General features: G+C 38.6%; 1 protein-coding gene and 1 long non-coding RNA gene across 10 annotated transcripts; one reads left to right on the top strand and one right to left on the bottom strand.

Annotated features, from left to right (window-relative positions):
- Positions 1 to 21,717: 21,717 nt before the first annotated feature.
- On the bottom strand, positions 21,718 to 27,277 carry LOC131273230 (uncharacterized). Its single transcript, XR_009180362.1, has 2 exons — positions 27,192 to 27,277; positions 21,718 to 26,802 (listed from the first exon to the last, which is right to left on the bottom strand). It is a non-coding gene; the product is annotated as an uncharacterized lncRNA (long non-coding RNA).
- Positions 27,278 to 27,316: 39 nt separating this feature from the next.
- On the top strand, positions 27,317 to 106,564 carry LOC131273229 (zinc finger protein 596-like). 9 transcript variants are annotated; one of them, XM_058275439.2, is made up of 10 exons: positions 27,349 to 27,418; positions 29,506 to 29,561; positions 95,477 to 95,680; positions 96,548 to 96,720; positions 99,706 to 99,806; positions 100,464 to 100,554; positions 101,303 to 101,429; positions 102,178 to 102,270; positions 102,813 to 102,904; positions 103,352 to 106,564. In XM_058275439.2, the coding sequence occupies exons 6-10, from the start codon at positions 100,552 to 100,554 to the stop codon at positions 104,471 to 104,473; spliced, it is 1,437 nt and encodes a 478-aa protein (XP_058131422.1). In that variant the 5' UTR covers positions 27,349 to 27,418; positions 29,506 to 29,561; positions 95,477 to 95,680; positions 96,548 to 96,720; positions 99,706 to 99,806; positions 100,464 to 100,551; the 3' UTR covers positions 104,474 to 106,564. The 9 variants fall into 9 exon arrangements, with proteins under 9 accessions (XP_058131421.1, XP_058131423.1, XP_058131425.1 ...); XM_058275442.2 differs by lacking the exon at positions 29,506 to 29,561 and having other exon boundaries at positions 27,332 to 27,418; XM_058275443.2 differs by lacking the exons at positions 29,506 to 29,561; positions 100,464 to 100,554 and having other exon boundaries at positions 27,332 to 27,418.
- The last annotated feature ends 36,596 nt before the right edge of the window (positions 106,565 to 143,160 follow it).

Raw genomic sequence — 143,160 nt, 5'->3', positions numbered from 1 at the left:
AATAAATAACTTTTAAAAAATAGGTGAGGTTACTGGTATATGTTTCACATTTTGATAGAAAGGATCAACAAACAGGTTGTAATAGGCCACAAAGTACACATACAAAAAATATTTTAAAAACCCCAAATTTTTAAATGTCAAAATTTTCTTTAACAAAATCCCAGGATTAGAATTAGAAATATTCCTATTTCTTGATAGGATTCTGAACTTTCTAACACCTTAGAGCCATTTTATAATTTATTTTCCAGTTTAAATTTAGAATCCAATTTCTTGGAGTTTTCTGGGGGAGAGGTGGGGTGATGTCCCCTAAAGCCCCTGATTTTTATCAAGGTTGAAAAGCCAAGTACACAGAAAACTGTTGAATTTTTGGCACACCTTTCAAGCAGGTTCCTTCTCTTCTGTCACCCACACATAACCTCTTATTTTGAAAAATTCTAGAGATTAGATAAATGGAAGTGTCAGGCAAGATCTAATGAGCTGGACCCAAAATTCTTCCAGATGAATAGTAAAGTTCAACAATAAAATAGTATCTCACTAAAGGCAAGAATAAAACCATGGGCTTCAATCCCTCCCTATGGGTGACAAACTCCCAGAAATGAGTTGATAACACTTTGTACGAACTACTGTCTTTCAATATTGTGCATAACAAGTTGATACAACTTTGCCAGTGTCAATTTCTATTCACTCTTATTTTATTTTCATAGCAAACTTTTAATTGCCTTTTTAAAAAAGATACATAGATCACAAAAATGTTATATTAAAAAATATGAGGTTCCCATATACCCCACACACCGACCCCCCCACTCCTCCCACATCAACAACTTCTTTCATCAATATGGCACATTCATTGCATTTGGTGAATACATTTTGGAGCACTGCTACACCACATGGATTATAGTTTACACTGTAGTCTATACTCTCCCCCAGTCCATTCAGTGGGTTATGGCAGGATATAAAATGTCCTGCTTTTGTCCCTGCAATATCATTCAAGACAGCTCCAAGTCCCAAAAATACACCCATATCATACCACTTCTTTCCTTTCAATGCCCTCAGGAACTCCCATCGCCACTGTTTCCACATTAATGATAATTTCTTCCATTGCTAGAGTCACAATAGTTATATAGTAGAATAGCAGTAAGCCCACTCTAGCCCATATTTTATTCCTCCATCCTATGGACCTTGGGATGGTGATGTCCACTCCACCTCTAAATCAAGAGGGAGATTAGATCCCACATGGTTGGTGGATACAATTCCCCTGCTTGCTGTTGTAGGCACTCTCGGTTCCCTGGTATGGTGTGGTTGACCATCCTCACTTCCCTGGGTAAGTCCAATGAACTGGAGAGTAGCAGTTGCAACTCTGCTGAGGCTTGGGGCCCAGTTGGCACATGGCCAGTCCAGAGATTCTGGTCTCCTGAGTATACACCAACCCCAGCACCAACCATAGGTTCAGTAAAAGTGACAGAGAGGCATGTGTAGAAAAGTCATATCTTACTCCAACTTCATCACACTCAGGAGCACAAATTCCAAAGTAGGGTCCTTGGTGAGGAACTTTACTTTTAAAAGGCTGCAAACTAAACAAAGCAAGTTTACTGAAGTCACTAGATTCCACCTGGAACCCTCTACCCTTTCTTTTTGCTAATAGCAACACTTAACTACCAAACCAATACATATTTGAAAGCATTCCAGCTTACTGGAAAAAGACAGTTCAAAATTCTGCAGTGGATAACCAGTTCCATTTATCCTTCCTTAGAATTCATGAAAACTATTCTGTAGTCATCAACAGAAAAATCCTTCAACACAGGAAAGAGATAAAACAGTCTGTGGTTCTACAAGTTACAAATAATGAGACCTTTATTTAAAGGGTGTGGGTACTTTATGTTATTCCCAAAGAAGGTTCCTCTGTGCAGTCAAGTAAGCACACAGTGACAAATGCTTAGAAGAAACAAAGTGCACATACATCGCAGTTCAGTACAAATGGCTTCTCTGACTGAGAAGTTTTATTGATGGCCTCAGAGTAAGGCCTATCTGTGACTGGGAATGTAAAAGGCACATAGTTTTTTTCCTGAGTTGGAGCATACCCTGTCCACAATAGAGCAAATCAGCTGCCCAGAGAGGCTTGTTACAAAACCACAAGACAAGGGCAGAGCTGAAGGGCCCTGAGAAATGGCTCTACTATGGACAAGTCTAACAGAAAGTTCTCTGTTTCTGTTATCTCCAACACTGACTGCCCTCCCAAGGTGATTTAACTCTGGGTACCAACTGGGCAGTGTCAACCACTGTGCTGGGGAAGTGGATTCAAGGATGCCTGTTCTGTCATTAGGCTAATTAGGAATAATCAAAAGTCTGCAGTATAAACTGAGACTTTGTGGGCAGACTGGGCTCCCCCACTGCATCTAGGTTGCATTCTTCCATTCCATGATTATTTGTTGGGTGTCTACCTTGTACTCCCCAATTTTCTAGGTGCCACATAGGAATCAAGACCCAGTCCACAGTGTTGGATGCAAAGACAGTCAAGGATATGTAGGGGGTGCAGGTTGTCCAGGTCCATTGAGGCAATGTTCAATACGAAGAGTAAATCAGTTGAAGCATTCAATTCTGAAAATGGTTTCCCAATACAAAATTTTAAATGAGAAATTATTCATATCCTAACATCTGTTCATCAAATATTTTAATAAACAACACTTAGAAGTGCTAAGACAGAGAAGCTTATTAATATACTGCTGTATTCTTTCAGTTTCACAACAGATACAAAAAAGTTTTGCTTTTTCTGGTAATGTGCAAATGGATGCTTTAAAATACATTTTTTATTTATTTCTAAAAGATACACAGATCACACAAAATGCTATATTAAAAAATACAAGCGATTCCCATATGTCCCACTCCTCATACCCCCTACTTGTCCCACATCAACTTCTGTCATTACTGTGGTACATTCATTTCATTTGATGAATATATTTTGGAGCACTGCTACACAGCATGGATTGTAGTTTACATTGTAGTTTACACTCTCTCCCACTCCATTCAGTGAGTTATGGAAGGATATATAACGTCCTGCATCTGTCCCTACAATATCATTCAGGAAAATCCAAGTCCCCAAAATGCCCCCATATCACACTTGTTTTTCCTTCTCCCTGCCCTCAGCAACTCCAGTGGCCACTATCTCCATACCAATGATATAATTTCTTCCACTGCTAGAGTCACACTAATTCTATAGTAGAATACCAGTAAGTCCACTTAAGTACATATTTTATTCCTCCATCTTGAGGACCCTGGGATGGTGATGCCCACTCCACCTCTCAGTTGAGAGGGGGCTTTGATCCCACATGGCTGGTGGATGGGACTCTCATGCCTGCAGCTCTACACTCTCTTAGTTCCTTGGTGTGGTGGTTGTCTATCCTCACTCCCTGTCAGCTAATCTATGTAAGTCCAATGACCTGGAGAGTAGGTGCTGCAACACTGCTGAGGCTCAGGGCCTAGCTGGCACATGGACAGCCCAGAGATTCAAGTCTCCTGGGTATACAACAACTCCAGCACCAACCACAGGTTCAATAAAAAGGACAGAAGTGGCATGTGTAGAGAAGTCATATCTGAGTCCAACTCCATCATGCTCAGGAGCACAAATTCCAAAGTAGGAACCACTTACAAGTCTCCAAACTCTGGAGCCATCTGCCATGACTGTAGGACCTGGGCAAATGGATTTTTTGATCCACAAAATCTCCCGGGTACTTCAACATCTCCAAACTTGGCATCCCCTAAACTCAGTAAACAGGGACCAATGCTGAAAATGAGAACACCTGAGGCATGGAGTCAGTGAGATGAAGCCCCAGGCTTCACAGCAGATCTCAAAACCTTAGCAAACCCCACCCCCATCCCCCACTAGCCTTCCTGCCCTTGCCATGGTCTTTTTAAGTAGAGTTTCAGCTGCCACTTTGCTGGAAAACATTCAATAATTTTTTTTTTTAAAGAAATAAGAAGTTCACTAACAAGTGGTGCAGAAAAACATTCTACATTTGAGAAAGAATGGAGAAAAATAATAGTGTAACACTGGTACACCTGACCGTATAAAATTTGCAAACTTTCACACATTTGTCCCAAATACCTTTACACATACATAAAATAATTAAATAGTAAAAAGGAATGCTGGTAAAAAAAATAATAATTCTGTAGTTCTTTGTTTGAATGAATGCAATAAAAACAAGAATAAAAGCACTCATACCCTAGTATACAAAAGCAAAGGATGAGAACAAAAAGAGTACCTGAGGAAGTAACCAGCAAAAACAGCCACAGATGCATTCAACCTCATCAGATATGAAAAATTTTCAAAGGAACGCTCTTCGGTATAACCTATATGTGTTAATTTGCCAAAAGGTGTGCCAATGCAAAATACCAGAAATCTGTTGGTCTTCATAATGGGGGTTTATTCTGGGTAAAACTTACAGTTCCAAGGCTGTGAAAAGATAAAGCCAAGGCACCATAAAAAGTGTTTTTTTTACCAAAGTCAGCTGCCGTGTGTTGAAGCAAGATGGCAGATGATCTCTGTCTGGTCTTTCCTTTACCTATGGACTTCTTCTATCAGGCCCAGCTCCTCCACTTTCTTCCTGATTTCAGCTGCAAGCTAGCATATGACTTATCTCTTAGGGCTTCCTAGATCAATCATGGCTCTTGAGCTCACTTCCAAATTCAGCTTTAATCTACCAGACAAATGGCTGATCTCTCCCAGGGGCATCAGCTGTTTGAGCATTCTTGTTTCTGTCACATGGCAGGATCAATAATGACAGAGCTCTCTCTTCTTGTGGCTGTCTAATATGAGACCCAGCAAGGGGGCAGAGACTCGGCCTGAGTTCCACCTCATGTAGTCCAATAAAATGGCCTAGAGCAGCGATTCATTTTTTCCTTTTTTTTCTTTTGTTAATTTTTAAACAATTTTTGAAAAGATACCTTAGATTATATAATGCTACATAAAATTATAGGGGATTCATTCCCTACCCCTCCCATGCTTTCCCACATTCCTTCATTAGTGTGGTACATTTGTTACAATTGGTGAACCTGTACTGTAGCATTTCCACTAATCATGAATTCTAGTTTACATTACAGTTTACACTCTGTTCTGCCCAATTTTGTATATTTTGACAAAATAAATGGCCTGTATCTATCACAGCAATGTCATTTAGGACAATTCCAATGTCCCAAAAATGCCCCTATATTACACCTATTTTTCCTCTCTATCCTCTCAAAACCTCTGGTGACCACTGCCTCTACATCAATGATAAAAGTACTTCCATTGATAGAATAACAGTAAGTCTACTCTAGTCCATCATTCATTCCCCACTCCTGAGGATTCTCGGGTGGTGATTCACACTCTGCCCCTAATTGAGAGGGAGCTTAGATCTCATGGGACAAATGGATGGGTCTATCTTGTTTGCACTTGCAGACAATCTTGGTATCTTAGGATAGGCATTGTCCATTATCATCTCCTTGTTAGTTGTCCTGGGTGAGTCCAATGGACTCTAGAGAAGATATTGCAACTCTGTTGAGATTCAGGGTCCAACTGGTTCCTGGACAGCCCAAAGGGTTAGTCTCTTGGACATATGCCTATCAAATCTAGTACTGAACAGATTCAAATAGAAGGGGCAGAAGAGCCATGTGTAGGGAAACCACAAATGAGTCCAACTCTGTCACACTAGGGAACAAGAATTCCAAAGAAGGGACCATTGGAAGGGTGCCAAACAACTAAGCTGTCTGTCCTCCCTCTAGTGTCTGGGTGTCCCTAGATTTCTCAGGAGCCCTATTATTTGAGGCAATATTTACTGTGGCAGTCAATGAGATGCTGCTGACACATGCATAAGCATAACATCTGGAACGACCTCCTGACTGACTTTGAAACTTCTTAGCCATAAAAACCCATTTGTATTTAACCTTTCCCCCTTTTGATCAAGGTCTTTTTCAAGTTGCATTGCTAGTTGGTGCTTGGTAGTAACCCCTCAGTGCCAGGAATGTTCATCCACAGGAGTCATGTCCATGCCAGGGGGGAAGGTAATGCATTTATATGCTGCTTTTGGTTTAGAAAGAGGCCACACTTGAGCGACAAGGAGGCTTTCAGGAGGTAACTCTTAGGCAACATATAATACTAGGCTAAGGTTCAATTTCAAAAGAAAAGGGTTGTAAGTACAGTCCTCAATATCAAGGGCCTGTCGATGGTCCATCCTCCTTCACTAGTCACTACCACTGTACTTAGGGGATTCCTGCTCTCTCATTAGAGGATGTGGCAGAGCTCCCCAGGATGGGAATTTGATATTCTTTCCGTTATTGTGTGGATCTCCACCCACTGTGACAATGCCCCATGAACACTTGAGCACATTCATATGCCTTGGATGTATGCTCCAGGGGAAACCCCTCCCATGCATCCCTATCACTGACACCCCACACCAACAATGATCCTCCTCTGCCACAGTTGTGACCCCTCAGTGATTCACAACTTCTTCAAAACTGAAGCCAAATATATAACCAAATAAATATAACAAGGAAATGAAGAAAATACCAAAAAATTTTAAAATTTCTGAAATAAAAGTTATTTTTGACATTATGGCCTTGATCACTGTAAGATCTGCTGCCTTGTATGTACAATGACATTTTCTTCTTTATATTCCCTCAGTGTCTTATTTTTTTCATTTTATCTTCAAAGAAACTTTAGGTTACAGAAAAGTCCATGTACAGAGTATAGGGGATTCCCATATATCAACATACTCCCCTTTTTCCATCTCCCCTATTAATAACTTTTACATGCAGATGGCACATTTGTTGTGATTGATGTACAAATATTAAAGCACTGCTACTAACCATGTTTTACATACTGGTACACATTTTGGATCTTACACTTTTACAAATTTTGACAAAATATAAAATGGCCTGTATCCATTAATGCAAAGTCATGCAGAACAATTCTAATGCCCTAAAAATGCCATGTTCCATCTCTTCTATTCTTCCTTCCCCCTCCCTTTGGAAGGGGAAGTGGACCTATGGTAACCACTAAGTTACACTTTTTAAAGAATAAGAGTCATAGTTACTTGCAATATTGAGGGCTTGACATATTGCTCTCCTTTCTTTATTAGCACTGCCTATGTTCTCAAGAGACTTTTGGCCCTCTGTTTGAGAACCTAGCAGGACTCCCTAATATGGGAGTTTATTCTTTTCTTCTTTATTGTGTGGGTGTCTATTCACTAATATAACTCACTATGACAAGATGAACACTTACATATTCCGCAGAAGCCTGCCTCAGGTATGCCATCATGTATGCTTCCCCATATCCAACCACTACACTGGTAACCCTCCTCTGCCATATTTGCCAAAAGAACATTTCCAACATTGTAGTTTTAACTGCAGACCTGCAAATCCCCAGAGTTCACAGTCTTCTTCCCCTAACCCTTCCCACGGTACCATGGATTGTCCAACCCAAACCCCATCTTACCACCCTCACAGATCAGCACCACTGAACCCAATAGCATGACTGCATCACTGTCATGTCCATCTACTGCACAACACCATTCTGCCTTATCATAGATTTTGTTCCTATGGTCATTGGTTCACAACCCTCTACTCCCTTTAGGTGGGGTGGGTATCATTCCCAGATGGAGACCCACAGGATTGATGAGGTTCATGTTTTTAAGCTCTATGGCATCAAAATGAGGCTGAGCTGCTTGTAGAATTCCTTTCCTTGTGGATTTTTATTTAGCACTCAGAATGTCCTTCACATCCATCACTGTTAAACGGCAAGACCATTCACCTTCCAACTTATACTACTTTAACTTGTCACAATCATTTTTAGGCACAAAGTTTTAGTTTTCTCTCAAAATCAAGTTTGAACTATTTGATGTTATAGCTACAGTAAGCAGATTTTGTTGAAGAATGTGATGAATAGTTTTCACTCTCTATTAGTACAAAATACTATCTTTTCCTTAAAAAAATGTTAGACATTTTTGGTTTTGAATTTGATTTTCATCACAGAATAATGGTAAGACATTTTATATCTTTAAGTTCAAAATATAAAGTCCAAAGCCATCATATACCTGCTGGTATTCTACCATTGCATGTTTCACTTATAGGCCATGGGATGTGGAGTGCTCATATACACAGCCACTCATGACTTTTTCACCACAATGTCCTTTTTGCTAACAGAGTTGCCAAGAAGCTTTATGATAGGCAGGACTTAAGGCTGCTATAGTTGTTTTTCATATTTTGCACAGTAAATTATGGCCCAGTAATATGATATAGCAACTAACTAGGAAAAACAAAACAAATGTATTTTATATCATTTGATTATCATACAAAAAGAACACCTATTTTTAACACAGTGTTAATAGTACATAATTTTTAAAAAATTGTTAATTAATAAAATAATTACTAATGTAGTTGAAATGAATGTGTGAGGGAAGAAAAGTATAAACAACTGCTCAAGCCAAAAAACAATAATGAATTTAGAACAATTTGTAATTAAAAAGCACCTAAATGAAAAGGGGAGAAATATTACACTTTCAATGGCAGGATATCCTGTTATACTTTAAGGAGACTGGGGCTAGGTTCCAATCAAGACTATAAAATGTTTAGTGACAATAATGTTACTAGTAACTTCTTTTTACATATAAAGGTAAAACATGGTATTTTGAAAAAAATAGTTTTCAAAATGAAATAAGCTAACTGGACAGTTTAATATAAAAATGTTTAAAATCTTAATTAAGATGGCAATTTCAGAAACTATAAATAAAATCAAATTTGAAAACATCTATCTTTGAAACAGGGAGAGGGGTGGGGAGAGAATGGAGCTAAATGTTATTGATATAATAAGCTTAGGCTTTGCTCCTCCCTGCTTTTGCTAGGATCCCAACACACTTAGAAAACAAGGGTGTTTAAGACTAAGATGACACCTTTGTCTGTTTCTCATTCTCTTCTTAATAGTGCTGCCAAAAGTGAGGACTGGGGTTGGGGTGGGAGCTTTTCTCACTCTTTATAAAAATACATCAGTGGCACCAGCCATTTTATCCAGGTCACATGCCTGTTCTTGCAAGATCTTTAGTAAAATTCTTTTTTACCCGCTCCCCACACCATCCATCTGCACATTAACAACTTCTTTCATTAGTGTGGTTCATTCATTGCAATTGATGAACACATTTTGGAACATTGCCACTAGTCATGGATTAAAGTTTATATTGTAGTTTATACTCTCTCACACTCAATTCTGTAGGTCATGGTCATATATAAAATAATTCATATCTGTCATTACAATGTCACTCAGGACAATTCCAAGTCCTGAAATTGCTCCTGTATTACATCTTTTTGTCCCTCTCCCTGACCTCAGCACCTCTAGTGGCCACTGTCTCCACATCAATGATATAATTTCTTCCATTGCTAGAATCACAATAAGTCTGTAATAGAATATCAGTAAGTCCACTCTTGTCTGTATTTTATTACCCATTTCTGAGGATTCTGGGATGGTGGTGCACACTCCACCTTTAATTGAGAGGGGGATTCAGTCCCATATGCCTGATGGATGGGATTCTCTTGCTTTTAGTTGTATACTTTCTCAGTTCCTTAGTGTGGTGGATGTCCACCCTCACCTTGTTAGTTGTCCTGGGTGAGTCCAATGAACTGGGGAGTAGGTTTAACACCCTATTTTTAAAAACTGAAATGTCACTCTTATTCTTATGATAATATCAACATCAAAAGTACTTGTAAATTTAATATTATCTATATCAAATGCTTTATTTTTTTTCAAATTCGACTCAATTTTTTCATTTTTTAATAATATTACATTAAAAAAATATGAGGTCCCCATTCACCCCCACTGCCCCCACCCCAACACTCCCCCCACAGTAACACTCTCCCCTACCATCATGACACATCCATTGCATCTGGTGAGTACATCTCTGGGCATTGCTGCACCCCATGTCCCGTGTTCCACGCCATAGCCCACATTCTCCCACGTTCCATCCAGTGGGCCATGGGAGGACATACAATGTCCAGCAATTGTCCCTGGAGCACCACCCAGGACAACTCCAAGTCCTGAAAATGCCTCCACATCTCATCTCTTCCTCCCATTCCCTGCACCCAGCAGCCACCATGGCCACTTTTTCCATGCCAATGCCACATTTTCTTGATTATTAACCACGATAGTTCATGAATAGAATATCATTAAGTCCACTCTAATCCTTACTGTATTCCTCCTTCCTGTGGACCTTGGCTTGGTTGTGTCCATTCCACATCTATGTCAAGAGGGGGCTTAGATTCCACATGGATACTGGATGCAATCCTCCTGCTTTCAGTTGTAGGCACTCTAGGCTCCCTGGTGTGGTGGTTGACATTCTTCAACTCCATGTTAGCTGAGTGGGGTAAGTACAATAAATCAGAGTGTAGGAGCTGAAGTCTGTTGAGGCTCAGGGCCTGGCTATCATATTGTCAGTCCAGAGATTCAAATCCCCTAGATATATCTTAAACCCCAGCACCAACTACAATTCCAGTAAAGTAGCAGGAAAGGCTTGTGAAAAGAGATCCCATTGAGTCCAGCTCCATCATGAAGAAACACAAGCTCCAAAGAAAGGGTCAACTGACATGGCAGTGAACCCCATCTGCCATGACCAAAAACCTGTGGGTCTCTTTAGCCCTCAAAAGGACCAATACTTGGGGTTGTATCTAATTTATCTGTCTCCGAGACTCTGCTCAGTAGTGCATAAGGGCAATCCTTCTGACAACCTCCAGACTCTTTTTTAGAGACTCATAGTCATATGAACTCATTTGTCCTTTCCATATCCCCCTTACTTTAGGTCAAACAGCATTTTTAACTCCTTTTTTATATGTAGACAGGGATATTCTGCTGGTCCATGTTGAACCTTTAATTCAAGGTCATTTTCTAGTTACGTCATCAGCTGGTACTTGGTAGTGATCCCTCAGTGCCAGGGAGGCTCATCCCTGGGTGTCATGTCCCATGCTGGGGGGAAGGCAGTGCATTTACATGCTGAGTTTGGCTTCGAGGCTGGCCATATTTGAGTAACACGGAGACTGTCAGGAGGGAACTCTTAAGCACAGTGCTGCTCTAGGCTTTGTTCTTATTTCAGGTGTATAGGCTCACAAGCATAGTCATTAGTATCAGGGGCTCACTGTTGGACCCTCATTCCTTCCTGGTCCTTACCGTTGCACCTGGGGGACTGCCACTGCTCCCCTAGGGACCACGACAGAGCCCCCCCCCCCGGCCAGGAAGCCAGTACCCCCCCCAGCTGTTGTTTTTAATTGTTTCCACTATGAGTATATCCAAACATTTCCATGCACCCTGGACACATGCCCTGTATAACTCCCTGTCAACCATATATCGCCTGTCAATAACATCCCATAACAGTATTCCTCCGCTGCCATTGTTGAACCACTCTGTGATGCAAAACTTCCTGAAAAGTGAAGCCCAATAGAATATCAGGTTCCCTTACTAGTAAAATGGAATATAGTGATGAGTTTAAAGGTTAGATCTAGAATATGTATTGATTTGGAAAAATTCTACATCTTATCTTTTTCTTTTCTTTTTTCCTAATTATTGAGCTTCTCTTCACAAGAGCCATAGATCACAATAATTCATATATACAATATACAGTACTCCCACACATCCACCATAAAACCTTTTCCCTTCCACAACGATAATCTTTTAACTTATTCATATCATATTTACTTAAACTGATGTACAGACTCTGAGACAATAGCTTTCAAACAAGGTAACATTTGTGCTTACATTGTGGTTTATACTTTAGGCTATACAGTTTTCTAAAATTTTAGTTATCCTAAGTTTTACATTATGGTTTACATTATTAGTCTGTCGTCCCCTATATGTTTTTGGTGTAATATTACATGTTTTATATCCATCCTTGTGTACTCTTGTGAAACACTTCTTTTGCCCTCACACTTACTTTGGTTCCATCTATTCAATATCTATTTCCTCCTCCCCTTGGGCCCCACAGTGACAGTCAATCTTCATTTCTTGAGGAGCTATGTTCAGAGATACTTGCAACAGTGTTGAGGGCTTGATTTGCTCAACTGCCCTAATGCCCTGGGAGCCATCCTTTCTCTTGAGAGGTACAGTTCCCTCTATTTGATGGCATTAGTCCTCCCCAGGATGTGGGTCTACCTTCACTCTCATTATATGGGTCTCTACCCAATGGTATAACCCACTCTGGCAAAATGAGCATTCAGATATTCCCTAGGAGTCTGTCCTGCATCAGATTATCCCCTTTCAGTATCTTAAACAGGTAACTTTCCTAATTATTTTTTGAAAATTTCTCAGCATTTTACTTTCAACCAACACCTGACCATCTCCTATGTTCATATGTTGCCCCTCCCTCCCCCAATTTCTTGGGCAATATTACCCATCCACCCATCCCTAGCCCCCCTCAAACCCGCAAATCCCCACCCAAAGGTAACCCTATGCCCCCATTTTATCTCTTCCTTGTGCACATACTTACCGCCAGCTTATCATAGATTTCACCCATGTAGATGTCATCTTACATCCTTCCTCTACCCCCAACTTCCTGTAAGCCTATCTTCCAGTCTCTAGCTCTCTGAGGCAGCTTGCTTATTTCATATCATTGAGGTCATGTAGTATTTGTTCTTCAATGCCTGGGTTGCTTCACTCAACATAAGGTTCTCAAGATTCATCCATGTTATCACGTGTGTTTGTAGTGTATTTGTTCTTAAAGCGAGTAGTATTCCATTTGTATGTATATACCACATTTTATTGATCCACTCATCAGTTGATGGGCATTTGGGTTGATTCCAACTTATGGTGATAGTGAACAATGCTGCTATGAATATTGGTGTGCATATATCGGTTTGTGTCCTTGTTTTCAGTTCTGCTGGGTATATACCCAGCAGTGGAATTGCTGGGTCATATGGCAAATTTATGGGATAGTTTTTTGAGAAACCACCAAACTGTCCTCCAGAATGGTTGGATCCTTCTGCATTCCCACCAGCAGTGGATGAGTGTTCCCATTTCTTCACATTCTCTCCAGCATTTGTATTCTTCTGTTTTTTTCATAGCTGCCAATCTTATGGGAGTAAGATGGTATCGCATTGTAGTTTTGATTTGCATTTCCCTGATAGTTAAAGATTTGGAGCACTTTTTCATGTACTTTTTAGCCATTTGTATTTCTTCTTTGGAGAAGTCTCTGGTTAAATCTTTTTTCCATTTTTTAAATGGGTTGTTTATCTTTATCTTTTCAAGATATAGGAGTTCTTTATATATGCAAGTTATAAGTCTCTTATCAGATATATGGTTGCTAAATATTTTCTCCCATTGTGTGGGTTCCCTTTTTACTTTCTTGACAAACTCCTTTGAGGTGCAGAAGGCTTTAATTTTGAGGAAGTCCCATTGATCTATTTGTTCTTTTGCTGCTCGTGCTTTTGGTGTGATGTTCATGAAGCGATTTCCTATTACAAGGTCTTGTAGATGTTTCCCTACACTGCTTTCCAAGGTCTTTATGGTCTTGGCTCTTCTATTTAGGTCTTTGATCAATCTTGAGTTGATCTTGTATAAGGTGTGAGATGGTAATCCTCTTTCATTCTTCTACATATGGATATCCAGTTCTCCAGGCACCATTTGTTGACTAGGCCATTCTCTCCCAGTTGAGAGGGTTTATATATGAGGTTCTATATCAGAACTTTCAATTTGATTCCATTGGTCTGTGTGTCTCTCCTTATGCTAATACCATGCTGTTTTCACTACTGTAGCTTTGTAGTATGTTTTAAAGTCAGGTAGTGTGATTCCTCCAATTTCATTTTTCTTTTTCAATATGTCTTTGTCTATTTGGGGTCTCTTTCCTTTCCAAAAAAATTTCATAGTTAGTTTTTCTAGTTCCTTAAAGAAGGCTGTGTTGATTTTTATTGGGATTGCATTGATTGTGTAAATCAGTTTTGGTAGGATAGACATCTTAATAATATTTAGTCTTCCTATCCATGAGCAGGGACTATTCTTCCATTTATTTAGGTCTTCTTTGATTTCCTTGAACAGTATTGTACAGTTCTCGGTATATAAGTTTTTTACATCTTTAGTTAAATTTATTCCTAAATATTTGATTTTTTTATTTACTTTTGGGAATGGTATTTGTTTCTTGATTTCCTCCTGATCTTGCTCATTATTGGTGTACAGAAATGCTATGGATTTTTGCTCATTGATCTTATAACCTGCGACTTTACTAAACTCATTTATGAGTTCCAGAAGCTTTGTTGTAGACCTCTCAGGGTTTTCTATGTGTAGGATCATGTCATCTGCAAATAATGAAATTTTGACTTCTTCCTTTCCAATTTGAATGCCTTTTATATCTGGTTCTTGCCTCAGTGCTCGAGCAATGTTAAATGTTAAATAGAAGACAATGTTAAATAGAAGGGGAAAGAGTGGGCATCCTTATCTTGTTCCTGACTTTAGAGGGAAGGATTTTAGGATTTCTCCATTGTAAATGATGTTGGCTGTGGGTTTTTCATATATACTCTTTATCATGTTCAAAAAATTTCCTTGTATTCTGATCTTTTGGAGTGTTTGTATCAAGAAAGGGTGCTGTATTTTGTCAAATGCTTTTTCTGCACCTATAGATAGAATCATGTGATTTTTTTCCCTTCAATCTGTTTATATGGTGTACTACATTCATTGATTTTCTTATGTTGAACCATTCTTGCATACCTGGAATGAATCCCACTTGGTCGTGGTGTATAATTCATTTAATGTGTTGTTGAATATGATTAGCAAGTATTTTGTTAAGTATTTTTGCATCTAGGTTCATTAGAGAAATTGGTCTGTAATTTTCCTTTCTTGTGGTGTCTTTGTTTGGCTTTGGTACTAGGGTAATGTTGGCATCATAGAAGGAGTTAGGCAATGTTCCTTCTGTTTCGATTTTTTGGAATAGTTTCAGCAGGATTGGTGTTAGTTCTTTCCAGAATGTTTTGTAGAGTTCACCTGTGAATCCATCTGGCCCTGGGTTCTTTTTAGTTGGGAGGTTTTTAATGACTGATTCTATCTCTTTACTTGTGATTGGTTTGTTGAGATCATCAATTTCTTCTTTCGTCAATGTGGGCTGCTTATGTGTTTCTAGAAATTTGTCCATGTCCTCTGAATTGTCATTTTTGTTGGAATATAGTTTTTCAAAGTATTCTCTTACGATAGTCTTTATTTCTGTGGGGTCAGTGATGATATCTCCTTTCTCATTTGTTATTTTGTGTATTTGCATCTTCTCTCTTTTTTCCTTTGTTAGTCTCGCTAAAGGTTTTCAATTTTATTGATCTTCTCAAAAAACCAGCTCTTGGTCTTGTTTATCTTTTCAAGTGCTTTCTTATTTTCTATTTCATTTAGTTCTGCTCTTATCTTTGTTATTTCCTTCCTTCTTCTTCCTGTTAGATTACTTTCTTGTTTTTTTTCTAATTCCTCCAAATGTGCAGTTAGTTCTTCAATTTTTGCTCTTTCTTCTTTTTTGATGTATGAATTTATGGCTATAAATTTCCCTCTCAGTACTGCTTTTGCTGCATTCCATAAATTTTCATATGTTGTGTTATCATTATCATTTGTTTCAAGGTAGTCATTGATTTTTTTTGAGATTTCCTCTTTGACCCACTGTTTTTCTAAGAGCGTGCTGTTTAATTTCCATGTCTTGGTGTGAAATCTGGGCCTCTGGCCCTTGCAGATTTCCAGCTTGACTCCACTGTGGTCAGAGATATTATTTTGTATGATTTCAATCTTTCTGAATTCATTAAGCCTTTCTTTGTGGCCTAGCATATGGTCTATCTTGGAGAATGATCCATGTGCACTTGAGAAAAATATGTACCCTGCTGTGTTTGGGTGTAATGATCTCTATATGTCTATTAGATCCAGCTCCTCTAATATATTATTCAAACATTTCATTTCTTTAGTGATTCTCTTTTGAGATGTTCTGTTCAGAGTTGATAGTGGTGTATTAAAACCCCCCAGTATAATTGTAGATGCAGCTATTCTTTCACTTAGTTTTTCCAGCATTTGCCTCATGTATTTAGAGGCACCCTTGTTAGGAGCATAAATATTTATGATTGTTCATTCTTCTTGACAGATTGCCCCTTTCACTAAAATGTATTATCCTTCTTTGTCTCTCACAATTGTTTCACATTTAAAGTCTATTTTGTCTGATATTAATATAGCTATTCCTGCCTTTTTTGGTTATTGTTTGCTTGTATGATTGTTTTCCAACCATTAACTTTCAGCCTCCATGAGTCTCTGGGTCTAAGATGTGTCTCTTGTAAACAGCATATAGATGGGTCATATTTCCTTATCCAATGTCCCAGTCTGAATCTTTTGATAGGTGATTTTAATCCATTGACATTCAGTGTTATTACTTTCAAGGAATTATTTATGTTAGCCACATTTTGATTGGACTTGTGTTTGTCATACTTTGTTTGTTTGGTTTTTTTTTCCCTTCTCTTTTTGCACTCTCCTCCAACTCTGCCTCTCGTGATTTCCATTTTTCCTGCAGAACTCCCTTTAGAATTTCTTGAAGGGAAAGTTTCTTGTTGGCATACTCTTTCAATTTCTGTTTATCTGTGAATATTTTGAACTCTCCATCATTTTTGAATGCTAGTTTAGCTGGATAGAGTATTCTTGGTTGGTAATTTTTTTCCTTTAGTACCTTGACTATATCATACCACTGCATTCTTGCCTCCATGGTTTCAGATGAGAAATCAGCACTTAATCTTATGGAGCTTCCCTTGTATGTGATGGTTTTCTTTTCTCTTGCTGCTTTTAGAATTTTCTCTTTGTCTTGAGCATTGGATAATTAGACAAGTATATGTCTTGGGGTGGGCCTGTTGGGGTTTATGATGTTTGGAGTGCACTGTGCTTCTTGGATATGTACATCTGTCTCTTTCAGTAGATTTGGGAAGTTTTCAGCCATTATTTCCTGCAACACTCCTTCTGACCCCTTTCCCTTCTCTTCTCCTTCTGGGATGCCTATAATACGTATGTTTGGCATTTTGCATTGTCATTCAGGTCCCTAAGTCCTAGCTGGATTTTTTTCTATCTTTTTATCGATCAATTCTACTATCTGTGTGATTTCCAATGTACTGTCTTCCACATTGCTAATTCTCTGCTCTGCCTCTTCTAATCTGCTGCTATTTGCTGCGAGTATATTTTTGATTTCTTGAACTGTGGTGTTCATTCCCATAACATCTGTTATCTTTCTGCATATGTCTGCAATTTCCCCTCCAAGTGTTGTCTTCATATTGTTAACCTCTTCCTGTACTTCATTAAATTTGTCTGTGATATATGTTCTGAGATCTTTAATTACTTGTGTGAAGTTCTGCTCCCCTTCCTGGTTTTTAGTTTGTTCATTGGATTCAGCCATGTTTTCCTGATTACTGGTTTGGTTTGTAGATTTTTGTTGCTGTCTGGTCATCATTTTATCTTGACAGGTTTAATCAGTTCCTTAGCTTCTTTGTCTAGTCTTGGAGATTAATTAGCTGTTGTTTTGCATAAGTGTTATATCTTCTCTTTGTCACTTTGTTCTTCTTATTCTAATTTCTTATTGCTGGCTGAATTCACTTTGAAGGAAATTATTAGGGCCAGGTAAAGGCAATTGTGTAAGAAAGGAAAATGTGTAAAGTAGTATTGGTAATAAATGTTAACAGAGCAACAATATGAGATCTGGGAGGATGGATATTAGATTCATGTACGTTGAGTAGAGTTACAGCAGTAGGTAGAGTACCTATAATAAGGTAGTTGACTGAATATGGGAGGAATATGGTATGAATTAAAAAGCTAGTGTTTTCAGGAGAGAGGGAAAGGAAAAGAAAGGCTATAGTTTCAAGAGTGGATAAAAGACAGAAAACAAAACAAAGGTATTAGAAATTAAGAGTTAGACAATTTGGGGATCAAAGAAAGGGAGGTGGCATATAGGAGAGACAGTAGATGATGGAGGATATCAAGATGTGGGGGAAAGGGGATAGGGTAGGTAGCCAACATCAATTCACACAGAAATGAGGCAACGGAGTTGAGGAAACCCAGTAAATGTGAGGTGTTCCCTGCAGCACCTATTGTATAATTATGGTAAAATAAAATACGAAGAAAATGAGGGACAAGAGAGAAAAAAAAAAGAGAGAAGAAAGAAAGAAAAATGGGGTGGGTAAAGGGAGGGGAATAAGTAAGGAAAAGACAAAAAGATATAGAACAGCCACAATAGCAACAACAACAAAAAAACCCTAAATAAGTAAAAAAATAAAAGGACTTTAGGGGATACGATGGGAGAAAAGACTAGGAGATAATGTAATGTTAGCAATCAGGACAATAAAAAATAAAAAAAATAAAAACAAAACAAAACAAAAAAACAAAAAAGAAAAAATGCAAATGTTGAGGGCTAGGACATTCAAGGCCTTCAGATGAATCTCAGGGCGTGATGGATTCAGGAATGCAAAGTCTGTGATATTGCAGACTCAAGAGGTGTGTGTCTCTGGGGTGTGGGCCGCCAGGGTTTAGGGAACTCAGACCTGGCAACCTCAAATCTGGTCAACAGGGAGCCTGGGAGCACCGCAGGGCAACACAGCCTTCAGGGATCCCCACAGCTGGGTGCCAGCCATATGGGGGAGGTCACATCCGCAAACTCTGACCTATGTGTCAGAACCCCGCAATTCACCCTCTCACTCGGGTCTCTTCTGTGGCTGTATCACCAATTCGACTTCAGGACACCTCCCGCCCTGTAAACCCCCGAAACGGCCACCTGGGGGCGCCTCTACACTGCAGCCAATTTAATGACACTGCAGATCAGTAGCCAGGCCCAGGCTGTGGGGCTCCAGCCCCAAACGCCCATATCAGAGTCGGAAACCGAAATTCCCACGCTTTTCAAAATATTCCCCTAATCGGCTTCCAGACGTCTCCCACCCTGCCAGTCCCAGAAACAGCCTCCTGGTTACGTCTCTTTATTGTGGGTGATTTAAGGCCACTGCAGATCGGCAGCCAGCCTTGGGGGTGGGGCTCTAGCCGGAAGCGCTCTTATTTGTGTCCGCAATCAAAAATTCCCTGCCTCACAATAAAACTCCCGTCTGTCTCCCCAAATCGGTCTGCAAAGGCCTCCTGCCCTGTTAGCCCCCCAATAGCCCGCTCAGGGTTTATGAATTCCCCAGTACCGCAGAGCCTCCAGGAATCGCTGGTGCAGCGCAGGTGCAGCAGCTCCACCCACCCCAGGAGGGAGCATCCCGCTTGGAGCCTCCACCTCCGTGTAATAGAGCCTCATTTTATCTTATACACAACTTTTCTCTGTTACCTTCCCACCAAATCGATGTCCAGACACCTCCTGCCCTGCGAAATCCCGAAACAGCCTGGTCCCAAAGAATTTCCAATGGTGCCCAGCCGCTTCTTTGCAGGAGAGATTATCAGGTGCACTCACTCAGCCACCTTCTTCTCTATAACTTTTTCTATATCAAATGCTTTAAAGTTAACAGTGCATATAATTCTAAAATTAGTCCTATGAAGTAAAAGCAAACTCATGATTTTAAACAGTAATCTAAAGTCCCAAACAAGGTGACCTAAAATAATAAAGTCCAGCCTTGGAACACTGAATCTGCATCAGCTGAATCCCATTTGAGAGAACAGAAGTAATCAGAAAAATAAGAAAACATACTAGACTTTGGGGGTGGTTAGCAGTTGTTTCTGGAAAAATATTAAACACTAGCTTCTTCATTTTCCTGCTGCCTGCTTCACTGGGTTGCTGAAGATCTGACAAAGGGTCAAGCAACTGTTAGTTGGTGTTAGGAAAAATGGATGCAGACAAAATAAATGCAGCAACAAAATCTGATTATCTCTACCACAGAGATAGGAGGATGTCTGCCTGCAAATCACCTAAAAATGAATGAGACCTACAATGACAGAAAGTCATAAAAACAAAATGTATGACTTTTTCCTCCACATTTTAAAAAATGTAAAGGAAGAATTACTCAACAGGTTTTTAAATAGTGAAATTTCAAATATTATTCTAACATATAAAATTATTAGAGCTTCCAAAGCCTGTTAGCAATTTCAATTCAGAGGGGGAAAATTTACAGCTTCTGTGCAAGTGTTCAAGACATACTATATTTAGTCCTCATTCACTAGTGTCTCAATAGATAATCATATTTTGGCCCCACTTAAAATTATTTTTCCCACTTAAAATTTTGCTAACTGCACTCCTAGAATGCTTTGCATAGATTCCCTGCAGGAGAAAACAGAAATGAAGATGAGAGGTACTCTGGTGTGCTGGAGGCTTCCTGAGGACTGCTGCCTCACTAGTACATCCTGTTCTGCTCCAGCTCTGCACAGCAGGCTTGCAAAGAGCCCCTCCTGTGTTGCTGGAGTGTCCTGCTGAGCAGCAGGTCAACTTCCTGTGCCAGGAGGGAGAGCCTGTGGAAAGTAGTGATGAAGCTGCTGCCTTTGATCTGCATCTTGGGAACCCAGAAAAATATTTCTAGTTTTACTGTACTCTAGAGAGCCATGGCAGAAGAATACCAAGCAAGTAGACAGGCTTGGAAAAACCAATCCCTAAAATACTATTCCAAGCTGCCATCTGGCTGTCTGTGTAATAAAGAGGGCCTGGCTTCAGTTTTTGTTTTTTAAATAAATTAAAATGATTACTATTATAAAAGTAAAGTAAATGCTAAAAAGTAAAATTGATTACATTTATACTAGAATATTTGAAGTAATGTTCATTGGATCTGATTTTCTAATTCCATAAGTCACTCATACATGTGATGTTTGATTTTAAGGCACTGCCCCCATTTCTTCTGATCAAATGCGGCAAAAATAATATAATCCTGCTTACAAAAAACAAAACAAAACAAAATATGGAAGAGAGAAAGAAAACAATTATTTTTAAGAATGATCAGGTTTACATGCATATAAAGTAGCATGCCACTGATTATTATGTCAGGACAGAATTTCATACAAATTTATAGTAAAGCAGAAGAAAGAACAATGAAATCTTCTCTTATCTCCTTTAGAGGTAAATGATTGCACATTGTGATTGTTTCCTGTATACTCAGTTCTGGGAATTGAATCTAGTCCCCAACAAAAGAGATGGTTAAGTCCTAACCCCAGGTATTGTGGTTGTCAGCCCATTTGTAAATAGTATATTTGAATATGGTATTAGTTAAAGAGAGGCCAAACTGAATAAGGTTGGGCCTTAATTGAGTAAGATTGAAGTCCTTATGAGCAAAAATTGGAAACCAGAGAAGTCGAAGGAGAGAGATTTCCATGTGATGAATGCAGAGATGAGTCTACAATCCAAAGAAACCTAAGGATTGCTGGAAAGCTAGCACCAGAACACTATAGATCCTGGGAGAAAGCATGGCAAGTAGAAACCCTGATATTGGGTTTCTAGCCTTTAAAGTTATGAGACAGTAAATTCCTGTTGTTTAAACACACCAGTAAGTGTTAAAATCCCTGGTAAACTAAGACACTCAGTGAATGGCTCTGGAAGTAATGTGTTTACAGTTCCAAGGGTTAGATGGACCAAGACATTGTCGTGTAAAATGAGAAGTGCAGTTTTCTTCTTGGAATTATTATGTTTACAAGGAGATAATCTTAGTAAGGAGAATGGAAAGCAGCTGCCCCTTTTCTTTTTATTAAGTAAAGAAAATTTCACCCATTTTACCCTTACACAATGGAGAAAAACAATTTGAATTCTTATTAAGAACCTGAGTACCCAAAAGAGCAATGTGTTTTACTTTTTTAACAATCAATTTTATTGATACTTATTAATAAAGTATAAATCAATTCAAAGTGTACAATCAATGGTACCTAGTATAATCACATAGTAGTGTATTCATTTGTTTAGTTTTAGAGAAATTTCATTATTCCAGTAATAATAATACTAAAAAAAACCAACTACCCAAAACAATCTCATCACCTCTCAATTTTTCTATATTTCCCCTGCTGTACATAAATGCTATTCCATTTCCTTCTCTAGTTTATTTGTATTTATGTTTTGTAAAGACAGATTTATATATGCAATATCACCCATATTCATATTTTTATGAGGTTTCACTCTTATACTGTCCCATGTTACATTTTTTTAAGTTTCCTTCTATTAACATAAATATCCTTAGTCTTTCCCTTTCAACCACTGTCTTACCCATAAAATAGCTCTGTTAGTCATGGACAGCATGATGTACTCTCACCATTTCCATTCATTTACAAAGATTTACAAATGACATTTTAACCAATTCTGTACAGATTAAACATCAGCTTTCCATTCTCTACCATCATTCTATTTTCTGGTGACCTATATTCTAAGTATTAATTCCATGAGTTTACATACTGGGGTGCAGTGCACTTTCTGGACTTGTACATTCATGTCCCTTAGAAGAGATGGGGAATTTTTTAGCCATTATTTCCTCCAACACTCCTTCTGCCCCCTTCCCTTCTCTTCTCCCTCTGAGATGCCTATAATGCATATGTTTGTGCAATTTTTTTGTCAGTCAAATCCCTAAGTCCCTGCTGAATTTTTTCTGTCTTTTAATTTACCTATTCTACTATCTGTCTGATTTTAAATGTACTGTCTTCCACACCACTAATTCCTCTCTCTGTTCAAATCTGTGTATTGTTGAATTCTTGCATTGTACCATTCATCACCATAATATCTGTTATCTTTTAATTTATGTTTACATTTTCTTCAGTATGTTCTCCCAGTGTCTTCTTTATATCATTAATTTCTTCCTTCACTTCATTAAGTTGATTCATGATACTTATTTGGACATCTCTGATTAGTTGTTCCACATTCCGCATCACCTCTTTTTTATTGTTTGTTTGTTAGACTGGCCCATGTCTTCCTATTTCTTAGTATAGCTTGTAATTTTTTGTTGGTGTCTGTTGTGGGAAACTGGCTTACTTGTTTGCTATTGTAAATGTTACACCTGTTAAATGTTGCAGTTGTTCCCTGTTATTGTAAATGATATTGAAGTTCAGATAGCAAACAGCTGCTTAGAAGTTTCCCAATAAATGCAATGGGAACACTAGGGTTGAGGCTCTCAGTTGCAGAAGCTGTGAGTCCCCTGGTCCCAGGTTTGTCTCCCCTCTTGTGTCTCTACCTTTATTTCTGCATTGCCTTCCCTTTGAGCCAAACTATTTTGAGCTGAATGCAGCAGGTATCTAGGCATCTGTTTATTTTGATGTGACTGGTTGGTTGGTTAGCTTCTCTTTCTACTCTAGGGTTTCATTTTGTTGTTTTTGTATATGTGTGTAGGTTTCTTTTTGACACTTGGTCCCTCTTATTTCTTTGCTGTTGTCAGTGTTCCTTTGAAAAATAAATATTAGGATCAGAGAAAAGGAGAGATAATAAGAGGAAAAGAATAATAGTCATAATAAAAATAAAGGTAGAAGAGGAACCATAAAGGACTTGGAAAATAAAAAATAAAATAAAATGAGTAAAAAAACCATAAGTGTAAAGGAATAAGAATAAAAGAGGGATAGAAAAAAATGAAATAAGAAACTAAACAGAGAAAAATACATAGAATGAATTAAAACAAAAAGAGGTGGAATGAAAGGACAACAAACAGTAGAAAAATGGAAGAAAGAAAAGAAATAAAGTAGAAAAAATAGGTAAAAGAATAAAAGAAAGTGGAAGCACAACAAACAGGACACACACACAACCACCGCTGCCACCCAGGAGAATGAGCCTTCCCTCTTCACCCCTAAGGAGCATCTCAGGCTGCCAGTGCTCACCAATCACCCTGCAGCCTGCCCTGCACAGATGATGTACCAGGTTTTAGTAAGTAAAGTAAGGGGAGGAAAACAAAGGAAACTTTTGAAAAACAAAAAATAACAGATCCAAGAAAACTGAAAACAAAATAAAAATGTCCATGTGTGCCCTGTCATAAGGTGTCAACTGGTTACCTGATAACCCAGTGAATTGCTCTCTGAAGCACTTCTCTAAGTAGGCCTGGGAATTGAACCAGCAACCTCATATCCACAAGGCAGGAATATTTTCACTGAACTAAACTGTCTCCACAGGTTAACCAGACTTTGAAAAGTTTATCTGGCTCCATCTGCCCATTTTCCCTCAGATGGGACAGACTTCTAACAGTTTGGTGGAACCCTGCTGATTAGGGGCCTGTCTCTGCCCCCTGTCTAATCTAGTTCCTCTCTCTCGCCCAGTGACTGGGAATGAAAGCCTGCCTGAGCAGATCCCTGCTCCCCTCTTCCTGTCAGGTTGGGGATCCCTTCCAAGACTCAAAGGGACTCAGCTGGCCAAACTCATTGCAAAGAAACTATTCTATTAAACCCCCTTTCCTTCCGGGGAAAGCTCCCTCACACTCTGTTGGCAGCAGCAAGTCAGGGCTCCATCAAGGCCACTTGCCCTGAGGGAGGGGCACAGGTGCTTTTTCCAGCCACAGGGGTGAGCAACTTATGGTTTTCCTTGGGCTTCTTTATTGATCCACTTCCCTCCTGGATGATGCAGAACCCTTTCACATTCTATATACATCCAAAGCAGCTCCCTTGGACGGGTTCCCACCCTTTCTCCACTCCCAGCCTACCTACCTCAATGCCATTTTCCCAGATGTCCAAGACTCACTTTAGATGCAGATACAATCAGGCTGAAAGTGAAAGGTTGGAAAAAGCTATTCCATGCAAATACTAAATAGAAAAGATCTGAAGTGGTGATACTAATATCAGACAAAATAGATTTTAAATGTGAAATGGTTATAATGGATGAAGGTCAATATATATTAATAGATGGGACAATTCACCAAGATGAAATAACAATAAATGTTTATGCACCTAACTGAGGTGCCCTAAAATACATGAGGAAAACACTGGCAAGCCTGGAGGAGTTTTTTTTAACATACACTCTAAGACTGTGTGTTTAGACTGTGATGATCCCATCTCTGAACTGGTGTTGCAGGACAAAGGAGGGGGTCCCCTCACGAGGCCGCTCAGATGTCCATCTGTCTACCTCTCTTTTGAGAAGTTAGGCTCATCTTAGCTAAGGCATCCATGTAGAGTACAGATTAGCCATTATGCCATATGAGGTAGCCATGAAATGCAGGTTGGGGCCCACTTGGACTCTATAGTACAGGCTGTGAAGCCACAGGCTGGATCAGGAGAGGCAATCCTCTGCAGTCCCCATTCATTCACTCAATCACTGAGGTTACACAGTCCCACCCAAGGGATTGCTCTATTCTGAAATCTCAAATCTTGAGATTCTGGGAGGTGATCAGTGTCTCTTTCTGTCCAAAGATGGGCCTGACTGGGACTCAGAACCCTGGGGCTTTACCTTTCTGATGTTTCCTGATGTTGTTCAATCCACCTTTCTACCAAGTCAGGCCAGAATGGAGGATGTGGCCCACAGGGATCCTTTCCCCAAAGAAGGCCCCATCAAGGGGACAGGTGGTGCCACCCTATTCCTGTGGAGATCTTTGCTGGCTACACCCACCAGTCCCAAAATGTGAGGCTCAAAGGGCCAGCTCAGTTGGGTTTGCCAGTCAGGGAACCAAATGTTGCAGCAGAGCCAGGAGTTCTGAACCACAGAAAGACCCAAAACTGGCTCTCAGGAGAAGTGGAGGAATTTATTACATGCAGGCCCAGAGGAGAGTTAATCTCCAAATTCTGAGTCCCACTTTTCAGTTTTCATAGGTTTATATAGAATTTCAGGTGGGATCAGCATAACTTTTGTTCATTGACTAATGGGTTGCTAGGTGAAATTTTGCAAGTAGGGGGGTTACAGAGGCAGAATGCAGCTGCAAGGATGCCAGCTGATTTAGAGAAGCAGGGGAGAAGTCACTCATTTGATATTTTCATACTGGGCCATGTTTTCACAGGCTGATTTACAGAAACAGGAGGCAGGAATTATTTATTTGATATTCTCCTGCAAGGTCGTGCCCTCACAGGCTGATCCACAGAAACAGGGGCAGGAGTGACTTGTTAGGTATTTTTGCAAGATTATGCTTTATATTCCTCAACTCTACTACTACTAATAACAACAATGGCACTTCACCAATTACTTTATTCAATAACACTCCAACCCACCAAAAAAGACCACTATCCTCTTTCAGGAAGCTGGCAGGTGGGCAGGTGGTAGGGCTCCACCTGGAAAACCAAGCATCCGAGCACCGAGAGGAAGGACAGCGTCCCATGGCAAGGCCGATGCAGGGCACTAGATCTAAGGGTGGCGGCACGTATGGAACTACCAGTGGGCAGAGATGGGAAGAGAACAATCCTTTAACCCTAAGCACTGCCCCGGTCTCATTCTGCATTCAGCCCGGCTTCGGCCCCAGCGCAGTGAGAGCCCGAGCTTAGAGAAAGTCCAAGTACCGAGACGCGGGCAAGTCCCTGCCCCTCATCGGGGGAGAAAGGGAGGCTGGAACCAGGGACGTCGCCCGCGGACCTGGCCTCCCGCCCTCTCCCGCGGAGTGTGAGCCGCTCCGAGGAGCCCAGCGCCCGCCGGCCGCCCTCCCTCCTCTCAAGCCCGGGGCCGGCGGGACACAGCCCGCGAGGAGCGGGAAGGCCGGGCCGCAGGAGGCCCCAGCCGAGGGCGGCGACAGCAGCGGTCCCTTAGGCCTCGCAGTCTTCACGGTCCTCGCCCTCCCTCAGCAGCGTGGACAGAAGGAGCTGGTGCCGTTGCTTCAGCTGCTGAGGCTTCTCCCGGCAGGAGCGCGTCGCCATCTCCGCGGCGGGAGGAGACGCCGGGCACAGCCAAGGGGGCGACAGAGGACGGGGCCAGGCCGAGGGAAGGCTCCCGGCGCCGCCGGGGCTGCGGGAGGACTCAGCCCAAGAAGCACGGAGGTGGTGGCGGCGGAGGGGGGCGGCTGAAAGGGAGCAGTGGCAGTGGTTGCGGCGGTGCGGGAGTGTCCCACCTCCTCTCCCCACCACCCCGCGCTCACTGCCAAGCCCGCGGGAGAAGGGGAGTCATTTATGTATCTTTCTTAACACTGGAGAAACAATTTTGTTTTTAGGATTAAATAAGATAAATGTGACTGGACATAATTTTTTAGAATAATGTTTCCTGAATTTGTTAAGCTGCGCTTGTCTGTTATTTAATTTTTTGAAGTTGAGATAAAGTTAGAAAAAAATCAATGAGGGAGTGATGTGACTCAAGTGGTTGAGGTGCTGCTTCCCCTGTATGAGGTCCTGGGTTCAATCTCTGGTACCTCCCCAAAACAAGAGAAATAAATGAAAAACAAAACAAAACACTTACTGGGAAGCAGATGTACATGTACTTCAGTGATTCAGTGTCTGCTTCCCCAGCATGACGTCCAGGGTTCACTCTCCCCTTACCTCTTTAAAAAAATGGTGGAGGCGTGACGTCATCAACACAGCGACGGAAGACATACACTGAAAAAAAAAAAAGCCCCAGATACTGCTGAGGATGGTAGAGACTGGAGGAGTCCACAAATGCTGAATTGAAAAAGAGAAGAATAGCAGGTAGGAAACTTCCATCCAGGACCTACCGTTCCTCTTCCCTTCCCTCTCATTGGGTCCTGTGCAAAGCTTGGGAGTTCTCCAGAGGCAGCAAGCAGCCTGGGTCCCTCTCACTGGGGAAACTGAGTTTAGAATGTTGTAGAAGTTGAGAGAGGTTCAATTATTTGCATATAGAAAGGCCAGGACTCAGGAATGATTTTGAGAAGGAAAAATGATTTATTGACGGCCCACCGGACTCAGGAGCTTTCTGTTTCAAGCCTGAGCCCCGAACAAGATTTTCAAGTTCCTTTTATACAGGGTGGGGAGTCAAATGGTGCTTTTATCAAAGAAAATTACTTTCTTTGTTAGTTAAGTGTTTGCCTGAGTACCAGATAGGGTTTAAATTAACATTTTGCCCATATTTCAGGTGAGCTTGAATTAGCATCTTGCCCACATTCCGTCTGGATGCAATTTTGAATACACATTCAGTCTTATATCCTTTCTGAATATCCAAACCTGTATCACTTAACTGGATTTCTAGAAACTAGGTACACTTGGATACAGCATTAGATGATTTTGAATTTATGCACAGGCTATATTATATTTCCCATTTGAGGCCAAGTCCAAGTTCCCTTAAGCTTCGGCATCACCACCATCAGAATTTCCCAGGACTAACTGGTATGTATATAGAGTTTGCATTGCTAAATTGCCTCCTGGGACTGGAGTCATTGCCATGGTCACCAAGGGCAGGACTTCAGCCATTCACTGTTCCACACCCACAAGTCAGGATACAAAGGGATGAACAGCCTCTCACCCATAGCCCACATCAAAAGGAATCACAGGAGTAAGTTAGAACCCCAGTATATCAAGGTACAGAGACAGAAGCCCACAGTGACCCAGTGCTGAAAACAAAAGTCCCCCCATTTTAGGCGGATGGGGAGTAAAATTGTGGCAGAATGGCTATGGCTGAGTGGTGCACTCACTCAATTCAGTTACTGTTGGTGGAATTCCTTTAATGCAGCATAGACTTTGCTGGGGGTCGCACCTTTCTGGAATGACCCTGTCTGACTCTCAGAGGCAGGATAACCTAGCAGGGAAGAAATCTTTGGCAGAGAAGTCTCACAGAGGAAAATGGAGGGGAATGGTTGAACTGAACTGCTGCTAAGTTAGAGAGTCCCAGAAATGAAAAGTTTAAGGAAAATGGGGCACTGAATGAGGAAGAGGATGTAAACAAATCATAGGAGCTGAGGACAAAATTCTGCTCAAAAAACAAACAGAACTGATCAAGATTCCTGGATGAATAGGAGAGGAAATAACCTGGTGATTTATGGCAGGTTATGTTTCAGGTTCAGGGAAAGGGGCACTTATAAGAGGTAGGAACTAAGGTAAGCTTCAGATTGCTGATGTAGGACTTGGCATGAAGGACTCCATCTAGGGTCTACTTAATTTATTTTTACAATTTGTACCAGTTTGATCTGGCTCTTGGCCATTGAGAGTTGTGATAAAATTTAAGGTGTTGAGCACATTTTCAGTTACTGCCTAAGGTCTTGGGGTGGTATTTGCAACTTGTTTTCATATTGTGCTCACGGATGGTCATGATGTCAGTTTTTCCATGATCATCATTTTTATGCCATCCAGACATAGAGAAACCATTTACTGGGTCACCAGTGGCTGGAGACACACATACAAAACCCTTAAGAGAGAACAGTTCACCAAGGAGACACTGTAATGAGCACTATGAGTGATAAAAGTCCCAAATGCCATCTTATAGTATATTCCTAAGTCCAGTAACCATGATTTGACCCAACTGAAATCAACATGATCAAATCAGGGCCTTGAGGAAGGCCTTACCTGTTTAAACCATGTGGCCTATTTAATTATTCTATGCAATTGAGTCTCAACTTCCCCAGAAATGTGTACCCAAGTACAACAGGGGATGTTGGTAATGGTAAAAATGCCTCCTTATTTCAGCTAATAAGTAACTTGTCTAAAACAAGTTTAATAAATGTAAAGACTTGCCATTGCAGCTATAGCTCTAGCAGTAGATTCAGTAATTTCTCCTATTGTGATTGATAAATATCTAACTTTGTTTTCATTTGTGTTAACCCCAGGCCAAGATAGCAGCAGTCTTCCAAAAGAAGTAAACTCAGAATCATTAACTTCCAGGGTAAATCCTCTTTTGCCTGAGACTGTAGATTGAGGGGAGTATTCCAGTGAGAAGTTTCAAATTTATTATAAATTCCTAAGGGACTGTGAGGAGACCAAATATCACTGCCCAGAAATTTGTCAGCTATTACTATAATTTACTGTGCAGGCAAATATCTGATAAAATTTCCACAATAAAAATATTGTCTGGCAGAACAATGTAACTCAGTCAATGTGATGTTTATAAATTCATTACTAGAAATACTCTCATTTGTCCTTAGTATCCAAGGGCCTGTGGTATTGAGAGTTCAAGTGAAGAGCTGACCAAAATTTATTGGTGTTGTGAGTCTTTTGCAGATCCAGTACCTTAAACCTGAAAGTATACATGCACTTCTAAAGTAACTTGTATTTTGTGAAGATGTGTAGACTATTATAGTAAGTTTTTCAAATTATTCTATGATATCTTTATAATTCTCTCAACTAATTGTGTCTATAGTGTGACTGATATTGAGCAAAAGCAGGTTCTTTCCTTATACATTTCAAAGACCAATTCCTGAGATACTGTGGTTCCAAGTGAAAAAGTTAATTTGCTAGGCTAGCAAAGAGATCATCAATCTAGTAAGGGCCAAAAAAAAATCTGCCTCCTTGATTGTGAGGAGTTTAGGGTTTTTATGGGTTTAAACAGGGGAGTGTGGGGTTGTTGCAATTACAATAGTAAAATATACACAAGCCTGGTTTTCAAATAACCATAAACAAATGTAAGTTTAGTTTAGAAGAAACATCACAACTGTAAGTATACACAAGGGTTAGACTAATTGTAAACAAAGGTAAAGTCAGACTGGAAAATATCACAGTAGTGAGTATACCTAAGGGCGAGTCTAGTTTGCAACAACTATAAAGAAGAATGAGGTTGACCTAGGCAGTTTCAGTAATTTCAGGTATTCGCTTTGGGCTATTCTATAATATACTGAAAAAATAAGGAAAAAATCATCTATATAATGATTCAGTAATGATAAACTTTTGTTAATTCTTAATTTTTGGTTACAAGTTTACAGGTCCAAGAAAGCTTAAAGGAGAGCTTGGATCTAGTATTCATATTTGATATGAAACAAATCTCTGATGCAAAGAGACTGAAGCATTTGGGATGAGAAAAAAATTTGTTTTGGGTAGAACAATGCAGTCCCTTGCCTTGTGTATAGATCAGGGTTTTGGGTGACAATTCCAACAGTCTATAAGACTACCTTCCTTTAAAATGTCCTTGGAGAAGCAGATAATGGCATTGTCTTTCCATGTGAATGCAAGGACAAAGCATAGGGATATATAAAGTTTTTATGCATTATAAGTATTAGTAAGGTAGAGGCTATGTGAGGACTTGTTTATGTTAGGGCTTGATCTTTCACCTTGGAAATAAATAGTCTTTTTGATATTTCTACTTCCCTTCCTGGCTCATTTGATTTTTAAGTCTCCATAATTAGTCCAGGAGTCTGATGGAAGTATTTTTAGTTGAGTAATGTGACCCATGTGTCAAAACACTGTAATTAAGTTGCATTATCAGAAGTTAGGAATACTTGACAGGTTTCGTTTTAGTGAGGGCTGTCTTTATTCTGTGTCATTTCCAGCAGACCCATTATCCTGGTGACAGATAATGATTAATTGAGTATCTGTCATGTACAGGAAAGGTGTCATTGACTTTTTAAAAATTAATTTATTCAAGTACATTACTCATACATAAACATACATAAGCAATAAGTGTATAATAATAGTTGTGAACTTACAAAACAAACATATATATCATCATACAGGACTCATAACACCCTACCACCAATAACCTGCATTGTTGTTAAACCTTTTTAACTAATGATTAAAGAGTATTGTCAAAATATTACTACTAACCAAAGTGTTTTTGCCCAAACCAATCCTATTATTATCTTTATATCATTTATATATGAACATACATAAACAAGTGTATAGTAAAAGTTGTGAACTTACCAAGCAAACATGCATAACATCATACAGGGATTCCATACATCAACCCTCCACCAATACCTTGAATGTCATGAGACATTTGTTACAAATTATGAAAGAATATTGTCAAAATCTTACTACTAATCATAGTCCTTATCTTCCATTTGGTATATTTTTCCCCCAACCCATCCTATTTTTATTTTTTAAATATATTTTTTATGATAGAAGTTGTAAACATATAAAACAATCATACACATGTACAGAATTCTGAAACAACACCCCTCCATCAACAGACCATACTGTGGTGGAAATTTGCTACAGATAAGATAATATCATCTGACAGTTACCATGTCTATAGTGTACATCTGGCTCACATTTTCCATACTGCCTCATTATCAACACAGTACATATTTCACATAGATGCAAGAATATTATATTACTGCTAACCACAGTCCATAGGTCACTCCAGCTTATTTTTCCCATGCTTCTCCACATTCCCAACACCCTGCAGTAGTGATGTACATTTGCTGTAGTTCACAAAGGACATTCTTGCATTTGTACCATCAACCACAGTTCTCATCCACCTCTGGGTTTACTGTACTATTCAGTTCCTAGATTATTCACTAGCATTCTGTCAATTGGCATCTATATACCTAGACTACCATTTTCAGCCACATTCCCATTTATAAACTAGCTTTTACTCACTATGTGTTACCATCCACTTTATACATTTCCACACTTTTACAGTAAGGCTAATTAAAACTTCTACATACATTAAACATCACTAGTCCATCTCAGTCCTCCTCTTATCTCCTTTGAGAATCCATCACCTACCATCAGGCCCTGAAGATATTTTCCTACAATTTCTTCTAGAAGTTTTATGGTTCTTACTTTTATTTTTAGGTTTGTGATCCATTTTGAGTTAATTTTTGGAGAAGGTGTGAAATAGGGTCCTCTTTGCTTCTTTTAGCTATGGATGTTCAGTTCTTTCAGCATCACTTGTTGAAGGGACTCTTCTGCCCGAGCTGTGTGGTTTTGACAGGCTAGTCAAAAATCTCTTGGCCATACATGTGAGGATCTGTTTCTGAACCATAAATTTAGTTTCATCGTTCTATGTGTCTGTCTTTATGCCAGTACCATGCTGTTTTTACCACTATAGCTAGGTAATGTGATTTAAAGTCTGAAGATGAAGGTTTGCTTTTTCCTTTTTATGATGTTTCTGGCTATTCAGGACCGCTTACCCTTCCAAATAAATTTGATGACTTTGTTTTCAATTTTTAAAAAATGCTAGTGGAATTTTTATCCAGATTGCATTGAATCTGTATATCAATTTGAGTAGAATTGACATCTTAATGATATTTAGTTTCCCAATACATGAGCATGGAATGTTCTTCTAGTTATTTAGGCCTTTTTAATTTCTTTTAACTTTGAGTTGCAGTTTTCTGAATACAAGTGCTTTACATCATTGGTTAAAATTTTTCCTGAATAATTGAGTTTTATCTGTCATATTTTATTTTCACCGCTCTTTTGACAATTTTAGTTACTTTTATTGATATAATCTTCATTTCTAGTCCCTTCCAGGCCCCTCTCTCTTGTCTTTTCTTTTTAGGCTCTAGCATACCCTTTAGTATTTCCTGAAAATCTGGTCTCTTGCTTAGAAATCCTCACCCTCATTTTTGAAAGACAGTCTTGCTGGATATAAGATTCTTGGCTGGAAGTTTTTCTCTTGTAGTACCTTAAATATATCAGACCACTGTCTTCTTGCCTCCATGGTTTCTGGTGAGAAATCAGCACTTAATCTTATTGGGTATCCTCTATATGTTATGCATTGTTTTTATCTTGCTGTTCTAGAATTCTCTCTTTGTCTTTGGCCTTTGACATTCTGATGGGTGTATGTCTTGGAGTTGGTCTGTTCAGATTTTTTTGAATGGGAGTACCCATGACACATATGTTTGCATTCCTTTTGCTGTCATTTAGTTCCCTGAGATCTTGCTCAATTTTTTCCATTCTTTATCTGTTCTTTTGTATGTTCACTTTCAGAGGCCATTTCTTCAAGCTCACCTATCCTTTCTTCTGCCTCCTCAGATATGCTACTATATCATTCCAATGTTTTTAAAATTTCATTTATTTTACCTTTCATTCCCAAAAGACCTATTTTTGTATGTATGCTTTCAAATTCTTCTTTGTGCTCATCCAGTGTCTTCTTAATATCCTTAATCTTTTTAGCCATCTCATTGAATTTATTAAGGAGATTTGTTTGAACATCTATGATTAGTTGTCTCAACTCCTTTATGTCATCTGGAAGCTTATCTTTTTCCTTTAACTGGGTCATAGCTTCCTAATTCTTGGTATGGATTGTAATTTTTTGTTGGTTTACTAGAATATTTATTCTGGGTGCAGTTTTTCTCTTTAGTTTAGGGCTTCACACCCTTTCTCCCTTGCTGGTTGTACAGTAGGAGCCAAGGTTGTAATTGGTGCTACAAGCTGTGGAGGCTCAAGCTGCCCTCATTGTGCCAGGGACCAATGAGGCTTCTCCCAACTTTCTCCTTTGCCAGAGGTAGGGACAGAGTCACAGCTGTGTGGAATAGTCCAAGTTGTACAGGCCTAGGGTGTAGTTGTCCAGAGAGACTTCATGCCACTTTCTCCCCTGCCAGGGGTGGGGACAGAGCTGCAGTTCTGGATGCAGTCTATGCAGTGCAGGTCCAAGATGACCCTAGTTGCCCTGGTAGACTTCTGATTTTCAGTCCATTGCCAGCCACATATACCTGCATTTACCTGGATAGGTTGGTGCAGGGCCCATCAGCCTGCTCCCTGCCAGAGAAGGGCTGAAGCCTAGTCTAGAGCTGCAGGCCAATCTGGATGAAAGAAACCAGTTCCTATCATCACTGTGATTTTCAGCCAGCCCAGCTTCTCCTCAGTCTTGGGGCAGAGTCAATATGGTGGCCACCAGCCTCTTTTCATCTTGGGCAGATTCACACCCCTGCTGTTCCCAGGGTTATATCTTAGCCAGCCAAGTCTACCAATCAGTAGCTGAAATTGACAGCCAGACATCTTCTCCTCCCCTGTTTCTGAGAAATGGAGCTTCCAATTCCAACCACAGAATAGCTCCTGGGGTGGCTCATGCTGCCAGAGTAGGATAATCACTGGCCTCTGTGACTTGGTAATTTCCCAGAGAGGCTGGCACAGGTTCCCACAGTTTCCTCCTTGCTGGAGGTGGCGCTGGGTCCTAGGCTAGAACTGCAATTTGATCTGGATGGAAAGAAGCTGGTCCCCACCAGCACTGGGATTTTCATTCCATTCCAGTTCCCCTTGTGCCATGCACAGAGTTAAGATGGCAGCTACCAGCCTTTTTCTGACTTGGACAGGTTCAAACTTGAGCTATTCTCAGGATTATACTTTAGCCTGCTGAATTTACTCATCAGTAGCTGAAGTTGGTGCCCAACCATTTCTTCCTCCCCTGTTTTGGGGAAGAGGAGCTTTCAATTCTAGCCACAGAACAACTCCCAAGGCAACTCATGCCTCCAGTGGAGAATGGGCACTGTCCTCAGTGGAGTGGAGTGCTCTATTTATGAATCTTCAGATGGGCATTCTCCTCCTTCCATTCCTTCAAGTATGTTGCAGGATTCTCTTCTGGCCTCCTGAAGCCTCCAAACAGGTGCTTCAGCTAGCTCCAGATAGCTCTAGGTGTTTACTAACTGCCCTGTAGCAGGAGCTGACTCCAGGAGTTCCTTACTCCACCACCATCTTGCTGGTTGTCTCTGTCCTATACATTTTGAAGATAATCCTTGGCATAATCCATTAAGGATTTGCAAATTGGGTCATGTCATGGTGTGACAATAAGTGATCAGTTCTCAATTTATTCTGTGAGATTAGTCTGCTAGGAACAGTTTCATAGGGGGAGAATTTGTGTTTCCTAAAAGGAACGCTATGAATAAACAGAGGGCCAAAGGCAAAATTTTGGGCCAGGAATGGCTAGGTTCTTCAGTTAATTTGACAGTATTAATTTAAGTTTATGATTACTGTCTGTTTATAATTGTATAAGTTTATAATTACTAGCTGTTTTGCTAGTGCCTACCTTTGCTTGAGAATATGCAAGTGCATTTTTAAAAATATTCAGACTCAGTCCTTTTTGTGTGAGATTTTATCTTAATGATGGCAACATCCTAGAAAGGAGATAATTTACTGGCCCATGATTTTCAACTGGCATACCAGAAGAAGTGCAGAACCTCTTTGCTTCCATAGCATGCTAAATCACTCTAGATAAGGGTTTCTTAACCATGGAAAGATTTCATGGGGTATGTGAGCTTGAGTTGCTGGGGGCAAGGAGAAGGGAAAAAAGGTGTGGTATTGGGGCATTATTGAGATTTGGAGTTGTCCTGAATGATACTGCAGGGGCAGATGCTGGACATTGTATATCCTGCCATAACCAACTGAATGGACTGGGAGAGAGTGTAAACTACAACATAAACTATAATCCATGCTGTGTAGCATTGCTCCAAAATGTACTCATCAAAAGCAGTGAATGTACCACACTAATGAAAGAAGTCAATGTGGGATGAGTGAGGGGTGTGGCAAATGGGTTATATGGGAACCTCTTATATTTTTTAATGTAACATTTTGTGTGATCTATGTATCTTTTTTAAAAAGATAATAAAAAATGAAAAGAATATAAAGACATGCCAATGTTGATTGTCATAAAACTAGCTGCTGCTACCTTCTGAGAAGTGCTTTGTGGTTTTCACCTGACTGGCAAAGAGGTCTGTGGAACAAAAAGAGGTTAAGAACACCTGCTATAGTTGTTAACAAAATTTCAGAGAGCAGGGTTGGGTAGAAGCACAGAGTTAATCCTTTTTTGTGGAAGACTACGTTATTTAATCTGCATGTGGTATAACATGTTTGGAATGTACCATTCCAGGAATATATTCCTGTTTGGAATGTACCATTAACATTTCTAGCATAAGAAGCATTAGAATAGAGTTACATCTGTGTTTATCATAAGAACATGTATGGAGTCATTTTAAAGTTACCAGTTTACAGTCATGGGGTATCCCTTCATTGGATAAAAGTAGCAGAGTAGCAGGGTCAAGAACATTTGTAGCATTTTAGGTAAAGGTTAAGAGGTTAAGTAGAAGGATCACATAAGAAATCAGTTTTCTGGAGGAAAAATGTTAGGCCTGCTCAGAGTTAAGTTCACTGAGGCTATAATTAATTTGGCTTTAACACAATTTGGGTAAGAACAGACAACTGGATCAAGGTGGGGGCTCTAATATGTAATGATTTGGAGTTTCCTCTGTGTTCTTGAATTAACATCTCTATAACTTGGTATATAACCATTTACTTCAATTATTTCCTGTTAACAAGGAGAATAGATCCTGATCAAATTTATGAAGATAATTATAGTATAATAAAGAATATTCAGTAAGAGTTTTCAAATTCTGGAGGGGTCAGGCAAGGAGATAAAGAGTAAAGTTTTATGGATTACAGATAGCTTAATTCAGTGAGAGAGCTCTTGTATCTAGAAAATAAACAATAAAAATTAACAGTAATCCAAAGAACACTATGATCATTCTTTATCAGTTCATTTAGCCCTAAGTAATTAATCTGTTTATTAGATCTTCCTGTCATCAATCTCAAGAACCTATCAGCTTCTTTACTAAAATTCTAGATATCTTGACTCAGTAGAGTGGAAAGCTCTCAGTTATTTAAGGAATACCTTTGGAAGCTGGTGCCTCAGATAACTTGGCATAGTCCTTCCAATAGGTCTCTGAGACAGCCATTTTTGTTGAAGATGAAGCACACTGACATAGCTGAGTGCAAGTGTTTTCAGAGAAGCATCAGAATAAAAACTTATCTGTAGGTGACAGAAAATTTAAAATATATATGGTTAACTTACTGCTTTTTTACAAAAGTAAGCAATCAGGGGAGAGGTCACAGAACATTATTTTAAGAACAACCAAACTTAGGACCAACAATGCTACTGTCTAATATCAGGCTTATCAGTATTTGGACAACTCATGGACAGCAAGGATATTGACAAGTCTCTAAGAACTATATAATTTCTGAATCATTTATATTAATAACATTTTATCCTATAATTTAATGAAAGAAAATTACAAAATCCTTTTTAATTTGATAACATGTCCTATGCAATTAATAACATATCAACTAAAACTAATTAGCTTATCATCTCTCTTTTTACAAGGTGAAAGAAAAAAATCCTTTGTGATTTTTCAAGGGCCCTCTGTAAAATCCCAATAAGATTTTTATTTTATTTTTTAAAAAGATTTATTTATTTTTTTCTCTCCCCTTCCCCCCCCACCCCAGTTGTCTGTTCTTTGTGTCTATTTGCTGTGGTGTCTTCTTTGTCCACTTCTTTTGTTGTCAGTGGCACAGGAATCTCTTCCTTTTTTGTTGCATCATCTTGTTGTGTCAGCTCTCTGTGTGGGTGGCACCATTCTTAGGCAGGCTGCACTTTCTTTTGTGCTGGGCAGCTCTCTTTACAGGGTGCACTTCTTGCACGTGGGGCTCCCCTACATGGGGACACCCCTGCGTGACACGGGACTTCTTGTGCGCATCAGCACTGCATATGGACCAGCTCCACATGGGTCAAGGAGGCCCGGGGTTTGAATCGTGGACCTCCCATGTGGTAGATGGACACCCTAACCACTGGACCAAGTCTGCTTCCCACCCCATTAAGATTTTGAGATCAAGAATATATTATTTTCGTTCAGTCTTTGGAAGGAAACTGTCAAAAATTGTCAGGTTTTAGCATTTTGATAAATAGGATCGTGGGAAACTGTGAAATGATAGTTCCCTACTTAATGAAATTGACAAGGTATTTTAAAAATAGAGGAGGTAGCATGATAGTAAAAAAATGCTTTATTTCGAAAGTGAGATGTTCTCTAAAACAACTAAAGGATGATTATATAAAGGATATAAAGCATATGAGATTTTTCTGATAAGATACAGAACATTTCCCTCTAATGAAGTTTTCTCAATATTTTAGGAAAACCTTTTATTCTTATTAAGAGGAGAACAATAATTCAAGGACATTTTGTCATTGTAATGGGAAGAAAATCAAATACTAATTTTGTGTGAAGATACTGTCTGACAAGAAAACTGAAAAATCTTACAAACTTACCAAATCTTAACCACCCTTGACCTTAACTGATAAAATCCCTTTTCTGAAAATTTTCTACAACTTTCTGCATCTATTCAAATTGCCCTACATATTCCTGGTTCTCATTCTGCAACATCATATCATTTTACTTTTAAGACAAAACTATTCTCCATTCTCTTAAAACACACCCTGCATTCTTTACATATTTTAACAAAAAGATCTTGCAACCAAACACAAATCTCAATTAAATTTTTGATCATATTAAGGTAGATATAGTGCTATATTATTTTATTTGAAAACACTGCATAAATTTAGGAAGAACACACAAAGCTAGGATAATAATGTATGCTTATATTTGACATAGTTTTGATAATCATTATCACATAGATATTTTTATTTAGTTAATAGTCTAATTTGCCTAGGGTTTACCTGAATTATGTGAACTTTCATTATCTTCAAAAATTTGGATTTACTTCTATATTAGAAGCTTATTTTCCTTAATTTCTGGAACTATAGGAATATTTATATGTAAGTGCTTATTTATCTTTAAGCCAACTTGAATAGAGCTCTTTGAAGGAATTTTGTAAGTTACTTTGGTAATACCACTCAGAGGTAGGAAAATACCATACATCAAACAGTAGAGAACTTGTAGCATCAATCAAAATAATTTAGCTATTTGTCAGACACAAAATCATAGAAATAAAACATGGAAATCTTATGAGCTTACAATTTCTCATTTGTCTTTTGCAAACAATCCTTTAATGAAACTATTTTTGAGCCTTGCATAGTAAATTCTGAGTACTAATTAAAGTAGGCATAGTTTTGGAACTTATTTTCTAGAGTAGTGAGTAATTTTGTCTAATTGGATATTTCCTAAAATGGACATGGAAATCCCAGGTTGTCTTTGGTGAGATTTTGCCATTTTTTTAGACTGATACAGCTTCCAGCTTCCTAAATTTTGAACATGTAATAAGCCAGAGTGCCAGAGTGTAGAGAATCAAAGTTTTGGATAAAGATGAGGATTCCATCTTTATCATTTCACTTCTTATCTTGTGTACAGGACAAAGAAACCAGCAGTGCAGAAATGAAAACATTTTGTATCAAAAGTCTAGGGACTCAGGCTAAAAATTTTAACTTTCTCATCAATAATATTAACCCACTAACCTTTGGACTGACATCTAGTGATATCACAAAACATAAAAATAGTGGAGGTCAGATCTGAGTGGGATGCATCCAATGTACCTTGCAGATGGTGGTGAGAAAAGAAAACACAAAGGGTTTAACAGGTACTTTTGTCTGTCTGTCTGTCTTCTTGTCTCCAGTCATTAGGAGTCACCTTTGGATCCTCTCCTCAAAGCCATAACTGCCAATAAGAAAACCCAAAATATCCAAAAGAAATTAATTTTATGGATCTCATAGATTTTTAAAGAAATTCAGGAATCAGATAGCATTCAATACTTAAAATGGAAGGGTTGCTTAGAAGAGGGGGAGCAAAAAAAGATTTCTATAAATAGTGCAAGGTAGTCTTAAAGAAAATAATCCCATTATATTGGCACAGGATAGTTTTTCTTAGCCTTGACTTAGAGGAATGAGGCTACAGAAGAAAGAGGGAGCAGTTGAGGTATGTTTGGTTGTTCTCAGCCTTCAGGTGCTGGCATAGGAGCACTGACATGGGACTTAGAATGAGGGATTCAGGCCTGTGTCAATTATGTATCATCCCATAGGATTGTATCAGTTGTTTTGACAATAAAAGTCCTTACTACTTTCTTAAAAGAAATTAATTTCCAAAGTTATTCATCCAAAGCATATATTAAAATACCACATCTTGAAAACAAACTACCTTTAAAAAGCTTATGAACCCATCATACAAATGTTTCATATAATAGCATGGAGGAAAACCTCAAATATTTGAAAGGAATGACCACTATTCCCTATTCAAAAGGAAATAAAACCAGAAAATAATGAGAAACATGGAAAATATATCCATGGATGGAAAATTAAAGGGGGGGGGGGAATCTCTTATAAATAACCTTGGTACAAATAAAACACACATTTGTAAAATAGCAATAATAGTTGAATACATTACATAAAACTACCAGAGTCACAAATCTAAACCAATATTAAGATACTTATTTTTCTTGTATTGTGTAAAATATGTATGTAAATTAAAACAAATGATTAAATGATATAAGCACCTACTTTAAAAATTTAAAAGAAATGAAATTAAACATTATTTGGATGGAGACATAGGACTTAATAGAAAAGCAAAAAAATAATTCATCTACGAATGGAAAAAATAGAACAAATATCTAAGATTCAGATGAACATTCCTAATAGTTCTTTCTGCAATAAAGATAGTGTTCTAAGTCTGCATAGTCCATTATAGAAGTCACTAGCCACACACAGCTATTGGGCACTTGAAGTTTTGTTGGTGCTACTAAACACTGAATTTTTAGTGTTATTTAAATTTTATTAATTTAAATTTAATAGTCACATATGTTTATTGCTTACAGTATTGAACAGAAAAGACCTAGAATCTTGACCAACACAATTAAAAGTAATGAAATAGATTCAAAATAAAAATGAATAAGGGACAACAAATAGTCAAAAATAATAAGTGAGGGTAGTGAGGCAAAAGTGGATACAAGAAAATAGAAGGTATTTCTTTGGAATAACAAAAGTCTGAATATAGTCAGGACTTATAAAAATACAAGTAAAAGTGGCATGCTCACATCAGTTATTTGGAGAACTCACCAGAATTCCCAAAATGGAAGAAATGGTGAGGTCAATTATGTCCTGAGACAAATTCTAGAAGAAAGTAGCACTTTCTTCTCTTCCCAAATTCCTACTCTGTCCAGTTTCATCTTCTTATGGTGAATATAACCTCTATTTTTGCATAAAACAGTCAAACTACATAAGGACTATATTCCAGAGGGTCAGATCCTGATGACACAGATGATGAAACTATTCAGTGCTTCATTCTGTGGAACACACACTATTCATCTTCAGTGGATTTACCAGATAAGTTCAAAATTATAACTCTCAGCTGATGTTGGATATGTACGACTATTGTGAAGAGAAATTATGAAGATTCATTCATTTCTTCATTCATAGCTTCTTTTGGTTGCATTATGAGTACTAAAAAATATTCCAGGTTGTAGAGATTCATTAGGGATCCTAACACAGTGGTTCTTTATAGATAAAAGACTGGGATTCTCTGAAATAGATCTGGAAAAAAATAAATGGAATATGAATAAATAAGAACTTTTCAACAGGCCTAATGTGACAGAAGTTCATTAGGTTACTGGGATGAATGGAGGGTGGGAGTCAGGGCAGAAGCTACTCAGTGCTCTCTAGAATAGGATAAAACTATTAGTAATTATCTGAAAGAATATTAGAAGCCATTTTATGCTTGTTCTGATAAGGGGAAATTATGTAAAGATTATAGTACATAACACAGTGCAGGACATAATCTTATTTCCACTTCTTGCACAATTGTACAAATATTTAAGATGAACTCAAGTATTCCCTTTTATTTTGCCATTTTATTTTATTTTACTATGAGTATAGTATCATGCCTTAAAAAGTAATAGAAAATAAATGTTCATTAAAATTTAAAGCACTTAATGTTTATATTCAGATTTAAACATTAAAATATATATGCTTTATATTAGAGAAAATTGGATTTCTTTGAATAAAATCTCATGCACTTTCTGTATTTGTACATTTTTATTGATGTGAAATTCACATAACATAAAATTAATCATTTTAAAAATAGTCTGATATTTATTACATTTACCATGTTGTGCATTAGCTTTATCTAATTTCAGAATATTTTTATCAACTCCAAAGAAAACCTCATACACAAAAGGAGTTATTCCACATTCTCTACTCCCCTTCATCCCTGTCAAACATTAATCAAAAATCTTTCTGTCTCTATTGATTTGCCTATACTGTATATTACATATAAATGAAATCTTATAAAACTGTGACCTTTTGTACCTAGCTTAAGTTTTGAAAATACTTCGCATGTTTTCAAGTCTTTTCCATGGTATATACCTTATACCATTACTTCATTCCATTTTATGACTGAACAAAATTCCAGTGTATGGATATTACACATTTTGGCTATTCATTTATTAGGTGATAGCTATTTGGGTTGTTTCTGCCTGTTATTGTAAATAATGCTAGTATGAGCATTTGTATACAATTACTTGAATATCTTTCCTCAATTTTGGGAATATATATCAAGGAAGAGAATTACTAGGTCATCATCTAATTCTGTGTGTATCTTATTGGGGAACTGCATAAATATTTTCAAGTGTTTGCACCATTGTCCATACCTACCAGCTGTGTACAAGGATTCCAATTTCTCCATATCCACACCAACAGTTATTTTAGATTTTCAAAAACATAACCATCCCAACAGGCCTAAAGTGATGTCACACTGTGGGGTTGATTTCTATATCCCTAATAACTAAAGATGTTGAGTATTATTTCATGTGTTCATTAGCTAATTGCATATATTACTTTAAAAAAGGTCTGTTCAAATACTTTGACATTTTAATTAGATTATTTGTCTTTATGTTAACAGGTAAAATACACATTCTTGATATTAGGCACTTCTCAGATATGTGATTGGAAAGTATTTTCTCTCTTTCTGTAGGTTATCTTTTCACTTCCTTGAGAGGGTCCTTTGATGAAAAAGTTTTAATTTTTGTGAAATACAATTTCTCTATTATTTGTTTCTAGTGATTTTAATGTCATATTTAAACATCAATTGCTACATCCAAATGAAGAATTACTGCTATATTTACTTGTAGGAGTGGTATAGTTTTGCTCCTACATTTACTTCTTTAAATGACTTAAATTTTGTAAATCTTTTAAGGTAGAATCAAAATTCATGCTTTACAGGTGCAGATCATGTTGTTCTACCACTATATAGTGAAGACACGGTTCTTTCCTGAGTTCAAAACCTTGGTGCCATATCCATTGAAAAGTAATAGTCCATAGATATATATATTTTGTTTCTGAAGTATCAGTTCTATCCCATTGTTTCAGATGTTTACCTTTATGCCAGTATCACACTACTTTAATAACTGCAGATTTGTATTGTGCTTTGAAATATAGCATTGGATATCTTCTAGTTTTGTTCTTTTTCAGTATCATTTTATCTATTCGTGGTGTATTTATAATTACATTATTTCAAGAGTAAGATCTTAACATTTACTTTTTAACAAATCAACTTTATTTACACATTAATAAAGCAATTTATCTGAAGTGTATAATCATGTGTATTGGCATAATCATGTATTTGCATTCATCACTTCAGTCATTATTAGAGCATTGTTATTAACAGATGAAGATTTCCTTGTTTGCTGTTTTTTGTTTATTATTAGTACATTTCTTTTTAAAAGTGGGCTATGAGATTTTGATAGGCATTCATTGTATTTGTAAATGTTTTGGGGGGAGTGCTACCTTAATTATATTAAATCTGCCATTCCATTAAATGGGATCTTTCCATTTATTTAGATGCTCCTTTATTCTTTCAGCAATATTTTATAGATATCAGTGTATAATGCCTGCATAACTTGGTTAAAATTATTCATAGCAGGGGAGCAGATGTGGCTCAAGTGTTTGAACACCTGCTTCTGACAAGGGAAGTCCTGAATTTCATCCCCAGTGCCTCCTAAAAATAAACAAGAAGTAAACAAATAAGGAAACCAACTCAAAGGAGCCAGTGTGGCTTCAGTGGTTGACTGTTAGCTTCCCACGTATAAGGTCCTGGGCTCATTCTCTGTTCCTGGTACCATTAAAAAAATTATTCACAGCAATTTTATTATTTTTGATGACTCTTAATATTTTTTCTTAATTTTCTTTTTGGATTCCTCACAATTTGCCTAAATAAACTGACTTATGCACATTAACTTTTTACTCTGCAACTTTACTGCATTTATTACCTCCAATAGGTTGTGTTTGTGTGGCTGCTATAGGGTATTTCTACATATAAGATCATGTCATCTCAGGACAACGGTCATTTTACTTTTCTAAAATATATTTTTATTAGAGAGTTTATGAAATTACAGAATGATCATAAATGTGTGGAATTCCCTTACCACAACCCTCCACCAGCTGAAGGGGTGCTGATGCAAAATACCAGAAAGCTGTTGGTTTTTCTAAAGGGTTTTATTTAGAGTAGAAGTTTACAGTCACAAGGCCCTAAAGAGTCCAAATCAAAATTATTTCCTCACCAGACTGTTGCCATGTGTTAAAATATGATGGCAAGTGATGTCTGAGAGGGTTCAGCCTTCCTTATTCCTCTTTAGGTTCCATGGTCCCAGCTTCTTCCAATCTCAACTATTGGCTGGCATAAGGCTTTTCTCACAGGGATTCTCAGCTGCTCCGTTCCATTCAGCTAGAGACTACCAGGCTCATCTCTCTTCTTGGGGCCTCTGCCATGTCAATGCACCTATCTCTCTTCCTCTGTGTTCTTCTTTTCTGTGTATTTACACCATTTGAGAGTCTGTTTTATTGGCCTACCAAGGGGGCAGGGACTCAACCTTGAATGCCCTAATGATATGCCAAATCAAAGCCGTGATTTTTTTCTCTATTTTTTAAAATGTTACATTCAAAAAATATGAGTTCCCTATATACCCCCACCCCCTCACCCCACTCCTTCCACATCAACAACCTCTTTCATCATTGTGGGACATTCATTGCATTTGGTGAATACATTTGGAGCACTGCTGCACCACATGGATAATGGTTTACATTGTAGTTTACACTCTTCCCCAGTCTACCCAGTGGGCCATGACAGGACATAACAATGTCCAGCATCTGTCCCTGCAGTACCACCCGGAACAACTCAACTCCACATCGGTATTACAGTTTCTTCCATTACTAATCACAATAGTTCCATAGTAGAATGTCAGTAAGTCCACTCTAATCCATACTCTATTTCTTCATCCTGTGGACGCTGGGATGGTTATGTCCACTCCAGCTCTATATTGAGAGGGGACTTAGATTCCACATGGATGATGGATGTAATTCTCCTGTTTGCAGTTGTAGGCACTCTTGGCTCCCTGGTGTGGTAGTTGGCCTTCTTCACCTCCCTGTTAGCTGGCCAGGGTAAGTCCAATAAACCAGAGCATAGGAGTTGCAAGTCTGCTGAGGCTCAGGGCCTAGCTGTCACATGGATAGTCCAGAGATTCAGGTCTCCTGAGTATTACCAATCCCAGCACCAACCACAGGTCCAGTAAAAGTGAAAGAAGAGGCATGTGTACTAAGGTCACATCTGTGTACAACTCCATCACACTCAGGAACACAAACTCCAAAGTAGAACCAACTGACATGGCAGTGAACTCCAGAGCCATCTGCCATGACCATAGAACCTGTGGGTCTCTGTAGCCCTCAGGAGAACCAGTACCTGGGGCTGTATCTACTTGGACTGTCTCAGACCCTGCTGAGGTGTACATAAATGTGACCCCTCTGATGACCTCCTGACTCTTTTTTGGAGACTCATAGCCATATAAACTCATTTGTCCTTTCCATGTCCCCCTTTTATTCAAGGTCAAAAAGGAGATTTTAACACCTGATATTACATGTAGGCTGAGATATTCTGCTAATCTGAATTGACCCTATTACTCAGTCTTTTTCTAGTTACATCATCAACTGGTGCAAAGCCCTAATCTTAATATAAGTTATTCAAAGCCATCTCAGCTGAATCCAGTACAGTCAAAGGGTATCACACCCAGAGGAACAAACCATTTTACAAACATAATTATCTTTTTTGTATTTCATAAGTAATATCAAACTGCCACAATTGTTATGGAGTATTTGTTACAAATTGTGATTTAATGCCATAAGAATATTACCACTAACTGTGGTCTATAGAAGACATTTTGTATATTTTTTCCATCTCCCATATTGTTAACAGTGTACATCTTTGCATTGATGCAAGAATATTACAGTATTGCTGTTAACAATAGTCCTTATGTTACACTAATTGTATTTTCTCATGCTTCTCCACATTCTTAACACATTGCAATATTGATATACATTTGTTCTAGTTCATAGACGGACATTTTGTATTTATACTATTAACCACCATCACTCTCATCCTCCTCTGAGTTCACTATATTATTCAGTTCCTAGATTATTCTAGAGGTTTCTTTCAATTCACATTTACATCCCAAGATGACCCGTTTCATCCACAATCCCATTTTAGACCAGCTGCAGTAGTTCTACTCACTATAATGTGTTACCATCAACTCTATCCATTTACTCACACTTACAGTCATGTTAATGAAAACTTCCAAATACGTTAAGCTTCAGTACATCTTTTCAGCCCTCCTCTAGTCTCCTAATTAACTTCAGGTTTTTAACTCCAAGCATTCTTCATATTTAATCGATATTAGTGATACCATGTAATATTTTTCCTTTTGTGTCTGGCTTATTTCACTTAACATAATGTCTTCAAGTTCATCCATGTTATCATATCTGTCCCAATTTCATTTTTTCTTACAGCAGCCTAGAATTCCATCGTATGTATATGCCACAACTTGTTTATTCATTATTTGTTGATTGACACCTGGGTTACTTCCATTTTATGGCAATTGTGAATTATGTCACTATGAAAATCAGTGTGCAAATATCTGTTGGCATCACAGTTTTCAGTTCTGTATATATTCTTAGTAGAGGAATTGCTGGATGATATAGCAAATGTATATTTATCTTACTGAGGAACAAACTGTCTTACACAGAGGCTGTGCCATTTTACAATTCCACCAACAGTGAAGGAGTGTTCCTCCTTCTCCACATCCTCTCCAGCATTTATTGTTTTCTGTTTTTTAATAATGGGCATTCTTTGCAGTGTGAAATTATATCTCATTGACATTTTGATTTGTGCTTCCCTAATATCTAGTGATATTGAACTTTTTTTTCATGTGCTTTTGTTCATTTGTATTTCTTCTTTGATGAAATGTCTATTTTTTTTAAAGATTTATTTTTATTTATTTCTCCCCCCCCGCCAAGTTGTCTGTTCTCTATGTCCATTTTGCTGCGTGTTCTTCTTTGTCTGCTTCTGTGGTTGTCAGTGGCATGAGAATCTGTGTCTCTTTTTGTTGCATCATCTTGCTGCGTCAATTTTCCATGTGTGTGGTGCCATTCCTGGGCAGGCTGAACTTTCTTTCACGCTGGATGGCTTTCGTTATGGGGTGCATTCCTTGCACGTGGGGCTCCCCAACACGGGGGACACCCCTATGTGACACAGCACTCCTTGCGTGTATTGGCACTGCGCATGGGCCAGCTGCACACGGGTCAAGGAGGCCCAGGGTTTGAACCGCGGACCTCCCATGTGGTAGACAGATGCCCTAACCACTGGGCCAAGTCCGCGTCCCGAAATGTCTATTTTTTACCCATTTTTTTTTAACTTGGATTGCTTGCTCTTTTATTTTTGAGTTGTATGATCTCTTTACATAGAATGGAAATTAAACCTTTATCAATTATGTGGTTTCCAAATATTTTTTCCCTTTTTGAGTGTGCTGCCTTTTCACTTTCTTGGCAAAGTCCTTTGCATCACAAAAGTGTATAAATTAGTGGAGTTCCCATTTATCCTGTTTTCTTTCATTGCTTATACTTTCAATGTAAGGTTAAAGAATCCACCTCCTACCACCAGGTCTTGAAGAAGTTTTCCAACATTTTCTTCTAGGATCTTTATGGTTCTAGCTCTTATGTTTTAGGTCTTTGATCCATTTTGAGTTAATTGTTGTATAAGGTATGAGATAGGGGGCCTCTTTCTTTTGGCTATGCATTTCCATTTCTCCTAGCACCATTTGTTGAGTAGACTCTTCTGCCCCAACTGGGTGGGTTTGACAGCCTTTTCAAAAATCCCTTGACTGTAGATGTGATTATCTGTTTCTGAACCACCCATTTAGTTCATGGTCTGTGTGTCTATCTTCATGCCAGTACGATGATTCTTATAACTGTAGCTGAGTAATATGATTTAAAGCCCAGAAGTTAAGTTCCTCAAACTTCACTTTACATTTTTAAGATGTTTCTGGCTATTTGAGGCCCCTTATCTTTCCAAATAAATTTGATAATTGTGTTTTCCATTTTCTTACAAAATACTGATGAAATTTTATTGGGATTGCATTGAATATATAAATTTTGGTAGAAATGACATCTTAATGATGGTTTTCTAATTCATGAACATGGAATGTTGTTCCAATTATTTAGGTCTTTTGGCTTTCTTTTAGCAGTGTATGGAAGTTTTCTGAATACAAGTGCTCTACATCCTTGGTTAAGATTATTCCTAAATATTTTATTCTTTTAGATGCTATTCTAAATGGAGTTTTTTTTCCTGAATTCCTCGTCAGATTGTACAATACTAGTGTATAGAAATGCCACTGATTTTTGCATATTGATCTTGTATCCTGCCACTCTACTGAACTAGTTTATTAGCCCTAGCAGCTTTGTTGTAGATTTTTCAGGACTTTCTACCTATAGGAGCATATCATCTGCAAATAATGAAAATTTTATTTCTTCCTTTCTGATTTGGATGCCTTTTATTTCTTTTTTTCACCTGTTTGCTTTAGCTAGAACCTCTAGTACTATTTTGAACAACAGTGGTGACAGTGCCTATGTGTCTTGTTCTTGATCTCAATGGGAAAACTTCTCATTCTTTCATCATTAAGTACAATGTTAACTGTGGGTTTTTCATATATGGCCTTTATCATGTTGAAAAAATTCCTTTCAATTTCTATCTTTTGTGGTATTTTTATTCATTAAAGATGTGGCAGTTTGATGTAATGTATGAATTTCAAAAAGATATATTGGATTATGTTTGTAAACTGGTCTGTTCCTCTGGGCTTGGTAAACCTTTGATTGTATTAAATTCAGAGGCTTTACTTTTGCTTGATTAAATTAAGATTAGGGCTTTGATTTGGCCATTTCATTAAAGCATGCAGGGTTGAGTTCCCACCCCCTTGGCCTATGTAAATGGATGCTCACTTAAGAGCACAGAAGTAAATACATGGAGAAGGAGAACACAGAGTAAGAGAGATGACTCCATAGATACAGCAGAGGCCCTGGGAAAGAACCTACAGCTGAACCTACAGCCACAGCTGAGCCCAGAGAGAAATGAGCCCCAGGGAGTGAGACAAGCCTTTTACCAGCTTGCAGATGAGAATAGAAGAAACTGGGACCATGGAGCCTTAAGAGGAAGAGGAAGATTGAACACTCACAGAGGCCAGCAACCATCTTCCTCCAATATTTTGCAACAGACTTTGGTGAGGGAAGTAACTTACCTCTTTATGATCTTGTGACTGTACACTTTGACCCCAAATAAATACCATTTATAAAAACCAATCAATTTCTAGTATTTTCCATCAGCACCTCTTTGGCTGGCTTATGCAGATGCTGTATTTTGTCAAATGCCTTTTCAGCATCCATCAATAAGATCATATTATTTTTCTTCTTTGATTTATTAACATGGTTTATTACACTGATTTTCTTGTGTTGAACCACCCTTGCATGTGTGGTGTAAAACCCACTTGATCATAATGAAGAATTCTTTTAACGTGTTACTGGATTCAATTCGCAAGTATTTTGTTGAGAACTTTTGCATCCTTATTCATTAGAGAAATGAGTCTGTAATATTCATATTACATTAGCTGGCTTTGGTATTAGGTGATATTGACTTTATAGAATAAGTTCAGTAGTATTGCTTCTTCAGTTCTTGGAAGAGCTTGAGTAAGATTGTATTAAATCTTCTTTGAATGTTTGGTAGAACTCTACTGTAAAATGATCTGGTCCTGGGTTTTTCATTTTGGGGAGTAGTTTGATGACTGCTTCAATCTCTACATGATTGGTGTGTTTAGGTCTTCTATTTCTTTTAGGGTCAGTGTAGTTTGTTCGTATGCTTCTAGGACTTTTTCCTTTCATCTACATTGTTTAGTCTTTTGGCATACAGTTGTTCATAGTATAATCTTTTATACAAGATTAATATTACTGGTACATATTAATAAAACATACAGTTCATCCAAACTATATAATCAATGTTATTTGACATAATCACATAGCTGTGAACTCATCACTGCAATCATTATTAGAGCATTTTTCATTATTTCAGTAATAATGATAAAAAACAAGAAAATTCTTCACTTTTCCATCTATGTTTCCCCTGCTATACATAGCTACTATTTCTGGATATTTTTGAAGATTTATTTATTTAGCTGATTTATGTAGATGTATTCTTTTTGAAAAAAGATTTATTTTTTATTTATTTCTCTCTCCTTTTCTGCCTCCCCCCACCAGTTGTCTGCTCTCTGTGTCCATTTGCTGTGTGTTCTTCTGTGTCTGCTTGTATTCTTGTCAGCAGCAGCAGGAATCTGTGTCTTTTTGTTCCGTTATCTTGCTGTGTCAGCTCTCTGTGTGTGCAGCACCACTTCTGGGCAGGCTGCACTTCTTTTGCACAGTGCAGCTCTCCTTACAGGATGCTCTCCTTGTGCATGGGTCTCCCCTATGCAGGGGACCTGCCTGCATGGCATGGCACTCCTTGTGTGCATCAGCACTGCGCATGGGCCAGCTCATCACACAGGTCAGGAGACCCTGGGTTTGAACCTTGGACCTCCAATGGGTAGGCAGATGCTCTATCAGTTGAGCTAAATCCACTTCCTGAGATATATTCTTATACCATATGATCTAACCAAAGTGCAAATAATGGCTTTTAGTATAATCATATTATTGTGTATTCATCACAACAAAAAATTTTAGAGTCATTTCATTACTCCAAAAAGAAAACTTCCACATCCCTTAGCATGCCTCCCCTAGCCCTATGTAACCACTAATCTAATTTTATCTTTATAAATTGATTTATATTTACATTTTATATAAATGGAGTGATACAATATGTTATACAATATATTTACTTCATAGTAGTGCAGTCATACAATATTTGTCCTTTTTTGTCTGCTGCTGCAGTAAATATAATGTACTCCAGATTCATCCATGTTGTCATATGCTTTACAACTTCATTTCTTCTACTAGTGGCATAATATTCCATCAGGTGAATATATCAGTTTGTTCATCCATTATCAATTGATGGAAAACTAGGATGTTTCCAACTTTTGGCAATCCTGAATAATGCCACTATGAACATTGGTGTGCAGATATCTGTTTGCACTCCTCTAACTTCTCTCTATATATCTAGTAGTAGTATTACCTCTGCTTCCTAATCAGATGCCTTTAATTTTTTTTCTTGTCTAATTGCTCTACCTAGAAGATCCCATATGATATTGAATAACAACAGTGACAGTAAGCATCCTTCTTTTGTTCCTGGTCTTAGAGGGAAAGCTTTCAGCATTTCCCCATTGAGTATAATTTGGCTGTGGGTTTATCATATATGCTTTTTTATCTCATTGAGGAATTTTCCTTCTATTCCTATCTTTTGAAGTGTTTTATTAAGAAATGATGCTGGATTTTGTCAAATACCTTTTCTGCATCAACTGAAATTATTGTGTTTTTAAATTCAATTTGTTAATGTGGTATATTATGTTGCTTAATTTTCTTATATTGAACCTGCCTTTCATACCAGGAATATATCCCACTTGATCCTGATGTACAAGTCTTTTGATGTGCCATCAGACTTGATTTGCAAGTATTTTGTTGAGAATTTTGGCATCTATATTCACTAGAAAGATTTGTAATTTTCTTTTCTTGTATCTTCATTGGGTTTTAGAATTATGGTGGATTTGGCTTCATAAAATGTGTTGTGTAATTTTCACTCCTCTTCCATTTACTGGAAGAATTTAAACAGGATTCGTGTTAATTCATTCTAAAATGCTTGGTAGAAGTCACCTGTGAAGCCATCTGGTCCTGGAGTTTTCTTTGTTAAGAGATTTTTGATGACAGATTCAATCTATTTAAATGTGATTGGTTTGTTAAGTTCTTTTTCTTGTAGAATTAGTGTAGGTTGTTTGTATATTTCTATGAATTTATCCATTTTATCAAGGTTGTCTGGAGTTGGTGTTTCTGCGTGATGGAGCTGGACTCAGATGTGATCTCTTTTTACAAGCCTTTCCTGTTAGTTTACCAGAATTGTAGTTGGTGCTGGGGTTTAAGATCTATCTACAGGATCTGAATCTGTGGACTGATCATATGATAGCCAGGCCCTGAGCCTCAACAGACTTCAGCTCCTACACTCTGATTTATTGGACTTACCCCACTCAGCTAACATGAAGTTGAAGAATGTAAACCACCACACCATGGAACCAAGAGTGCCTACAACTGAAAGCAGGAGGATTGCATCCAGCATCCATGTGGAATCTAAGCCCCCTCTTGACACAGATGTGGAATGGACACAACAAATCCAAGGTCCACAGGATGGAGGAATACAGTAAGGATTAGAGTGGACTTACTGATATTCTATTCATGAACTATGTGGCATTGGTGTGGAAAAAGTGGCCATGGTGGCTGCTGGGTGCTGGAAATGGGAGGCAGAGTTGAGATGTGAGGCGTTTTTGGGACTTGGAGTTGTCCTGGGTGGTGCTGCAGGGACAATTACTGGACATTGTAGATCCTCCCATGGCCCACTGGATGGAACGTGGGAGAGTGTGGGCTATGATGTGGACCATTGACCATGAGGTGCAGCGATGCCCAGAGATGTATTCACCAAATGCAATGAATGTGTCATGATGATGGGGGAGAGTGTTGCTGTGGGGGGAGTGGTGGGGTAGGGGAGGTGGGGGGTGAATGGGGACCTCATATTTTTTTAATGTAATATTTTTAAAAAATGAATTAAAATTTCTTTTAAAAATTAAAAAAAAAGGTTGTCTAGGTTTTTGGCATGCAGTTTCTCATAATCTCCTACTATTCTCTTTATTTCTGTGGGGTCAGTCATAACTTACCCCTTTCATTTCGGATTGTATTTACTTACATCTTTTTTCTTTGTTCATTTAGCTAGGTGTTGTCAATTTTGTTCATCTCAAAGAACCAGCTTTTGGTTTTGTTGATTTTCTCTACTGTTTTTTTTGTTTGTTTGTTTGTTCTCAATTCCATTTACTTCTGCTCTAATGGTTATTTCTTTCCTGCTTCTTGCTTTAGGAATGGTTTTCTGTTCTTTTACTAATTTCTCTAATTGTTCAGTTAGATAATTGATTTTAGTCTTCTTATTTAGTTTAGTCATTTATGGCTATATCATTTCCCTCTCAAGACAACCTTTGCTGTATCTTGTAAGTTTTGATGTTGTGCTCTCATTTTCATTTTTCTCAATGTATTTACTGATTTCACTTGAAATTTCTTCATTGACTCACTAGTTTTTGCTCTCTGTTGTTTAGCCTCTGCACATTTTCTAATTTATCTCTTTCCTATTATTGATTTCTAGTTTCATTCCATCTGATCTGAGAAGGTGCTTTGTATGCTTTTAAAGATTTTTATATTTTTTGAGAACTGTGTTGTTGACCTAACATGTGGCCTGCCTATTCTGGAGAAAGACACATGGGCACTTGAGAAGAATGTATAACTTGCTGAGTTTGGGTACAACATTCTGTTTATGTCTGTTAGGTCTAACTCATTTATCATATAGTTCAAATTCTCTGTATCATTGTTGATATTCTGTTTTGTTGAAGTCTCCAACAATTATTGTGGAGATGTCTATTTCTCCCTTCAGTTTTTCCAGGGTTAGTATTTTGGGGCATAGATATTTAGATTGGGTATGTGTCTTCCTGGTGGATTGTTCCTTTCTAAATATATAATGGCCTCCTGTATCTCATAATATTTTTGCATTTAAAATCTGTTTTGTCTCATATTAGTATAGCTACCCGTGCTCTTTTTTAGATACTATTCACATGGAGGTAACTTCTTCCAACCTTTTGCTTTCAGGTGTGTTGTATCCCTGTGTCTAAGGTGAGTCTCTTGTAGGCAGCATATGAATGGCTCATGTTTTTTATCTATTCTGTCAGCCTTTATCTTTTGATTGGGAGAGTTTAATCCATTCACATTCAGTATTACTGTAAATGCTTTATATACTTCCACCATTTTCTTCCCCAGTTTTCATTTGTCATATCTGGCTTTTGTCTGTCTGTACTATTTTGGTTATCCTTTCTGCTATTTTTTCTTCTATACTCTCCTCCAAGTCTCTCTCCTTTTTCTTTCATGCTCTGAGGCTTCCTGTAATAGTTCCTGCAAAGGTGGATTCTTTTTTATTTCCTTTCTTTGATTCTATTTGTTTGTGAATATTTTATACTCACTTTCATATTTGAAGGACAGTTTTCCTGGATAAAGATTCTCAGCTGGCAGTTTTTCTCTTTCAGTATCCTAATTATATCATATGACAGTCTTCTTCCTCCATTGTTTCATTTGAGAAACCCACACCAAGTCTTACTGGGTGTACCTTATATGTGTTGGTTTGCTTCTCTCTGGCTACTCTCTGAATTTTCTCTTTATCTTTGTCATTTGACATTCTGAGTAGAATGTGTCTCAGAGTAAGTCTATTTGAATTTATTCTGATTGGGTTACACTGCACTTCTTGGAAATATAAGTTCATTTCTTTTGTGAAAGTTGAGGAATTTTCAGCTATTATTTCCTCACTTACATTTTCTCCCCCTTTCCCCTTCTTTTCTCCTTCTGGGACTCCAATGACATGTATGTTGTTTCCTTTCATGTTGTAATTCAACTCCTTGAGCCACTGATGAATTTTTTCCATTTTTTCTGTTACTTTCTCTCTTCAATTTCAGCTGTTCTGTCTTTAGTATCACTTATTTATTTTTCTATCATTTCAAGACTGCTCTTGTATACCTCTAATGTGTTTATTTAACTTTAGTTTCTACACCTCCATGTTAGCTGAGTGGGGTAAGTCCAATAAACCAGAGTATAGGAGCTGAAGTCTGTTGAGGCTCAGGGCCTGGCTACCACATGGTCAGTCCAGAGATTCAGGTCCCCTGTGTATACATTAAACCCCAGCATCAACTATAGTTCTGGTAAAAGTAACAGGAGAGGTTTGTGAACAAAGATCACATCTGAGTCCAGCTCCATCACACAGAAACACAAACTCCAAAGTAGGGCCAACTGACATGGCACTGAACTCCATCTGCCATGACCATAGAACCTGTGGGTCCCTGTAGCCCTCAGAAGAACCAATACATGGGGTTGTGTCTATTTAATTTGTCTCTGGGACTATGCTGAGGTGTGCATAAGGGCAACCCCTCTGATAACCTTCCGGCTCTTTTTGGAACTCATAGCCATATAAACTGATTTGTCTTTTCCATTTCCCTCTTTTATTCAGGTCAAAAAGCATTTTTAACTCCTGGTGTTATACGTAGACTGAGATATTCTGCTAGTCTGAGTTGACCCTTTTATTCAAGGTCATTTTCTAGTTACATCATCAGCTGGTACTTGGTAGTAATCCCTCAGCACCAGGGAGGCTCATCCCCAGGAGTCATGTCCCATGCTGGGGGAAAGGCAACTAATTTACAGGCTGAGTTTGGCATTGAGACTGGCCACATTTGAGCAACATGGAGGCTGTCATGCAGTAACTCTTAGGCACCCTGCAGCTCTAGGCCTTGTTCTTACTTCACGTGCACAGGCTCACAAGCATAGTCAGTATCAAGGGCTCATTGTTGGACCTTCCTTCTTTTTTGGTCTTTGCCATTGCACTTGGGGAATTGTTGCTGTTCTTTAGGGACTGTGATAGAGCTCCCCTGGCTAGGAACTCAGCACTCCCTCAGTTGTTCTTTTTAATTGTATCCACTATGAAAATATCCAAACTTTTTATGTATCCTGGATATATGCACTATAGAACTCCCTGCCAGCCATGTGTCCCCTGTCAATAATAACATCCCACATCAGTATTCCTCCCCTGCCATTGTTGAACCTCTCTGTGATCCAAAACTTCCTGAAAAGTGAAGCCCAATATATTGCCAGGTTCCAGTAATAGTAAAATAGAATATAGTGATGAATTTAAAGGTTAGATATAGAATACATATTAACTTAGAAAAATTAAGGTAAAAATAAATAGGGGTATGAAAAAATTAAAAAATGCAAAAGCTTTATTTTTGATGTTTTGCCTTCCATCACTGCAATAAGTGTTGACCTGTATGCAAATTGGCAAGGCAACTACTTCCATCTTTTCCTCTGTGTCTACATCCTATCTTTTTCTTTTCTTTTTTCTAATTATTAAGCTTATCTACACAAAAGTTTTAGATCACAGTAATTCATATATACAATATACACTACTCCCACATATCCAACATAAAACCATTTTCCCTTCCATAGCAATAATCTTTTTATATATTCATACTATATTTACTGAAACTGATGTACAGGTATTGAGACAATAGCTTTCAAACAAGGTAACATTTGTGTTTACACTGTGGTTTATATTATAGACTATAGAATTTTCTAAATTTTTAGTTATCTTATGTTTTACATTATGATTTACATTTTAGCCTGTCAGCCCCTATATATTTTTGGTGTAATTTTACATGTCTTATATCCATCCTTGCGTACTCTTGTGGAACATTTCTAGTGTCCACAGAGTTAAATTGGTTCCATTTATTCAATACCTCTTTCCCCCTCCCCTTAGGGCCCACAGTGACAGTCAATCTTCATTGCTTGAAAGGCCATGTTCAGAGATACTTGCAACAGTGTTGAGGGCTTGACATGCTCAACTGCCCTAATGCACTGGGAGCCACCATTTCTCTTGAGAGATACAATACCTCTATTTGAGAGCATCAGTCCTCCCGAGGATGTGGGTATACCTTCACTCTCATTATACGGGCCTCTATCCAATGACATAACCCACTATGGCAAAATGAGCATTCACATATTCCCTAGGAGCCTGTCCTGCATCAGATTATCCCATTTAAGCATCTTAAACAGGTAACCTTCCTTATTATATTTTTGCAAAAGTTTTCTCAGCATTATACTCTCAACTAAATACCTGACATTCTACTATGTTCGTATGTTGCCCCAACCTTCCCCCAATTTCTTGGGCAATATTACCTATCCTCCCATCCCTAGCCCCCCTCAAGCCCACAAAGCCCCACCCAAAGGTGACCCTATGCCCCCATTTTATCCCTTCCTTGTACAAATACCTCCAGCTTATCATAGATTTCACCCTTGGAGGTGTCAACTTACATCCTTCCTCTACCCCCCAATTTCCTTTAAGCCTATCATCCAGTCTGTAGCTCTCTGAGGCAAGTTGGTTTACTTATTTCATATCATTGAGTTCATATATTGTTTGTCCTTCAATGCCTGGGCTGCTTCACTCAACATGAGGTTCTCAAGATTCATCCATGTTATCACCTGTGTTTGTGGTATATTCATTCTTAAAGCTGAGTAGTATTCCATTGTATGTATATATCACATTTTATTTATCCATTCATCTGTTGATGGGCATTTGGGTTGATTCCAACTTTTGGCAATAGTCAACAATGCTGCTGTGAACATTGGTGTGCATATAATGGTCTGTGTCCTTGTTTTCAGTTCTACTGGGTATATCCCCAGCAGTGGAATTCCTGGGTCATAAGGCAAATCTATGACTAGTTTTTTGAAAAACCGCCAAACTGTCCTCCAGAATGGCTGGATCCTTCTGCATTCCCACCATAAGTGGATTAGTGTTCCCATTCCTCCACATCCTCTCCAGCATTTGTATTCTTCTGTTTTTTTCCTAGCTGCCAATCTTATGGGAGTAAGATGGTATCTCATTGTAGTTTTGATTTGCATTTCCCTGATAGCTAGACATTTGGAGCATTTTTTCATGTGCTTTTTAGCCATTTGTATTTCTTCTTTGGAGAAGTGTCTGTTTAAATTTTTCTCCTATTTTTAAAATGGGTTGTTTGTCTTTTTATTTTCAAGATATGAGTTCTTTATATATGCAGGTTATAAGTCTCCTATCAGATATATGGTTACCAAGTATTTTCTTACATTGTGTAGGCTCTGTTCTCACTTTCTTGACAAACTCGTTTGAGGTGCAGAAGGCTTTAATTTTGAAGAAGTCCCATTTATCCATTTGTTTTTTTGCTGCTCCTACTTTTGGTGTGAAGGTCATGAAGCCATTTCCTATTACAAGGTCTTATATATGCTTCCCTACACTGCTTTCCAAAGTCTTTATGGTCTTGGCTCTTATATTTAGGTCTTTGATCCATCTTGAGTTGATTTTTGTTTAAGGTATGAGATGGTAATTCTCTTTCATTCTTTTACATATGGATATCCAGTTCTCTAGGCACCATTTGTTGAATAGACCATTCCTTCCCAGTTGAGAGTGTTTGGTGGCTTTATCGAATATTATATGACTGTATATATGAGGATCTATATCAGAACTCTCAATTCAGTTCCATTGGTCCTTGTGTCTCTCCTTATGCCAATACCATGCTGTTTACACTACTGTAGCTTTGTAGTATGTTTTGAAGTCAGGTAGTGAGAATCCAATTTTGTTATTTTTTTCTTTTTTTAAAAAAAGATCTATTATTTATTTTTCTCCCCTCCCCCCACCCCGGTTGTCTGTTCTCTGTGTCTATTTGCTGCATCTTTGTCTGCTTCTGTTGTTATCAGTGGTACGGGAATCTGTGTTCTTTTGGTTGTGTCATCTTGTGTCAGCTCTCCATGTGGGCGGCACCATTCTTAGGCAGGCTGGACTTTCTTTCGTACTGGCCGGCTCTCCTTATGGGGTGCACTCCTTGAGCGTGGGGCTCCCCTACGTGGGGGATACCCCTGCATGGCATGGCATTCCTTGCACACATCAACACAGTGCATTGGCCAGCTCCACATGGGTCAAGGAGGCCCGGGGTTTGAACCACGGACCTCCCATGTGCTAGACGGTTGCCTTCACCACTGGGCCAGGTTCACTGCCTCCTCATTTTTCTTTTTCAATATATCTTTGGCTATTCGGGGCCTCTTTCCTTTCCAAATAAATTTCATAGTTAGTTTTTCTAGTTCCTTAAAGAATGCTGTGTTGATTTTTGGGGGGATTGCATTGAATGTGTAGATCAGTTTTGGTAGGATAGACATCTTAACAATATTTGGTCTTCCTATCCTTGAACAGGAAATATCCTTCCATTTAGTTAGGTCTTCTTTGATTTCCTTGAACAGTCTTGTATAGTTCTCTGTGTATAAGTTCTTTACCTCTTTAGTTAAATTTATTCCTAGGTATTTGATTTTTTTAATTGACTATTGTAAATTGTATTTGTTTCTTGATTTTCTCTGAGCTTGCTCATTATTGGTGTACAGAAATGCTACTGATTTTTGTGCATTGATCTTATAAACTGCAACTGTACTAAACTCATTTATGAATTCTTGAAGCTTTGTTGTAGACCTCTCAGGGTTTTCTATGTATAGGCTCATGTCATCTACAAATAATGAAATTTTGACTTCTTCCTTTCCAATTTGAATGCCTTTTATATCTGGTTCTTGCCTCAGTGCTTGAGCAAGTACTTCTAAGAAAATGTTAAATAGAAGAGATGATAGTGGGCATTCTTGTCTTGTTCCTGATCTTAGTGGGAAAGATTTTAGGATTTCACCATTGTAAACGATGTTGGCTGTGGGTTTTTCATATATACTCTTTATTGTGTTCAGAAAATTTCCTTGTATTCCAATCTTTTGCAGTGTTTTTATCAGGAAAGGTTACTATATTTTGTCAAATGCTTTTTCTGCATCTATAGATATAATCATGTGATTTTTTTCCTTCAATCTGTTTGTTTGGTGTATTACATTGATTGAATTTCTTATTTTGAACCATCCTTGCATACCCAGAATGAATCCCACTTGGTCATGGTGTATAATTCATTAATGTGTTGTTGAATATGGTTAGCAAGTATTTTGCTGAGGGTTTTTGCATCTAGGTTCATTAGAGAAATTGGCCTGTTATTTTCCTTTCTTGTGGTGTCTTTGTTTCGCTTTGGTACTAGGGTAATGTTGGCATCATAGAATGTGTTAGGTAATGTTCCTTCTGTTTTGATTTTTTGGAAGAATTTCAGCAGGATTGGTGTTTGTCCTTTCCGGAATGATTTGTAGAAATCACCTCTGAAGCCATCTGACCCTGGATTCTTCTTAGTTGGGAGGGTTTTAATGACTGATTCTATCTCTTTACTTTTGATTCATTTATTGAGATCATCAATTTCTTATTTCATCAATAGAGGCTGCTTATGTGTTCCTAGGAATTTGTCCATTTTCTCTAAATTGTCCTTCATGTTGAAATATAATTTTTCAAAGTATCCTCGTATGATAGTCTTTATTTCTGTGGGGTCAGTGGTGATATCTCCTTTCTCATTTCTTATTTTGTGTATTTGCATCTTCTGTCTTTTTTTTCTTTGTTAGTGTAGCTAAGAGTTTGTCAATTTTGTTGATCCTCTCAATGAACCAGCTCTTGGTTTTGTTTATCTTTTCAAGTGCTTTCTTATTTTCTATTTCATTTAGGTCTGCTCTTATCTTTGTTTTTTCTTTCTTTCTTCTTCCTTTGGGGTTAGTTTGTTGTTTTTTTACTAATTACTCCAAGTGTGCAGTTCTTCAATTTTAGCTCTTCTTTTTTGATGTATGAATTTATGGCTATAAATTTCCCTCTCAGTACTGCTGCGTCCCATAAGTTTTTGTATATTGTGTTATCATTTTCATTAGTTTCCAGGTAGTTATTAATTTCTTTTGCGATTTCCTCCTTGACCCACTGTTTTTCTAAGACTATGCTGTTTAATTTCCATATCTTGTTTCCAAATCTGGGCCTCTGGCCCTTGCAGATTTCCAGCTTCATTCGACTGTGGTCAGAGAAAATTATTTTGTAGAATTTCAGTCTTTCCAAATTCATTGAGCCTTTCTTTGTGGCCTAGCATATGGTCTATCTTAGAGAATGATCCATGTGCACTTGAGGAAAATGTATATCCTGCTGTATTTGGGTGTAATGTTCTGTATTTGTCTATTAGGTACAGCTCCTCTAATATAGTCTTCAAAGTTTTTGTTTCTTTATTGATTCTCTTTTGAGACATTCTGTCCAAAGTTGATAGTGGTGTATTAAAGTCCCCCATGGTAATTTCAGAGACATCTCTTCTTTCACTTAGTTTTTCCAGTGTTTTCCACACATATTTGGAGTCACCCTTGTTAGGAGCATAAATGTTTATGATTGTTCTTTCTTCTTGAAATGTGATCCCTTTCACTAATATGTAGTGTCCATCTTTGTCTCTCACAATTCTTTTGCATTTAAAGTCTATTTTGTCTGATATTAATAGAGTTACTCCTGCCCTTTTTTGGTTATTGTGTGTTTGTAAGATTGTTTTCCAGCCATTCACTCTCAACCTCCTTGAATCCCTGGGTCTAAGATGAATTTCTTGTAAACAACATATAGATTGGTCATATTTCCTTATCCAGTCTTCCCATCTGTGTCTCTTAACAGGTAAGTTTAATCCATTGACATTTAGTGTTATTACTTTCAAGGAATTACTTATATTACCCATATTGTCTTTGGATTTGTGTTTGTCTTTTGTTGTTTGAATTTTTTCTCTTTTTATAGTTTTAGTTCTTTCACTCATCTCCCCCTCTGTCTCTCCGATTTTTTTTCTTGCCTCCTGCAGAACTCCCTTTAGTATTTCTTGAAGGGTAAGTTTCTTGTTGGCATACTCTCTTAGTTTCTGTTTATCTAGGAATATTTTGAACTCTCCATCATTTGAATGCTAGCTTTGCTGTATAGAGTATTCTTGATTGGAAATTCTTTTCTTTTAGTACCTTGACTATGTCATGCCACTGCCTTCTTGCCTTCATGATTTCATATGAGAGATCAGCACTTAATCTTATGGAACCTCCCTTGTATGTGATGGTTCTCTTTTCTCTTGCTGCTTTTAGTATTTTCTCTTTGTCTTCTGCATTGGATAATTTGACAAGTGTATGTCTTGGGGTAGGCCTTTTTGGATTTATGCTGTTTGGGGTGCATTTTGCTTCCTGGACATGTACATCCATCTCCATCAATAGGTTTGGGAAGTTTTCGGCCATTATTTCCTCCAACACACCTTCTGTCCCCCACTATAATTGTAGAGGCATCTATTCCATTACTTAGTTTTTCCAGTGTTTGCCTCACATATTTGGGGCACCCTTGTTAGGAGCATAAATGTTTATGATTGTTCTTTCTTCTTGAAAGATTATCCCTTACACTAATAAGTAGTGTCCATCTTTTTCTCTCACTATTTGTTTTGCATTTAAAGTCTATTTTGTCTGATATTAATAGAGCTACTTCTGCCCTTTTCTGGTTATTGTTTGCCTGTACGATTGTTTTCCAGCCATTCACTTTCAACCTCCTTGAATCCCTGAGTCTAAGATATGTTTCTTATAGACAGCATATAGATGGGTCATATTTCATTATCCAATTTTCCAGTCTGAGTCTCTTGACAGGTAAGTTTTATCCATTGACATTCAGTGTTATTACTTTCAAGGAATTACTTACATTAGCCATATTTTCTTCGGATTTGTGTCATCATATTTTGTTTGATTTTCTTTTTCTGTTATGGCCTCTTTAGTTGCTCTTACACTCTCTTCCAATTCTGTCTATTTTTTCTTTCTTCCTGCAGAACTCCCTTAGTATTTCTTGAAGGGCAGGATTCTTGTTGGCATACTCTCTTAGTATCTGTTTACCTGTGAATATTTTGAACTCTCCATCATTTTTGAATGCTAACATGGCTGGATAAAATATTCTTGGTTGGATATTTTTTTCTTTTAGTACCTTGACTATGTCATACCACTGCCTTCTTGCCTCCATGTTTTCAGATGAGACATCAGCACTTAATCTTATGGAGTCTCCTTTGTATGTGATGGTTCTCTTTTCTCTTGCTGCTTTTAGTATTTTCTCTTTGTCTGGAGCATTGGATAATTTGAGAAGTATATGTCTTTTTGTAGGTCTGTTGGGATTGATGCTGTTTGGTGTGTGTTGTGCTTCCTGCACATGTACAACCATCTCCATCAATAGGCTTGGGAAGTTTTCAGCCATTATTTCTTCCACCACCCCTTCTGTCCCCTTTCTCTTCTCTTCTCCTTCTTGGATGCTTATAATGCATATGTTTGCACATTTTGCATTGTCATTCAGGCCCCTAAGTCCCAGCTGGATTTTTTCTTTTTATCTATTAATTCTACTCTCTGTTTTATTTCAGATGTACTGTCTTTCACATCACTAATGCTTTTCTCTGCCTCTTTGAATCTGCTGTTATTTGCTGTGTATTTTTGATTTTTTGGAGTTTGCTGTTGATCCCCATCACCTCTGTGATCTTTTTGTGCATAATCACAATTTCTTCTGTATGTTTTCCAAGTGTTTTCTTAATATGCTTAATCTCTTCTTTCACTTCCTTGGATTGGTCCATGATACATGTTTTGAGAGCTTTAATTGTTTGGTGTTCCACTTCTCTTCCTGGGTTTTAGTTTGTTGTTTGTATTGGGCCATGTTTTCCTGATTATTGTTATGGTCTATAGTTTTTTGTTTCTGTCTTGTTATCACTTTATCTTTTTGGGTTTATTCTGTTACCTTCTTATTCCAGCCTTTGGGTTTAATTAGTTGTTTTTGTGTGCATATTAAGTCTTCTCTTTGTCACTTTGTTCTTCTTATTCTATTTCCTTGTTGTTGGCTAGGTTCCCTCGAAGGAAAATATTAGGTCCAGAGAAAGCAAAAGGGGTAAGAAAAGAAAAATATAATAATAGTATTGATTGTGAGTGTTAGCAGAAAAGCCATGTGAGATCTGGGAGAAGAGATATAGAACTCATGGAAACTGTGTATAGTTATAACTTTAAAAAAGTGGAGTACCTATAATGAGATATTAAACTGAATATGGGGAGGGATATACTATGAATTAAAGGGTCAGTGTGATCAGGATAGAGGGAAAAAGAAAAGAGAGGACAATAACATAAAGAGTAAACAAATGATAGAAAACAGATTAGAGGTATTAGAGATAAAAAGTCAGAAATATTGGGGCTTAACAGAGAGAGGTGGAATGTAAGAGAAACAATAAATGATGGAGGAGAGAATGATGTAAAGAAAAGGGGATAGCATTGGTAACCAAAATCAGTACACACAGGGGAAGTGGACTTGACCCAGTAGTTAGGGCGTCTGTCTACCACATGGGAGGTTAGTGGTTAAAACCCCAGGCCTCCTTGACCTGTGTGGAGCTGGCCCATGCGCAGTGCTGATGTGTGTTTTGGTTTGTAATGATCTGCATATGTCTATTAGGTTTAGTCCATTTATGTTATTTAAGTTTTCTGTTTCCTTATTGATCCTCTTCCAAGATGTTCTATCTAATGCTGAAAGTGGTTCCAACTATTTTTGTAGAGACATCCATTTCTCCTTTCAGTTTTGCTACTGTTTGCCTCATGTAATTTGTGGTAGCCTGATTATGTGTATATACATTTGTAATTATTTCTTACTGGAGAATTGACCCTTTTATTAATATATAATGTCCTTCCTTGTCTTTAATAACTGTTTTGCTTTTAAAGTCTATATCATTTGATATAAGTATAGCTACTCCAACTTTTTTTTTTTTTTCTTGGTTACTATATGCTTGGAATATCTTTTTCAGCCTTTCACTTTCAATCTTTTGGTATCCTTGGGTCTAAGGTGAGTCTCTTGTAAACAGAATATAGATTGCTCATAGTTTCTTGTCCATTCTGCCAGTCCATGCCTATTGATTGAGGAGTTTATTTCTATTAATATTAAATGTTATTACTATAAAGATTGTTCTTATTTTACCCATTTTGATCTTTGGGTTTTATCTGTCATATTTTATTTTTACCACTCTTTTAACACATTTAATTACTTTTATTGATCTAATGTTCATTTCTACACTCTCTTCCAAACATCTTTCACCTCTCTTTTCTATTCAGACTCTAGTACTTCCTTTACTGTTTCCTGCTAAGCTGGTTTCTTGGTTACAAAATCTTTCATTTTCTGTTTATATGTAAATATTCTAAACTCATGCTCATTTTTGAAAGACAATCTATGTCATGCAGGTTCAAAATGACCATAGTTGCCCAGGTAGACTGGGCACCTCTCCTCCTCTGCCAGGGGTGGGGATCACCCTCTAGCATGCAACATGCTGGCTTGTGCCAAATACGCTTGCAATTGCCTGAGAGGCTGAGGGTGTACTGTCCCTTCTGCCTTTTAGTGTGTGAGGATGGAACCACAAGCATGTGACAGTTCAGTCCATATTCACTAGAAATGCCTGCTATTATCTGGAGAGGCTAAGGAATCACCAGCCCCTTCCTATCCTTTTGGGGGATGGTGGATCCACAAGCACCAAACAGTTCAGTCTGAACAGGCCAAAAGTGCCTGCCATTGCCTATACAGGCTGAGGAAGCACCAGTCTCCTCTTGTCCTACTGGAAGGTGGGGATGGACCTACAGGCATCCAGCAGTCCAGTCTGTGAGCCAAAATTACCTGCTGTGCCCAGAAAGTCTGAGGAAACACATTTCCCCCCCTATCCTATTTGGGGGTGGGGATAGAGCTATAGGTGCATATTCAGTTTGTGTGGGCCAAAAGCACCTGCAATTAATCAGAGAGACTGGGTTAACACTGCCCTTATCAGGGGTGGTGATGGGGCCACAGGTACCTTACAGTTGAGTTCATGCAGGCCAAAAGTATCTGCAGCTCTCCTGAGAGGTTGAGAAAACACCAGCTACCTCCTATCGTATGGGGTGTGGGGTTTGAGCCCCAAGGTACTCAACAAACCATTTTGTGTGGGCTGAAAGGGACTGTGGTTGCCCCAAGAGTTATGACAGCTCCCTTTCCATCCTATTGAGGTTGGGGATGGAGCCCCAGATTTCTGACTTTCCAGTCTGTGCCAGCTGAAAGTACCTGCTGTTACTTAGTAAGGCTAGTTTAGGCCCATCTAGCTTCCCTGCCAGAGGTGGAGCTGGAGCCTAGGTTAGGGCTGCAATTTGACTTGAGTAAAAAGAAGCTGGTCCTTACCATCTCTGTGATTTTCAGCCAACCCCACTTTCTGTCATATCAGAGAGTTAAAATAGTAGCTACTGAGCTTTTTTTAAAAACTTGGACAGGCTCAAACATTAACTGTTCTTTGGATTATACTTTATTCAGCCAAATTTACTAATCAGTAGCTGAAGTCAGTGCCCAACCATCTCTTTCTCCCCTGATTTTGGGAAATGGAGCTTCCAACTCTAGCCACAGAATAGCTCCTGAGGTAAGTTGTGCTGCCAGTGGAAGATGGACACAGTCCTCCATGGTGTGGAGAGCTCCAATCATGAATCTTCATTGTAGTTGGGTGATTTCCTTCTTCCATTCTTTCAAGGATGTTGTAGGGTGCTTTTCTGGTCTCCTGAGTCCCCCAAACAGAAGATTTAGATAGCTCTGTTTTGATTGCTAACTGCCCTGTGGGATGAGCTGACTTTTCAAATGCCTTCCTCAACCACTAGGTTGCCCCATCCATCCATTTTGAGTTAATTTTGTTTATAGTTTGAGATATGAGTCGTGTTTCTTTCTTTTGGATGTGGGAATCCAGTTCTCCAGCACAATTTGTTGAGTAGACTGACCTGGCCCAGTTGGGAGGACTTGACAGCCTTGTCAAAAATAGCTTGACTATAGAATCAGAAATCATGGGGGGACAATACCATGGATCCTGCAGAAATGAGGGCTCTTAAGAGGATATTATGATAAGCTGTGTGCAAAAAACTAGACAATGTAGACAAGATGGACAAATTCCTAGAAACATAATAACCAGCTCCACTGACCCCAGAAGAAAGGGAAGACCTCAACAAACCAATCACAAGTGAAGAAATTGAAACCATCATGAAAAACTTCCCATAGGGGAACAAATGTGGCTCAGGCAGTTGAGAGCTAGCTTCCCATATACCAGGTCCAGGGTTCAATCCTGATCCCTGGTACCTCAAAAACAAAACAAAACAGAACAACAACAACAAAAAACCTTCAGATGAAAATCCCAGGACCAGATGGCTTCATAGGTGAATTCTACAAATTATTCAAAGACAATCTAATATCAGTCTTTCTCAAACTCTTTCAAAAATTTGAACAGGAAAAACATGACTACAGTCATTCTATGAAGGCACCATCACCCTAATACCAAAACCAGATAATCGCACTATGAAAAAAAATTAGACACCAATAGTGATACTGAACATAGATGCAAAAATCCTCAACAGAATACTTGCAAACTGAATCCAAGCACACATTATACATGACAAATGGGTTTATCCCAAGTATTCAAGGTTGGCTCAACATAAGAAAGTGAGTTATTATAATAAACCACATAGATAATTGGAGGAATAGAATTCCATGATCCTTTTGTTTGATGCAGCAAAGGCATTTGACAAAATACTGGATCCTTTCTTGATTAAAAAACACTCTAAAAGATTGGAATGATGGGGTGCTTTCTCAATACATTAAAATAAATTCATGGAAAACGTACAGATAACATTGTACTCAATTGGAAAAGACTGAAATCTTTACTGGTGAGATCAGGAACAAGGCAAGGATGCCCACTCTCACCACTGATATTCAATATTGTGCTAAAAGTTCTAGCTAGAGCAATTAGGCTAGATAAATAAAAGTCACCCAGATTGGAAAGGAAGAAGTAAAACTTGTACTATTCACTGATGATATGAACCTATATCTAGAAAATCCTGAAAATTCCACAACAGAGCTACTAGAACTAATAAATTCTGTAACCCGGGGATGAGCCTCCCTGGCAACGAGGGACCACTATCAACTACCAACTGATGATGCAACTGGAAAATGACCTTATACGGAAGGTTCAATGCGGATCAGCAGAATATCCATGTCTACATAAAATACCATGACTTTAAAATGCTGTTTGACCTAAAGTAAGGGGGAAATGGAAAGGAGAAATGAGTTTATATGGCTACGAGTTTCTAAAAAAGAGTCTGGAGGCTGGCAGAAGGTTTGCCCTCATGCACAACTGAGCAGAGTCAGAGAGACAGATAAAGCAGATACAACCCCCAGATATTGGTTCCTTTGAGGGCTAAAGAGACCCATGGGAGTTATGGTCATGGCCGATGGGGTTAACTACCAGGGCAGATGGCCCCTCTTTGGAAATGGAGTTTATGTGTGATGAATCTGGACTCAGATGGGATCTCCCTTCATAAGACTTTCATGCTAATGTGCTGGAGGTGCAGTTAATGTTGGGGTTTAAGATATATTTAGGGGATTTGAATCTCTGGACTGACAATGTGATAGCCAGATCCTGAGCCTCAACAGACTCCAGCACCTACAATCTGATTTATTGGACTTACCACACTCAGCTAAGATGGAGGTGAAGGACAACCACCACACCATGGAGCCTAGAGTGATTACAACTGATAATGGGAGGATTGCATCCAGCATCCAGGTGGAATCTGAGCCTCCTCTTGACATAAAGGTGCAATGGACACAACCAATCCAGTGTCCACATAGAAGAGGTGGCATTGGATTGGGAAAAGTGGACATAATGGACAAAGGGTATGGGGAAAGGCAGGAAGAGATGAGAGGTGGAGGCGTCTTCGGGACATGGAGCTGCCCTGGATGGTGCTTCGGGGGTAATCGCCGGACATTGTAGATCCTCACAGGGCCTACATGATGGAATGGAGGAGGGTATGGGCCGTGATGTGAACCGATGTATATGGGGTGCAGAGGTGCCCAGGGATGTGCTTGCCAAGTCCAGTGGATGTGTCATGGTGATGGGAACGAGTGTTGTTGGGGGGGGGGGGAGAGGGGGGGTGGGGGGGGTGGGGTTGAATGGGACCTCACATATATATTTTTAATGTAATATTATTACAAAGTCAATAAAAAATAAAAAAATTAAAAAAAAAAAATATAAGAGGTTCCCACACCTCATCCCACCCCCACTCATCCCACATCAACGGCCTCTTTCATCATTGTGGCACATTCTTTGCGTTTGGTGGGTGCATTTTGGGGCGCTGCTGCGCTGCATGGATTGGTTTACATTGTGGTTTGCCCTCTCCCCCGGTACATTCGGTGGGTTGTGGCGGGATATATAGTGTCCGGCGTCTGTCCCTGAGGTATCATTTGGGACAACTCCAAGTCTTTTATGATAAAAATATTGAAAGGTAATGCATTAAACTCCCAAATTGAAAGACACAGATTGGCAGAACGAATTAAAAAAATATGATCCATCTATATTCTGTCTGCAAGAGCAAAGACACAAATAGGTTGAAAGTGAAAATTGCAAAAAGTTACTTCACACAAACAATAACCAAAAAAAAAAGACTGAGGTAGATATACTAATATGGACAAAATAGATACTTTAAATGTAAATGTGTTATAAGACACAAAGGACACCACATATTAATTAAACAGGTAATCCACCTTGAAGAAAAAACAATCATAATTATCTATGCACTTAACCATGGTGCCACAAAATATTTGAAGCAAACACTGGCAAAACTAAAGGGAAAATAGATGTCTCTACAATAATAGTTGGAGACTTCAATACATGACTTTCATCAGAGGATAGACCATTTAGATAAAGATACAATAAGGTGTATGGGCCATGATGTGGACCATTGACCATGAGGTGCAGAGGTGCCCAAAGATGTGCTTACCAAGTCCAATGGATGTGTCATGATGATGGGAACGAGTGTTGCTGGGGGGGGGGGGGGAGAGGTGGGGGGGGGGTTGAATGGGACCTCATATATATATTTTTAATGTAATATTATTACAAAGTCAATAAAAAAAAGGTACAATAAAAAAAAAATAAATTCTGTAAGGTGTCAGGATATAATATAAGCAGAAATCAATAATATTCCTATACACTACTGATGTGTACTCTGAAGTGGAAATCAGTAACAAAATTCCATTATAATAGCTACTAAAACAATCAAATGTTTAAGAATAAACTTAAACACCTATCAGACCTATATTCAGAAAACTACAAAACATTTCTAAAAGATACAAAAGAAACCTTAAATAAATGGAGGGATATTCCATGTTCATGGACTGGAAGACTAAATACCATTAAGATTTCAATTCTGCCCAAATTGCATTTACAGATTCAATGGAATCCCAGTAAAGATCCCAACAGTCTTTTTTAACAAAAATGGAAAATCCAGTTATCAAATTTATTTGGAAGGGTAAAAGGCCCTGAATATCCAAAAATATCTTTAAAAGAATGAAGTTGCAGGACTCTGACTCTCTGAATTTAAAACATATTACTTAGCCACAGTGGTTAAAAAACAAACAAAAAAACCCAAAAAACAAAACACCATGGTACTGGCATAAAGACAGATTGAGAAATAGAATGAAATTGAGAACTCAGAAATAGACCTTCACGTCTACAGTCAAGTAATTTTTGACAAGGCTGTTAAGCACTCCCAGCTGGGCCAGAATAGTCTGTTCAAATGATGCTGAGAGAACTGGATAGCCATATCCAAAGAAAGAAAAAGGACCCTTATCTTATATCTTATACAGCAGCCTATTTTAATAAAAGTAAATTTATTGTCATATATATATATATATATATATATATATATATATATATATATCTAGCAGTATAGTTTTATATATCACATGGTTTTTCTACTGATATTTGCAAAATTATATTCAAAATTTAAATATCCACTAAAATTAGGAAATTAATAAAAAGTGAAATCCTTCATTTCCATTCAAATATAAAATCAAATTCTTAGTAAGAAAGTCATAAACTTGCACAGTACTCTATTGTAAGTGTTTAAAATTTAATTTTCCCTACAAAAACAGTTCTAAGTCCAGCTTCTCATTTTATCTAACAAGAGTTAATAATAAAGTCCTAGAGAGCGCTATGTGACCTCTGCACTAACACTGCTTTCCTACATGCTCCATATCACTAACCAGGTTCATTTTTGCCACATTAATATCAAACACAAGTTTTCATATCTCTTCTAAACATTATTTTTTTTCAATTTTATTGATACATATCAGTAATGCATAAATCCATCCAAAATGTACAATCAGTGGCATTTGGTATAATCACATAGTTGTGCATTATCAATTCAATCTGTTTTAGAGCATTTTCATTATTCCAGAAATAAAAAATGAACAACCAAAGAAAACTCATCACCTCTCAATCTCTGTTTCCCTTCCATACATAGGCGCTATTCTGTTTTCTTCTCTCTACTGTGTTTGTATTTATAATTTGTAAAGTCTTATAAGCAATATCACCCATATTTGTATTTTACATTAAGTTTCACTATGTTGTACAGTCCCATGTTAAATTTTTTAGGTTTCCTTCTAATAATGTAAATGTACTTAGGTTTTCCCTTTCAACCACTGTCATACCCATATAATAGCTGTGCAAGTCACAAACACCATGGAGTGCTCTCACCATTTCTATTCATTTCCAAAAGTTTATAAATAAAACCTTTTAACCCTTTCTGCACATGTTAACTCTCGGCTTTCCAATCTCTACCCTCATTCTATTTTCTGGTGACCTATATTCTAATTATTAATTCCATGAGTATACATAATATATTTAGTTCATAATAATGCAGTTATTCAGTATTTATCCTTTTGTTTCTAGCTTGCTTCACTCAACATAATGTCCTCCAGGTTCATCCATTTTGTCATATGCTACCTGACTTCATTTTCTTTTTTTTGTTTGAAGAGAAAAACATACATTTTATTGTATAAATGTGAATATAAATACTAGCAGTTATAAATGTTAATGAATATTCATTTTCTCATATTTCTTTTTTCATGTGTAACCTGTTTGTTTTTTTTTTTTCACATTAGGAATGTTGAAAGTGTACACATTTATTAACTTTATATTTGTTTTTTTTCTTCTTCTTTATTTTCTTTTAAATGTTACATTAAAAAAATATCAGTTTATTGGAATTGTAGTTGGTGCTGAGTTTAAGATATATGTAGGGGATTTGAATCTCTGGACTGATAATATGACACCCAGGCCCAGAGCCTCAACAGACTTCAGCTCCTACACTTTGACTTATTGGACTTACTCCACTCAGCTAACATGGAGTTGAAGAAGGTCAACCACCACAGCATGGAGCCTAGAGTGTCTACAACTAGAAGCGGGAAGAGTGCATCCAGTACCCATGTGGAATCTAAGCCCTCACTTGACATAGGTGTGCAATGGACACAACCAATCCAATGTCCACAGAGGAAATGTGAAATGGGTGTGGGAACGGTAGCCATGGGGGCTGCTGGGTGTGGGGAACGGGAGGAAGAGATGAGATGTGGAGGCGTTTTCGGGACGTGGAGTTGTCCTGGATAGTGCTTCACGGACAATTACGGGACACTGTAGATCCCCCCAGGGCCCACTGGATGGAACGTGAGAGAGTCTGGGCTATGATGTGGACCATTGACTATGGGGTGCAGTGATGCTCAGAGATAAACTTACCAGGTGCAATGGATGTATCACGATGGTGGGAGAGAGTGTTGCTGTGGGGGGAGTGGGGGGTGGGGGCGGTGGGGTTGAATGGGACCTCATATATATTTTTTAATGTAATTAAAAAATAATAATAATAAATAAATATTTAAAAAAAAAATCAGTTCCCCATAATAGCCTCCCAACCTACCCACCCAAACCCTCCCACATCAACAACCTCTTCCATCACTGCGGCATATCCACTACACCTGGCAAATACATTCTGGAGGACTGCTGCACCACATGGACAGTGGTCCACATTGTAGTCCATACTCTCCCCCAGTCCACCCAGGGGGCTGTGACAGGACCCACAATGTCCAGCATCCATCCCTGCAGCACCACCTAGGACAACTCCAAATCCTGAAAATGCCCCAAAACCATATATCTTCTTCCATCTCCCTACCATCAGCAGCCACCGTGGCCACCCTTTCCACATCACCACTACAATTTCTTCCCTTGCTAATCACAATAGTACCCTAGCAGAACACCAGTAAGTCCACTCTAATCCATACTCTATTCCTCCATCCTGTGGACCCTGGGATGGTTATGTCCAGTCCCCCTCTACATCAAGAGGATGTTTAGATTCCACATGGATGATGGATGAAATCCTCCTACTTGCAGCTGTAGGCACTCTTGGCTCCCTGGTGTGGTGGTTGACCCTCTTCACCTTCCTGTCAGCTAGCAAGGGTAAGTCTAAGAAACCAGAGGGTAGGAGCTGCAAGTCTGCTGAAGCCCAGGGCCTGGCTGTCACATGGACAGTTCAGAGATTCAGGTCTCCTGAGTATACACCAACCCCAGCGCAAGCACAGGTCTGGTAAAAGTAACAGAAGAGGCATGTGTAGAAAGGTCATATCTGAGTCCAAATCCATCACACTCAGGAACAGAAACAACAAAGTAGGACCAACTGACATGGCCTGAATACCAGAGCCATCTGCCATGACCACAGAACCTGTGGGTCTCTGCAGCCCTCAGGAGAATCAGCACCTGGGTTTCCATCTACCTTGGCTGTCTCTGGTACCCTGCTGAGGGGTGCATAAACATCACCCCTCTGATGACCTCCCAGCTCTTTTTTGGAGAGTCATAGCCATATAAACTCACTTCTTTCCATTTCCCACTTTTATCCAAAGTCAAAACAGTTTTTAACACCTGATACTACATGTATGCTGAGATATTCTGCTTGTCTGAGTTGACCTCTTTATTCAAGTCTTTTTCTAGGCACATCATCAGCTGGTGCTTGGTAGTAATCCCTTGGTGCCAGAGTCATGTCCCATGCTGGGGGGAAGGTAATGCATCTACATGCTGACTTTGGCTTAGAGAGTGAGCACATTTGAGCAGCATGGAGGCTCTCAGTAGGTATCATTTAGGCACCCTGCAGCTCTAGGCCTAGTTCATATTTCAGGCACACAGGCTTATAATCAGAGCCATCAGTATCAGGGGGTCATGACTGAACAATCCATCTTTGTTGGTCTTTGCCATTGCACTTAGGGGATTGTTGTTATTCCATTGGGGAATGTGAGAGAGCTCCCCTGGCCAGGAAGTCAGCACTCTCTCATCTGTTGCTTCCAACTGAAACCACTATGAAAATATCCAAGCCTTTCTTTGTACCCTGTATACATGCCCTGGAGAACTCCCTCCCAACCATGTGCCTCCCACCAATAACACCCCACACAAGTTCTCCACCCCCACCATAGTTGAACCTCTCTATCTGTAGTCCAAAACTTCTTCAAAAAGGAAGCCAAATACATTGCAAGGTTCCATTAATAGTAAAATGCAATATAGTGATTGGTTTAAAGTTAGATATAGAATACATAGTATTTTAGAAAAATTAAATAAAGGAAAAATAAATTGGGGTATCAAAAAAATGAAGAAACTTTGTTTTGACATTTTGCTTTCATCGCTGCTATAGGTGTTGCCCTGTATGTACAGTGGCAAGGCAGTTTGGTCCATTTCTTCCTCAGTGTCTACCTCCTTTTTTTTCCCCTAATAAGTCTGTCTCACATAAGTTTTAGATTACAGTATCGCATATATAATATATGGTACTCCCACATATCCAACATCAAACCCTTTGTCACTTCCCCAACAAAAATCTTTGTACATGTTCATATTATATTTGCTGCAGGTAATGTACAAATATTGAAACAATAGCTTTCAAATATGGTTCCATTTGGGTTTACATTATGGTTTATATTTTAGATTATAAAATTTTCTAAATTTTTAGTTATCTTTTGTTGTACATTATGGTTTTTACCTTTTAGTCTATAGACTTTTATACATTTTTGGTGTAATTTAACATGTCCTATATCCATCATGGCATGATCTTGTGGAACACTTCCATTGCCCCACAGTTACACTGATTCCATGTATTCAACACTTCTTCCCCCCTCCCCTCAGGGTCCATCATGACAATCAATCTTCATTACTTGAAGGACCATATTCAGAGATACTTGCAAAAATGTTGAGGGTTTGACATACTTGACTGCCCTAACCTATTGGGAGCCACCAATTCTCTTGAGCGATACAATTCTTTCTGTTTGGGAACATCAGTCCTTCCTAAGATGTGGGTATACCTTTACTCTCATTGTATGGGTCTCCACCCAATCATATAACCCACTATGAAAAAATGAGCACTCATACACTCTGTAGAAGCTTGCCCTGTGTCAGATGACCCCCTTAAGCATCTTAAACAGGTAACCTTCTGTATGATATTTTCTAAAGAGTTTTCTCTGCATTATAATTTCAACCACAAATCTGACAATCTCCTATGTTCAAATGTTCCCTCCACCTTACCCCAATTTCTTGGGCCATCTGACATATCCAACCATAGCCCTGCCTCAAGCCCACAAATCCCCACCCAAGGTATCTCTATACCCCCATTTTATCCCTTCACTCTACAAATACTAACCTCCAGCTTATCATAGATTTCACACAAGTAGGTGTCAGATTGCAACCTTCCTCTACCCCCCAACTTCCTTTAAGTTTATCATCCAGTCTCTAGCTCTTTGAGACAGGTTGGTTTACTTGTTTCATATCAGAGAGGTCATGTAGTATTTGTCCTTCAATGCCTGGGTTCCTTCACTCAACATAACATTCTCAAGATTCATCTGTGTTATCACGTGTTTGTCCTGTATTTGTTCTCATAGCTGAGTAGTATTCCATTGTGTGTATATACCACATTTTATTTATCCATTCATCTGTTGATGGACATTTGGGTTGATTTCAACTTTTGGCAATACTGAATAGTGCTGCTATGAACATTGGTGTGCATATATCAGTTTGTGTACTTGTTTTCAGTTCTACTGGGTGTATACCCAACGGTGGAATTGCTGGGTCATGTGGCAAATCTATATCTAGTTTTTGAGAAACCACTAACTATTCCTTCAAAATGGCTGGATCCTTCTGCATTCCCACCAGCAGTGGGTGAGTGTTCCCATTCCTCCACATCCTCTCCAACAATTTTAATCTGATTTTTTGATAGCTGCCAGTCTTATGGGAGTAAGATGGTATCTCATTGTAGTTTTCATTTGCATTTCCCTAATAGCTACTGATTTTGAGCATTTTTTCATGTGTTTTTTAGCCATTTGCATATCTTCTTTCGAGAAATGTCTGTTAAAATCTTTTTCCCATTTTTTAAATGGACTGGTTTTTTGTTGTTTGTTTTTTTTTTTTTTTGTATTTGAGATATAGGAGTTCTTTATATATGCAGGATATAAGTCTCCTATCAGATATATGGTTACCAAGTATTTTCTCCCATTGTGTAGGCTCTCTTTTCAATTTCTTAACAAACAACTTTGTGGTGCAGAAGGCTTTAATTTTGAGGAAGTCCCATTTATGTATTTGTTATTTTGATATGAACTTCATGAAGCTGTTTCCTATTACAGGTTCCTATAGGTGCTTCCCTACATTGCTTTCCAAGACCTTTATGGTCTTGGCTCTTATATTTAGGTCTTTGATCAATCTTGAATTGATTTTTGTATAAGGTGTGAGTTGGTAATCCTCGTTCATTCTTTTACATATGGATATCCAGTTCTCCAGGCACCATTTGCTGAAAAGGCCATTCTCTCCCAGTTGAGAGTGTTTGGTGGCCTTGTCAAATACCATATGGCTGTATCTGTGAGGATCTATATCAGAACTCTCAATTCAGTTCCATTGGTCAGTGTGTTTATCCTTGTACCAGTACCATGCTGTTTTCACTACTGTAGCTTTGTATTATGATTTGAAGTCATGTAGTGTGATTCCTCCAATTTCATTTTTCTTTTTCAATATGTCTTTGGCTATTTGGGACCTCTTTCCTTTCCAAATAAATTTCATAGTTAGTTTCTCTAGTTCATTAAGGAATGCTGTGTTGATTTTTATCAGGATTGCATTGAATGTGTAGATCAGTTTTGGTAGGATAGACATCTTAATAATATTTAGTCTTCCTATCCATGAATAGGGAATTTTTTTCCATTTATTTAAGTCTTTGAATTCCTTAAGCAGTGTTGTGTAGTTCTCTGTGCATCAATCTTTTACATCTTTAGTTAAATTTATTCCTAGATATTTGATTTTTTAATTTATTATTGTAAATGGTATTTGATTCCTGATTTCCTCCTCAGATTGCTCATTATTCATGTACAGAAATGCTACTGATTTTTGCACATTGATCTTGTAATGTGCAACTTTACTGAACACATAAGTTCTAGAAGCTTTGTTGTTGACTTCTCAGGGTTTTCTATGTGTAGGATCATATCATCTGCCAAAAGTGAAATTTTGACTTCTTCCTTTCCAATTTGTATGCCTTTTATGTCTGCTTCTTGCCTCAGTGTTCAAGCAAGTACTTCTAAGACTATGTTAAATAGGAGGTGTGATAGTGGGCATCGTTGTCTTATTCCTGATCTTAGAGGGAAAGATTTTGGGATTTTACCATTTAAATTATGTTAGCTATGGGTCTTTCGTATATACTCTATCATGTTCAGAAAGTGTCCTTCTATTCTAATCTTTTGCAGTGTTTTTATCAAAAAAGGGTGCTGTATTTTGTCAAATGCTTTTTCTGAATCGATAGATATCATGCAATTTTTTTCCTTCAATCTGTTTATGTGGTGTATTACATTATTTGATCTTCTTATGTTGACACTTCCTTGCTTAGCAGGAATGAACCCCTCTTGGTCATGGTGTATAATTTGTTTAATGTGTTGTTGAATACAGTTAGCATGTATTTTGGTGAGGATTTTCAGTCTAGGTTCATTAGAGAGATTGGTCTGTCATTTTCCTTTCTTGTGGTGTCTTTGCTTGGCTTTGGTACTAGAGTAATGTTGGCATAATAGAATTAGTTAGGCAATGTTCCTTCTGTTTCAATTTTTTGGAAGAGTTTAAGCAAGATTGGTGTTAGTTCTTTCTTAGATGTTTGGTAGAATTCACCTGTAAAGCTATCTGGCTCAGGTCTCTTCTTAAGGGGTTTTTAATGACTGATTGTATTTCTTTAACTTGTGATTGGCTTGTTGAGATCATCAAGTTCTTCTTTTGTCAATGTAGGCTGCTTATGTGTTTCTAGGAATTTGTCCATTTCCTCTAAATTGTTGTTTTTGGTGAAATATAGTTTTTCAAAGTATCCTCTTATGATAGTCTTTATTTCAGTGGGATCAGTGGTAATATCTCCTTTCTCATTTCTTATTTTGTGTATTTGCATCTTCTCTCTTTCTTTGTTAGTCTAGCTAAGGGTTTGTCAATTTTATTGATCTTCTCAAAGAACCAGCTCTTGGTTTTATTTTTTCAAGCATTTTCTTATTTTCTGTTTCATTTAGTTTGGCTCTGATCTTTTTTATTTCTTCTTCTTTTGGGGTTAGTTGTGTTATTTTTTTTTTTTTAACTAATTCCTCCAAATGTGCAGTTAGTTCTTCAATTTCAGCTCTTCTTTTTTGATGTATGAATTTATGGCTATGAATTTCCCTCTCAATACTGCTTTGCTTCATCCCATAAGTTTGGATATGTTGTGTTATCATTTTCATTAGTTTCAAGATAGTAATTAATTTCTTTTGAGTATTGCTCCTTTACCCACTGTTTCTCTAAGAGTGTATTGTTTAACTTCTAAATCTTGGTGCCATGACTTCATTTTCTTACACCTGCATAACATGCCATTATGTGTATACATCAGAATTTGTTTATCCATTCATCAGTTGATGAACACCTGGTAATTTCCAACTTTGGCAATTAGGAGTAATTCAACTATAAATAGTGGTGTGCACATATATGTTAGTGACACTGCACTCAGTTCTCCTGGCTATATAACTAGCAACAGTATTGCCTGGTCACATGGCAAATCTATATTCAACTTCCTTAAAAATTGGGAACTGCCAAATACTCCTCCACAGTACTTGAAAATTGACATCTTAAGATATTTAGTCTTCCAAACCATGCACATGGAATGCTCTTCCAATTACTTAGGTCTTTTTTTATTTCTTGTATCAGTGAGTTGTAGTTTTCTGAATAGAAGTGCTTTATATGGTTGGTAAGTTTATTCCTAAATATTTGATTCTTTTAGCTGCTGTTGTAAATGGATTTTTTTCTTTCCTGACTTCTTTCTCAGAATGCAAATTACTAGTGTCTTTTAAAGCCTATTTCACCTGATAGAAGTATAGCTACTCAGGCCTTTTTTAAATTCTTTGTTACTACATGCTTGGAATGTCTTTTTCTAACCTTTCACTTTCTTGTTTTTTAATATATTTATTAGTTATTTTTCAAAGATACTTAGATTACATAAAATGTTAAATAAAAATATATAAGGGATTCACATATGCCCCACTCCCCACACCTCCACTTTTCCCCACATTAATAAATTCATTAGTGTGCTACACTCATTGCAATTGATGAACACATTTTGGAGTATTGCCACTAAGCTTGGGTTATAGTTTACATTGTAGTTTTCACTTTCTCCCATTCAAGTCTGTAGGTTATGGCAGGATACATAATGGCCTGTATCTGTCATTGCAGTGTCTCTCAGGTCAATTCCAAGTCCTGAAAATTCCCCTATTTACACCTCTTTTTCCTTCTCTCTGACTTCAGCACCTTCAGTGGCTACTGTCTCTGAATCAATGATATAATTTCTTTCATTGCTAGGATCACAATAAGCTCTGGGAGAATATCAGTAAGTCCACTCTATTCCATAATTTATTCTCCAATCCTGAGGATTCTGTGATGGTGATGCCCACTCTCCCTCTAATTGAGAGGGGGCTCCAATTCCATACTGCTGATGGATGGGACTCTCTTGTTTGCATTTGTAGACTCTCACTTCCTTGGTGTGGTGGTTGTCCATTCTCAATTCCTTGTGGGTTGTCCTGGGTGAGTCCAATGAACTGGAGAGTAAATGAAGCAACTCTGCTGAGCTCAGGGCCAAGCTGGCACATAGAAAGCCCAGAGATTTAAGTCTCTTGGATGTACACCTACCAACTCCAGCACCAACTATAGGTTCAAATAAAAGAGACAGAAGAAGCATGTGTAGAGAGAAGTCACATCTGAGTCCAACTCTGTCACACTTAGGTGCATAAACTCCAAAGTAGTGTCCTCTGGCAATACACCATACTCTGGAGCTATCTTCCATAAGCATAGGACCTGGGTGTCTCCATAGCTCTCAGGAGCCCCACTATTTGGGGTAGTATCTACTTTGGCTGTCTATGAGATCCTGCTGCGATGTGCATAAGCATGACCTCTCTGATGACCTCCTGACTCACTTTGATGTCTCTTAGCCATATAAACTCATTTGTCTTTACCTTTTGCCCTTTTTATTCAAGGTCTTTTTCCAGTTGCATCACCAGCCAGTTCTTGGTGGTAATGCCTTGTTGCCAAGAAGGCACAATCCCCAGGAGTCATGTCCCATGTTGTGGTAAAGATAATGCATTTATATGCTAAGTTTGGCTTAAAGAGTGACCACATTTGAGCAACATGAAGGCTCTCAGGAGGTAAATCTTAGGCATCCTACAATACTAGCCTAAGTTCCAAATTTAAGAGCAGAAAGCTCATAAGCATCATCATCAATATCAAGGGCCCATCAATGAACCATCCTTCTGCACTAGTCATTGCCCGAGTACTTGGGAGATTGTTGCTGTTCCATTAGAGAATGTGGCAGAGCTCCTCAGGATGGGAATTCAATACTCTTTTGGTTAGTGTGTGAATCTTTACCCACTGTGGCAATTCTGGATGTCTGAACATATTTATATACCTTATGTGTATGCCCAGGTGAACTTCATCCCATGTTTCCCCCATCACTGACACTCCATACCAATGGTCCTCCCCTGCAATGCTGTAAACCTTTTGTGATCCAAAACTTCTTCAGAAATAAAGCCAAGAATATTGCCAAATTCTGTTAATAGGAAAGTGAAATAATAATGATAGGTTTAAACACATGAAATAAAATACATAATTTAGGAAAACTAAAAATAAAAGCAAAAAAAATTGGTGTATTAAAAAAATGAAAAATATTTTTAAAATGTTTTTTTGACATTTTGTCTTTCATCTCTGTAATATCTGTTGTCCTGTGTGTACAGTGGTGTTTTCTTCCATTTTTTGCTAGTGTCTTACTTTTTTCCACCATTTTGTCTTCAAAGAAGTTTTAGGTCACTTAAAGTCACAGAACATAGGGGACTCCTATATACCCAACATCCTCCTTTCCCCCTTCCCTATTAATCTATTTACATGTGGATGATACATTCGTTACAACTGATGTACAAGTACTGAAACATAGCTACTAACCATGGTCAATGGTTTACATTATGGCTTACATCTTAGATGATATATTCTTATAAATTTTGATGAAATTTAACATGGTCTGTATCCATCATTGAAAAATCCTGTAGAATATTTCCATTGCCTCCTAAATACCCCCTCTTCCATCTATTGTATTCCTCCCTCCCCCTCCCCACAGGGCCCATGGCAACCACCAGACTTCACTCCTTGAAGGACAAGATTCATAGATACTTGCAACAATACTGAGGGCTTGACACACTAATCTGTCCTCCCATATTAGGAATTGCCCATCCTTTCAAGAAACACACGCCCGTCTGAGACCTTATCAGGCCTCCTCAGTATATGAGTCCAACTCCTTCCCACTTATTACATTGGTCTCCCCCAATGATACAACACACTATGACAAAATGATCACTCACACATTCTCTAGAAGACTGCCCCAGGTGTGCCCTGTCCCAAATGACCCACACCCAACACCCTAAATTTGTAATCTTTGTCATATTGCCAAAAGAGATTTCTCTACATTATAATTTCAACCATGCACCCATGAATCAAGAAAACAAAAGAAACACAAAGCATGCAGTCAAACCTAAGGAAGAACAGCCCTCCTTCTTAGGCCCCATGGAGCTTCTCAGACTGCTGGTGTTAATCAATTATGCTTCAGCCTTCCCTGTGTAGGTTTTGAAGAAACTTTTATCTTGTAAACTAAGTTAAATTTGTTTTATTTATCTTTTTTTATTTCTCCCCACTCCTCCCCCCCAGTTGTCTGCTCTGTGTACATTCACTGTGTGTTCTTCTGTGTCTGTTGTATTCTCATTAGGCAGCTCCATGGACCCATCCTGGGACCTTCCAGAGTGGGAGAGAGGCAGCCATTCTCTTGCTCCACCTCAGTTCTCTAGTTCATTGCATCTCATATTGTCTCTTCTCTGTGTCTCTCTTTCATTGCATCATCTTGCTGGGTCAGTAATCTGTGTGGGCTGCACCATTCTGGGTGGTCTGCCATCCTGTGCAGGGCTGCCCTCCTTGTGCAGGGACCACTCCTTGTGTGGAGTGTCATGTGGGGCAACACTCCTTGCACATGGCAGCACCCCACATTGGCCAGCTTGCCAAGGGACCAGGAGGCCCTGGGAATTGAACCCTGGACCTCCTATACAGTAGGTAGAAGCTCTATCCATTGAGCTATATCCACTTCCCTAAAATTTTTTAAAGTAACCTTTTTATAAAGGAAAAATAAGAGACCCAAGAGAAGCAAATACAAAATTAATATCTATTTCTTTCTTGTTCTAAATATCAGCTGGATGTTTGCCATCCCAGTGGATCACTACTCTTAAGAGGAACTGGGAATTGAACTAGGGACCCTGTGTATTCAAGCAGAAACTCCTCTGAGCTTAACTTTCTCCCTGGGTCAGTTAGCTCTACAGAAAGCTATTAGTCACTTTCCCTTGGGCAAGTTTGACTTTTTGCATTTGGATAGATGCTGATCATTAGGAGTCTGTCCCTGCCCCCTTTGTATTCTTATTGCTTTCTGTCCCAAGGCAGCAGAATGCAATAGCCTGTGGGAGGGGATTCCCCTTGCCTCTCCCAGGCTGCTTGAGTTCCCTTTTGAAATTCAAATGGGACTCTTGTTACTGAACTCGCTGCAGGAGAATGACTCTCAACCCTCCTCCAGTCCACTCCCTCCTCCCAGAAGAACCTAAAGAGGCTCTTGAAAGCTTAAGTTCTTCTTACTGCCCACCTCCCTCAGGGGAGTTGAAATTTTGATAGTCAACACAGAACTCATCAATTGCCTGACTCTGCCTTATTCCAGGCCAAGTCTCTTTTTCCTAGGGCAGTTAGGTAAATTGAGCTCCCTCAACAGATTTGCCTCTCCCCTCTTCCTGGTGCCACCTTAAACCAGTTGATATATTCCTCAAAGCTCAGAGGGGGTCCAGGCAACCAAACCCACAGAAAGGAAACCCCTTTTCACCCTGTACCAGAATCCTCCCACTCTTGGAGAACATTCCCCCCTGTTGGGTGCCTTACAGGAGTCAGGGCTCAGGGCTCACAGCCCTGAGGGTGGAGCTTAGCCTTCTCATAGTTTCCAGCCTCAGAGGCAAAAAACCCAGGGATTTTACCCTGAGCAATTTATCTCTTTGTCCTGCTTTCTCCAGATCAATGCCTTGAAGCCTCCTGCTCTATGGTTTCCCAAAACATCACTCAGACAAGAACTTGCCCCCACTCAGTGATTTTGCTGGAGGGATGATGAGTGCATGCATAAACTGATGCCATCTTGCCACTTCTCCAGCCTCTCTTTCAGTCTATTGGTATTCTTGTGTCTAATGTGAGTCTCTTGCAGACAGCATATAGGTGGCTCATATTTTCTTATCTCTTCTACCAGTCTATGTCTTTTGATTGGGATGTTTATTCCATTATCATTCAAAGCTATTATTGTAAGGGCAGTTCTTATTTCACGTATTTTGACCTTTGGGTTTTATCTGTCTTATTTTATTTTCACAACTGTTTTGAAACTTTTACCTACTTATGCTGGTAAAATTTTCATTTCTATACTCTGTTTCAAGTCTCTCTCCCCTGTCTTTTCTTTACAGATTGTTTCACATCCTTTAGTATTTTCTGCAAAGCCAGTCTCTTGGTTACAAACTCTCTCATTTTTTGCTTCTCTGTTAATATTCTGAACTCACCCTCATTTCTGAAAGACAATCTTGCCAGATATAATGTTCTTGGCTGGAAATTTTTTCATCTTGCAGTATCTTAAATATATCATACCACTGTTATCTTGTCTCCATGGTTTCTGATGAGAAATCAGCACTTAATCTTATTGGGTACCCTTATATGTAATGCATTGCTTTTCTCTTCCTCCTCTCAGAATTCTTTGTCTTTGGCATTTGATATTATGATTAGTATGTGTCTCAGAGTTGGTCTATTTGGATTTAATCAGATGGGAGTACATTTGTCCTTCAAAAGGGCTGGGAAATTTTCTCCCATTATTTCTTCAAATATTCCTTCTGCCCCTTTCCCTTTCTCTTCTCCTTCTGGGATATCCATGACACATATGTTTGCACATTTCTTGCTGTCATTTAGTTCCCTGAGACCTTGTTCAAATTTTTTCCATTCTTTTATTCATCTGTTCTTTTGTATGCTCACTTTTGGAGGCCCTTTCTTCAAGCTCTCCAGCCCTTTCCTCTGTTTCCTCAAATCTGTTGTGTAATTCCAGTGTATTTTTTATTTCATTCATTGTGCCTTCCATTCCCATAAGATCTGCTGCTTTTCTTTGTCTGCTTTCAAATTCTTCTTCATGTTCATCCAGTGTCTTCTTAATATCCTCAATCTTTTTAGGCATCTCATTGAATTTTTTTAAGGAGATTTGTTTGAAATCTGGAGTCTTATCTTGTTCCTTTAACTGGGCCATATCTTCCTGTTTCTTGGTGTGGATTGTAATTTTTTGTTGGTGTCTTAGCATCTGACTTACTAGATGTATTTATTCTAGGTGCAGTTTCTCTCTTGAGTTTATGGCTTTCTTGCCATTTCTCCCTTGCTGATTGTGTAGTAGGACCAAAAATGTAGTTGATGCTATAAGCTGTGGAGTCTCAAGCTGCTCTCATTGCCCTAGGGACTAATGAAGCATCTCCCAATTTTCTCCTCTGCCAGGGTTAGGGACATAGCCACAGCTCTGTGTAATAATCCAAGTTGTACAGGCATACACTGTAGTTGCCCAGAAATAGTGAAGTTTGACACCCTTCTCCCTTCCTGGGGCAGGAACAGAGCTTCAGGTGTGGGCAGCAATCTATGCCATGCAAGTCTAAAATGACCACAGTTGCCCTAGTAGACTTCTGACTATTCAGTCTTTGCCAGCCAAATATACCTGCAGTTACCTGGAGAGGCTGGTACAGGATCTGCCAGCTTCCTCCCTGCTGGAGGTGGGGCTGAAGCTTAGGCTTGGACTGCAGGCTAATATGGGTGAAAGAAGCCAATCCCTACCTTTACTGTTATATTCAGTCAGACTTCCCCTCATGCTGGGGGCAGAGTCAAAATGGTGGCTACTGGCCTCTTTTTTACTTTGACAGTTTCAAATTTTATCTGTTCTTAGGTTTATACTTTAGCTAACTGAATTTACTAATCAGTAGCTGAAGTTGGTGGCCAACCATCTTTTCCTCTCCTGTCTTTGGGAAATTAAGCTTCCAATTGCAGCCACAGAATAACTCCTGAGGTGGCTTGCACTACCAGAGTATGATGGTCATCAGCCTCCATGGCATGACTTGTATTTTCCCAGAGAGGTTGGTGCATGTACCCCCAACTTCCTCCCTGCCAGAGTAGGGGCTGGGGCTTAGGCTAGAGCTGCAACCAAACTAGGTTGAAAGTCAGTTGCTGTGAGAACTGATTTTCAATATGCCTCACTACCCCTTCTGCCAAGAGCACAGTTAAAATGGTTGTTTCCAGCCTCTTTCTAACTTGGACAGTTTCAAATTTTAGCTGTTCTTAGAGTATACTTTAGCCTGCTGAGTTTTCTAATCAATAGCTGAATTTGGTGCCCAACCATCTCTTCCGCCCCCATTTTTGGGACGTAGAGGTTCCAGTCATGGAATAGCTCCCACAGTGGCTTGTGTCACCAGTGGAGGATGGGCACCAGCCTCCAGGGTATGGAATGCTTTGCTTATGAATCGTCTCTGCAGATGGGAATTTCTTCCTTCTATTTGTTCAAGGATGTTGTAGGATGCTCTTCTGGTCTCCTGGAGCCCCCAAACAGGTGCTTTAGATAGCTCTGGATAATTAATTACTATTTGCCCTGTAGCATGAGCTGACTCTAGGAGCTCCTTACTCTCTCACCAACTTGCTGGTTCTTACCCACTTTTTAAATAGAGTAGTTTGTTGTTTTATTGTTGAGTTGTATGATATTTTTATATATCATGGTTATTATATCCTTATGGATGTGTGATTGTCAAATATTTTCTCCCATTGAGTCAGCTTCCTTTCACCCTTGTGACAAAGTCTTTTGAGGTGCAAAAGTGTTTAATTTTGAGGAGGTCCCATTTATCTATGTTTTCTTTAGTTGCTTGTGCCATTGGCTTATGGTTTTAAGAAACTCTGACCTACCACAATATCTTAAAGATATTTTCCTACATTTTATTATAGGAGTTTTAGGGTTGCTGCTTCTATATTTAGTTATTTGACCCATTTTGAGTTAATTTTTGTATAAGTGTAGTGGAGAAATTCGGGTATGCACGGTATCGAAGGCCAGGACATGAGAATACCGAGAAGGAAGTTGGTTTATTTCGACTGGCCGGGCTCGGCGGACTCTTGTCCTAATAAAAACTGAGCCCGGAACAGCCTTTTCCAGACCCTTTTATACAGAGGATATAGGATTAGGAAGACTAACAGTGATGGTAAACAGACCTTTGGTTAGGTTCTTCAGCGTTTGATCTTAGTATCAGATAGGTTATTTCCTCCAGGTGAGTTACATATTCTCCACATCCAAGCCAGCTTGGATTAGCATATCTTCCACATCGTCTGGAGGCAGCCCTGAATACACACTCAGTCTCACATCCCCTCTGAACATTCAAAGACTGTAGGGCCCATATTACTTATTTGGCCATCTTGGAGACTAGGTACTCTTGGAAATAATTTTGATTTAATGCACAGGCTATATCATATTGAGTGAGATAGGGGTCCTCATCCTTTCTTTTGGATATGGCTATTGAGTTCTCCCAGCACCACTTATTGGGCCTGCTCTGGCTCAGCTAGGTGGGCTTAAATGTCTTGTTAAATATCAGTTGACTGTAGATGTGAGGATGTATTTCTGAGTTCTCACTTTGGCTCCATTGGTTAATCTGCTTGTCTTTATGCCATGCTGTTTTTACACTGTAGCTGAATAATGTGGTTTGAAGTCAGGAAGTCAGAGTCCTCACTTTATTCTTCCTTTTTAAAACTTTTTTTTTTTTTTTTACTATTCAGGGATATTTTCCCTCCAAAAAATTTGGTTATTGGTTTTTTCATTTCTCAAAAAGCTATTGGGATTTTTATTGGGATTGTTTTGAATCTATAAATCAGTTTGCATAGAATTGACATCTTTTTTTTTTTTTTAATTTTTTTATTTTTTATTGACTTTGTAATAATATTACATTAAAAATATATATGTGAGGTCCCATTCAACCCCACCCCCCCACCCCCCCTCTCCCCCCCCCCAACAACACTCGTTCCCATCATCATGACACATCCATTGGATTTGGTAAGTACATCTTTGGGCACCTCTGCACCTCATATACATTGGTTCACATCATGGCCCATACTCTCCTCTATTCCATCATGTAGGCCCTGTGAGGATTTACAATGTCCGGTGATTACCTCTGAAGCACCATCCAGGGCAGCTCCATGTCCCGAAGACGCCTCCACCTCTCATCTCTTCCTGCCTTTCCCCATACCCTTTGTCCATTATGTCCACTTTTCCCAATCCAATGCCACCTCTTCTATGTGGACACTGGATTGGTTGTGTCCATTGCACCTTTATGTCAAGAGGAGGCTCAGATTCCACCTGGATGCTGGATGCAATCCTCCCATTTTCAGTTGTAATCACTCTAGGCTCCATGGTGTGGTGGTTGTCCTTCTTCACCTCCATCTTAGCTGAGTGTGGTAAGTCCAATAAATCAGATTGTAGGTGCTGGAGTCTGTTGAGGCTCAGGATCTGGCTATCACATTGTAGAATTGACATCTTGATATTTAGTCTTTGTCCCATTTATTTAAGACTTCTCCAGTTTCTTTTGGCAGTGTTTAGTAGTTTTCTGAATAAAGGTCCTTTATGTGTTAAATTTATTTCTAAACTTGTCATTGTTGTAGTCACTATCATAAATGGATATTTTCCCCCTGATTTCTTTCTAATATTGCACATCAGTAGACATTGTATAGATGACTTACATTTTTTTATCCAGTCTATCAATGTCCCTCTTGATTGGAGAGGTCAAGCCATTAACATTCAATATTATTACTGTAAAGGCATTACTAACTTCATCCATATTTTCCTTTGGTATTTTCTTCTCATATTTTACTTCTGTCTTTTTACCCTTTAATTTGCCCTTCCTAATATTCTTAATTTCAAAACTCTTCTCCAAGTCTCTTTCCCTTGATTTTTCTTTCAAGCTGCAGCAGTCCCTTTAGTATCTCTTGCAATTCTGGTCTTTTGGTAAAATATTTTTATCAGTTTTTGTCTGTCTGTGAAGGCTTTGAATCCCCTGTCATTTTTTTTTTAATACCTTAAATACAATATACCACTTTCTTCCTGCTGCCATGCTTTCTTATAAGAGATCTCTTAATCTTATTGAGGTTCCTTTGAAAATTATGCTTTTCTTTTTTTCTTGCTGCTTTTAGAATCCTCTCTTTATCTCTTATTTTTATTCTGAATAGTAGGTTTCTCAGGGATGTCTATCTAGATGTATTCTGTTTGGGGTGCATTGCCCTTGGATATTATTTTTTATGTCTTTCATCAGGGTTTGGAAATTTTCAGTCATTATTTCCTCAGATATTCTTTCTGCCCTTTTTCCATTCTCTTCTCCTTATGAGACACTGATAATACATTTGTTTGTTTGTGCCATTAACATTGTTATTCAATCCATGAGACCCTGTTCCATTTTTTCCATTCTATTCTCTTTTCTCCTGTCTTTTCCACTTCAGATATTGTCTTTGGAATCACTAATTCTGTATTCAAGCAATTCAGATCTGTTCTTAATTGCCTCTAATGCATTTTTAATCTCATCCATTGTATCTTTCATTCCTATAAGGTCTGTTACTTTTTTTTTTTTTTTGCAGGCTTTGAATTTGTTCTTTATGCTCACCCAGTGTCATCTTAATATCCTTTTTCTCTTTAGTCATATTTTCTTTCAAGTCCTTAAATTGATTTAGTAGAATTGTGTGATTATCATTGATTAATTTCTTAAATCATATATCTCTTCAGGGTATTTGTTTTCTTCCTTTGGCTGGGCCATATATTCCTATTTCCTAGTAATGTTTGTAAGTTTTTGCTGATGTCAAGGCATCTGAAAATGTTGGTGAATTTACTCTGATGGCCAATTTCTCTCTTCCCTTTTATTTTTAATGGTATTTTTTGGTATATGGCTCAAGTTATTCTTTGTCTTCAGAATTACCCAGCTTAAGTTACCAAAATCATTCCAGGTACTATCTAATCGTGTATAGATTTTCTCCCAGGAGTTAGGGTACAGAGAAACCCAAAAGTAGTTTTTCCCCATGCAATTTTCATACCTTCCAACAGGTGGCGCTTGTAGACACACATTTCCATAGAGTTGTTTCACTTTCTACTTTCCTTTACTTTGATCTAGCCAGGGATGAAATTCAAAGTGGGCTATGTTGGCCAAGTTCACTGAAGAGAGGTCCCATGATTCCCTTTCTCTTTTCCCTTGTAACAGATTATGGGAACAAAGATGTTTGTTTCCTTCTCATTTGACTTCAGTGAGCTTGGGGTTTTACCCCAGCTTAATATACTTGGGGTGTGTAAGGGGACTCCTTCCCAGCCACTGTGTGGGTTTAGTGACTCATATTGGTGGTTTAGGTTGTTTAACACTGTCCCTCAACCTCCTGGGAGTTGTGTAGCACCTTCTATTCTGCTGACACCCAAAGCAGGTCCCTTAGACAGATTTGGCTTTTTCTCCATTGTTTTTGTTAGAGAACTGTGTCATGCCTGCTTACTGAGAAACCATCTTCCCAGTACTCTTCACTTTATTTTATTTTTTTTAAAGATTTATTTACTTATTTATTTCTCTCCCCTTCCCCCCACCCCAGTTTTCTGTTCTTCTGTGTCTATTTGCTGCATCTTCTTTGTCCACTTCTGTTGTCATCAGTGGCATGGGAATCTGTGTTTCTTTTTCATTGTGTCATCTTGCGTCAGCTCTCCGTGTGGGCGGTGCCATTTTTAGGCAGGCTGCAGTTTCTTTTTATGCTGGGTAGCTCTCCTTATGGGGCACACTCCTTGCGCGTGGGGCTCCCCTACATGGGGGACACCCCTGCGTAGCACAGCACTCCTTGCGCGCATCAGCACTGTACATGGGCCAGCTCCACACTGTTCAAGGAGGCCTGGGATTTGAACCGCAGACTTCCCATGTGGTAGACGGATGCCCTAACCCCTGGGCCAAGTCCGCCGCCATCTTCACTTTATTTTTAATCCAGCCTTCCTCCAGAGAATTCAAGTGCTTTGTTCATATAGAACCAGTATATCTGGTTCCCTGTTGTATCTCAAGGGTGTCAAATATTTCTGTTACAAAGAATGAATTGTAAAGCTTTGTATTTATTTAATTAATTAATTAAGTAGCTTTAAAACCATCCTTTTCAATGGCCTGATGTTTTCATTTTCCAACATCATAAGAGGATTTTAACTTTGTAATTTTCTTTTTAATTTAATCAAGGTGATTAGAATGCACCTCATTGAATGAAACCCTGATTAAGTTCAGCATCTGCAGTCTGTGCAATCAAGGTTTGCTCCCTGGAATGGATCATTCATTAGATTTATTGATTGCTTTCCCTATACAAACGGAATACAAATAGAGGTTGCATTTTGCCATAAGGAAGCCAAACAGTGCAGAACTTTGGGAAAAGAGCAATGTGCGGTTTTCTGTGAAACTTGCCTCAGAATTGAGTACAGGTCAATGTCCTCTCTTATTTTGGGGGTTCTTGGGAGTTCTCCAAACTATCACATGCTACCCAGACATCCTCCATTGCCATTTATAAATACTATCAATTTTCATACATTGACTCTATCAAAGTGCTATCTTAAGGTATTAAAATTTTATTGGTATGTGATTTTTACTTCCACAGTTATTCAGTTCTCTTGCCAATTGAGGACAAACTTTTTCAATGAGCTGCAATTAGTGGGTTTATCCTCACCTCCAGCTTACTCCTCAATGCACTTTGATATGGCTTACACCTTCTGTACTTACATGCACTGCCCTTTCAGAAGCTCCTTACCTCCATCTCACTGAAACCTCTGGAAGCCTCTTCATCTTACAAGATTGCTCAACAAATTACCTGGTTTCCTCCTTCTATCATCCATTTCTGTCATGGTCTCCTAGGCTACAACACTTTCTTGGATTTTTTCTGGTCCCACTTTACATATTTTCAAGGTATTTCTGAAACATTACATATTAAAACACTTTAGAGCATAGTCCCAGTCCTTCCTTTACATCTATCTTTCTACCTAGGCAGTACTTTCTCTTCCTTTGACTTATTTATCATCTATGGTTATAGAACTTACACTTTATAGTCAAAATATCACATCTGAGTTCCAGACCTGAAAATATATTCTGCACTGATTCTCATTGTTTTATCACCAGTAAACAATGATGGGCTCACAAACTGTTGAAAATCTTGCTCTTCTTTAGTAATCCAAACCAGGTTGAATGAAATTTCCTGTCACATGGTGTCTCAGTAAGGAAATTCAGTGCTCTTCTTCATTCAAAATATTGGTATTTGAGAGGTTTTCTACCTTAGAGAAAGAAAGAAATCTAGATCATGTAACAAGTAACTTAACATTATTTCCTTTAAATTGTCTCTTCAAAAGTGGCTCTTACAGGGGAGCTCTGTCACATTCCCCAATGGAACATCAACAATCCCATAAGTGCAAGGAAAAAGACGAGTGAAGAAGGATGGTTCAGTGATGAGCCCTTGATACTGATGACTATCCTTATGAGCCTGTGTTGGAAACTGAGGCACAGTGGTCTCACAAGTAGAGATGTGCTGTTTCCATGGTTATGCTTGCAACCCAAAGAATGTGGCAATTTAGAGTTTTGAGCAAACAGGATAAAGCTGTTAAAGGCTGAAAGAAAAGATGAGCACATACACTTTGTAGTTAGATAGAACACTTAGACTTTGTACCTTGAGATAAGATTTTTTTAGTTCCTTAGATCATGAATAATGCTAATAGTTAACTGCATGTTGCTGCTTGTTCTCACGTAGACTGGGGTATATCGAGAGCCCCTTATAAACAATAAAGTAGTCTGAGGAGTATCTACTCACAGACCCCCTGATCTCAGCTCTCTCTCTTTCTTTCTCTCTCTTTGTTGCATTCTCCCTTTCCTCTGTCTTTCATTCCCAATACCCTTCGGGCCCAAATCTCCAACAAGCCTATGTGGTAGAAATTTCATGTAGGCCTAGAGCTTCAGGGTACCTAAGACTTACCTCCTGAGAGCCTCCATGTCACTCAAATGTGGCCACACTCTAAGCCAAACCCAGCATGGGACATGACTCGCAGGGATGAGCCTCCCTGGCACTGAAGGATTACTATCAGTCACCAACTGGTGATTCAACTAGAAAAAGATCTTGAATAAAAGGGGGAAATGGTAGAGACAAATGAGTTTATATGGCTAAGAGACTTCAAGAAGAGTTGGGAAATCATCATAGGGGTTGCACTTATGCATGTCCCAGAGACAACCCCAGGTACTGGTACTGCTAAAGGCTATAGAGATCCAACCCCAGGTACTGGTGCTGCTGAAGGCTATGGAGATACACAGGTTCTGTGGTCATGGCAGATGGCTCTGGAGTTCAATGCCTTGCTATTTGTGTTGCCTTGGAATTTGTGTTCCTGAGTGTGATGGAATTGGACTCAGATATGACCTGTCTACACATGCCTCTTCTGTCACTTTTACTGAACCTGTGGTTGGTACTGGAATTGGTGTATAATCAGGAGACTTGAATCTCTTGACTGGCCATGTGCCAGCTGGGCCCTGAGCCTCAGTGGAGTTGGAATTCCTACTCTCTGGTTCTTTGAACTTACCCAGGTCAGCTAGCAGAGAGGTGAAGATGGTCAACCACCACACCAGGAAACTGAGAGTGCCTACAACTGCAAGCAGGAGAATCACATCCATCTACCCTGTGGGATCTAAGCCCCCTCTTGATATAGAGGTGGAGTGGACATCACCATCCCTGGGTCCACATGATGGAGGAATAAAATATGGATTGGAATGAACTTACTGGTATTCTACTATAGGACTATTGTTATTCTAGCAATGGAAGAAATTGTATCATTGATGTGGAGACATGGCCACAGTAATTGCTGAGGGCAGGGAGAGGGAAGAAGAGATGTGATGTGGGGGCATTTTCAGGACTTGAAGTTGTCCTAAATGATATAGCAGGACAGATGCTGGACATTATTTATCCTGCCATAACCCACTGAATGTACTGACGAAGAGTGTAAACTACCATGTAAACTTTAATCCATGCAGTGCAGCAGTGCTCCAAAATGTATTCACCAAATACAGTGACTGCAACAATGATGAAAGAGGTTGTTGATGTGGAAGGAGTGGGTGTGTTGGGGTGTGGGGTATATGGGAACCTCTTATAATTTTTAATGTAACATTTTTTTTGTGATCTATGTATCTTTAAAAGGCAATGAAAAATTACTTCTAGAACAAATATAAAGTGGCTCTTAAATGCCATAGTGCCAGACTGTATGTTTTATTTGGACAAGCCTAATTGTGAGTTGTCTCCTAACTTATACACATATGTGAAAAAAAGAGAATCAATTTCTTGAAAAATGTTGTCTGGAAATGACAGTGATTAGAAGGATCTCTGGGTTTGGTGCTATAGACACACTGAACTATGCTAGGGAGAAAAAATATCCTTATTGGCCAGTGGAGAACAGGAGAGCTAATCAATCTTAAGTGGTCCTCCCTGTTGAGAGGTTTTCTTACAACTTTTATACTGATTTGAAACAAAAAAATATTATTCATTGAGTTGAGATCTCTGGGAATTCTTCTCTTAATATCAAGATACATAATATTACTGGTGTCCCTAATTCTCATGCTGATAAAGATATTAAATCAAGGGAATCATTACATATTTGCATCATACATTTTTCTTTACAAAAAGGAAGTAAAAGGTCTTGTTAATATCAATTTATACAGGTCTATGTGCTTTCCTACAGAAACTTTTTGTCTACCCCATAGTGCTTGGTGAGTTACACATACATTACATTTTAATCATGCTACAGAAACTAGGTTGAAAATATATAGGGCTATAAAAGAAAACCATGAAAAAGGAATAATTGATTACCTAAAATGCATGATATAAACATAATAAAATGCAATTATTTTCATTTCACAAGATTGAATTTTAAAATGCTAAAATATGTATTGGAATATAACTACCTGCACCTAAAATTAAAATGTATTGCTTGATTTTTCTACAGAAATAATTTGTCCTTTTATTTTTCAAGACATATCTGAATAATTTTGCAATCTACTCATATGATTACTGTCAACTGGAGATATAATTAGTACTAGGTTAAGTGAGATCATAGTCAGGAGATGACTTCTATCTGTAACAACTTTTCAAATACGTTTGAGTCAAGTCTGCATTTAGGGAGACTGAAATGAAAAATAAAACAGAGTGAGTGAGAAGCAGAAGGTTACTACCTCAATTTCTTTCATTAATAGGCTTATCTTTAAATTTAATAAGTGAAAATGACTGACAAATGTTATTTTTAGTGTATTTGCTCCATTATGTCATAGTTTTTGGGAACTGCTTGTAGTTTTTAACTTCTGCCCTGAAATCTGTGGTCCAAGGAGTATTGATTAAGAATACTAGGTTGTTACCATGGCTTGCTCTTTTATGTGTCTTGAGGATAAAAAAAGCAAAAGAAAATAAGTATATTGGTCTGCTAATATCTGCAAGTAGTTACAATATTTTTTAAATATTTATTTTTATTTACTTATCCCCCCTCCTTGTTCACCCTCACTTTCTTCTCTCTGTTCCCATTCACTATGTGCTTTCTGTGTTTGCTCATCTTCTCTTTAGAAGGCACCAGAAACTGAACCTGAGACCTCTGATGTGGGAGAGAGGTGCTGAACTGCTTGAGCCACCCACTTTGCTGTGCCCCCATTATGTTTCCTCTTTGTGTCTCCTCATTGCACCATCATGTCACATCAGCCTGTCATGCCAGTTTGCTGTCCTGTTCATCTTCTGGAGGCACCAGGAACTTTACCTGGGACCTCCCTTGTGGTAGGTGGATACTCAACTGCTTGAGCCATATCCACATCCCTGCAATATAGTTTTTTTATGGTTTATTTGAGGGATGTGACATTGCTTTTCTTTCATAAAGATCCATACTTATAGGAACCACTCATCTTGGTGATAGATTGTAGAAACATATGCTACAAACTGGATATCCTGATAGAAATCAATGCACAGTGCTTCAATATATTCCACAGGCCTAGTGCAATAAAATATAGAATGTAGCTCTGTTTACAGTAATGTAGCTAAATGGGCACAAAGGAAAAATATTTTCTGGTAGCAACCAGCAATTACTTATCACTACTAAAATAATAATTTGTTAAAATGCAAAATAAGCCAAATACACTGTTAAAGCATATACAAACATACAATGATAATTTTAGTTCAAAAAATTATTTAAAACCAATTTATTCATAGGAAAACCAACAATGAAATTTAATCATTTATTTTGGGAATCCCTAATACTTTGAAGTTTGGAGGTAGATATAAAGAGACCTATATGAGGTGGTCTTTCCCTTGCTTGATAATATACACACTCTAGAACAATTTAAAATTTCCTTGTGTATTTTTTCAGCCCAAATATTTCTGATTATGTAGAGTCACATGGATAACTCAGAAATTATTGTTAGATTTCTATTCCTCTTAGATATAGAGATTAGTAAGAATGTTCTTGCTATAGATGCTTTAGAGTACTTACCAAGCACAGCCAAAATCCATAAAAGTGAAAGATCTTTGAAAAAGCAGGAAGGTTGATTTTGAGAGTTTTAGAAGGAAGTAAATGACACAAGGTGTTCCTTAAGTAGATTTACCTTCACTAACATCTGAATTAATTAACATGTGTCTTTTGAATTATAGAACTGATGTGATCAACTACATAGAAAGAGAACTTGTCATCAAAATAGTGCTTTTTCTGGAGAGAAAGAAGCTCTGAACTACACATGTGGTAAAAGCAGCCTCATTAAGATTTGGATTCCTTGCATTCTCAGTCCATTTGGGTTCTCTTGATTTAGGGAGAGAATTTTAGCCAGGTGGGAGAGTTCTAATTTATTTTTTAAATGATTTTCTTTTTAATCAGAAGGTGTTATTTAATTTGACTGCAGGCAGTTGGGCCCAGGACATCTGAGGTCAGGTTAACTTATTGTGAATATACGGTATTTCTGAATTTTAATTACTTGTTCATTTTCAAAGGGATACTCATTTTATTTTCATGCAGAGTAGGGTTTTATGCAGTTATACTTGGGGGGGGGGGGACCAAAACTGAACAAATAAATAAATGTACAATTAAAAATTATATGGTTGACCTGAAGGAATAGTAGAATAGTAATATAGGTTATAGGAAGGGCAAAGGATACCATAGCTTGGGACTCAGTGAAGAAATCTCTGAGAAAATGACAAAACAGAGAATGAAGAATATAAATATTATATGGGAAAGTGTTTGAGGGGATTTCTGTGGAAATGTAGAATGATCATACTGTTCAGTACTGAAATCTCTTTGCATGAATGTGTTTTTATGTTTCTGGGTGATGATTTCTTATTCAATCCTTGGATGCCTGTAGTAGTCCAAACATAAAAAGTACTGAATTTGAAGATAAATATTTGGTTAAAGGGGTACACCTTGATTATATTATTCTTGATTGGCATCTAGGTTAATTAGAGAGTAAATTCTAGAAGATACTTTATTTTAGATTTCTGGGATTATGGTGGTGGCAATGTCTTGAGTTATATTTGATTTTTTTTTGCCTTTATCTATGAAAATGGTGATGTAAACTGTCATTTTAGAGCCAACAGTGGAATAAATTGAAGCAATTGAATAAATGTGTGAGACTGTCATGACAGTGTACAGAAACAGGAGAGAAGGGATCAAAATTCAGCCTTGAGATATTCTATAATATTGTTTGAGGAGTGTCATGCAGAACACAAGAGAAAGTTGTGACTAGAATAGTATGAATACACTCAGGGGACTGAGATGTCAGAGAAGTCTAGGTAAAATAGAGTTCCTGAAAGGTACAATTCATTATTTCTAAGTTATAGCCTGAGGGACACACACTGGATTTATTAATGGGGAGCTTATTGGAGATGGTAGCATGATTTATTTAAGAGGAAGTCTCTGATGTTATTAACTCATCATTGAAGACTATGTGAGAAGATAGTAAAAGTGCTCATGTAGATTGATTGTAAAAGAAGGAAAAGGAGATCCAGCACAGGACAGGAAAGAATCACTGCAGGTATTTGAGTATTTGGGTTCTTAATAGAAGAGAAACAAGAAGGTTAAATAATGAGGTGATTGATTCTGATAAGAGAGAGAGGTTGCTTGTAAGGATTTAAAAAGAAACAGAAAAGAAAGGAATTCAGCTGAAGACAGTTAAATTAATGAGGTGACAAGACCCTTCAATGAGAGAGAAGGAGTAACTAATGGGTATGAGTGCAGGAATAATTGTAGACCTAACAGGTGATTTTTAAAAATTACATAATGCACCTGTTTAATGTGAAGGTAATCTCATCTGGTAAAATAATGTGAAATGTGAGAATATGTGGTATTCAAAGCTATGGGACTTGAAGTGATTATGGAACATGAAAGAATGACTCAACTATCAAGATGTAGGCTGTTGCCCAGATATATTTGAAAGGACTAGAATTTGTGATTCTGTGCTTAGACATAAAGCAAGAGCATAATAATATGCTGTGTCACATGCAGTAATAAACATGGCAGGAAATAAGAATCACCTCCTATGTGGGCAGATTTGGTAAATAGTAAGAAATTTACAGATGGGGTAAATACAGTGACATCAATGTTATTCTCAGGAAGCATAAACTGAAATATGTATGCTTGGGATACATCTGACAGCAAATATTACATGAGTTGGAAGCTAATGTTTGGGAAGTGGGTTCAATGTAATGGAGGTTTACTTGTGAGAGGAGAAACTATGAGATATAATTGTAACAAGTTTTATGAAGAGGAATTTTGACAAGGTGAGGAACTGATTATTAAAATGAGAGGTGACTTTCCAGGTAATACTTAGTATGACATGTAATTCTTAAGATATTTGAAATTGGGATACATGAAAAGTCAAATTCTGTCTTTTTCTGGCCACATAAGTTTGTCATATTACTTCATATCTCTAAACCTCTATTTAGGACATTTTTTAAATGGGTAAATTAACCCTTATCAGCTGGGTTACTGAAAAGGTTAATTTTAAAAAATACATAATTCTTCAAATATATCAAAAACAATCATTTTCTTCCTGGACTTGAGGTACAAATGGCTGTTAATCCTAGCTCTGTTCAACCCCATAGTAAAATATATTATTAAGTCTCTTAGTTGATTTCCAAATACATTGAGGTGAGATAGAACTCAGTTTTGAGGGAGTTGCATTGTTAGAGATCACATATGAAAGAACCAACATGATTTCAGACAAATGTATCCAGATTCATGGTAGTGCAGGGAGTAAGAGTTCAAAAGACAGAAATGCATGTGAGAGAACCAATACTAATACAAGAAACAAGAATAATTATAACTGAGAAATTCCAGTCTGCTTCATTTTGTGAGGCTCTAATTCCAGATGTGATTTTGATCGGGATTCCTATGCTTTGGAATGAGGAATGAATTAATAGAATCCAAACATAATGGGCTAGTTAATAAATACAATTCATAGATATCCATCTTATTATCTATGCAATGAAGACAATCACATCATTTTTAGTAATCAGAGAAGACAAGACCTCTAGCTTCTTGGCCTTGACAAAGGAGAGTCCTCCCTTATTAGCACACTTCATGTTCCTGTTGTTGATTGGGTTGGGGATACTCCAGTTGAATAGTTTGACATTTATGACAAGTGAACCTGAAAATTGTGGTCATGACTTGAATCTTAAGTTTTTTTTCTCCACTCTCAGTTTTGCTTACGTGCTTGTGAGTGAAAATCCAAAGGAATATAGATGCCAGCTAAGATATTGACAATGTATTCACAGGTGAGTAGGGAATTCTTCAGCTGAAATTGTACCTCTTTTGCCAGCAGATGTGAAGATTTCTCCTATTGATGTGGATATTCCAAGTGTATTCAGGAGCCATTCAAGGATCTGAGCTTAAATTAAGTTTATACAAGACACAATAAATATGGTAAGTTAGGAACTGATCAATGAATAATCTTCCAGCCATTACCAGAGTTGGTTCCAGCTTCCATATAGGTTATGTTTTCTCTGAAAAGATGAGAGATGCTTTCTTTTTTTCACCCAACCCATGACCTCATTGGATAAATAATTCATGAGTCATGTTAGTACCTCAGTTTGGCCTAGGCATGTGCTAAGTAGAGGTGATAGAAGTAAGAACAGAAGTTTTGCATGCAGAAGGAAGGCTGAGTTTTCAGGTGTTGCATTCAGTCAATCCAACATTACAAGTACTGGAATGTAGGAGTAGGCATATTTGCCAGAAACATATGAAAAGGTTAGTAAATTAAAGGAAATAAGGAATCATTTATTTTCCCCAATTTTAATTTTCTTAAAGTTTTGATTGAACATATTTACATATTTTGAAATATTTTTTAAAAAGAAAACTAAAATTCCCTTACCACTGTATTTCAAATTTCCCAACTTTAATTTTCTCAATCAAAATTATTCAAATTTTATAAATGGGTACAATGTACAGGAATTATTTTTCCCTTCATTGTGGCTTTGGATTCAGGAACTGTATAATAGAATAAAATTTAAATCTCTGAAAATTTTGGAAAGTTTAGAGAGACAAGAAGCAATGAAAAGGATTCTTTTAATCTTTTCACAGACAGATGACATGAAGATAAAAACAAGACAGTGACTGGTATTTGTGGACTCCAGGAAAAGTTTAGATTGGGAAGTCTCCTACCACAGGAATGGTCAGTCTAAGGACATGTATCAGTACAAATGTCTGAGGAGTCCCTGACTTGTGTACCTGAACCATCTGTATTTATACATTAAAATGAATACCTGAGATATATAGCACTAATGAAAGCAGGCCCTACTTATCCTGAGTTCTGTATATGAAACCTATTCAGTTTTACAGAATTCTGGATATTTCTTAAAGTTTCCCTGCCATTTTAATGAGTCATAGACTTGTTAATTGAATTTAGATGGAAAAAAATTAACACATTAAATTATCATATTTGTCAAAATGTATAACATATTCTTAAATGCTGTTTGAATGAGGAAAGTGAGTTCATCTATATAGGGGAATAATCTAACCATACTTGTGTTTAAAAATGATATATCATGGGTAATGCTTGCCTTATAATAAGTGCAAATTTATTTCAAACTGTTGGGAAATATTGATTTAGGTATCAATGCTTGAATGAAAATATTATAATCAGCAGCAAGAAGGCAGAATTACAAGTTTATTGGGAAATTTCCAGGTATATATCACATCCCATATCGTGATTTTCTTTTATAATGGAGTATGTATTTAGAGTGAATATGTGTGAGTGCATCTGAAAGGCAGATGGCAGTTCAGCATTGATAGTGGTTTCTGGAACCCATATAAATTTTGAATTTTTCTACAGTTTCACCTTTAGTGGTATTATTTAGCACATCACACTAAGGACATTTGTAAGGAAAGCTCTCTGAACACAAATTTCTGTGATGTTTTAGGAGTTAGTGACCTTCAGAGACGTGACTGTAGACTTCACCCAGGAAGAGTGGGACCTGTTAGACACGTCTCAGAGAAATCTGTTCAGAGAAGTGATGCTGGAGAATATCAATAACCTGGTCTCAGTAGGTGAGACCCTCAACATTTATCTACCATCTATATCTATCACTTGTCTATTTACTACCTATCTAACCTATTAATCTACTTATATAGTTATCATAAATTGCCTTCCATTTATTTATTTGAATATCTAAATTCTCCATATTGTATAGTCTTTATTTTGTATTCTATAATTTTAATAGATTTATATTGTATTATAAAAAATAAAACTGGCCTAAAGGATTTTGTTTTCTTATTGTTTATTTCATCTAGTTCATCCCAACAGAATGTAATATTCTTAACCACAACTTAATGTATTTCTTGAATCTCAATTTCCAACTCTCAAGGCTGTATTAAGAACTCAGTGAATACTTCTTGAATGGATAAATAATTGACTGTGGTGAAATAGATATCCTGTTCCAAAGGATATGCTGAGATTTCAGAATGCAGTAGTAAAAACATTACATATATCCTTTTCCACATACAGTATAGATTGTTCTGGTGAACTTTATGTTTATTGGGTTATTTTTTAACATGATATTCAATCATTGTGGAAACAGAATTTTTTGCCATTTAGAATATATGATTCTGCAGTCTCTCTTTGTCCTAGTGCCTGGGTAGCACAAATTAGTGGTCCTCATTGAAATGGGTAAAAGGTCAAGTGTTACAATTTCTGTTGAAATATTGATCTGAGTTGAAGATATTGTTGCTTTGCTGGCCTTCACACTCTGTTACTATCACAACTCAAAATCCAGGTAACTCTTTTTCATACAAACAGGATATCAAGTCTTCAAGTCAGATGTGTTTTCCCAGTTGAAACAAGGAGAAGTGTGCAGAGAAGGAATAGGATTTCCTCAGTACCAGAGTGCAGGTGAGCTCTAAGGACCTGTGTATCAGAAGAGGTATCTCATGATGTACTATGTGCTTGAATACATTAACTTAAGAATTCCTTAAGTGAGTTAATATTTCTTCAGGTTTCCTTACGTGAATTATGATTTCTAAAATGTAGCTGAGGATACTGGGGAAATTTTAGTCACATGTGTTCATTCCATACACATCTCAAGCTAATTCAAATGTCATTGACTTTGGCAAAGGGATATTCATTTTTTATTGCAGTTAAACTTCACATAATGACCTTGTCCTGGTCCTATTCTTGGAAGACTCTTTTTTTTTTGCCTCTCTGACATCACAACTCCCTTTTTATCCTCATATCCAATGCCTGAAAATCTTTTCTGATTATAATGTTCTGTAATATTTTCTTATCCCTAAAGTATTCTTTAATTTGATATTCTTTTCCAGTTAATTGCTGGAAACAAACTGAAAGAGGGATATTTGGAACTGTCCAAAATTTTCACCCCTCTAATGCTACTCTAACAATTTATTCTGTTTTTTTTTTTTTTTCAATTATTACAGGGAGGAAAAATGCATTTAAAATGTGGGAAATGATAGAAATGATATTCAACCAACCTATCTGTAGGAAAGACACTTCTAAAATCATTTCATTGGTAAGCTTAATTTTGTGACCCTAATTTTCAAATAGATACCCAGGGATGGAATGAATAAGGAATTCAGTAAAGTCATGAAATTGTAATTAATGTTGGGATTAAGTGGTAATCCAGCAAAAATCTATTATAGTTTAATTTAGGTAAAAATTAACCTGAACACAAATCCTAACATAGTGCATGTAAAAAATGAATTGCATAAACAGATTTCACATGTATAATCTTTGAAGCATCATGAAGCTCAAAACTGATTAAGTACCTCTGCAATTAGATTGTTATAATAGAGAAAATCTGTGTATATTGAGTAGAATAATATGTATATGAAATGAACATTGCAAATATTTTAATTGGAGACTCACTAGTGGATTAGCCTAGATTTCTCATGTAAGGAAATGAAGAAATTCATTATATGGGCAAATGTTTTACAGTTTCTCATCTAATTCCCCACAGCAGAGCTCTCACACCCAAAAGAATTCCTTTAAATATAATTATTTGCAAGAAGATTACTCTCACACATCCACAGTGAACCAATATGCATTACTTGACATGACGAAGAAATCCTATTTCAGGAAACAACTTGCAACAGTCCTCAATGACCATTCATATTTTAATCAACATAAGCATATTCACCCTAGAAGTAAATCATGTGAATATTACCAAATTGGTAAAAACTGTATGGAATGCTCTGATCTCAGACAATACAATAGAACTTCCTTTGGAAAGAAAACCCGTGAATGTCACCTATGTGGGAAAGCATTTAGTCCATATTATCTGAAAGAACATGAAAGAACTCACACTGGAGAAAAACCCCATGAATGTCATCTATGTGGAAAAGCCTTCAGTCATTATTCTTCCTTTAAATGTCATGAGAAAACTCACACTGGAGAGAAACCCTATGAATGTCATCTCTGTGGGAAAGCCTTCATTCTACTGTCTTCCCTAAAACAACATGAGAGAATTCACACTAGAGAGAAACCCCATGAATGTCCTCTATGTGGGAAAGCTGTCAGTCGATATTCTTATCTTAAACAGCATATGAGAACTCACACTGGAGATAAACCATATGAATGCCATATCTGTGGGAAAGGCTTCATTTATCGCTCTTCTCTTAAAATACATGAGAAAACTCACACTGGAGAGAAACCCCATGAATGTCACCTATGTGGGAAAGCATTTAGTCTCTATTCCTACCTTAAAGAACATGAGAGAACTCACACTGGAGAGAAATCCCATGAATGTCATTTATGTGGGAAAGCTTTTAGTCGACATTTCCATCTTCAAAGACATGAGAGAATTCACACTGGAGAGAAACCCCATGAATGTCATCTTTGTGGAAAAACCTTCACTACATCCTCTTCCCTTAAATATCATGAGAGATGTCACACTGGAGAAAAACCCCATGAATGTCATCTGTGTGGGAAAGCCTTTGTTCAGTCCTCTTCCCTAAAACAACATGAGAGAACTCATGCTGAAGAGAAACCCTATGAGTGCCATGTTTGTGGGAAAGGCTTCTTTCATTGCTCTTCTTTTAAGAGACATAAAAGAACTCACACTGGAGAGAAACCAGAATGAATGTCTTCAGTGTGGGAAAGCATTCAGTAATTATTTTAATATTATGTGGCATGAGAGAAATCACACTGGAATGAAACCCCATGAATGTCATCAATGTGGAAAAACTTCAGTGGACATTTCCATCTTCAACAACATGGAAGAACTCACACTGGAGAGAAACCTTATGAAGGTCATTTATGTGAAAAAACCTTCAGTCAATATTCTAATCTTCAACAACATGAGAAAGCTCACACTGTAGAGAACCCCCATGAATGTTATCTATGTGGGAAAACTTTCACTTGTAGTTCTGACCTCCAGCAACATGAGAAAATTAATGCTGGGGAGAAACCATAATATAATAATCACATGATATTATATATATATCATAATATATAGGAAAACTGATTACTCAAACTGGAGAGAATCCCTATGAATGTCAGCCATTTGAGAAAGCCATCAATCATTAATCTTAATTTAAATGTAACAACACTATAAAGGTTTTGGATATGAAAGAGAGTTTAGCCATATATTTAACCTTTAAACATACCAGGGAAATCACATAGTGAGGAAAGACTGTTTTTATTCTGTTCAGAAGTTCCTGTAGTCACCTGTACTACTGCACATAATCTAAGGACATTCATACAGTGAGAATCCATATGCACATCATCTATGTAGCAAAGCCCTTAGTATATGGTTAGATGATATACTATGAGAGAACTCATAATGAAAATATAATGGAATTGGAGAGGCATCATCTACCACTCTAAGTGATAAATAATCAGAAAATCATATGAGGAGTTCTATATATGTACTCAATGTGAGGTTGCCTTAATTCCCAATTTACCCTTTAAATTAAATAAATGAACTCCACAAGAGTGAAACACTAGACCTGTAATTACTGTGCACTATCATACATAACTAAGAGGGAGACATCTTTACTAGCAGAATGAAACCCCTTGAGATATTTCCAGAAAATTCATGGTGGAGAATATATTCAATTAAAAAATCATGGGAAATCATTTATTGTGATTGGAAGGTTGTGTGCATCAGTAATTGTGTTTCTGCAAGGGACATTTTTGAGGGCTTTGGGCAAATGATTGGGTATCTGACAGCTGATTTATGGATATCAACAGTGGAAATGTTATAACTTTGGGGATAAAAGAATGTATGAAATATGTGATTTGGGAGTCTTTCCCACATAAATGAATAAAATTTTCTAGTTCATTTTACTGGATCAGTGATTAAATAGCTGAAGGGAAGGAATATATATGGTTACTTTGTTCATAATCTTAGAGGAAACAATAGTTCATCTTAGTGATTAGAATCTTTATCAGTGGGTGTGAGAATCATGCACACAGTAATTCACTGTGTCAGGCAGAGGTCTTGATCATTCCCTTGCTAATGTCCCAGTAGTAAGTATCCAGGCAAAATCCACAGTAAAAATGGTCTTGTTAATAATCAAATATCTAATAGACTCCAAAACCTTCATTGCCCAAAGGCAATGCCATATGATGGTCGAAATTTGGAAATCCTGTCTTGACATTAATTATTAAAAAATTAAGATCCAGTGCATGCAAAAATGGAAAACTTAGAGCTAATTTTTAAAAAAACAAATCAATTTTACTGATACATTTTATTAAGGCATATAATCTATGCAAAGTGTACAGTCAGTGGTATTTAGCATAATCACATAGTAGTGTATTCATCACTTCAACCATTACTAGAGTATTTTCATTATTTCAATAATAGTAATAAAAAACAGACAAGACTCATCACCTGTCAATCTTCCTATGCTCCTCCTGCTGTACATAGCTGATATTTCTGGATATTCTTGCATATTTATTTACTTTAAAGCAGTTTTATGAGGTCTATTCACATACCATACAATCTATCCTAAGTGTATAATCAATAGGTCTTAGTATAATCACAATGTTGTGCCTTCATTCCCAAAAGAGCTTTAGAACAATTTCATTAGTCCAAAAGGAAAACCTCCACATCCCTTACCAGTCACCTTGCAATCCCTCTATCCTTCCAGCCCTACATAACTAATCTAATTTCATCTTTATATAAACTGGTTTATATTTACATATTAAATAAATCAAATCATACAAATTTGAGTTTATTTTTTATATCTCATGAGATGAATGTCTACCTCTTTTTAAATCATGGTGGCCCTGTTTTTCTAACACCATTTGTTAAAGAAACATGTATTTCCAGATTGAGAGGTCTTTTCCACCTTGATGGTAATTGGTTGGCCAGAAATGTGAGGGTTGAATTTTGAGTTCTCAGTTCTATGCCATTGTTCTATATGTCTGTCTTTATTAGTCAGCCAAAGGGGAGCTGATGCAAAATACTGAAATTGGTTGGCTTTCATAAAGGGTATTTATTTGGAATAGGAGCTTACAGATACCAGGCCATAAAGCATAAGTTACTTTTCTCACCAAAGTCTATTTTCACATGTTGGAGCAAGATGAATGCCAACATCTGTAAGGGTTCAGGCTTCCTGGGCTCCTCTCTTCCAAGGTCTTTCTTCTCTCTGGGTACAGGGTTCCTCTCTTTCCAGGGCTTGCTTTTTCCTGGACTCAGCATTTCTCTCTTCCTGGGGCTTGCTTCTGTTTCATCTGTGAGTTACTCCTAGGGCTCCAGCTTTAGGCTTCAGCATCAAACTCCATCAAAACTCCAACATCAATAACCTTCAACTCCTTTGCCCACCAAGGGGTGGGAACTCTGCCCTAATGACATGACCCAATTAAAGCCCTAATCATAACTTAATCATGCCCAGGTACAGACCAGATTACAAACATAATCCACTATCTATTTTTGGAATTCATATCCATATCAAACTGCTACACTATCATTGTGACTTTACCATACTCTTTTGATTACTGTGGCTTTGTTATAACTTTTTTTTAAGATTGTATAGTGTGATTCCTCCAACTTTAGTCTTTTTTCCTGATGGCTTAGCTACTTAGAGCCCATTATCCATCCTTATCCTTATCAATTTTGTGATTTGCTTTTCCATTTCTGCAAAGAACTTTTTGAATTTGAATTAGGAATGCATTGAATCTATAAATTGCTTTTGGTAGTATTGACATCAGGATATCTAACCCATGACTATGGGATAGACTTCCATTTATTTAGATCTTTTAAAATTTCCTTTGGCAATGTTTTGTATTCTGTTTAGAAATCTTTTATATACTTAGATACATTTATTCTTTTACATTTGATTTTTTAACTTGTAACTGTGAATGGATTTTTTTCTTCACTTTTTCCATTTGTTCATTATTTTGTGTATATAGAAGCTCTACTGGTTTTTAGGTGCTGAACCCATTTATTGATTCTAGGAAATTTGTTGTATATTTTTCATGATTTTCTGATTATAGTATATTGTGCAAATAAGGAATTTTTACATTTTCCTTTCCAATTTAGATGCCTTTATTTCTTTTTCATGCCTAACTGCTCTGGCAAGAACTTTGAGTACAATGTTGAGTAACAGTGGATACAATGTTCATCTTTACCTTGCTCATGATCTTAGGTGGAAGGCTTTCATTCTTTCACCATTAAGTAGGATCTTAGCTGTGTGATTTTCATACATCCCCTTTCTCATGCAGAGGAAGTTTCCTTCTATTCCCAGTGTTCTTAGTGTTTTTTATCTGCAAAGGATGCTGTATTTTGTCAAATGCCTTTCTGCCTTGTTTGAGATGATCTTGTGGGTATTTTCTTTTATTCTATTAGTGTGGTGGATTGCATTATTTTTCTCATGTTGAACCAGTCTTGCATATCAGGGATGATAACCACTTCATCATTGTGTATAGTTCTTTTAATATGTTGCTTGATTCAGTTTACTAGTATTTTCATGAGAACTTTTACTTCTAAATTAATGAGATTTGGGTTTGTAATTTTTCTTGTATCTTTATCTGGCTTTACAATAAATGTGATGCTGGCCTCATAGATTTGTAGTTCTTATTGCTGCATAATATTCCATCATGCGTATATGCAACAATTTGTTTATCCCTTCTTCAGTTGATGGACACCTGGGTTGTTTCCAACTTTTGGCTATAGTGAATAATACTGCTATGAACATTGGTATGCAAATATCTATTTGTGTCAGTGCTCTCAGTTCTTCTGGGTATACTTCTAGCCTGGTCCCATGGCAAGTCAATATTCAACTTCATTAGGAACTGCCAAACAATCCCCCACAGTGACTGTACCATTCTACATTCCCACCAATAATGAATAAGTGTTCCTATCTCCCCACATCCTCTTGTTGGGAGCATTTTTATTATCAATACAATCTCTTTAGTCATTAGTTTAAGATTTTCTATTTCTTCTTCAGTAAATATAGGTAGTTTTTGTGCTTCTAGGAATTTTTTCTTCTAGGTATATTACATATTGTCATATATCTTGTGACAGTTTAAATTTCTTTTACACCTTCCAGAAAACATGCTTTCCCTTCTCTTTAAATCTCATCCAAAACTGAGTTAACTTTCCTGAGGGCCTCCACCACTTTAACTACTGTTCCCTCATTCTCCTCTCAGAGCTAAGGTTCTTAGATGAATATTAGACCATTACCTGACACCATTTATGCATTTCCAATTCAACCAGTTGTGGCCTTGTCATATTTCAGCCAATTACTACACTGAAACTACTCTTCTAAAGGTTACTGTTTATATTCAAGTTCTCCAATGCAATGAACACATGCCTTTCTTCATCATCTTAGTCTTTTCTTCTTGATTTCTCATCGTTTATAGGTTGTATTATATTCTTCCTTACCATCACATAGGCTTACCCATATCATCCTTTCTGAATTCCTTCCTATCCCTTATTTTTCTCAGTGTTGTCTTTAACCCTTTATCCCTTTCATGTTGATGCCCCCAAGGTTCAATCTCCTGCCCATAATCCCTCACTCTGCATACTCTCTCTCTGAGTGACCACCTCCAAATTATGGATTCAGCTGAATGAATATGCAAGTGAACCCCAACCCTTCACATCTAGCAAGAACTGTCTACTTGGCTCCACATCTGAATTACCAATTGAATGCTCATGGATACCTCAAGCTAAAGCTTTTCCCCTAAAGTTCTGCCCCCTCTTCCCTGTCAGGGTGAATGTCCACTAGTGCTCTAAGCCAGAAGATGGAAGGTTTCCTTGACATGCCCTGCTCTCTCATTCATTGATACAATTAGTGATGGTGTGTCAACTCTACTCCCTAAATATGTTTTCTTAATTTCCTTCTTCCTCCCTGTTCTTTTTACCATAAACTTATCCCAAGTCTTCCTTACTTATAGCCTGGCACTCTATCATAAGATTCCTACTAGTTCCTCTGCCTCTTAACTGGCCTTTCTCCAATTCATCCTCCATATTTGCAATTGGGAAATGTAACATCCTTATCAAAAATCTGTCAATTGTTTATGTAGTCTGCACAGAAAAGCCCAAATTCCTTGGCATTTCATAGCAAAAATCACATGGACTGAGCACAGTTCATCTCTCCAGTCTCATCTGCCACTGACTCTTCAGAGTTAAGTTTCACTAGAGGTCAGTATAGTGTAAACAGGATTCTAAAGGAAAATTCTCAAATTATTAATGAAATTCTGATCAAAATTTTTAAGTTTGTGAAAGTGGGGAAATTGGTTTGAACACTGTAATGGGCACTGAAATTATCCAAGAAAAGGAAAGAGAATGTAAATTTTGAGTACTGAACTCCTGTTTTTCACTGCAAACCCATTAACATCTCTAGAAATCCAGTTTGGAAAACGTTACTGAAGGCATTTGGAACAACTATAATAGTTCCTAGAACATGCTGTGCTCCCATCTTCTCCACCACTGTCTGGGGTGCCATCCATTTATTCATTTACTCCTTTGTTTTATTCATTCAAAACCATTCATGGTACATCATCTGTATATACTAAAACTAGAATAATTTAGATATTCAGAGAAATAACATGATTTATGTGAGCCAAATTAGTAAGCATGTGATTAAAACAGGCTAAATGCTATAAACTTGGTGGTATAAAGTGTAAGGAACTGAATTGGGGAAGATCATGAGACATCACCATGTGATGAAGTACTGCTATCACTAGAATGACTCCAGCTGAAATTGTACTGGATAATTTAAAAATATATCTATGTGGGGGCAGTAGTGAGGGAAGCATCTGGTGTGGCAGAATCAGTTTTGAGATTAATTTTCTGGTGGGTCCTCACATGGCAGTAGTATGTAGATGACTTCTGGTAGGCACTCTGGCAAAGGAAACATAAATATGGCTTCTCTCTGGAGAGAATTCTCTCATGAGTTTACAAGTTGGTTTTTTGGCTGAAGGACTTTTCACATGTACAGCACTTGAAGGGCTTCTCCACTTTGTGAATCTTCTGGTGCACATGGAGTTCTGATGTCTGGAAGATACCTTTGTGACACTTGGCAAAAACAAATGGTCTTATATTCCTGTGTCTTCTCTGGTGGCTGTTTAGATGAGAGGGATAACTAGAGATCACAGGACAGTTCTCACATCTATATGATTTGGGGGTCTGTGGACTCTTAGTTCATCCCACATCTGTTGTTCCATCATTACTTTGATTGGTAGGGACAGGTTTCATGCTGGCTTGTTTATGTCCTGGGGAGAAATTTGTGTTTCCACCTCCATAGGGATATCTTGAGAAGTGAATCCTCACAGTGATCCCTTCTGAGATATGGAGGAGTCAAGCTCTTCTCTTCTGGAGTTATGTGGGTTCACCCAAGAACCACTCCTCTCTTCAGGATTAGGGATGTCCATCTTTCTGAATAATAACCAAGGAATGTACCTGATTGCCTTGACTAGTAATACTGTAATTTGCTTGATTGGAATATGACAGAAATGTTGATATTCATCTCCTTGTCCTATTTGAAGGGAGATATCTAGGGAGCCTTGGAAGGTTGTCCTTATGCTCTCTTCTCTTTGGGTTCCTGCTGGCATTTGTTCAATGAGATTAATGACTTCTCTTAAGGGCATATTCCCAGAGAAACAGTCTTCCTGTTCCTGCATGTAGACAAGGACAAAATCAGGTGACTTCATGCAATCATATGTAAGATCTTCCATCAGTTTCTACATGTTTCTTCCACATGAATCCCAGGTCTCTCTCAAAGTGGACCTATTTCCACAGTACCCATTCATCATAAGTGGCCAAATAAATAATTTCTTACTTGTTTCCAAGGAAGAAACACACATTTCTCCTGTGCATGAATCCCTTCTTGCTGCAGCCACAAATGAAATGCCTTCCAGAGTCTTTTTAGTTCTGCTTTTCAAAAGAGCCATTGTTGGTTTGATATAAGCTGAGCTGAGATCCCTGGAACTTAGAGTTCCCTCTCTTTTCTGGACATCAGGTCCTTGGGTGAGTCCTTGTATTTGTTTTCATAAGTTGTCTGTGATACATAGATTTCTTTTTACACATGCTAGCAGGGATTTTGTGAACTTTCTGGATAAGGATATTGTTTATCATTAAATCTAGGTAACTTTTAGTCTTTATTCTATAACTATTGTTCTTCCCCTTTCTCTCCTCTCCTTCTGGGAGTCCTACTACTGGAAGTTGGTATATTTGATGTTGTCTCACAGGTGACTGAGGTTCCATTATTTTTCCCTCAGTAACTTTTAGTTGGGCTTTGAAGAGTGGGTTATACTAATAAGCACAAGATTCATTCCTTTGTCATCTTGAATAATCTGTTTCATTCCTCTAAAGAGTTTTCTGTGAATTATTGTTTCAGCAACACAAAAATTTTCATTTTAATATAATTTTTATTTCCCTCTTTCCTTTTGATGCTTCATTGCAGTCATACTTTCTTTTCATTCATTAAATACAATCTACTTTATTTCTTGGAATGTATTTTTTCTATTTTTTTCAAATATTACATTAAAAAAATAAAAGAGGTCACCATATACCTCCCAATCTCCTAACCCCACTGCTCCCACATCAACAACCTCTTTCATCATCAAGACACATTCATTGCATTTGATGAATACATTTTGGAGCACTTCTGCACCACATGGGTAATGGTTTACATTGTAACTTACACTCTCCCACAGTCTACCTAGTAGGCCATGGCAGGAAATACAGTGTCCAGCATCTGTCCCTGCAGTACCACCCAGGACAACTCCAAGTCCTGAAAATGCCCCATCATATCTCTTCCCTCTCCCTGCCCTCAGAAGCTACCTTGGCCACTTTCTCCACATCAGTACTACAATTTCTTCCACTTCTAATCACATTAGATCCATAGTAGAATATCAGTAAGCCCACTCTAATCCATACTCTATTCCTCCATCCTGTGGACACTAGGATGGTTATGTCCACTCCACGTCTATATTGAGGGGGCTTATATTCCACATGGATGATGGATGCAGTTCTCCTGCTTGCAGGTGTAGGTACTCTGGCTCTCTGGTGTGATGGTTGACCTTCACCTCTGTGTTAGCTGGCTGGAGTAAGTCCTATAAACCAGAGGGTAGGAGTTGCAAGTCTGCTGAGGCTCAGGGCTGGCTGTCACATGGACAGTTCAGAGGTTCAGATGTCCTGAGTATACACCAACTGCAATATCAACCACAGGTCCAGTAAAGGTGACAGAAGAGGCATGTGTAGAAAGATCACATCTGAGTCCAATTCCATCACACTCAGGAACACAAACTCCAAAGTAGGGCCACCTGACATGGCACTGAACTCCAGAGCCATCTGCCATGACCATAGAACCTGTGGGTCTCTGTAGCCCTCAGGAGAACCAATACCTGGGCTTGTACCTACTTTGACTGTCTCTGGAACCCTGCTGAGGCATGCATAAGTGCAACCCCTCTTGTGAACTCCCAACTTTTTTATGGAGACTCATAGTCATAAACTCATTTGTCCTTTCCATTTCCCCCTTTATTCAAGGTCAAAAAGCAGTTAATACCTGCTTTAAATGTAGGCTGAGATATTCTGCTGGTCTGAGGTGAACCTTTTATTCAAGATCTTTTTCTAGTTACATCAGTAGCTGAAGCTTGGTAGTAATCCCTCAATGCCAGTGAGGCCCATCCCTGGGAGTCATGTCCCATGCTGAGAGGAAGGTAATGCATTTACATACTGAGTTTGGCTTAGGGAGTGGCCACATTTGAGCAACAAGGAGGCTCTCAGGAGGTAACTCTTAGGCACCCTGAAACTCTAGGCCTAGTTCATATTTCAGGCACACAGGCTCATAAGCATAGTCATCAGTATCAAGGTCTCATCATTGGAATATTCTTTATTGGTCTTTGCCATTGTACACGGGGGATTGTTGCTGTTCCATTGGGGAATGTGATAGAGCTTCCCTGACTAGGAGCTCAGCAGTCCCTCTGCTGTCATTTTTAACTATACTATGAAAATATCCAAATATTTTTATGTACCCTGTATACATGCCTTGGAGAATGCCCTCCCAATCTTGTGCCCCCATCAATAACACCCTGCAGCAGTGTTCCTCCCCTGCCATAGTTGAACCTTTCTGTGGTCCAAAACTTCTTCAAAAATAAAGCCTAATATAAGGCCAAGTTCCATTAATACTAAAATGGAATACAGTGATGGATTTAAAGCTTAGATATAAAATACATACTAATTTAGAAAAATTAAATAAAAAAGTAATTTGGGGTGTTAAAAAATGAAAAAATGAAAAAGTTTTGTTTTGATGTTTTGCCTTTTATCACTGCAATAGGGGTTGCTCTATATATACAGCAGCAAGGCAATTTCATTTATTCCTCAGTGTCTACATCCTTTTTATTTCCTAGTTATTAATTTTATCTTCACAAAAGTTTTAGATCACAGTAATTCACATATATAGTATAGGGTGCTCCCACATATCCAACATCAAACCCTTTGTCCCTTCCCCAGCAATGATCTTTCTACATGTTCATATTATATTTGCTGCAGCTTATGTACAGATAATGAAACATAGCTTTCAAACATGGTTCCATTTGGGTATACATTATGGTTTATATATATTTTAGACTCTACAATTTTCTAAAGTTTTAGTTACCTTATGTTTTACATTATGGTTTACATTTTAGCCTATAGACTTTTATACATTTTTGGTGTAATTTAACATGTCCTATATCCATCATTGCATGATCTTGTGGAAATTTCCATTGCTCCCAGTTACCCTGATTCTATGTATTCTATACCTCTCTTCCCCTCCCCACAGTACCCACAGTGACAATCCATTATTTGAAGGACCATATTCACAGATACTTGCAATAATGATGAGGATTTGACAGAGTCGACTGTCCCAACCCATTGGGAGTCACCAATTCTTTTGAGAGACACAATTCCCTCTATTTGAGAACATCAGTCCTCCCCAAGATACGGGTATACCTTCACACTCATTGTATGGGTCTCAACCCAATGATATAACCCACTATGACAGAATGTGCACCCACATACTCCCTAGAAGACTATCCTGTGTCAGATGACTCCCTTGAACATCTTAAACAGGTAACCTTATTATATTTTCTAAAGAGTTTTCTCAATATTTTATTTTCGACCACATACCTGATAATCTCCTATGTTCAAATGTTTCCGCCATCCTCCCCCCAATTTCTTGCACCATCTGACACATCCTCCCATATCTAGCCCCTCTCAAGCCCACAAAGCCCTACCCAAAGGAATCCCTATGCCCCCATTTTATCAATTCCCTCTACAAATACTTACTTCTAGCTTATAATAGATTTCACCCATGTAGGAGTCAGCTTGAAACCGTCCTTTCCCCCCAACTCCTTTAAGCCTATTGTACAGTCTCTAGCTTTCTGAGACAGCTTGGTTTACTTATTTCATATCAGGGAGGTCATGTTGTATTTGTCCTTCAAAGCCTGGGTTGCTTCACTCCACATAACATCTTCAAGATACATCCATGTTATTGCATGTGTTTGTACCGTATTCCTTCTTAGAGCTGAGTAGTATTGCAGTGTGTTATATACCACTTCTTATTTATCCATTCATTTGTTGATGGGCATTTGGGTTGACTCCAACTTTTGGCAATAGTGAATAATACTGCTGTGAACATTGATGTGCATAAATCAGTTTGTGTCCTTCTTTTCAGTTCTATTCCAGTAGTGGAATTGCTGGATCATATGGCAAATGTATAGTTAGTTTTTTGAGAAACCGCCAAACTGTCCTCCAGAATGGCTGGATCCTTTTGCATTCCCACCAGAATTGGATGAATGTTCCCATTCCTCCACATCCTTGCCAGCCCTTGTATTCTTTGTGTTTTTGTGTTTCTTTTTTGATAGCTAATAGTCTCATGGGAGTAAGATGATATCTCATTGTAGTTTTGATTTGCATTTCCCTAATAGTGATTTTGAGCATTTTTTTCATGTGCCTTTTAGCCATTTGTATTTCTTCTTTGGAGAAGTGTCTATTTAAATCTCTTGCCTAATTTTTAAATTTTTTTAAATTTTATTTTCAAGATATAGTATGTCTTTATGTATGCAGGATATTAGTCTCCTATCAGATATATGGTTACCAAATATTTTCTTCCATTGGGTAGGTTTTCTTTTTACTTTCCTGACAAACTCCTTTGAGGTGCAAAAGGTTTTAAATTCGAGGAAGTCCCATTTATCTATTTATTCTTTTGCTGCTCGTGCTTTGGACGTGAAGTTCGTGATGCCATTTCCTACTACAAGGTCCTATAGATGCTTCCCTACATTTCTTTCCAAGGTCTTTATGGTCTTTGATTTTATATTTAGATCTTTGATCCATCTTGAGTTGATTTTTGTATAGGGTGTGAGGTGGTAATCCTCTTTAATCCTTTCCATATGGATATCCAGTTACCAGGCACCATTTGTTGATGAGAACATTTTCTCCCACTTGATTGGGTTTGGTAGCCTTGTTGAATATCATATGACTGTATATATGATGATCTATATCAGAACTCTCAATTCGGTTCCATTGGCCAGTGTGCCTATCCTTCTGCCAATACCATACCATTTCACTACTGTGGTTTTGTAGTAGGTTTGAAGTCAGGTAGTATGATTCCTCCAATTTCATTTTTCTCTTTCAATATGTCTTTGGCTATTTGGGGCCTCTTTCCTTTCCAAATAAATTTCATAGTTAGTTTCTCTAGTTCATTAAAGAATGCTGTGTTGATTTTTATTGGGATTGCATTGAATGTGTAGATAAGTATTGGTAGGATAGAGATCTTAATAATATTTAGTGTTACTATCCATGAATAGGGAATATTCTTCCATTTATTTAGGTTTTCTTTGATTTCCATGAACAGTGTTGTGTAGTTTTCTGTGTATGTCTTTGACATCTTTACTTAAATTTTTTACCAAGTATTTGATTTTTAATTTACTATTGTAAATGGTATTTTTTTCTTGATTTCCTCCTGAGATTGCTCATTATTGGCGTACAGAAATGCTACTGATTTTTGTGCATTAATCTTATAACCGGTGCCTTTACTGAACTCACTTGTAAGTTCTATAAGCTTTGTTGTAGACTTCTCGGGACTTTATATAGGGCCATGTCATCTGCAAATAATGAAATTTTGACTTCTTCCTTTCCTATTTGGTTCCCTTTTATGTCTGGTTCTTGCTTCAGTGCTTGAGCAAGTACTTCTAAGACTATGTTGAATAGAAGGGGTGATAGTGGGCATCCTTGTCTTTTTCCTGATCTTAGAGGAAAAGATTTTAGGATTTCACCATTTTAAATGTTAGCTGTGGATTTTCTATATATCCTCTTAATTATATTCAGAAAGTTTCCTTCTATTCTGATCTTTTGCAATGTTTTTGTCAAGAAAGGGTGCTGCATTTTGTCAAATGTTTTTTCTGCCTCTATAGATATGCTCATGTGATTTTTCCTTCAATCTGTTTATATTGTGTATTACATTAATTGATTTTCTTATGTTGAACCATTCTTGCATACCAGGAATAAATCCCATTTGTTCATGCTGTATAATTCATTTAATGTGTTGTTGAAATGATTAGCAAGTATTTTCTTGAGGATTTTCACATCTAGGTTCATTAGAGAGATTGGTCTGTAATTTTCCTTTCTTGTGGTGTTTTTATTTGGCTTTGGTATTAGGGTAATGTTGGCATCATAGAATGAGTTAGGCAATGTTTCTTCTTTTTGGGTTTTTTGTAAGAGTTTAAGCAAGATTGGGGTTAGTTCTTTCCAGAATGTTTGGTAGAATTCACCTGTGTGACCCAGGGCTCTTCTTATTTGGGAGGTTTTAATGACTGATTCTATCTCTTTACTTGTGATTGGTTTGTTGAGATCATCAATTTCTTCTTTCATCAGTGTAGGCTGCTTATGTGTTTCTAGGAATTTTTCCATTGCCTCCAAATTGTCCTTCTTGTTGGAATATAGTTTTTCAAAGTATCCTCTTATGATAGTCTTTATTTCTGTGGGATCAGTGGTGATATCCCCTTTCTCATTTCTTATTTTGCATATTTGAATTGTCTCTCTTTTTTTTTGTTAGTCTAGCTAAGGATTTGTCGATTTTATTGATCTTCTGAAAGAACCAGCTCTTGGTATTGTTTATTTCTTTGAGTGCTTTCTTATTTTCTATTTCATTTAGTTCTGCTCTTATCTTTGTTTTTTCTTTTTTTCTTTCTTCTTCCTTTGATTTTAGTTTGTTGTTTTTTCACTAATTCCGCCAAGTATGTAGTTCTTCAATTTTAGCTCTTCTTTTTTGATGTATGAATTTATGGCTATAAATTTCCCTCTTAGTACTGCTTTTTCAGCATCCCATAAGTTTGAATATGTTGTGTTATCACTTTCATTAGTTTCAAGGTAGTTATTGATTTCTTTTGAGATTTCCTCCTTGACCCACTATTTTTCTAAGAGTGTGCTATTTAACTCTTATATCTTGTTGCCAAATGTTTCTCTGGCCCTTGCAGATTGCCAGCTTCATTCCACTGTGGTGAGAGAAATTATTTTTTATGATTTTGATCTTTCTGAATTCATTGAGACTTTCTCTGTGGCCTAGCTTGTGGTCTATCTTGGATAATGATCTTTGTGCACTTGAGAAGATTGTATGCTCTGCTGTATTTGGGTGTAATGTTCTGTATATGTTTAGGTCCAGATACTCTAATATTTTGTTTAAAGTCTTTGTTTCTTTATGATTCTCTTTTGAGATGTTCTGTCCAAAGTTCATTGAGGTGTATTGAAGTCCCCCACTATAATTTTAGAGGCAACTATTCCTTCACTTAGTTTTTCCAGTGTTTGCTTCATGTACTTGGAGGCACTTTTATCAGGAGTATGTGTTTTTGATTGTTCATTCTTCTTGAAAGATTATCCCTTCCACTAATATGTTGTGTACATCTTTATCTCCCACAATCGTTGTGCATTTATTTTTTTTTTAAAGATTTTATTTATTTAATTCTCCCCCCTCCCCCGGTTGTCTGTTCTCTGTGTCTATTTGCTGTGTCTTGTTTCTTTGTCCACTTCTGTTGTCATCAGCGGCATGGGAAGTGTGGGCGGTGCCATTCCTGGGTGGGCTGCACTTTCTTTCATGCTGGGCGGCTCTCCTTATGGGTGCACTCCTTGCGCGTGGGGCTCCCCTACGCGGGGGACACCCCTGCGTGGCATGGCACTCCTTGCGTGCATCAGCACTGTGCATGGGCCAGCTCCACATGGGTCATGGAGACCCAGGGTTTGAACTGTGGACATCCCATGTGGTGGACGGATGCCCTAACCACTGGGCCAAGTCCGTTTCCCTGTTTTGCATTTAGGGTCTACGTTTTCTGATATTGATTTGGCTACTCCTGCCCTTTTTTGGTTATTGTTTGCTTATAAGATTCTTTACCAGTCAATCACTTTCAACCTCCTTGAATCCCTGGGTCTAAGATGTGTTTCCATCAGACAACATATAGATGGGTCATATTTCCTTATCCAATCTTCCAGTCTGAGTGTCTTGACAGGTGAGTTTAATCCATTGACATTCAGTATTATTACTTTCAAGAATTTACTTATATTAGCCATATATTCTTTGGATTTGGATTTGTCATATTTTGTTTGATTTTCTTTTTCTCTTTTGTCTTTTTGGTTACTCTTACACTCTCTCAACTCTGTCTCTCCTATTTTTTCTTTCTTTCTTTCTGCAGAGCTCCTTTTATTATTTCTTGAAGGGCAGGATTCTTGCTGGCATACTCTCTTGGTATCTGTTTATCTGTGAATATTTTGAACTCTCTGTCATTTTTGAATGCTAACTTTGCTGGATAGAGTATTCTCGGTTGGAAATTTTTTTCTTTTAGTACCTTGACTATGTCATACCACTGCTTTCTTGCCTCCATGTTTTCAGATGGGACATCAGCACTTAATTTTATGGAGTCTCCTTTGTATGTGATGGTTCTCTTTTTTCTTGCTGCTTTTAGTATTTTCTCTTTGTCCTGAGCAGTAGATAAGTTGACAGGTGTATGTCTTTGTGTAGGCCTATTGGGATTGATGTTGTTTGGCATGTGTTGTGCTTCCTGCACATGTACATCCATCTCCATCAATAGGCTCGGGAAGTTTTCAACTATTATTTCCTCCAGTACCCATTCTGTCCCCTTTCCCTTCTCTTCTCCTTCTGGGATACCTATAATGCATATGTTTGTGCATTTTGCATTGTCATTCTTGTCCCTAAGTTCCTGCTGGATTTTTTCTATCTTTTTCTCAATCAGTTCTACTATATGTTTTATTTCAGATGTACTGTCTTCCACATCACTAATACTTTCCTCTGCCTCTTCAAATCTGCTGTTATTTGCTGAGAGTGCATTTTTGATTTCTTGAATTGTGCTGTTCATCACCATTATAATTTTTATCTTTTTGAGTATGATTGCAATTTCTTCTGTATTCTCTCCACCTGTTTTCTTCATATTCTTAATCTCCTCCTTCACTTCATCAAATTGATCCCTAATATATGCTTTGAGAGGTTTAATTACTTGTTCGATGTTCTGCTTCTTTTCCTGATTCTTAGCTCATTCATTGGATTGGGCCATATTTTCCTGATTATTGGTTTGGTTTGTAGTTTGTTTTTTCCATTCTAGTCATCATTTTATCTTGATGCATTTATTCAGTTGCTTAGCTACTTTGCCTCATCTTGGGATTTAATTAGTTGGTTGTTTTTGCATGCATGTTAAATCTTTCCTTTGTCACTTTGTTCTTCTTCTATTTCCTTGTTGTTAGCTAAGTTCACTTGAAGGAAAATATTAGGGCCAGAGGAAGCAGAAGGAGTAAGAAAAGACAATGTGTATTAGTAATGATAGTAAATGTTACTAGAAGAACCATGTGAAATCTAGGAGAATGGATATTAAACTCATGTAAGCTGTATAGAGTTATAAAATGTGAGAAAAGTGGAGTACCTATAATGAGACAGTTAACTGAATATGGGGAGGAATATAGTATGAATTAAAAGGCCAGTGTGGTCAGGAGAGAGGGAAAGAGAGAAGAAAAGACAATAATATATAGGGTGAATAAAAGACAGAAAAGAGATCAAAGGTATTAGAAATAAAAAGTCAGAAAAACTGGGGGCCAAACAGAGGTGGAATGTAAGAGAAACAATAAATGATGGAGGATAGAAAGATGTAGAGGAAAGGGGATAGTGTTGATAGCCAAAATCAATATACCCAGGAAAGAAGAAATTGAGGATAAGAAAACACAGCTAATGTGAAGCACTCCCTGTAGTACCTAATATTTAAAAAGTAAAAAAGAAGAGAAAGAAAGAAAAAAGAAATGGACAAAAAGGTGGGGGAAGCAAGCAAGAAAAAGAGGGAAAAAAGAAAGAAAGATAAAATGGCAGTGGGGGAATAAAGAGGAAGGAAAAACAAGAAAACAATCCAACAAAAAAGAGCAGACAAAGTTTCAAGCAAGGAATCTTCCTTGCAGTTAAATAAAATGCTTAGGAGTCTGACATGTCCCCTTTCTCCCTTCCTTACTTCCCTCTCTCCCAGGGCAGCAGGAAAGCTGTGTGAGGTTTCTGGTGGAGATCCAAGTGTGTCCTTGTTGAACCAGCTCAGCACAGAAAACAATTACTCTTAATTTCCAGAGAGAGCTCACCCACACCTCACTAAGAACCCCAAATATGCTATTGGAAGCTTGGAAAGCACATCTTACAATCTCTCTCCCTTAGGTGTGCTACAGGAGGCCTAGTTGATTTTCTGACTCCACCTTCTCCCAGACCATGTTTCCTATACCAGGGCATTTAGGTAAATTGGGCTTTCTGAGCAGATTCACCTCTCCTTTCTTCCCAGGCTCTCCTCAAGCCAGCTGGTATGCTCCTCCAAGCTCAAAAAGAAAAAAAAAAAGTGGGGGGCCAGAAAATTGAACCTGCACTCATTTGGCCCCTCTGCAGCTCCCTCCAAATCCCTCCCTCTCACAGAGTCTGTCCAAAACTCCTAGACCTCAGGGAGCACTGGATTTGGGATAGGATTGGAATATATTTATAAGTGTTGTTTGATATCTTTGTTTATCAGATTTCTGGAGACAGTTTTGGACCATTTCTTTTCAATGCATTTTCCTCTGTGTATGAATCACTTTCCTTTTCTGAAAACTAATCATTCTGGATGATTTAATATATTTTAGCATGCCTGGAATCTTATTTCTACTTGTAATAGGGGTTACTCTTGTTCCTGTTGATTTTTTTCATTCATATTTTTATTTTTTTGTCTTGCTTGGACTAAATCTATGAATCCTCTCTCTGTCGGAATCATTAACCTGAAGGATATCAGGAATGAAAAACAAAGAGAGATTGGGATCGGGGGATCTGAGAGCATTGAATCCTCAAGCTCAACAGACAAGTTTATTGATCTCAGGGGCTTCCTTTTATACCCCATCAGTCCACTAAGGCAGGCAATTATTCCTAGTTAGTTATTACCATTACATCAACCCATTCCAGTAAAAGTAGATACACATCTAATGTACGGGACCTACATGATTACACCTCTAGGTACAAAATCACCATGTTCTTTAACACTATTCTATAAACAAGCCTATAAATTTTGTTGCTCACTTTGCCTTGTTCCACCTGAACGCATACATCTGGCCTTGTGACCTGCATGTAAAGCCATGGTGACTGTATGTCTCAGTGGTCAAGGAAATAACTTGCTTAATGGAAACAATGTGCCTTTGTTTCCCACATCTCTCTAAAGTGATATACATCTCTACTTGATATGTGTTTGTGCATATGTATGCTTAAACACAAATATGTTACATTTTATATAGCATATATTATATAACTTGCTGGCTTCCTATGGGTTACACCTGTTTCTGTGTAGATTAATTGTTATTGTCAAACAATATTGGGCTACTAAGATGTCAGTCCTCTGCCCTTAGGTCTGTGTGGGTATAGGATTCTTGAAAGTTCCCTGACGTTTTCATCTTTTACTTTCTGCTTGGCCCTTTCTGTGCTCCTTTGTGCATGTGTACAGCCTCAGGATCAGCTAGGAGCTTATGGATAATGGGAGCCCTCTCTCCCTTCTACTTCTCCTGCAGGGAGCCACATCTTGGCATGTGCTTCCCCTACAACATATCCCCAGGCCCTCCCCAACTTCCTGTCTCAGAGGTTGTGACTTCAACTGATCATGCTGCTGGGAATATATGTGCCTGCCCACTTCTCCATATTTACTGAGCCCCCCCTTTTAGGAGATACTGGAGATTGAACCTAAGACATTATACATGAGAAGGAGAAGCTCAATCACTGAGCTACATCTGCCCCCATTGACACCTTTTCACTGTATGATACTCCTGGTCTCATTACTGATTCTGCCTTGGCAGAACCTCTACAATGACCAAATTGGGATTGGAAAGGAAATGGGAACAAATTTAGATCAGATGCCACAGACTCAGTTTCTTAGAAGCATAAATGGTATATGATTATTGTATACCTTCTGTTATCTCTTCTTAGAGAGCTCAAATGGTTGCTTTGGTTAAATGCTTCAACTCAGTGTCATATTTTGGAGATAGAATGCTTGAATCTCTTTATATGACCATAGCATGAAGTCCTGGATATAGGCTTTTTAGTGTAAAATGAGTTGGACCTTTAGGAGAGGGTAGGTGAGTTGCCTCAAAAAATAAGGGGTGAAAATATAAATAGTAGCACAAGGTGAGAAGTTAAGTGGTTAGAGAGAAGTTAACTCAGCCTATCTGACTTGTCAGTCACTTTTGGCTACTTCTGTAATGGAGTCCAAAGTAGATTCCCAAATCAGCAGAAGGCATCCTTTGGACAAGAATCTGTAACATTGTAGCCCTTCCTGAAATGAAAAGAACCAGAAATGACAGGCAGAGGAAGCTGAGGGTAAGATACTATCTAGGACCTTTCATTTAAATGGCTGGGATTCAAATAGAAAAGCAGAGTGACTTTTATCATAATGATAATTTGTGACAAAATAGGTTGAATATAGAAAAATGAATTTTATATCTTATTTTTCAAACATCTATCTCAGGGCAATGCTGACATCTCTTTGAAGGCACAGTTTGTGGAATTTATGTCTTGTAAATTTATGTGATAGTTTCCATTGCCCTGGTGCATAAACTTGGTACTTAAACCAATACCAACACATTTTCTTGCCAAAGGTGGAAATTACTGTGCTTACTGATAATTTGTGAAATGGGTGGTCTGGTTTTGAATTAGACTCATATTTGTAACTGGGTGGATGGAAAGAAACAAACCTTAGTTCTTCACCCCTAATATTTGATGCATACCCACTCTTCTGAGAAAATCCAAGATGACAAATGTCCCAGAGTTGTAGAGCTGGCAACCAAACTACTTACCTAATGGCTACCAGTTACCAGTGAACACACATGGTGGAATAAACTACCTGTGTCTTATTCTGAAATTTTTCTTTGTATGATAAATATGGTAAAGATTTAAGATACTTGGAGTTACTGCATAATTAAATGTTTGGAAAACCTGAATAAGTATTACAAATGATAAAATATGTTAAAGGAGTAATAAAAATATTAAAATGCAATGAGGCCTTTTCTTTTTATGCATGACCTACGAAAACCAAAACTTTGTTCAAATAAATTGTGCACTGAAATACAAAATTAACTAAGAATGAATATATTTACAAAATTGTAATGTTATGTTGTACAGGCCCTTTAGAAAGCTATCATAGAAACAGAAGGAATGATGAAAACAATCACAAACTCCAGGTTGGATAAAGAAGAAAGTTGAGACACAATCCCTGCCAAACTGGGAGAAATTATAATTTCTGCTTAACCATATTCATCCATTTTCTTAATCCACAGTCATGTGTCAGCAGTCTCTTCAGCCTTCAAAATCCTATAAGCACTGTCTTGGACCTTGACCTTCACTCACACCTCCTGTATCTTTGCTGTCTGTGGGCTGGCTTTCATGAAAAGCCTTGAAGCACAGAGCTCTAGCCCTGGGGTTTGCAGTAAGGTTAGGGCTGATGCTGCTAACCACCCCACACCTAGCAAGCTAGTGCCAGCCCTAGCCCCACCACCCCAATGAGCACCATCCCAGATAGGTTCTTGGTGTCACAGTGGATTCTGAAATCAGTGAATACAAAGATCCTGAAGGTCCACCCAAGGGAACATGTTCCATGCTATTTCCAAGACTTTAGGAAAGCATAGGTTAAGGCACTTCCAGGCATTCAGATGACCTTTCTCCCAGTGGGCTATTACTTGGTCACAGGAGCACTTCTTCATTCTCTCCTTCAAGGGAGCTCAACCACCACAAACCTTCCCTACCCCAGAGCAATCCCATGCTGTTTCTTATTGGTCTTCACCCATACAACTCTAAGTTCCATGAGAGCAAGCCACTTAGCCAGTTCTCTCATCCCTGAGAATGGATCCCAGCACAGGGAAGATCCACAGCCAGTCTGGGACCTCCAATTCAGGTGGAAAGAAGCTCAGGGATGCAACCAGATGGATAGAGGCCATAGGCCTTGGACCTGGGCTCTCTGATCCAGTGAGTGGTGGACCAGAAAGAGAGCGTGGGATGGAGAAGGACTGGTGAATCAGGAGTTCATGCTTGGGCTGGACCTGGAGTGGAAGACACTGACCTGGGGATGGGAATCAGTGAGGTTGATTCGCCAGGATGGGTCACTGCTGCTACCAGTGATCTCTCAAGACATCTTCCCTAATGAATCCTGCTGACCCATGCAGGAGGACTGATGGGTCCCTGGAATGAGTCTGTCTCTCTGTGTCTTTTTTTCCCTGTTTCCCAGACTGTTATTTTTCCTTTATTTGCATAGGAACCCCCTGGAGTTACTTAAAATGCCACACATGGTTGCTAGAGATCAGTGAACCTGAAGATGCCCAACGGGGCCTGAGGCATGGGTGATAGGTCTTTCCCTCCTGGGGACTGGAGGGTCTAGCAGTATGTAGGGTGGGGCCCAGTGGCAAAGGGAAGGGATATTCCTTTATCTCATTCATGTTGTGCCAGGAAACCAGTGGACAAGAGTGACAACTGATGGGAACAGTTTGCATGCAGGTGCCAAGGGGATTTAGGGCCCCAGTGGTCAAAAAGAGGTCTAGCAGGTGAGGATTTTTTAATGCTGCAGTCAGGACCACCACTACATGGCCAGGCCTGCATTTGTGCTGGTTGGAGAGATCCAAGGAGTGGTTGCGATAGAGCTGCTTACCTGTGTCCCATTGGACATGGAGAATGGTTGAGACAATGGTGCCGGTGCTGGGCTGTTGCAGAGAGACAGGAGACATTGGATTGAGGGAGCCATGTTCTGGGAAGGGGCTGTCAAAAGAAGAGGGGAGAGAGCCCTAATCAAGCCACCACTGTCTACTCGTAGGGTGCATCCATCCCATATGGCCCTATTGTAGGCCAGGCTCCATCCTCAGCCCTCAGAGTCCAGTTGGAACTGCCCAAGGTGAAAAGTTGACATTACCCAGAGGGCTGGGAGATCTGTTGGCCACAAGGTCCCGCCTGGTCCAACCATCCACATTCAAGCAACACACATTGTGCAATGGGACATTTGTTCAATTCAGCAGTAGGAGCCAAATAGCAGATCCATCCAATCTGCTACCATGGGAAACCCCAGTCAAGGGCCCCAATGGAGACTGGCAGATGTGGTCATGGAGGCAGGCCATCTGAAGGCATCATCACCTGGGAGGACATGCCCTAGGACCTGGGAAGTGGGTTGACCTTGGGCAAGCAGATCTTGAGGGGTCTGCAAGGAGATGTGGGGCTCCAGAGTCTCCCTGTGGTTCCCTGAGTGCCAGCAGCCTCCACTCTTATCTCCTGTGCCTTTGCTGTCTGAGGGCAGTCTTCCTCCAAAAGACCCTTGAGGCTTAGAACTAAGGCCCTGGGAAGTGGGTTGCATTAGAGTGGTTATGCCTCACCACCATACCCCACTCCCTGAAAGCCCTCACACTCCCTCCCCCTCCCTCACTGGGCACAGTGTATTCTTCCCTGAGCAGTCACAGATCTGATGATCTTTCCAAGGGTGAATGGAATACATTCTGTGTTGTTTCCAAGACCTCAGGAAAATATCAGGTGCTTTCTGCCTCTTCGGTGTTCCTTTTCCCAAGGGGCTATCTCTTGGGGGACACTTCAGACTTCTCACTAGCAAGTGAGCCCTCTCTCTGCAAACTTTGCTGACATCTAGATTGACTCCCTGCTCTGCTTCCCAGTGGTCTCCACCCACCCAACTCTAAGCTCCATTGGAGCAAGGCATTCAGCTCTCTCTCCATCCAGGAGAAGAAATCCTGGCACAAGATCAATCTGAAACCAGCATGGGCCCTCTTATCCCAGGGAAGAAGACTCAGGGGTGGAGACTCAGGGATGCAGACTCCAGGCCAGGAATTAGCAAATCCCACAAGGGTGATTTGTGATCTGGGCAGCAGTGGTGTTATTGCAAGGACCCCCCTAATTCCAACCTGGAGTTGATGCAGGTGACTCCTGTGGGGCTCAAATGGAACATGGAAAGGTGCAACAGAATGCAAAGGCACTTGGACCCTCTGATTGTACCTGGAACTCCTGACCTATCAGTACAGGTTGGCAACATCATTGGCTCTATCCAATTTGTTCCCTCCCCAGATTGGTTGATCAAGGTTGGAAAGCCTGGGTTAAATAATTTTAATGGATCCCTGCAGAAAACAGCGATCCCTCATCCAATAGAACAAATGATCTAGGCTTTTGCTGGAGTCACCAGCCTAAGCAAATTTGTCAGCTCTATCAGCATTTAACCACCACTCCACATCATTACAGCCAAATTGTAAATATGGTGGAACACACTGGCCTACTGGATATATTGCCTAATGTCTCAAGGAAACCACTCTATAGATAAGAAAGCTAGAGTCCACTGGCCATGGGACATTTCTTTTGAAGCCCAAAGTATCCCCATACATATTGCCCCATATTGTATTGAAAGGCTGACTGTCCACCAGGCCATCCCTGGGAGAAGCTCCTAATGACTACTGTAATGGTGATGTGATTTGATTTTGAGGATTGTTTCTTTTAAGCCCACCTGAACTTAATGTTACTATGGGCAAGAACATTATTTCAGGGCATGACATATACCCCAATATATAATAATTCACTCCTACAGGGAGCACACTGGAGAATATAGTATACTGGAAAAGTGAGAAACACATGAAGAGGCCATCTCCCAGCCCTTGCCTACTCTCACTTCTATTGTTTGCATACACCTCAGTATGTTTCCATTGCACATCATGGTTCATATGTTAGGTCTAATGGGAAGGCCTGACCATCCCTTAAATGCAGAAACTGGAAACATGTAGCCTAAGCTCCTTATTAGGGCAAGAACACTCATTGGCAGAAACCCATATGTTGTGGTGTATAAATACTGAACACTCAATCAGCACAAGACTCTCCTCTCCAATGAGAAGTGGGGCATGCAGAACTGCCAACTTCCAACACTGGCCTGAGCAGTTGGCCTCCCTGAAATCATGGCCTTGATGGAATCACTTTCCCTGCTCTTTTATGACATTTTGTTCTGTGCAAAGAATAAAGTGTTCATTTACAAAAAAGTTGTTTTTGTGTCTGAGTCTGTGTAACCATGATTCACCTTAGAGCAAGTTGCTCCACAGATTTTGGTACTGCAAGCAGAGGTCATGGGGATGTATGAAGCAGAGTGGGTTGATTTTTTGGCCATTCTTTTCATCAGTCTTGCATTCCTTTTGTATGGGAATATCTTGGACAAAACAGAACTGATGTCTCTGCGGGCTAAACTGAAGATTCACCCCTGCCATACCAGGCTGGTAGAGGCAATGGCCCACAGATAGGGAACCTAAAACATGCCATTTCCATCCAGTGGAGAAAGGGTGGCAATAAATGGGACTTTGAGAACCTCCCCATGAATTTCAGGGAGTTTGCTAGGTCATTCCACACTGACTTCAGTGAAGTTGGGGCTTTCATCACCATGCATGCATTGCTCTAATTCATGGCTTCTTATATGTGTTCTCATCCTGGAACCAAACATAGCTTCAGTCAGACCACCCAGACTGATCTTGTGGGTAGTGTAAGGATGGTCATTATTCAGCAGACATTTAAAACTGAAGATGGAGGGGAGGGAGACAATGAAATTATGAACTTTTACAGAGAAGATATGGGATATGGAAAATATTTATGGACAGAAGACTAAAGAGGCTCTTCCCTCATACTTGTCCTGTATTTACAATGAGGATACCACTAATGCCCTGATCAACCAGACTGAATGTCAGAGTATTGGCCACCTCATATCCAAATGAGTCCTCCTACAAACTCTTATTTGGAGTTAAGGGTAAATGTGGAAATTTGGTAAAGAGGGAACAGTTCATAGTCCAGCTGCAGCCAGACCCTGAGCCTCAGCAGAGTTGTAGAACCTACTCTCTGGCTCATTGGACTTACCCAGGTCAGCTAACAGGGAGGTGAGGATGGTCAACCACCTCATCAGAGAACCAAGAGAGTCTACAGCTGCAAACAGGAGAATTCCATGCATCAGTCATGTGGGATCTAAGCACCCTCTCAATTTAGAGGTGGAGTCAATATCACCATCCCAGTGTCTCCAGGTTGAAGGAATAAAATATGGAGTAGAGTGGACTTCCTGGTATTCTAATATAGAAGTATTGTGACTCTAGCAATGGAAGAAGTGATATCATTAATGTGGAGACAGTGACCACAGAATTTGCTGAAGGAAGGGAGAGAGAAAAAGAGGTGTGATATGGGGGCATTTTGGGGACTTGGAATTGTCCTGAATGATATTGCAGGAACAGATGCAGGACACTATATTTCCTGCCATAACACACAGAATGAACTACAAGTGTAAATGGAACATATGGCCTAGGATCCTGGAGGCTGGTCATAGTTCTTGACCCCAGTATTCAGTTATTTTCATTATAGTCATGTCATGGTAATGAGAACTCTCCCAGGAGCCAGACTCCTCATTCAGGTTCTTTTTTTAAAAGATTTATTATTTATTTATTTCTCTCCCTTCCCCCCTACCCCCCCAGCTGTCTGCTCTCTGTGTCCATTTGCTGTGTGTTCTCCTATGACTGCTTCTATCCTTATCCGCGGCACCGGGAATCTGTGTTTCTTTTTGTTGCATCATCTTGTTGTGTCAGCTCTCCGTGTGTGGGGCACCATTCTTGGGCAGGCTGCACTTTCTTTTGCACTGAGTGGCTCTCCTTACAGGGCACACTCCTTACACATGGGGCTTCCCTACAATGGGCACACCCCTGCATGGCACAGCACTCCTTGTATGCATCAGCACTGCACATGGGCCAGATCCACATGGATCAAGGAGGCCCGGGGTTTGAACTGCAGACTTCCCATGTGGTAGGCGGATGCCCTACCCATTGGGCCAAGTCTGCTTCCCCTCATTCAGTGTTGAAGGTTGAAGTGGAAGATATTCAAGTTCCTCTTCCTCCTCTACTGCCCATATCTGGTGATCGAAGGGAGAAGATCTGGAAAAGACCACTATAAGATATTTTATCTTTTATGTACAGTGAAAATTTCTTATTTTTTTCACTTTATCTTCAAAGGAGGTTTAGGTTACAGAAAAGTCACATAGAAAATATAGGGGATTCCCATATACCCAAACACCTCCCACTCTCCCCTATTAATATTTTAACTGATTTTAAAAATGTATTTGAGGATACACAGATCATACAAAATGTTACATTAAAAAATATAAGAGGATCCCAAAAAACCCCAATCCCCAATCTCCCACTCCTCCCACAACACCAAACTCTTTCATCAGTGTGGCAATTCATTGCATTTGATGAATACATTTTGGAGCATTGCTACACAGCATGGGTTATAGTTTATGTTGGGATTTATACTGTCTCCTAACCTTTCAGTGGGTTATGGCAGGATATATAATGTCCTGCATCTATCCATGCAATATCATTCAAGACAACTTCAAATGCTAAAAATACCCCTATATCACACCTCTTCCTCCCTCTCCCTGCCCTCAGCAAATCCTGTGACCACTATCTCCACATCAATAATACAGTTTCTTCCATTGTTAGAGTCACAATTATTCTATAATAAAATACCAGTAAGTCCACACTAATCTATATTTTATTCTTCCATCCTGAGGACCCTGGGATGGCGATGCCCACTCCACCTCTAAATCAAGAGGGGGCTTAGATCTCACATGGCTGATGGATGGAATCCTGCTTGCAGTTGTAGGCTCTCTCGGTTCCCTGGTGTGGTGGTTGATCATCCCCACCTTCCTGTTAGCCGACCTGGGCAAGTCCAATGAAAGAGAGTATGTGCTGCAACTTTGCTGAGGTTCAGGGCCCAGCCAGCACATAATCAGTCCAGAGATTCAAGTCTTCCAAGCATACACCAGCCCCAGCACCAACCACAGGTTCAGTAACAGTGACAGAAGAGGTTTGTGTAGAGAAGTCACATCTAAGTCCAACTCCAACACACTCAGGAGCACAAATTGCAAAGTACAGTCCACAGGCAAGGCACTGAACTCCAGAGCCCTCTGCCATGACTGTAGGACCTGGGTGTCTCCATAGCCCTCAGGGGCACCACTAACTGGAGTTGTATCTACTTTGGCTGTCTCTGGGAATCTCTTAAGATGTGCATAAGTGCAACCCCTCTGATGAATGCCTGACTCATTTTGAAGTCTCTTAGCCATGTAAACTCATTCGTCTTTACCATTTCTCCCTTTTATTCAAGATCTTTTTCTAGTTGCATCACAAGGTGGTACTTGGTAGTACCCTCTTGGTGCCAGGGAGGCTCATCCCCAGGTGTCGTGTCCATTTTGGGGGAAGGCAGTACATTTACATGCTGAGTTTGGCTTAGAGAGTGACCACATTTGAGCAACATGGAAGCTTTCAAGAGGTAACTCTTTGGTACGCTGCAGTTCTAGGCCTCATTGAAATTTCAAGCACACAGGCTCTTAAGCATAGTCATCAGTATTAAGAGCCCAACATTGGACCATCCTTCAATGGTCTTTGTCATTGTACTTGGGGGGAATGTTGCTGCTCCATTGGGGAGTGCAACAGAGTTCACCAGAATGGGAATCAGCACTCCCTCAGTTTTGTGAAAATTTACCCATTATGTCAATACCCAATGAGCATCCAAATATATCTATATATCCTATATACATGCCCTGGAAAACTCCCTCCCACCCATGCACCCCCCATCAATGACACCCCCATCAGTGCTCCTTCCCTCCTCTGTGGTCCAAAACTTTTTCCAAAATGAATTATATTGCCAAATTCAATTAATAGGAAAATGAAATAGTAATGATCAGTTTAAACATTAGACATAGAATACAATAATTTAGAAAAACTAAGATAAAGTAAAATATAAATTGGGGTATTAAAAAATGAAAAATATCAAAATTTTTTTGTTGTTTTGCCTTTCATCACTGTAATAGATATTGCCTCATATGTACAGTGGCAAGGCAATCTCTTCCATTTATTCCTCAGTGTCTACATCCTTTTTTTTTATGTCTTCAAAAAAGTTTTAGGTCACAATAAAGTCACATATAGAGTATAGGGGACTCCCATATACCCCAAATCAAACACATTTCCCCCTTCCCCAGCCATGATCTTTTTACATGTGGATGTCACATTTGCTACAACAGATGTACAGATACTGAAACATAGATACCAGCCATGCTTCCATTATGGTTTCCATTATGGTTTCCAATTTATACTATAATCATTTAAAATTTTTTGGTTACATTATAGTTTATTTTTTAGACTACACACTTTTATAAATTATTGGTGAAATTTCACATGGCCTGTATCCATCATTGAAGGATCATGTAGAACACCTTCATTGTCCCCCAGTTACTCTCTCTTCCAACTATTCTATTCCTCTCACCCTCTCCCCAGTGTCCACAGTGACAATCATGCTTGATTGCTTGAAAGACAAGGTTCCTAGATACTTGCAACAATGCTGAGGGCTGAACACACTAGTCTGTCCTCCCCATTGGGAGCCACCCCTGCTCTCAATAGACGCCCTCCACTCTGAGAATATCAAACCTTCCAAGGATGGGAGCATAACACCTTCCCACTCATTGTATGGGTCTCCACCCACTGATATACCACACTATGACATGACGAGCACTCACACTCCCTAGAAGTCTGTCCCTTGTGCACTCTGTGCCAGATGCCCCCAGTCACTCATCTTAAACCAGTAATACTTCCTTATTACATTTTCTAAAGATTCTTCTCAATATTGTAATTTCAACCACATCCCCAACAATCTCTCATGTTCACCTGCAATCCTCCCCCAATTGTGTGGACCATCTGACTCATCCTGCCAACCCAGACCCTCTAGAGTCTGCAAAGTCCAGCCCAATTGTATCCCTATGCCCCTGTCTTCTCCCTTCACTGAACAACCACTTACCTCCACTTTATAATAGATTTAACCCATGTGGACACTGGTTAACATCCTTTCTCTCCAGCTGCCTAATTTCCTCAAAGCCTATATTCCACTCTCTGACTCTCTGACACAGTTTGATTTAATTCATATAACAGAGGTCATGTAGTAGTTGTCCTTCAATGCCTGGCTTACGTCACTCAATGTAAGGTTCTCAAGATTCATCCATGTTATCACATGTGTTAGTACTGTATTTCTTCTCACAGCTGAGTAGTATTCCATTGTATGTTTAAGCCATGTTTAGTTTATCCATTCATCTGTTGATGGGCACTTGGGTTGATTCCAACATTTGACAGTGAATAATGCTGCTATGAACATTGGTGTGCATATATCGGTTTGTGTCCTTGTTTTCAGTTCTACTGGATATATGCCCAGCAGTGGAATTGCTGGGTCATATGGCAAATCTATAGCCAGTTTTTTGAGGAACTGCAAAACTGTTTTCCACAGTGGCTGGATCCTTCTACTTTCCCACCAGCAGTGGATGAGTGTTCCCATTCCTCCACATCCTTTCCAAGACTTGTAGTCCCCTGTGGTGTTTTTTTTTTAATAGCCACCATTCTAACAGGTATAAGATGGTCACAACCAATCCAAGGTCCACAGAGAAAAGGTGGCATTGGAGTGGGAAAAGTGGACATGGTGGCTGATGGGTATGGGGAATGGCAGGAAGAGATGAGATGTGGAGGCGCCTTTGGGACTTGGAGTTGCCCTGGATGGTGCTTCAGGGGCAACCACCGGACATTGTAAATCCTCCCAGGGCCCACTGGATGGAATGGGGGAGAGTGTGGGCCATGATGTGGACCAATGACCATGAGGTGCAGAGATACCCAGAGATGTACTTACCAAATGCAATGGATGTGTCATGATGATGGGAGTGAGTGTTGCTGGGGGGGGAGGGGTGCAGTGGGGGTGGTGGGGTTGAATGGGACCTCATTTTTTTTAATGTAGTATTTTTACAAAATCAATTTAAAAAAAAAGATGGTATCTCATTGTAGTTTTGATTTGTATTTCTGTAATAAGTAATGATGTTGAGCATCTTTTCATGTGCTTTATAGCCATTTTTATTACTTCTATGGAGAAGTGTCTGTTCCACACTCTTGCCTATTTATTAAATGGGTTGTTTGTGTTTTATTTCTGAAATATGGGATTTCTTTATACATGCTGTATATTAAGCTCCTATCAGATATATGGTTACCAAATATTTTCTCCTGTTGGTTAGGCTATATTTTCACTTTCTTGATAAACTTCTTTGAGGTGCAAAAGGCTTTAATTTTGAGGAGGTCCCATTTACCTAATTTTATTTGCTGCTAGTGCTTTGAGTATGAAGTTCATGAAGTCATTTTCTATTACAGTGTCCTTTAGATGCTTCCCTACATTGTCTTCTAAGGTCATTATGGTCTTAGCTCTTATATTTAGATTTTTTTATTCATCTTGAATTGATTTTTATATAAGGTGTGAGATGGTAATCCTCTCTCATTATTTGCATATGGATGGATATCCAGTTCTCCAAGCACCATTTGTTAAAGAGGCCTTTTTCTCCCAGGTGAATGGGCTTTGAGGCCTTGTTGAATATCAGATGGCTGTACATGCATGGATCTATATCTGAACTCTAAATATGGTTCCATTGGCCAGTATGTCTATTCTTGTGCCAATACCATGCCATTTTGACCACTATAGCTTTGCAGGAGGTTTTAAAGTCAGATAGTGTAATTCCTCCAACTTTATTTTTCTTTTCGCGATATGTCTTTGGCTATTCAGGGCCTCTTTCCCTTCCAAATTTCATAGTTTTTCCAGTTCAGTAAGAAATGCTGTGTTTGTTTGTTTGTTTGTTTGTTTGTTTTTGGAATGGTATTGAATCTGTAGATCAGTTTGGGCAGGACAAACATCTTAATGATATTTAGCCTTCCTATCCATAAATGGAGACTATTCCATTTATTTAAGTCTTCTTTGATTTCCTTTAACAGTGTTGTGTAGTTTTCTGTCCATAAATCTTTTGCATCTTTACTTAAAATTTCACCTAGGTATTTGTTTTTTTTTCCTTACTATCATAAATGATATTTTTTTTTCTTGATTTTCTCCTTGTATTGCTCCTCATTGGTATACAGAATTGCTACTTATTTTTATGCACTGATCTTATAACCTGCAACTTTACTGAACTCAATTATAAATTCTAGAAGCTTTCTTGTAGATTTCTCAGGGCGTTAAATGTGTAACATCATGTCCTCTGCAAATAGTGAAGTTCTGACTTCTTCCTTTCAAATTTGGATGCCTTTTATATCTGTTTCTTACCTCAGTGCTGGAGCAAGTTATTTTAACACAGTGTTAAATAGGGGTGATGATAGTGGGCATCCTTGTCTTGCTCCTGATCTTAGAGGGAAAGATTTCAGGATTTCACCATTATAAATGATGTTAGCTGTGTGTTCTTCATATATAAACTTGATCATGTTGATCATGTTCAGAAAGTTTTCTGGTATTCCTATCTTTTTTATCAAGTGTTTTTATCAATAAAGGGTTCTGTATTTTGTCAAATGCTTTTTCTGCATCTATAGATATGATTATGTGATTTTTTTTCTTTTGGTCTGTTTATATGGTGTATTACATTGATTGATTTTCTTATGTTAAACCATCCTTGTATACCAGGGATGAAACCCTCCTGGTCATGGTGTACAATTCATTTGATGTTTTGGTGAATATTTTGTTGAGGACATTTGCATCTAGATTAATTAGAGAGATTGGTCTGTAATTTTCCTTTCTTCTGGTGTCTTTGTTTGGTTTTGGTGTTAGGGTAATGTTGGCATCATAGAATGATATAGGGAGGCTTTCTTCTATTTTGATATCTTTGAACAGTTTAAGCAAGATTGGTGTTAGTTCTTTCTGGAACGTGTGGTAGAATTCATCTGTGAAGCTGTCTGGCCTGGGACTCTTCTTAGTTGGGAGGTTTTTAAGGACTGATTCGATCTCTTTCATTGTAATTGGTTTTAGTTGAGAACATCAATTTTTTCTTTCATCAATGTAGGTTACTTATGTGTTTCTAAGAATTTGTCCATTTCCTCTAACTCGTCCTTCTTTTCGGCATAGTGGTTCAAAGGATCCTCTTATGATAGTCTTTATTTCTGTGTGGTCAGTGATGATATTCCCTTTCTCATTTCTTATTTTATTTGCATCTTCTCTCTTTTTTCCTTTATTAATCTAGCTAAGTGTTTGTCAATTATATTGATCTTCTCAAAGAACCAGTTCTTGGTTTTACTTATTTTTTCTAGTGCTTTCTTATTTTCCATTTCATTTAATTCTACTCTGATCTTTGTGGTTTCTTTCTTTCTACTTCCTTTGGGGTTAGTTTGTTGTTTTTTTACTAATTCCTCCAAGTGTGTAGTTACATCTTCAATTCTAGCTCTTTCTTCTTTTTAATATGTGAATTTATTGTTGGAGATTTGGACCCAAAGGGTATTGAGAATGAAAGAAAGAGAAAAAGGGGAGTGAAAGAAAGAGAAAGAAAGAAAAAGAAAGTATGAGAGAGCTGGGATCAGGGGGTCTGCGAGTAATAACTCCTCAGACAACTTTATTGTTTACAAGGGGCTCTCTTTAGTGGAAGGATCATATAAGACCTTGCACAATTAATATTATACTCATGTAAGCAATGTAGAGTTATAGGAATAATAAAGTGGAGTATCTACAATGAAGTGGGAATATGAATATGGAGAATACAGTATGAATTAAAAGGCTATTGTGATAAGGAGAGAGGGAAAGAGAAAAGGAAGGATAATAACATAAAAAGTTAATAAAAGATAGAAAACAGAATAGAAGTGTTAGAAATAAAAGCCAGAAAAGTTGGTACTAAACAAAGAGAGGTGTAATATAAGAGCAACAACAAAAGATGGAAGGTAGAAAGATGTAGAAAGGAAAAAAGATAACATTGGTAGCCAAAATCAGTGCACACAGAAAGGAGGAAATTGAGGATGAGGATGAGGAAGCACAGCAAACAAGAAAGAAGCTGACAGCACCTAATTGAAAAAAAGAAAAAGAAAAAAAAAGGGTGTGGGATAAAGTGGAGGGAAAGTGAAAATAACACCACCAACAACAAAAACACAGACAAATCCTCAATCAAGGACTCAACGAAACAATTAAAAAACCAGACTTCCCTTTTAAACTCTTATTTAGGGAAATAAGAGACCCAAGGGAGTTTATACAAGGTTAATATCTATGTTTTCCCTATCTCAAAGTATCAGCTAATATCCCAGTGGGTTGTTACTCTGAGAGGAGCTGGGAACCAAACCATGATACCTTGCACATTCAAGACTGAAACTCCTCCAGTTTGCCAAACCATCCTTCCAGGTCAAATCCTCCTCAAAAAAATCCCCTTCCAGGGGCAGGATCGACTCTTTGCAATTAAAGAAGCTTCTTAGGAATCTATCCTTTTCCCTTTCTCCCAGTCTGACTTCCCTATTTCTCAGGACAGCTGGAAGCCCTTTTGAAATCTCCCCTCCAAAATTCAAATAGGACTGTGGTAAACCAAATCACCATTGAAAATAATGACTCTCAGTCTCTTTGAGAGAGAGCAGCCACACCTTGCCAGGAACTCTAAATATGCTCTTGGAAGCCTATGAAGCACTTCCTGCTGTCCCCCTCAGGTGTGTTGCACAGGATTAGTTAATTGCCTGGCTGTATCTTCTCCCAGATGTAACCCACAGAGGTTAGGTAAATCATGCTGCCTCAATAGATTCACCTCTCCTCTCTTCCTGGTTTCTCCTCAAGCCTGCTGGTATGCTCCTCAAAGCTCAAAAATGAGGGTTCAAGCTATTGAACCTGTACTTATAGGACTCCTCTCCACCTTTCACCAGAACTGCCACTCTCAGAGTTGTTCTCCTCTGGTTGTGTGACTGGCAAGGTTTGGGAAAAGCCACAGCTTCTTTCCCTGGGGGAGGGGCAGAAACCTGCAGTTTTACCTTGAACTATCACTGTTTTTTTTTTTTAATTTTTAAAAAAATATTACAATAAAAAATATGAAGTCCCATTCAACCCCACCGCCCCCACACCCCCACTCCCCCCACAGCAACACTCTCTCCCATCATCATGACACATCCATTGCACCTGGTAAGTACATCTCTGGGCATTGCTGCACCCCATAGTCAATGGTCCACATCATAGCCCACACTCTCCCACGTTCCATCCACTGGGCCCTGGGGGGGGATCTACAATGTCCCATAGTTGTCCGTGAAGCACCACCCAGGACAACTCCAAGTCCCAAAAACGCCTCCACATCTCATCTCTTCCTCCCATTCCCTGCACCCAGCAGCCACCATGGCCACCCTTCCCACACCAATGCCACATTTTCTCTGTGGACCTTGAATTGGTTGTGTCCATTGCATATCTATGTCAAGAGGGGGCTTATATTCCACAAGGATACTGGATGCAATCCTCCTGCTTTCAGTTGTAGGTACTCCAGGCTCCATGGTGTGGTGGTTGACATTCTTCAACTCCATGTTAGCTGAGTGGGGTAAGTCCAATAAATCAGAGTGTAGGAGTTGAAGTCTGTTGAAGTTCAGGGCGTGGCTATCGTATTGTCAGTCCAGAGATTCAAATCCCCTAAATATATCTTAAACCCCAGCACCAACTACAATTCCAGTAAAGTAGCATGAAAGTCTTGTGAAAAGAGATCCCATCTGAGTCCAGTTCCATCATGCAGAAACACCAGCTCCAAAGAAGGGCCATCTGATATGGCAGTGAACCCATCTGCCATGACCATAGAACCCGTGTGTCTCTTTAGCCCTCAAAAGAACCAATGCCTGGGGTTGTATCTACTTTATCTGTCTCTGAGACTCTGCTCAGGTGTGCATAAGGGCAATCCTGACAACCTCCAGACTCTTTTTTAGAGACTCATAGCCATATAAACTCATTTCTCCTTTCCATTTCCCCCTTACATTAGGTCAAACAGCATTTTAAAGTCATGTTATTATATGTAGACAGGGATATTCTGCTGATCCGCATTGAACCTTTTTTTTTTTTTTTTTTTTTTTACAATTCAAACTTTATTTCAAACTCAGAAAAATAAAATAACAGAAGAAGGTAGCTCAACAAGTTATGGAAGCATTCCTCCTGAAAAGTTCTATCCAGGTACTTTTATCTCATCTAATTTCATCTACTAACTCAATTGTTCCTCTAGTGTTCAGAAAGATACACAGATGAACACAGATTAGTTAAATGACATAGTCGAGCTCTCCTTATTAATGAAAATAATGAAGAAGAGAAAAATAATGCTTAATCATATTTATATTTCACAAAACCAAACCCCGTATTCTTTTTTTTCACCCTTAGCATTAATATAGCACCAACTTTGATTTTGCTCTAAAAACATTACAGTGTTGTTAACTATAGTCTATACATTACATTAGTTATATTTTCCCATGTACCAGAACATTCTTAACACCTTGTAGAAGAACATTCCTATAATTATGTTATTAACTACAATCCTCATCTACTGCCAAAATCATTGTTATACATTTCCTTATATTAGCCTCCAGCTGTTCTCCAACTAGCATTAATCACCTTAGACTACTCGTTTTGGCCGCAATCACATCCATAAATCAACAGTGTTTCTTACATTCATTATACATCAAGTCCACCGATTACCACATATTTGCATTTGACCTTATTAAACAGTCTATATATACCCAGCATTGTCTGCCCCTTCTCATCCCACATTCCATCTCCTACCAACCTACACTTCATAGTCCAACTCCCTAAATCCATGCACCATATTTAGTTCAGATCAGTGAAACCATATAACATTCATCCTTTTGTGCCCAGCTTATTTCACTCAACATAATATCCTCAGTATTTCTCTATGTTGTCATGTGCTTCCTCAATTGATTTCTTATTACAGATGAATAATATTCCATCATATGAATATACCACATCTTATTTATCCATTCATGGGTTGACAAACACTCTTGTTGCTTCCTTCTTTCAGCAATTGTGAATAAAGCTGCTATGAATATCGGTATGCAAATATTTGTTTGTGTCCTTGCTTTCAGTTCTTCTGAATATATTCCTAGTAGCAGGACTGCTGAATCATACGGCAGTTCTATATTTAGTTTCCTGTGGAATCACCAAATTGTCTTCCTCAGAGGTTCCACCATTTTACACTCCCACCAACAATGAAGGAGTTCCTATTTCTCCACATCCTCTTGAGCACTTACAGATTTCTGGTTTTTAAAAAAATAATGGCCATTCTGTATGGTGTGAGATGATATCTCATTGTAGTTTTGACCTGCATTTCCCTCATAGCTAGTGATGTTGAACAATTTTTCATGTGTCTTTTGGCCATTTGTATTTCCACTTTGGAAAAATGGCTATTCAATTTTTTTGCCTATTTTTAACTGGGTGCTTGTCATTTTGTTGTTAACTTGTGAGATATCTACGTATAACATGGTCATTCCCTTATCAGATATAGTTTCTGAAGACTTTTTCCCATTGAGTTGACTGTCTTTTCATCTTCTTAACTAAATCATTTGAAATACAAAGTGTTTAATTTTGAGGCAGTCCCATTTACCTATTTTTTCTCTTATTGCCCCATGCTTTGGGTGTAAGTTCCAATAAACCACCAGCAACCAAAAGATCTTGAAGATGTTTCCCTACATTTTCTTCTAGGAGTTTTATAGTTCTAGGTTTTATATCGAGGTCCTTGATTCATTGTGAATTAATTTTTGTATAAGGTATGAAACAGAGGTCCTCTTTCTTTCTTTAGATAGGGATATCCAGTTTTCCAAGCACCATTTGTTAAATAGGCTGCTCTGACCCAGCTGTGTGGGTTTGACAGCCTTGTCAAAAATTACTTGAGCTGCTCATGGATCCTTTTGCAAGACAGACCATATGCTGGGTCACAAGATGACTCTTCTCCCTGCGGCGGCGCATCTGACGGTGAGTTCCGGCCGAGCGGCGCCCTTCCGGCCGGTGCCGCCCGGCGTCCGCACTCTCCGTCCCGGCCCCGAGCCGCTCCCGGGCGCAGAGGCAGCGCGTGCGGTTGGCGTCGGGTGTGGGGCGCCGAGGCGGCTGTCCCGTGACGCTCCCGGACATTTTTGTTCTGTGAGGAATTGGTGCCGGCGCGGGGCTCTTCCCTGCTCGCGGCTGGGATCGCGTGTCCGCATTGAACCTTTAATTCAAGGTCATTTTCTAGTTGTATCTTCAGCTGGTATTTGGTAGTGATCCCTTGGTGCCAGGGAGGCTCATCCCCGGGTGTCATGTCCCATGCTGGGGGGAATGCACTGCATCTACATGCTGAGTTTGGCTTCGAGACTGGCCACATTTGAGTAACATGAATGAAGGCTGTCAGGAGGAAACTCCCAGGCACAATGCTGCTCTAGGCCTTGTTCTTATTGCAGGCGTATAGGCTCACAAGCATAGTCATTAGTATCAGGAGCCCACTGTTGGAGCCTCATTCCTTCCTGGTTCTTACCGTTGCACGTGACATGACCTCAATGATATGAAATAAGCAAGCTGCCTCAGAGAGCTAGAGACTGGAAAATAGGCTTACAGGAAATGGGGGGGAGGGGGCGGGTGGTGGAGGAAGTATGTGAGCCGACGTCTGCAGGGGTGGAATCTATGATGAGCTGGAGGTATGTATGAGCACAAAGAAGAGATAAAATGGGGCAAGGGGTTGCCTTTGGGTGGGGCTTTGCAGGTTTGAGGGGGGCTAGGGATGGGTGGACGGGTAATATTGCCCACAAAATTGGGGGGAGAGGGGCAACATACAAACATAGGAGAGTGTCAGGTGTTGGTTGAGAGTAAAATGCTGAGAAAATCGTATCAAAATATAATTAGGAGGGTTACCTGTTTAGGATGCTCAGAGGGGATGGTCTGATGCGGGACGGACTCCTGGGGAATGTCTGAATGCTCATTTTGCCAGGGTGGGTTGTACCATTGGGTAGAGACCCAGGAAGTGAGAGTGGGGATGGACCCACATCCTGGGGAGGACTAATGCCATCAAATAGAGGGAACTATATCTCTCGAGAGAAAGGGTGGCTCCCAGGGCATTAGGGCAGTTGAGCAAGTCAGGCCCTGAACACTGAACACTGTTTGCAAGTATCTCTGGACGTGGCTCCTTGGGAAATGGAGATTGGCTGTCGCTGTGGGCCCCAAGGGGAGGGTAAAATGGATGTTGAATGGATGCAACCAAGGTAAATGTGGGGGCAAGAGAGGAGTTTCGTGAGAGTACACGAGGATGAATATAAAACATGTAATATTACGCCAAAAACATATAGGGGATGACAGACTAATAATGTAAACCATAATGTAAAACATAGGATAACTAAAAAATTTAGAAAACTGTATATCCTAAAGTATGGACCACATTGTAAGCACAGATGTCACCTTGTTTGAAAGCTATTGTTTCGGAGTCTGTACATCAGTTTCAGTAAATATGATATGAATAAGTTAAAAGATTATCGCTGTGGAATGGAAAAGGTTTTATGGACTTGGAGGAGGCAAGATAGTCGCTGAGTGAGCTTGCCTTTGCGGTAGGTTCCGGGAGGAGACGGCTGGGCGCGGCTGCAGGCTCTCCAAAGCCGGGCTTTTTCGGGATTTTTGCAGGGCAGAAGTGCCTGGACATGGATTGGGTGGAAAGGTAACGGAGAGGATTGGTCTAGTAGATATAGTTTGGGTTCTATTGCCTGTGGGTGAGACCCGCGCGGGCTCCTCCCTGCTGGGGGTGGGGGGAGTCGCGGTTCAGCCCAGCGGCACCGCTTTTACACGGCTCTGAGCTGTCGAGGAGTTCACGAGCTCTGGGCGAACTGTGCACGGGTTGATGCGACGGGTCGCCTTTGCAGTGGGATTTGGGAAGATAGACGGTGCTTTATTTTGAAGCGGGAGAAACTTGTGATTGCGAAAATAAACAATAGTGCTTACGCCTGAAGCCCCGCCCCCAAAAGCCCGGCAGCCAGTCTCCGAC

Source organism: Dasypus novemcinctus, chromosome 14, assembly GCF_030445035.2.
Source record: "Dasypus novemcinctus isolate mDasNov1 chromosome 14, mDasNov1.1.hap2, whole genome shotgun sequence".
Classification (NCBI taxonomy): Eukaryota; Metazoa; Chordata; class Mammalia; order Cingulata; family Dasypodidae; genus Dasypus; species Dasypus novemcinctus.
This window is presented reverse-complemented; position numbering and strand designations above follow the sequence as displayed.

What these genes read in the sequence shown, in the direction of transcription:
- LOC131273229 (XM_058275440.2), top strand. An exon ending in CAATAACCTGGTCTCAGTAG is followed by an intron (nt 101,430 to 102,177) that starts GTGAGACCCTCA and finishes TCATACAAACAG; the next exon opens with GATATCAAGTCTTCAAGTCA. An exon ending in TCCTCAGTACCAGAGTGCAG is followed by an intron (nt 102,271 to 102,812) that starts GTGAGCTCTAAG and finishes CAATTATTACAG; the next exon opens with GGAGGAAAAATGCATTTAAA.